The sequence below is a fragment of the Aulonocara sp. 'chitande type north' Nkhata Bay genome, linkage group LG6 (genome assembly GCF_057382095.1).
Source record: "Aulonocara sp. 'chitande type north' Nkhata Bay isolate Kocher_YH1m ecotype deep benthic linkage group LG6, A_spYH_male_GT1.1, whole genome shotgun sequence".
NCBI lineage: Eukaryota > Metazoa > Chordata > Actinopteri > Cichliformes > Cichlidae > Aulonocara > Aulonocara sp. 'chitande type north' Nkhata Bay.
In genome coordinates this window covers 39,152,965-39,297,143 of record NC_141349.1, presented here as the reverse complement: position 1 = coordinate 39,297,143, position 144,179 = coordinate 39,152,965, and the positions used below count along the sequence as shown (strand labels likewise).

Below are 144,179 nucleotides of genomic sequence, written 5' to 3'. Positions count from 1 at the left end.
TTAATCCTTTTTTATTCTTGATTTATTGTTAAGTGTAAGTATAAAAATATAGTGTGTACAAAAATGTTTTTCTAAGCGAACATGGTCTGATGTACATTTTACGTTTTTGATCTCTTGGCTGACTTAAACCTATTTGTTGTACAGTAGCCAACGTAGCTAGGCACTTGAATTGAAATACATCGGTGAAAAATAATATAGCTTGTAAAGAGTAGCCAATCAGCTATTTTAATTTTCATATTTGGACAAATCAGAATAAAATAGAAAATAGCACAAAATATCTCCAAACCTTTGAAAAAATTGTGTGTTCAGTTAATGATTTTTTCCACAAGAGGAATCAGTCAAGGACTTAAAGTTAATTAAAGCAAACAGGATGAATCTAACCAGTTTGCTGTGATACAGTGAATCCTTAACAGTTCACTTTGATCTTAAGGATTTTTAAGAAAAAGAAAATCTGCATTGTTATGTCATATAAAATCAAATATATGAGTTGTTAATATAATAGTATACATAAAAATCACGGATCTTAGCATGTTCTAAAGACACCACCTGCTCGTTGCTTAAGAGAGCTGGTATGCCTCTTAAGTAGTTCTTGTTGTATCGTCATTTGACTTTGAAAACCTCCTGATTGCACTTTGTTATCTGTGGATTTAAACAATGTGGCATCTCCCCTGACTCTATGATGGCTCTCTTTTCAAGATGCCCTGTTAGTGGGGAGACAGTTCAGAAAAAATGATCAGATGATGAAATTTAAGTACATCTCATCCAAATTCAAGTCACCCTACATGAGTTGCATTCGGTTTTGAATGCAAATATCCACTCGAAACCTAAGATTCAGATCTGTTTGCCATTACTGGGTCACAGCACAGCGTCACTCTGTTTGTGGATCCAAACAGCACAACATTAAAGAAGCCCCTGGAACAGAAGACGCTGTACTATTTTACTGTAATTCAGCATGCTAAATTAAAAAAAAATGAAACCATATCACTTAATCTCTTTTTTCTCACTGCTCTGTAGACTGATCGAGGGTGACTAATGCTCTCCAAGAATCAGGAGAAGCAGCAGCGAACACAAACTGACTGCAGGCATGGTGGGGGAACGAGAAAATGACGGACCAGGACAGAAGCCTCCAAGATTTAGCCCACACAGCACAAACTGAACAGCTTGATTTAACTCAGGGCATCACTCACTAACAAACATAACAAGGACATTTGTTTCTCTGGAGTTCAAGTGAGAAAACTGCTGCTCTTCTCAAGAAGCGGTGTTTCTGGCCCTTGAGTTTATACACTTTTTGACACTTTCCTCACTGTGCTCTTCCTCAGGTATGGGCTTGCTTAGTCATTTAAATTAGGGAAGTATTTACATCCTCTGTGGGATGGTTTTAAGAATATACTCATTTGGCAAGGTTCAACATTTTTCAGCATAAACAAAATGTGTGTCCTATAACGGCTTTAGCAGTGGGTGTCTTTAGATTTGACTGAGTCACAAGCTAAATTCTCCTAAAAATGAGCTATCACATATGTCACCACAACACCAGGATAAACAAACAAGAAAAAATAAAAAAAGTGTCTCGGGGGATCACCAGATATGGATGATCAAAGTGTGGCAAATCAATCATAGGCTTATATGACATTATAGCTGACAGGAAACTCTCTCAGCTCTGAGAAATCTTCAGTCAGTCTGGCCCAGAAATCAATAGACACAGATGATCAAAAGCAGCAAATATTCTTCTGGCAAGCACCGAAAGATGATGCATGAATAACTGACAGGAAACTCTCTGAATTCCAGATAGCATAGCACTTATGTCAGTTAAAGTTTACACTGAAATATTATGGTTGCATCTTGGACCAGCGCATCAGGAGAAAGGCTGCAATGACCTCATCTATTAAATGGACTAGTACTAATATAGCACCTTTCTGCTCAATTTTGAGCACTCAGAGCACTTTCTACTACAAATCTCATTCACCTAATTATGCACATACATACAGTGCTTTTATCTATACATAAGCACTTTTCTCCACCATTCACACGCACTTTAGTGAATGCATCTAGGGCAACTTGTGGTTCAGTACCCTGCCCAAGGATGACACTATAGACTGAAGCAGCCAGGGATAAATCCACCAACTGTCTGAACCTTAGCCGCCTCTATTTAAAGGATTTATAGGATATGCTCCTGTTTCCAACTATAAAAGCACTGAATGTGGAAAACTGAAGTAATCATACAGTCTGTGTTACCATTTGGTTTTATCTGATTAGCAACAATGGTGGAATTTTGGACGAAGCAAATTTTCTTTTTCTGCTCAGACCCTTTAACACCATCAGTGGTGGAGCAATAAGATTAATGGTAAATTTGTTTTAATGAATCTAGAAGAATCCATCTAGCAAGTGTAACCCATGTGAAATACGGGGCTGCAAAATCCCTTTTTGTAATCTAAGGCTATAGCCTGTTATTGTCACAAGGGGGCGCTGTGATGCAGTCTTGTGTTCTGATGACCTTGCGTCTAGTGCGCAGGAAGTATTACCTCTCTCTTCCTGTGAGATCTTCCCTCTGATGGCGGTCAAGTACGTGTCGGAGCGCATGGAAAAAGTATCTTGATTGGTTTTTTTTGAACTACTAGAAGAATTCTGGAGAACCACTGACGGCGAGAACAGCCCAAATGAGATCCTGGATGATCGTGAAATGGTGTGGCCAGCCATGCGATCGGATTGTGGGATTTGCCTGAGAAACTGATTCAAGCAACCCTGGATTACAGATAAGCCCTATGCACTACTTTTCCTACCCGGATAATAGGGTTTGCACACTGACAATTCCCCTACAGTACACCTGTTTGGGTTTTCAACGACTTTAAAGGACAATTCAGACTGGACAATTCAAACTTCACAACAGGAACACTTTAATCTGTTTCATTCATTCCAAAGAGCTCTGATACTGTTCAGTATAAATCTTCCATTTAAATGTCTTTGTTTTGTTTTGTTTTACATGTATTCACCTTTAAAATGCACTATTAGTGTGCAATTTGGGTTATTGTGTTGTATATGTATATAAATGGTACTGAGGCAATAAAGGTCCCAGTTATTCACTTCCAAGCCAACTCCTTTTGTGAGTCCCCAAAACAAAACCTCCTCCTGAACCTAGTAAGATGTCTAGGGTCTCTATTTGAAGTGAGAGTGTACTGGTCCTGAGTAGAGGCGCTACACAAAACGTGGCGAGCCAGCCAGGAGGTTTAATTCCTTTTATTTTGGAAGTTGAGCAACTGGTGCTTTCATGCCTTTTGGGTCAAATCATTACAATTGTCTATGACATTCTGGGTTGGAGCAATAAGACAACATGGATGTAATCCAAAGTGAAGGTGTCAAAGTACCTAACTCTGTCCTAGTAGGAGGGTTAACAGGCGATGAGGTTGACAATGAGGTTATTGATTACTTAGGGCAGTTTGGTTCTATTGGAAGAGTAATCAAAGTAACTAGCACAGAGGCACAGTTTAAAAACACAGCCATTGTGGAGTTCCAATCAGGTGAACCAGTCCAGTTCCTTAAGGATAGCTTGCCTTGCAAAAGACAAAGCCGTAACCCAAGTGTTGTCCATCATATCCAGCTTCTGTCTGCGCTGTATGCTGCAGACAGGGGTTCATGTTTAACCCATTCTTACCTAACTGAACTGAAAGGGCTTGCTAAACTGAGTGGTGCAGATTTTGAGAAGGTTTTACTAGATGAGCTGGCCAGAATGAAGAAGTCCACTGAGAGTGATCCCGCAGTTGGGCCAAATGTAACAGTGCCTAATCAGAATCTGCAGCTCACTAGTGACACAGACCAAGATGAACCAGCCATCATAGAGCATCAAAGTCCTCTTAAACTGGGCAGTGATTTAACCCACTTGCCTGAGCATGACTCTCACTCATCCTCTCCAAGTGTAGAAGTGACTCCCTCGCACAGAAAAACCACTATCTACTTACCACCTGAACAGCTCACTACACCTGAAGTACAGAGAGTAGTAGTTGAGCATGTCATTAAGAACAATGAAATGCCTTCTCAAGGTCATGCAAAGCTCAGGCCCTTCTCGGGGAAAACCCCTTGCTCTACTTTCGAAGCTGATTATGATACGTGGCGCAACAATGTTGAATTCCACCTCATAGATTGTACCATATCTGACAAACATATGGTAAGGAAAATAGTTGAGAGCCTTCTTCCACCAGCTGCTAACATTGTAAAGCACCTTGGTCCTAACGCTTCTCCCCATGACTATCTCAGCCTTCTTGACTCAGCGTATGGTACTGTTGATGATGGGGATGAGCTTTTTGCCAAATTCCTGAGCACAAACCAGAACTCAGGTGAAAAGCCTTCTGCCTATTTACAGCGGTTGCAGATAACCCTGAGTAAAGTCATTAAAAGAGGTGGCATCACTACAAATGATTCAGATCGCCAACTGCTTAAACAGTTTTGTAGAGGTTGCTGGAACAACAGCTTGATCACAACCTTGCAGCTTGAGCAGAAGAAGGACAAGCCACCTTCATTTCCAGAGTTGCTCCTCATGCTACGTACTGAGGAGGACCGGCAAGCAGCAAAGTCCAGCCGAATGAAACAGCACTTAGGCATTTCTAAACCTAAGGCACATTTGAACTCCCTTGAAGTAGGAGAGTATGTCACTGATGATACAGACGTATCAGCTGTTAATGATAGGCTAGTGCCTTTTGATGCACATAAGTTAGAAAGGAAACTTGCAAAGCTACAAGCCCAAGTGGCTTCACTGAAAGCATCAGCTATTGACAGTTCAAGCCAGAACTCTGACAAGCCAAATAAGAAAACCAAACCTAAGTTCAAGATTCTTCCTAAAGAGAAATCTGACCCAAGTGAGACTAAGCCCACTAAGAAGCCACGCCCATGGTACTGCTTCAGGTGCGGCGAGGATGGTCATATTGCTCCCTCTTGCAGCAATGAACCAAACCCTGAACTAGTTGAAATGAAACGTAAGGAGTTCAACCAAAAACTACAAGTCTGGGAGGAACAGAATATGTCAGCTTTAAACTAAAATCAGTTTCTGGGGAGGGACTACCAGGAACTGAAAGTAATCATGAACGTCCCAAACCGGAACCTCAGAGCAAAGTATCTTCTCTCTCTCGTGCAGCACGACCCCAGATTAGGTTACCCAAGGGACTTGTAGGACAGAAATGTACAGCAAATGTCACCGTGTCGGGAGTCAATTGCAGTTGTCTCCTTGACACTGGGTCTCAAGTGACCACAGTGTCCGCTTCATTTTACAACACCAATCTTTCAGAACATCCCATTCAGCCTATCAGTGGCCTGGATGTTGAGGCTGCTAGTGGCCAAAATGTTCCTTACTTGGGATACATACCCATCAGCCTTAAGTTTCCAAAAAGCTTTATTGAAACTGAGCCTGAGGTTTCTAGCCTTGCTTTAGTAGTACCTGACTTACGCTCTAACTGTGACTTGCCTGTGCTGATTGGGACAAATGCACTTGATGTTCTGTACGACGAATATTGTCAAGGTAAAGATCCCAATGATTTGTCGTCGGTCTATGGCTACAGGCAGATCCTCCGTACACTCAAGGTCAGGAGAGAGATAAACCTAGCCGGAAACGATGGCTTTGTAACTCTTAAGGGCAAGGTGCAACACGTAGTACCAGCTCAAGGGAGGGTCCTCCTTGAAGGCTGTGTCAGATCCAGCAGTGCTGGTGAATGTGCCATTGTTGAACAGCCAACGACATCCACCTTACCAGGGGGAATTTTTGTGGAGTGCTGTCTTGTCACTTTGCCCAAGAAGCATCCTCATAGGTTACCTATATGGGTGAGAAATGAAACTGAGCATGACGTAACACTGCCTTCTAGATGTATCATTGCAGAGCTCCATAGTCCTGCAAAGATATATGACGAATCACCCATTTCAACCAAAAATGATGACACTGTGAAATGTTGTAATGTTACTGCACAGCCAGTTGATGAACCTGCTCACCCAGATTTGACATTTGACTTTGGCAATTCTCCCCTCCCGCAGGAGTGGAAAGAGAGGGTTACCCAGCGTCTAAGTGCCTATGCTGATGTTTTTGCCCAGCATGATTTGGATCTTGGACATGTATCTAAAGTCAAACATCACATAAACTTAAAGGACGAAGCACCCTTTAAGCAAAAGTCCAGGCCAATCCACCCAAATGATTATGAAGCTGTGAGGAAGCACTTGCAAGCACTCCTTGATGCAGGAGTAATCCGTGAATCAGAGTCCCCTTATGCTTCACCGATTGTGGTGGTTAAAAAGAAGAATGGAGAGGTCCGTCTTTGTATTGATTATCGTAAGCTCAATGCGTTAACAATACGAGATGCGTACGCACTTCCAAACCTTGAAGAGGCTTTCTCAGCCCTTGCTGGATCCAAATGGTTTTCAGTAATGGATCTCAAGTCTGGTTATTACCAGATTGAGATGGAGGAATGTGATAAGCCCAAGACAGCTTTTGTGTGCCCCTTGGGATTTTACGAGTTTAACCGTATGCCCCAGGGGATCACCAACGCTCCCAGCACCTTCCAGCGCTTAATGGAACGGTGTATGGGCAGCCTCAATCTGAAAGAAGTTCTGGTGTTCATAGATGACATCATCGTGTTCTCCAGCACTTTGGAGGAACATGAAACCAGGCTTCTACGTGTCCTTCAGCAACTGAGAGAATATGGGTTGAAACTTTCTCCCAAAAAATGCTCCTTCTTCCAAAGTTCTGTGCGATACCTAGGACACATCGTGTCTACCAAAGGTGTAGAGACCGATCCTGAGAAGGTCAGAGCTCTCAAAACCTGGCCAAGACCCCAGACGCTCAGTGACCTCAAGTCTTTCCTAGGCTTTGCAGGGTACTATCGACGGTTTGTGAAGGACTATTCAAAAATTGTCAAACCCCTGAATGATCTTACCAAAGGCTACCCACCATACAGGAAGGGCAGAAAGGTGACACCCGGTCCTAGCGGATACTTGAACCCTAAAGAGCCTCTTTCCAGCCGTTGGACACCTGCTTGTCAGGAAGCTTTTGAGGTAATCATAGAGAAACTGACATCAGCTCCAGTGCTTGGATATGCTAACCCAAAATTACCATACGTCCTCCATACTGATGCGAGCACCTCTGGGTTAGGGGCAGCCTTGTATCAAGAACAGGATGGTGAAGTGAGGGTTATTGCCTACGCAAGTAGAGGACTTTCACCCAGTGAAAAGCGGTATCCAGCTCATAAACTGGAATTTCTTGCATTAAAGTGGTCCATTGTAGAGAAGTTCCAAGATTATCTCTACGGGAACACATTCACGGTTTTAACGGACAACAACCCATTGACCTATGTTTTGAAGTCAGCCAAGCTCGATGCTGCCAGCTACCGCTGGTTGGCCGCTCTCTCCACCTTCGACTTTAATATTAAGTATCGTGCTGGTAAGAGCAATCAAGATGCAGATGGCCTCTCTAGGCGGCCACATGATACTGTGGATGATGACTATGCTTCTCTTGAAGAAAAAGAGCGAATGAAACAATTTGCTTCCCATCATCTCTCTTCATCTCCCAACAGACAAGATGTGACAGCTGACACATTCAGTGTCTTGTGCCACCGTCATCTCTTAGGTGAATCTGACAATAGCCTACCTTCTATCACTTTGGTAGAGTCCCTTGCTCTACATACCGATGCGGTGCCAGACGTCTACGCAGATGATGGAACATTAGGTTGTTCTGTCATACCTACCTATAGTGAGGTAGAACTCCAACAGCATCAGAGGTCTGACCCAATTATTGGGTATGTGGTCAACATGTTAGAAAATGGAGGTGAAGCAAATTCCAATCCGAACTCTGCATCCTTAGAGCTTAAACTAATGCTCAAAGAGTGGAAACGTTTGGAACTGAAAAATGGTCTCCTCTACAGAACCCGCAAATCAGGTGAAAATGTCACCTTTCAGCTTGTCGTCCCTGAGTCTTTAAGGTCCACCATTCTCACTTGCCTTCATGACGACATGGGGCATATGGGTTTGGAAAGAACCCTCGACTTGGTTAGGTCAAGATTTTATTGGCCTAAAATGGCAACTGATGTAGAGAGAAAGATTAAGTCTTGCGGACGTTGTGTTAGAAGAAAGACCCTTCCTGAAAGAGCAGCACCTCTTGTGAGTATCCAAACAACCCGTCCCATGGAACTCGTATGCATGGACTATTTATCCTTGGAGCCTGACAGTCACAACACCAAAGACATTCTGGTCATAACTGATCATTTCACCAAATACGCTGTTGCTATGCCAACAAAAGACCAAAAGGCTACAACAGTTGCGAAGTGTCTTTGGGAGCAGTTTCTGGTGCATTATGGTTTTCCTGAGCGCCTGCTTAGTGATCAGGGCAGGGATTTTGAGTCACAACTCATTAAAGAGCTCTGTGCCCTAGCTGGTATCACGAAGGTGCGCACCAGTCCTTATCATCCACGGGGAAACCCAGTTGAACGGTTCAACCGAACTCTTCTTGGCATGTTAGGAACTCTACGAGACAAAGAGAAAACTCATTGGCGCGATTATGTGAAACCACTAACTCACGCCTATAATTGCACCAAGAACGAGACCACTGGGTTTAGCCCATACGAGTTAATGTTTGGTCGCCAGCCGAGGCTTCCCGTGGATATTGCATTCTGCCTGCCAGTTAAAGATGGCTCTCCTACATCTCACTCTCAGTATGTGAGAGCTCTGAAGGCTCGCCTTCAAGAGAGCTATCAAATCGCTGCCAAAAACTCTCAGAAGGTTGCTGAACGGAATAAACGCCGTTTTGACAAAACTGTCAGGGAGTCAACTTTGGAGAAAGGTGATCAAGTGCTAGTGCGGAACCTGCGACTTCGGAATAAACACAAACTTGCAGATAAGTGGGAGTCAACCATGTACAGAGTGGTGGAAAAGATGGTAGACCTACCTGTGTATGTTGTACAGCCTATGAATGGAGATGGTCCTATTCGAACTCTTCACAGGGATCTCTTACTCCCTTGTGGTGACTTATCTGAAGCTGAGGAAGTTGACCAGGTCAAGCCAAAGAGTTGCAGGCCAAGAACGAGGCGCAGTCAGCCTCTGTTACTGGAGGAGCAATCAGAATCTGAAGACGACTCACCTGTCTATCCTAGGCAGTCTTCTGTCATTCCTGGAAAGTTGGTTCAGGTGTTTGAAATCCCGAAGAGACGACAGCAAACCGGAAAAACAGTACCGGAGGGTAGTTGTATACCAGCTACGCCAGCAGACTGTGTAAACCCTCAGCCTCAGAATGAGCCTTGCAGAGGCAGCTCCCCTTTGCTGCCTGCAGAGCCTGTAGGGGTACCTCCTGAAGTAGCTGAAGGAGAGGAGCCAGATGTTGTGGCTGAGCAACACCCTACTGAAGACGATGTAACTTTACCAACTATGACTAATCAAAAATCAGCTGTGGCCGAAGACAGCATTGATGTACCGTCCATTGATGTAGAGGCTCCTATAGCTATGGAAACCATTGATCTGAACCCACAAACCCCTGAGGTAGCTCTGGAGCATAAGGAAACTGTTGACAGTGGAGAAAAAAATGACCATGTTCGTAAGTCAGAAAGGACACGTCGACCACCAAGGCGCTTCCATTATCCTGAGTTGGGAAATCCCTTAATTTCCTTTGCGCAGAGCCTCATAGAGAGCTTTAACCAAGCACTTTATACAATAGGTGACTATGAGAGTTCATCTGTAGACCACAGCGTGACGCATGAAGGGGCTCATGCTGGGTCAAAGGGGGAGGGTGTAACCCATGTGAAATACGGGGCTGCAAAATCCCTTTTTGTAATCTAAGGCTATAGCCTGTTATTGTCACAAGGGGGCGCTGTGATGCAGTCTTGTGTTCTGATGACCTTGCGTCTAGTGCGCAGGAAGTATTACCTCTCTCTTCCTGTGAGATCTTCCCTCTGATGGCGGTCAAGTACGTGTCGGAGCGCATGGAAAAAGTATCTTGATTGGTTTTTTTTGAACTACTAGAAGAATTCTGGAGAACCACTGACGGCGAGAACAGCCCAAATGAGATCCTGGATGATCGTGAAATGGTGTGGCCAGCCATGCGATCGGATTGTGGGATTTGCCTGAGAAACTGATTCAAGCAACCCTGGATTACAGATAAGCCCTATGCACTACTTTTCCTACCCGGATAATAGGGTTTGCACACTGACAATTCCCCTACAGTACACCTGTTTGGGTTTTCAACGACTTTAAAGGACAATTCAGACTGGACAATTCAAACTTCACAACAGGAACACTTTAATCTGTTTCATTCATTCCAAAGAGCTCTGATACTGTTCAGTATAAATCTTCCATTTAAATGTCTTTGTTTTGTTTTGTTTTACATGTATTCACCTTTAAAATGCACTATTAGTGTGCAATTTGGGTTATTGTGTTGTATATGTATATAAATGGTACTGAGGCAATAAAGGTCCCAGTTATTCACTTCCAAGCCAACTCCTTTTGTGAGTCCCCAAAACAAAACCTCCTCCTGAACCTAGTAAGATGTCTAGGGTCTCTATTTGAAGTGAGAGTGTACTGGTCCTGAGTAGAGGCGCTACACAAGCAATACATAAATAGGCAACATTGCATTGCCTTAGTCAGGTGTGTACATGGCGTAATGATGGCCCTGATGCTGATGGATCTCAATTCCATCTTTAACTTACTGGCTTTAAATGCACTGTAGCTCCTTTTCAGATTTACTGACCACTGAGAAGACTTTTTAACTATATGACACTGATGTATTCAGACAAACACGCACATACACACTAATGGGACTCTTATGCTATATAAAATATAATTTGCTTTTTATTTGTAAAAGTTGCTTTGTAAATTTATCCATGTTTGTTTGGCCACAGTTTGTTTTGGGCAGCACAGTGGTTAGCACTGTTGCCTCACAGCAAGAAGTCCCTGAGTTCAATTCCACCATCAGGCCGGGGGTCTTTCCGTGAATATTCTCCCCGTGTTTATGTGTTTCCAGGTACTCCGGCTGTCACGGCTTAGCAGCCAGTGTGTTTGAGGAATAGACTCAAAAGTAGACACGGGAGAAACTAACTACGGTGTAACAAAACGTGAGCAGTTTTTTTAGGCTGAAGAGAAACAAAATAAAACAGAAAAGCACAGCGAGTTGAAACAAGGGTGAAGCTAAACTGAAACCTAAACTGGGAAACAACTATGACTAACTATGGAAACAATGACAATAGACTAGAACATAAAACTGAACAGGAACATGCGATAATGAAACTATGAAATAAACCGAACATGAACCTGAAGAGTAGAAGAGAAAACTATGACGTGATGTGACCTGGAAACAAACAACCCAACACAGAACAGTAAGTGACAGAGGACTTTAATACACACAAAAGTAATGATGGAATTGGAAACTCCTGGATACACAACTGACACCGATGAACATAATGGTGCCACAGGGGAAAGTAAAATTAAGCACATTGTACCCTGCATCTCGCCCTAAGACAACTGTAACAGGCGCCATTCCATTGTTGCCCTGGCTTTATGTTTAGGGTCGTTGTCCTGCTGGAAGGTGAACCTCCGCCCCAGTTTCAAGTCTTTTGCAGACTTCAACAGGTTTTCTTCCAAGATTGCCCTGTATTTGGCTCCATCTGTCTTCCCATCAACTCTGACCAGCTTCCTGTCCCTGCTGAAGAGAAGCACCCCCAGAGCATGATGCTGCCACCACCATATTTGACAGTGGGGATGGTGTGTTCAGAGTGATGTGCAGTGTTAGTTTTCCGCCACACATGGCGTTTTGCATTTTGGTCTCATCTGACCAGAGCACCTTCTTCCACATGTTTGCTGTGTCCCTCTCTGTTAACAATGGCTTTCTTCTTGCCACTCTTCCATAAAGGCCAACTTTGTGCAGTGCATGACTAATAGTTGTCCTATGGACAGATTCCCCCACCTGAGCTATAGATCTCTGCAGCTCGTCCAGAGTCACCATGGGCCTCTTGGTTGCATTTCTGATCAGCACTCTCCTTGTTCGGCCTGTGAGTTTAGGTGGATGGCGTTGTCTTGGTAAGTTTACAGTTGTGCCATACTCCTTCCATTTCTGAATGATCGCTTGAACAGTGCTCCGCGGGATGTTCAAGGCTTGGGAAATCTTTTTGTAGCCTAAGCCTGTTTTAAATTTCTCAATAACTTTATCCCTGACCTGTCTGGTGTGTTCTTTGGACTTCATGGTGTTGTCGCTCCCAGTATTCTCTTAGACAACCTCTGAGGCCGTCACAGAGCAGCTGTATTTGTACTGACATTAGATTACACACAGGTGCACTCTATTTAGTCATTAACACTCATCAGGCAATGTCTATGGGCAACTGACTGCACTCAGACCAAAGGGGGCTGAATAATTACGCACACCCCACTTTTCAGTTATTTATTTGTAAAAAATGTTTGGAATCATGTATGATTTTCGTTCCACTTCTCACGTGTACACCACTCTGTGTTGGTCTTTAACGTGGAAATTAATAAAATTGATTCATGTTTGTGGCTGTAATGTGACAAAATGTGGGAAAGTTCAAGGGGGCCGAATACTTTTGCAGAAACTGTATTTACATTTGTGTCGTTGACTATTTTGATGTTAGGGTAAGTGAAGCCAGAAACAGGAACACATCCACCAGACACTTTATTAGTTACACCTACTATACTTCTCCTTTAATATATTATATATCCTATATTATGCAAATACCTAATTAGCCAGTCACATGCCACCAGTTCAGTCCATCATGCCACCAGTTCAGTCCATTTAGACAAGCAGAAATGCTCAAGACAACGATATTCAATTTCCAGCAGAGCTTCAGAATCGAGACGAAAAGTGATTTAAGTGACTCTAAAGGTGATGTGACTGGTCATTTCAGAAACTGTTAACCGACTAAAGTTTAGACTGAAATATTTTGGTTGCATCTTGAAACAACACATCAGGAGAAAGGCTACAATGACCTCATCTATTAAATGGACTAGTAGTAATATAGCACCTTTCTGCTCAATTTTGAGCACTCAGATCACTTTCTACTACAAATCTCATTCACCCAACCACGTGCATACGTACAGTGCTTTTATCTATACCCAAGGACTTTTCTCCAACATTCACGCACAGTTTAGTGAATGCATCTAGGGCAATTTGTGGTTCAGTACCCTGCCCAAGGATATTTTGACACATGACTGATAATTGGAGTAATCATACAGTCAGGGTTACCATTTGCCTTTTTCTTGATTAGCAACAATGAGGAAATTTGGACATTGATGAGTTTATCCCCTCCTTAAATTTTTGTGCAGGCTGCAAGCGATTTTTCTTTCTCTGACAGAACCTTTAACACCATCAGTGGTGGAGTAAAAAGATTAAGGTTAAATGTGCATTAAACACTATAAAGATGCATCTGGAAGAATCCATCCAATCCCACGCTAGCTATTTAGGCTATTTAGACAAACAGACATGGTTGACCTATTCAAATTCAAATGGAACTTCACAATCAGGATGGCAGGTGACTATAAAGGTGTTGTGACTGGTCAGAGTATTTCAGAAAGTGCTAATCTACTGGGATTCTCCTTTACAATCCCATATGGAAAAGATATATATAAATCTTATAAGGTTTGTATCTGTCTTGTGTGAAACATGAAAAGCATACAAGAGTGAAAACAGATATAAGATCCCTTGAAAAATTATATAAATGGAACTTGTATGTTTTGGATACTTCCTAAAACAGTATATGAAAGTAATGAGAAAGTGGCCACTTTCATGAGTAAATCATATAAGCCTTATATGATTCATTATATGAAGCAAGCTAAAGTTGATGCAAGTCTTTTATAAGTTTTTCCTATTTCTTTTCCATATGGGATGATCTCTAGCTTTTACATTGAATGTTCCAAATAAAAGAGAAAATATCCAAAAAGGAGGAGGTTTCTGAGTGAAGATGTTGAAGTCAGAAGAGAATGGTTTTAAGCTAATAAGGTACCAGGAACTTAAGTAACCACTCAGTACAAAAGCACAAAACATTGAATCTTTAAGGCAGATGAGCTACAGCAGCTAAGACCACACTGGGTGCCTGTCAGCAAAGACAATCTCCATCCTGCTTTCTATTAGTTGTTTAGGCTGGTGGTGGGGCTGTAAAGGTTTGAGGGACATTTTCTTGGCACATTTTGAACCTCTTAGTACTAATTTAATGCCATGGCCTTACTACGTGTTGTTACAGACCATGTCAGTCCGACAGTGTTCCAATTCTTTACTGGCTGCTTCTAGCAGGATAACATGACATGTCACAAACCTCAAATCACCTCAGACTGCTTTCTCAAACATGGCAATGAGTTCACTGTACTCAAATGGCTTCCATAGTCACCAGGTCTCAATCCAACAGAGCAGATTTGGGATATGGTGGAACAAGAGATTCACATCATGGATGCACAGCAGACAAATCGGCAGCAATTGCATCAAGCAGCTACATGATTATATACTGAAACATCTGAGGAGTATTTCCAGCACCCTATTAAATATATGCCATAAAGAATTAAGGTGGTTCTAAAGTCAAAAAGTGGTCAGAACTGACAGGACCAAGGTGTACCTAATTGAGGATAGTTTGCAAGTTAGTACTAACCAAAATACATTAAGTTCAACAGCTTGCACACACTGAGTGTTCTTCATGATAGGTGAGGTTCATTTGCGGAGAAGAGGAATGCTGAAATATGTCTGCCTGCTCTAGGATGATTGCTTGTGGCTTTGACTTGTCATACAGTACACAATGATGACGCTTAGGCAACTTGCTTTGGTGGCTCATTTGAATGCACAAGGTAACCTGTCAGGACTGAATCAACATCTGAAATAGTTCTCATTGTAACTGTGGTAACTGCTGCAGATGGGAGAAGTTTGTCTTCCAGCTTATGGTGATAAGGTGGTTTGTTTTGTTTTGAACTGAAAACGTGATCTTTTTAAAAAAAAAAAAATATTCAAGTTGTTTAAGGGCCTAAAACAGGCCAAAATGCCTAGAGGTCTGATTCCTCATCAGAAAAACTGAATGAATATTTTAACAGTTTTTATTTATTTATTTTTAAAGCATATTACCTCTGAATTTGAACACAGGGCAGAGAAAGAGTATAAAAAAGGTGGCATGCAAAAGCTCTGCAGTCAGAAGTTTGAAATCAATGTTTTACAACGTTAAACAGTCTGAAAAACATGCCATGATTGATAAAAGCAACTGAAAATCATCTGAAGAATTTGACTGGAGATTTCATCCCTTCTCTGTTATAGTCCTTTAAAAAGGATTTGATTAATTGTTTTCCAGGACAGGTGGTTCTCTACATGTACTAAGTATCAAGTAAATTTTATCAGTAATATTTCTAAATGTGTAGGACGTAATATTTAGCTGTTAACACGATGGAGAATGTCATCATATTATATAATCCAAAACTACAGCAAGTGGGGGAAAGTAGGGTTTATCTTTAGCTTAGTTTGTAGATTTGTCATCGTATCAGCCTGGATTTTGTAGCTGGCTTTCTGAGGTCCTAAAACTCAAAGTACAACAAAATACTGAGGTTAGGGGTTTTTCATCAGAAAATGTATTTTATTCTACATAAACATTTGGAGGAAAGATCGAAGGGACTGATGCAATGGATCTACAAACAGCAGCTGAGGTAATTATTTAGTATTTTCATGAAATAGGACATGGCAGTTGGTGGTTTCCAACTGCAATTGGATGAGATTCATGTTATAAATGTGCAGCTGATAAATCTGCAGAAGTTGTGTGATACCATCAAATCAGTGTTTCCAGCATTTTGTTGAATCTATGCCATGAAGAATTAGGGCAGTACTGAAGGCAAAAATGTTTCCAACCCAGCACTAGTAAAGTGTACTGATTATGTTGAACTTGCTTCTCAGTACATCTCAAAACCACTGCAAAAACAACCTACTGTGATTTCACGCTTTCAAACAGAGCCAGACCTTCTGCAACTCTTGCAACTCCTTCCACTTCAGTGATCCAGCATCAAATGAAAGGAAACCTCCAGCTTACATAGCAGCCTGATCCATCACAGATTACCAACAGGTGAGTTCATCAGACCAGGTGTGTCAACAGCTGAGGTGGGAACAGGGGGAAGGCCCGGTCCTGCAACAGAAGGTGTGTTTATTGCATACACACACAGAAGAAAAGACTGATAGAAATATGTGAGACGCACAGGAGACTGGGGAACCATGATAGTTTTAAGCTAAGCTTAAGCTAAGTTAACAGCCTATTTACTCCACAACACTATACGTGGAAAAGAGAATGGTTTCAATTCTCTTATTTAACTCTGCAATGAATGAAAATTTTAGCTATCGAACACAGCTAATATACAAGTTATATTTTTTTACTGTAGTAAGCACAATAACAACAGCGTTTTAATGTGTTGCATTTATGCAATAGTGCTGCAGAATAAAGAGGGTTAAATAGAGCTAGACAACGAGGATAGTATTGATTTCAGAAGAAAGTGAGTACTTGAGAGTGGGAGGCAACATGTGCTCATAGTATGTATACCGAAAAACCACAGAGGATAAAAATGTAGCTTAGTAACATAGAATTACAAATACAAAAACACCCCCACACTCACTGTGTTCTTACTGAATTGAAATTTGACATTACTGAGCTTTTTGTTCAGTGTATCTCCTTCCTAGACTTCCTAGACTGTGAAGCAGTCACATTCACCTGTGTATGAAAGATGTGGTGAGGCATTTTTTTCCAAGCAGACAGCATTGCTGCTCATTTGCATCTAAAAGAGACAGAAAGTGTCTGCAGACTTTTCTGCAATGAGCTTATCTGAAGGATAGTTTCTCGCTGTGATCCAAGCACAGTTCTTCCATTTGCTTCCCTCGTGCCCTTGTAGTGGTTTTCCATTCCAGCCTCCCCCCAGGATTGAATCTTTAAGGCAGATGAGCTACAGCAGCTAAGACCACACTGGGTGCCTGTCAGCAAAGACAATCTCCATCCTGCTTTCTATTAGTTGTTTAGGCTGGTGGTGGGGCTGTAAAGGTTTGAGGGACATTTTCTTGGCACATTTTGAACCTCTTAGTACTAATTTAATGCCATGGCCTTACTACGTGTTGTTACAGACCATGTCAGTCCGACAGTGTTCCAATTCTTTACTGGCTGCTTCTAGCAGGATAACATGACATGTCACAAACCTCAAATCACCTCAGACTGCTTTCTCAAACATGGCAATGAGTTCACTGTACTCAAATGGCTTCCATAGTCACCAGGTCTCAATCCAACAGAGCAGATTTGGGATATGGTGGAACAAGAGATTCACATCATGGATGCACAGCAGACAAATCGGCAGCAATTGCATCAAGCAGCTACATGATTATATACTGAAACATCTGAGGAGTATTTCCAGCACCCTATTAAATATATGCCATAAAGAATTAAGGTGGTTCTAAAGTCAAAAAGTGGTCAGAACTGACAGGACCAAGGTGTACCTAATTGAGGATAGTTTGCAAGTTAGTACTAACCAAAATACATTAAGTTCAACAGCTTGCACACACTGAGTGTTCTTCATGATAGGTGAGGTTCATTTGCGGAGAAGAGGAATGCTGAAATATGTCTGCCTGCTCTAGGATGATTGCTTGTGGCTTTGACTTGTCATACAGTACACAATGATGACGCTTAGGCAACTTGCTTTGGTGGCTCATTTGAATGCACAAGGTAACCTGTCAGGACTGAATCAACATCTGAAATAGTTCTCATTGTAACTGTGGTAACTGCTGCAGATGGGAGAAGTTTGTCTTCCAGCTTATGGTGATAAGGTGGTTTGTTTTGTTTTGAACTGAAAACGTGATCTTTTTAAAAAAAAAAAATATTCAAGTTGTTTAAGGGCCTAAAACAGGCCAAAATGCCTAGAGGTCTGATTCCTCATCAGAAAAACTGAATGAATATTTTAACAGACAGCATTGCTGCTCATTTGCATCTAAAAGAGACAGAAAGTGTCTGCAGACTTTTCTGCAATGAGCTTATCTGAAGGATAGTTTCTCGCTGTGATCCAAGCACAGTTCTTCCATTTGCTTCCCTCGTGCCCTTGTAGTGGTTTTCCATTCCAGCCTTCCCCCAGGATTTGCATCAGTATCATTTTGTATGCATCACAACTGAAAAACGTCATCACTGTTAAATATAGCATCTAACTGATCCGACCCTCATGTCACATTTGGCATGTTTGGTCCTTTCGGATGTACGACGATTCTTTTTAATCTCAACAGATCTTTCCAGAATTCTCGGACTAGTGAGTCACTCCGCACCAGCTTCCCTGCTTCCTCTCAGCCTCTTGCCTTCTGCTGCCACTGTCGTATTCTATTTTAATACAGCGGAACATTTCTTAAAGTGATTACACTACATTAGCGACATCCTTCGTAGTGCTCGTGAATAAGCAGGGAATTTTGTGGCTCATGTTTAAGCCTTAAGCCAACATATAAACAGTTGGGGATTGTGTATATTCTTTATTGTGCTCAAATAATTTTAATCCTGTTGCAATCATTTGCATTGTAATTTTGAGCAATTTGCTCTTTGGGTTTGAGATTTTATGCACAGTGAGGAAGTGAAGCAGTTGTTGGAACTGTGCACAAAAGGTAATTCATTTTTTGCCAGATAACTTAGAATTTAAATGACAGTTTGGTTTAAAACCATGTTGGTTTCCATTACCTGACCATTTTACCTGTCATAGTTCCAGTCTTCTATTTACCACAAACACATGCACTGCTCCCCTATTTTACAGTGAGCTCACCTAGTAGCTATCCAGGTTGAGTGGGTGCAGTATTTTTCTTACTGCTGTGGTACACAGTGTTGCAAAGTGATGACCAAGTCATTTAAAGGCACCTGAAGTGAGACTTCAGCAGTCAAACAAACATTTTCATGACATTGTCATGTACAGGTGCTGTGGCAGGCAGGAAGACGGCCCAAACACAAAGGGTTAAACTGAAGGAGGCAGCTTTACTGCACTTTAGCAAGATTACTAAATACAAAAGTTAGAAACAAGAAACCAGGACCACACAAAACACAACAATGTGGGATGATGTGACAATGGCAAAGGAAAACACAGGGCTTAAATACAGAAAGCATAACAAGGGAATTAGACACAGGAGGGAAACACAGCTTCGACTAATCTGACAAAATGAGACCGGGAGGAAGCAAAAGGGAATACACTAAACACAGGACGCGGGACTGTCAAAGGAAAACAGGAAACACACAGATATGGAGACGAGGAGAAGGACATGCAAGCTTAATGCTTCAAACAGACATGGGGACATAACTGACTGGGGAAAGTGTTTTGGGAAGTTTTGTTTGCCAAATTTTAACATTAAAACAAAATGTGTTTGATGAGACAAAAACAAATTCCTCAGCATTTGAAAAAATGCATTCAAAGAACTAAAAACCATAAAAAAACAAAAGCAATGTGAGTTTAAAAAATATGATAAAAAAATAAAGAGAGTGGTCAAGTTAAAAGAAGTCACGAATAAATAAACATTGTGTGCAGTATGAAATGTCTGTGAAGGTTCTCAGTCATTCAGGTCATCGTGGTCTAAGGAGCTCACATGAGAAAACACTGTTGCTGAAAGGTCTTCCTGTTGGCCCTCAGCTTCTTATTTTACACACTCAGATTCTCTGCTGGTGTCATCAAGTGTGATATGGAGAAAAAAACACTAAAAAAGTGTTACAAAAAACAAAGCAATGGACTGAAAGAGCAAAATGAATACATTCCATTAGTATGCAAATTTGAACCAGATGACAATCTAGTAGTGCAGCAAATTTTTTATGAAGGGCTGATGGAGATGGTGCCAGACACTGCCTTCAGAGGATTAAGACATCACCCTGAGAGTCTCTGGCTTTATGCTGCTATGACAGGTAAGATCACCCATCTAATGTCTGAAACAAACAATCTTTTAAGGTAAATTGTTCTCTATTTTTCTGTTTTTGTAATTTGAACATTGTGTAAGATTCTAATTCCAGATATACCAAGAACCTCCGTGCCTGAACAAAGACCAACCACCTGTTCTGTAAAAGCTACTTGTCTGCTACTAAAACCTTTTGTTCTTTTAGTTCTACTAGACTCAGTTTTAATGTCCGAATGTCTGAATGAATTGAAATTTGTGCTTTTTGTGTTGTTCTTTATGAACTTTATAATTTATTTACATTTAAGCATCACGGGATATCTTTCCCCTGGCAGTTATATCTCCTGTCATCACCAAATGTTGGTGGGTGATAGGAGTCCTCCCAGCAAGTGTGATGTGTTTGCGCTACTTCTGCAGCAGACGTGTCATCCATGGTTACCTCAGGCGAGCTATGAACACAGACATGGGGAACATTGAGAAGTTCTACATGAAGCCACAAGGTACATAACATTTACGCGGAAACCAGAAACTGCCAGGTTCTGTTTTGCCATAATACAAAAGACTTTTCGCAGTTTCTGTTTGTAATGCATGGTCCCTTGCTTGAAGTGGTTTGAAACACACATTTAGAAATATTACAGATACAATTTTGGTGTTACTTACATCCACATAGTTGACCTCCTGTCCCGGAAAACACAAAATCAAAGCTGTTGCTCATCATTTCCTTTTATCAGTGGTGCCATGTTTTTTTTTCTTTTTTTCTTTTTCTGACTGTTCTGCATTGCAAAACTTTGATGTCAAACTCATGACTGCAGAGTCATCAGCTTATAAAATTTTCAGATTCAAATAGTGCTGAAGGGTTACTCTGTTCATTCAAATGAGCCACAAAAGGCTATTGCCCAAATGTCTTTACTGAATGCGGTAAGTGAAAACCACAAACCACTGTCTATGGCAACTTTCAACATCACTTTTCTTTCAAAATGAACATTACTTATTAGGAAGAATGCTTAGATTGTGCAAGCAGTTCATTTTACTTGGATCAGTGGTTCCCAACCATTTTTTTACTAGTCCCCCCTTTGTTTTACAAGAAAATCTTCGCCCCCCCCCTCCAAGGCACAGTACAAACACATCCTCCAACCACATACACCCATATTTTAATGTCAAACTCCACTGCAGTTTATTTCCCACAAACTTTTTGTAAACAATTACACAAATAAAGGTAAACTGCAATAATTTACAGGTAGCAATAAAATAAACTATTAACTCTTTTACACTATGTCTACACCTACGCAAGTATTTCTTTTTTTGAAAATGCAGATTATTTTATGCGTTCGTGCCTTTTGTCCACATGGAAATGGCGTTTCAGATCACTGAAAACAGAGATTTTTAAAAACTGTCAGGGTGGAGATTTTCAAAAAGTCAGTTTTTACGTTTATGTGTGGATGAGGAAAAAGTTGATTTAGTCACGGAATGTCAAAGGTGTGCACCTTTTTTGACTTCATGCTGTGCACCACGTTATTGTTTATGTGAGGTGAATTTCTACAATGGCAGATATAGACAAAATACTGTTGCTGTTAATCTTACTAGCTGCAGTTTTTTACACGCTTACATATACCCACGCAGTTATTGTTCCTCCATTTAGAAAGACAGATGTGTCAGAGTTAAGTTCGGACGTGGCTTCTACATTCAACACAGACACTCTCACAAACATATCCTGACGCCAACATCATCATCGGTTTTGAAAAAATGTAATTTTTTAAAATTACATTTATGTGATGTACGTGTGGACGTAGCCTTCAAGAACAGAAAAACAAACCATCTTTATGTTGTAATTATTTTACATGTCGACTCAGGGGAAACAAACTCTGCTGGGGATACCTACTTTGCACCACCATTGTGCAGGTGAAGCCAAAGGCAAGATATGCTTCATCATATTTTCTAGTATTTGGCTCAGAATGAAGTTGGTTTGGAAGCATATTTGGTGATCCTTCATCATCTGTTTTTTGTTTGTATGGGACCGCCGTCAAAACCATGTCCATTATGCTAGCAGTGTTCAAATGTTCTTTTTTTTATTTTATTCATATCTTAGAAACCTTGAAACCTTAGCGATGGCAGTGCAATCAGGTTCTGAAGTATTACAACCAGTTTGTCTGGTACTGCATTCTCTGCTCCATTTTAATGTTCACTTTAAATTTCAGGATGTTGCTTTGCACTGCACTGAGTTGCTCCTGTGTAATTGGCTGATTATGATATTTGTGTTAATATGCAGTTGAACAAGTGCACCTAATGTATACACAACTATTTTTCTCTTAACTTCTGAGAGAGCCCTTTTAACCTTCATGTGGTCAGCATTCAATATTATGCCAAAATTTTGTTTTTTCCAATATTTGAAGCAATAGGCTGAGTTCTGTTTATTGTCTGCTTGCCCCAGGCTCCTGTTTTTCGGTAGCAGTGCTAGAAGGCAAAGTGGTGGGCACTGTAGCAGCAGTTGGCCAGTAAAATGAATCAGGAGGTTCTGTTGTCCTGCAGAGAATGTCTGTTGACCAAAGATATCGGAAATGTGGGGTTGGTGTTGTGCTGGGAAGGAAAGTTCTGGAGTTTGCTGCTCATTATGGATATTCTTCAGTTATCCTTGGGACCACAGCATATGCACTGGCAGCGCACCGCCTTTACCAGCGCCTGGGTTTCTGCTGTGTGGGGGTCACCAACGGGTATGCCACACCAGGAGGACGATAGTCTTTACTTGAACAAATTTTCTACAGAGTACTCCACCATCACTATAGAATTGATGTGCAAAACATCTCTCTCAAATGGACACCAACTACAGTGAATGCGCAGGTGACTAAAAATGAAGGGAATTTTTGAGACTGATAGGTCTGTTAACTTGCATAGTCACCATATTTGCCGGCTTTCCTTTCTGCCTTAAAATAGGCTAAACTTTAATAATATAGTAAATCTTTTCTGGTCTTATTGACGAAGGTAAAGTGCAAACATTCACACAGCAAACTACTGAACACAGTTTTTCCTCCCACACACATACTTGACTAATTTGTCTACAGCAGCTGTGTTGTTTTTAGTCTATATTTAATCTCTACATATTTTTTTCTAATATTATAGTTTTACTTTGGAAATTCAGCTGCTCTGCTGCCAGTGAACTTATTCATAGTTGTGACTGGTCAGGCGCTGGCAATGCCACCCCTTTCATGTGAATATGCTTGTAGCTAGCTTGGAAAAATGCTGGGCTTTATTAATGAGTTGATGACCAGCTTCATCTTACCACTTAGCCTGATTGATAACAGAACAATACCCCGAGTATTGTAAAGTAATTTTGTAGTACAGGGCCCAAAAAGTAAAAGTAAAAAGAGATAAAAAGAAAATTAATTTCCAAAAAAAAAAGAGAAATAATGAAGAAAAATCCATAAAGACAAAATGAGACAGAATGAACACAGACAGGAAAACTAAAGATATAACCGAAATAAAAAAACTTAACACAAAAAACTCAAAGTTATAAAAGAATAACAATGACCACCGGAACCAAAATTCAACATAATAAGAACCCAAAACTCAGAAACATAAACAAACCTGAGACTGTAACAGACACACTTTTATCAGAGAGCCGTTCTCATTTCACTTCATTTTTATGGTTCTCCTTTTGTTGCTTTTCTCTCTACTTTCTACTTCATGTGTTAAACTGTGTTATTTTTTTTAACTGTACTGGATCTTGTGATGGACCAATTTGTGCCTTGTTGTAAAGAACTCAGTAAAAATTGTTATTATTATTGTCATAGTGTTTACTGACTTAGTACTATATGGCTGCTGTTACCTCCCCATGTTTTTGTTGTTGCTTATTTGTCTGTTGTCAGGGTAGCACCAAAAAACAGCTTTCCTGAAACTGAAAGGTCTTATTGTCATGAAGAAAAAAAAGAACCTATTATAATCTGGTGCAGACCGAATGACAGTATGCTTGTTATTTTAATTTTAAAATAATTTCAGTTATATGAGCAACTTGAGAACTGATTTTCCAGCCATCTGCTTGGCTGCCAGGCAGTTGAGAAGGCACTGAGGTTAAAGGACAGAGTTTAGGGGTGTGTAGTAATGTGAGTGTTTGATGGAATCCAAATGAGCTTTTTGTTGATTTGATACTGGCTACTGGATAACAAGTAAACATAGTTTGATGTGTATCTGGCTATAGTTATTTATTGGTTTGAAATTCATTATATTTTATTTGTACATTTATCACAATATGTGTGTAAATGTAACGGTACCGCAGCACTCCAATTCAAACCACACTCTTTGTGCATACTCTGTGGGTTGGCCATGTTCTATTATACTCTGTGGCTATTTTTGACATTGTATTTGATTTATAACATCTGCTTGGATGAGATAATAAAAGGGTGTATCTGTCAAACCCACACTTTCTGCACTCTTTCTGCTTTTCTCACTTTTTTTTTTTTATCACTTCACTTGCTCGGCAGAAACTCGTTGCAGGGTCCACCTAAAAGCAAAGGCTGTAGTATCACTTCTTCATGAACAGTCAAAGATGGAAACAATAGTTAGAGAACCACTGAGCATAAAATGATTAAAATCAGTAATTTTATTTTGAAAGATGTATAATTTTTGGCTTCACATTGTATTGCAAATCGAGCTGACCTAAGAAAAGGATAAACAGTAATCATACACAACACAGCTTTTCAGCAGTAGGTATTATTCATAGCATCACACAGGTATCTAACAGTTAATCTGTTATCGCAGTAAAATGCAGCTCTATGGCATTTTCCTTTCTTCTCTTGACAATTTTATATTACAACTCAGTATTCAGCACACAGCGTGTTTTTAAAGGGATGTCAAATGCTGTCATTTTTCTGTAAAGCAAATTTACCTTGCCTTTAGGTATAAATAAAGTTACCTTACCTTACCTTACCTTACCTTACCTTACAGTATGGTGGTAAAATAGCCCTGCTGCTTTAGAGCAACATGGTTCTGGGTTTGAACCTCATAGTTATGTGGAGCCTATGTGTTCTATCTGCCTTCCTTTCATATGTCAAAATACACACATTTTGGACCTCGTCTCTCAACCTGCAACTTGTGGGATCACCTCCAGTGGCCCCACAACCCCACATAGAAAAGTGGTTAAGAGAATGAATCGACAATGTAGAAGTTGGCACGTATAAGAGATCTTATTATAAAACTTGAACAACATATCTGACTTAGACTTTTGCATAATATCTTCACATTGAAACTTCAATCTCAGCATTTTTAAGTTTTTGTGAAATCTACGGTTCCGCATATCTATTCATAAGAGCAGGCGGTTCATGTTGCGAAATTCCTACTCAGACAGCCAGGATCAAAACTTTTCTATGGTGGAAAATATTTGGAGAGTTTATTGGTGGGTATTAAATCAGAAACACTATAATATTAAGTTTATCATAATTGCCTTGTGTTCTGTGCAATGCACTGTTAAAATTCATCACATATGTTTAGATTATCTTTTGATTTCCCATCATTTCTAGCTGACTCACTCAGGAAAGAGGTATGCTCTTGCTCCACCTCCTAAAATACCCCCAAAGTTTGCCCTATAAGCAAAAAAAAAAAAAGGAAGTAGATTAGATTTTAAACTCTTCAAACTGAAAAAGCTCATCATTCTATTTCCAGCTCGTCCATTGATTTTTGTTTTGTTTGATCTGCAAGGGGAGGTAAGGATTATTTCAATTATATTTTGCATTCATTAAAGTTTAGGCATATATATATTTGATTATCTATCATTAACCTTATATTATTTTAAAAGCAATCAACACCTCAGTGTAAATAGTTTGAAAGGGAGGGGATTTATTATAGTGAAAACTATTTCACATAAAACATTTTTGATTTCACAGATTGGACTCCAGCTTTTAAGGCAGATGCAAGGATGAGTGTCGAGTACCATGCATCCACACATGGCATTGATGACACTAAAATTGCCTACAAGCAGTTTTTTGAAGAAGGCAGCAAATTTCACTCTACAGGTAATGAACCTTGATTTTAAATTTCCTGTCTTTTTTTTTTTTAAAGGAAATCACAAATACATAACATTGCTCTGCTCTCAACTTTTATGCTTGGCTCCGATGGAAAATTTTAATCTACATGGAGCAATTGGGAAATGGTAACCTTCCTGTGGCTGAAGGTGTGCTTTTTTTGGTAACGATAGTGCTAAGCAGTAGTTTTATAGAAAAATCAACCATTTGGCTAGTACCTGCACAACATCACCATGCAGTCTCATCTCTTTATTATTTGCACAAGGAACTGGTGGAACCAAAATGCACCTAGATGAATATTTAACTTAAATATGTCCTTTTATCAAAATAACAGCATTCATGTGAATATATTGTATTTAAAGTCAAACAGAACACTTTTGAGGCTGCAGCGAACATAATATTATTTATTCCATTAACAGTCATTGTATAAAGCACATATGGTTGAAGTTGCTTTATTAAAAATATTTGAATTAGGTACATTTTGAAAGAGGAATTAACCATGTTTATGCAAGATGAATGTTTTTTAAAGTGTAATTTTGCAATACCACCCTCTAAAACCACAACTTCCTTAACATGCTTCACCAACTTATAGTTTCTCCTTCTCCTTTGCCATCCGTCATTCAGTTTATATAGTAAGAACCAGTCCTTTCAAGCTTGCCACAGTGTGCCTGGGGTTGCTGTGTTTACTCCTTTTGGCTGGTGTCATAGGTCAAAGCATCCACTGTGAGTCTACCTTTTTGTTCTGTCTGTTAAGTATTAACATTTCCTTATATCAAGGTGAAATAAATTGATTGTCCTCACCTCTGTCATGACTCCTCTCCAACAGATCAAAATGTGGAACGAGACTATCAGAATAGCTCAAAAGCCATGACTATGCAGAATCAGGACCTGCAGCAAAACATAAAAGCTGTGCAAAAAGAGAAACAGGATACGATGATACGCTATGATCGCTTACAGGAAAATTACAACTCCTTATCTACAAGCAGAGAACGGTTGCAGACCAATTACAATTTACTGATGGAGGAAAAACAGCAGCTTACACAAAGCCAAGCCCAGTTAAAGGACAGTAACGCTGCTTTGAACCAAAATTTTGAAAAGCTAGAAACTCTTAAAAACCAGCTGCAGTTGAACAATGATGCCTTGACTACAGGCAAAGACTTGCTACAAAAACAATATGATTCAGTCCTCAAGCAAAGAAATGACTTGCAGACCAGTTTTAACTCTGTGACCAAAGAGAGGAACAACTTACAGAACAAATTCAACAATGTAACCGGATCAAGAGAGCAGCTGCTGAATCGTTACAACGACTTGATTAAGACAGTGGAAAATCTGCAAGATAACTACAACTTCTCTACAACTGAGAAGGACAAGTTAGCAAAAGGTCACCAAAATCTGACTGTACAACTTGAGCATCTTCAGTCTACCTACAATGTAATCAAAAAAGCAGAAAATGTCCTGCGGGCTAATTATGACTCATTGGTTAAGGAAAAAAACGCTCTTCAAAGCAATTTTCAGAATGTAACATCAGAAAGAGACCTGCTGAAGGTGAATAATGAAAACCTGACTGCTGAGAGAGTAAAGCTGTTGGAGGAAATTAACAGACTGAATGCAACAATGCAAGGTAAGCAAAAAGAAAACAGCTATCAAACATCTCTTTACTTTTGCCCCAGTGTTTGGTTATTGATCAACAAAAAATGTAAATTACAGAGAAGAAATGCCCCACTGGCTGGAAGAAGTTTGAGTACAGCTGCTACTTCACATCAGTTAGCAAAAAAACGTGGGAAAGGAGCAGAACTGACTGCCAGAACAGAGGAGCAGACCTGGCAATAATAAAAAGCAAAGAAGAAATGGTTTGTTTACATTTGTCTTCTCTCCATATATAGTATTTGAGGTCATTTTCTTTTCTTAAAGTTGAACTCATTTTTTTCCTCCCCATTTTCACCAGTACATCAACTGACAACGCATGCTATGAATTTCAGCTCCTGAAAGTTTTTTTATTAAGTCTTTTTTTTTTTTCATAAAACTAACACAATAACATAATCATAATGACATAAATGACATACTCATAAAAATGTTACCTTAAAAAACAGAAAGCTTTGCTAATACAGATATTATAACAATATTCAAAGTCTACTTGCTCACTCTTTCATCACCAATGCTTATTAGTTTTTTCTCTCCTATGTATTACCAACAGGTCACTAACTTTGAAGATGTTATTATCCATTCTTCGTATAAAACTACTGATTGGTGCTGTCTGATCTGCAATCTTCCCATTTATGAAACCAGCCTCCAGTTTTGATTCAGGGGACAGACACTATCTCTACTTTTAAGATTAGCCTTAAAACTTTCCTTTTTGCTAAAGCATATAGTTAGGGCTGGATCAGGTGACCCTGAATCCTCCCTATGCTTCAATAGGTGTAGGCTGCTGGGGGATTCCCATCATGCATTGAGTATTTCTTCTTCAATTCAGTTCAATTCAAAATGCATTTGTATAGCAGATTTAAAAACAACAGAGTTGACCAAAGTGCTTCACAATCGGTTAAGAACAAGAGAAAACAATAGGGAGACAAATATAGATAAATTAGAAACAAATACAGATAATCTTCAGTTACCTTTCTCACTCACTATGTGTTAATATACCTCTCTGCACTGAATCATACTTGTTATTAATGTCTGGCTCTCTTCAACGGCATGTCTTTTATCCCATCTTCCTTCCCTCACCCCAACCGGTCGTGGCAGAAAGCTGCCCCTCCCTGTTAAAAGGGAGCTTTTCCTTCCCAATGTTGCCGGGGTGCTGGGTCATAGGGGGTCATATGATTGTTTGGTTTTTCTCTGTATGTATTATTGTAGGGTATACCTTACAATATAAAGCTCCTTGTTTGTTTTGATTTGGTGCTATATAAATAAAATTGAATTAAATTGATCCTTTTGTATGACAAACATTTGCTGTAACTTGCATGTCTCGTTCTTAATAGACCTTCATCAATGGCTTGTATAGCAGTGACAAAGAAGTCTGGATTGGACTGACTGATGAAGGAGTAGAGGGGCAGTGGAAATGGGTGGATGGAACTCCAGTGACCTTAACGTAGGAAATTTAATATATATCTTTTGTTTTTTGTTTTTTTTGTAAAGTTCTGCTTATCCAAGGACATTTTTATTCTGACTTTGATATTTCCCCATCTCTTGTAGGTTTTGGGGTAAAGGCCAGCCCAACAGCTATGATGGGAGAAACCAAGACTGTGTGGAGTTTTGGCACCGCGCATCAGGCGTCGGTGATTGGAATGATGAGAACTGTAATATTGAACAAAACTGGATCTGTGAGATGTAGTTTTCCAGAACTTTGGAATGCGTTAGGTGATACTGTCTGTTACCAATGAACATCATGTAATGTAAGCATAGAAACACATTAAGGATTATAATAGTATGTTTTTCAACTCACCAATTTATCCAAATGTTATTTGCTGGAGCAAATACAGATTGATGTAGCTTGTTGAATGAGTGACCCAAAAGTAACTCCAAAAATATCTGCGTATACTGTTTATCATCTTATTCCTGACTCTGATGGTGACACAGTATCTGTCACTTGCCAACAGATATTTTTGAAGGTACAATTAATTTGACACATGTAACTTACCCATATGCCAGTTTGCATGAAATTAATTTACTATCATGACCATTTAGTACAATGATTAACGAAAGCCTTTACAAAGCCTTGTACTGTTATAATCAGTTATGTTATTATCACTTAATTATGCTGTACTTGCTTATCAGTGATTTTTTTGTAACTAGGAAAATGGTACCAAATTAAATGCTGTGTAATTATGGATATATTAATTAACCACCATTCAGTTCTTCACTCTCATTATTACAATAAAATAAAAGAAATAAAATTTTTATCTTGCTCTTTCATTTAGATATTAATCCAAGCAAATTAAATAACACAGCCTGCACTACTTTTTACAGAAATTATATTCAAAGACTTGTTATGACCTTGTAGTTTTTGACATGTGTTTTTACATACAACTGCCTGTTTCATGTGTTACACTGTGTTTAAGCAAGAGTATAGTCAAGGGTGACATGTGCTGAAACCTCTGTGCTCACAGTGGTTTCCTGTTTCACCAATGTAGTGGAATTGACAGAATCACAGCTATAAACATTAGGGTAGGATAACAGTCAGTTTCAGGAATGAATGTGTTAAAGTAGGGAAAAAAGGGAAGCAGTGGTGTGACAGCTCAGACTATTTCAGTGTTTAACAATAACAGTCCACTAGAGGGAGGTACAACCAACACATTCCCGTCAGCTTTGTCTGCATTATATTTTTCATTCTGAAAACTTTTAGTAGAATTTTGCAACCATATTAGCCCATGTTGGTTCAAGTACCTTCTCCCTCTTTTTTTCCCATGTCAACAGTCCTTTCTGGCACTAGTGAATGCTAATACATGTGCTCCACAAAGTTTTTGTTCTTTGAGCCCATCAGAGGATACGCTTCTACATCACTAAGAAATAAAATGTTGTTACAAGAGGATGGGTCTGTTACATTTCTGCCTGAATTTCTTCTACCATTTGGCCTTGCAGTCCCACACAAGAGATCCTACTCATTTCTCTCCAGGCTACTCCAGGCAGGAGTTTGCTCTCAGTCTTCTATATAGTGTAGATATAGCTTATCTTTACTCTTTACTTTTTAAAAGTGATTTAATGGTTTATCCACCTATCCGTTCACTTCTGCTTATCTTTATCAGGATCAGTTTACTTGTCACAGAGTATTACACACCTAGTTTTCTGGAACTCTTAAAGGAGCATTTTAAAGTTTGACCAAATAAATTCTCAACCTGCTGCTTTGATTTGGTGTATTTTGAATCTGCTAGTTTTACAGCTGAGTTCAGTTACAGTCTCTGTAAATGTTCAGTTCAATTTAGGCCAAATCACAACGACAGTTGCCTCAAAGGACATTACACTGCAAGGTAAATACCCAACAATATCCTGGAGAAAACCCCAACAATCACACTTAAACTCACACTTACACAGCCTCACCAACATAACTGTTGCTTTTCCCACTATCTTGTTAGTTGGCATTTATTCACAGGTGTTTTTACATCCTACATGTGGCTGTGCTCCTCAACAGTTGAGCTCCATCTGTTCTGTGACTAAATTTCTGACAATTATTCTGGGGTTGACAGGCAGGCTGTCTGTGTAACAGCATATCTATCTATGCATGTCATGCTATAGACATTTGTTAAAATACCAAAAAATTGCAGAGTGTAGTTATAATTTTAACAATGTAAATTTATATAAAATTGTGACATGTGCATGACTTCTTTGGTTGTTATTTTCCTAAAAAGTGTTCTCTTGACATATCCCATGTTGGTCTGGATGCTTGTCCAACATGGGTTTGAAGGACCCCATTAGGATATTCTGTTATGCACAGTGAAAGTGTGAGAGACACACACAGTCTCTCTATGTGTGTCTGTTTCATCCATCTGTCTGTCTATCTCTACTTCTCCACCTACTCGTACAAGTAGGTGGTGAGTTCTTAGTTTGGCCATGCTGCTGTGTGGGAGCAGCTCTGTGTAGACTGACACCAACCCTCCCAGAGCTCCAATACAAAGTCTCCACCTCACATTCATTTACTGCACTTGTTTACAATATCAAACACATAATATCATTGGTATTCTGGGTTATAACCTCTGTAATACACCCGGAAAGCCTCATTGCAATATCTTTTAAGTGTAAGTACCTGTCATGTTTGTATATAAACCTGGAAATAATCAAACAGTTTGAGGATTTAGACACATTTTCAAATGTAGAATAAAGGAGATATGCAGTGTTTCACATCCAGCAAACTATAGGTTTGATTTACTTGACTTCTGTTTCTTTAGTAAAACTCAGGTGATACTCAGGTAGATTTGATCATAATATCTGAAGCTTGTCCAAATAAAAAAAACTTGCAGCCAGCTATTACAAATACATCTGCCCTTCAAGTTTCCAGAACATTGATTACTGTGAAACACTGGGATAGTGGGAAACACTGACACTGAGTTAAAGTGTCAAACTCAAAATGCTATACAAAGACAAGAGGCTCTTTCACAGTGTCAAGTCATGGCTATGCTAAAGGTTGCTAACAAGGCTGCACATGGACCTCTAAACAATCTGTGGAAACTGAATTAGGGTGCACATAAAGCACAGTCAGACTGACCAAAAGTGACCACACATTCAGAAGGGCAACACATCAGGCTTTGCTTACTGAGCTAAAAGCAACATCAGTCACAATATAGCTCTGTGGAGTGTGCATTAATGGACCCATAATGCAGGAGGCAGGAAAATTCAAACAAAATGTAAGGTTTTTAATAGGGAATAAGAGCGATAGGGCGATCGTGGCTCAAGAGTTGGCAGTTCATCTTGTTGAAGGTTGCCGGTTCGAGCCCCGGCTCCGACAGTCTCGGTCGTTGTGTCCCTGGGCAAGACACTTCACCCGTTGGTGGTGGTCAGAGGGCCCGGTGGCGCCAGTGTCCATCAGCCTCGCCTCTGTCAGTGCGCCCCAGGGTGGCTGTGGATACAATGTAGCTTGCCATCACCAGTGTGTGTGTGAATGCGTAGATGACTGAATGTGTAAAGTGCTTTGGGGTCCTTAGGGACCAAGTAAAGCGCTATACAAATACAGGCCGTTTACCATTTAAGAGTTGGAATAATAGCTCGAACCCCAGACCACCTGTTTTGAATGTCAACACCCCTGTGAATATTCTTTATCAGTTATTATCAGTCTTATGCATATGAACATGTGTGGGACTGATTATAAGTTCACCGTTAGTGGATGGTCATGATTTAATTTAGTCCCAGTGTTTCCTACCCTTTTAAAAGGACATGATGGGAGGACAAGCAGAATGTTCACACAACTAAGGAATAAAATAGCTGCCATCTGTCACGGTTCTGGGTCCGTTGGACCCAGTATTTTGAGTTCATTATGTTTTGGTACTTTTGCATCATGGATTTTCCTTTATGTTTCTCTGGTACTTGGTGTTTCAGTTATCTTGGTGTTTTTCTATATTATGATTTATGATCTGATACTGTTGTGATTATGATTATGATTTAGTAGCCTTTGGTCAGTGTCAAGTCTGTCTCTGTCTAGTCTGTGTCTTAGTAAAGTGTGTTTTGTTTCCTGTTTTACTTTGAAGGTTCTTGTTCCTGTCTGATGTTAGTATGTGCAGCTTTGGTCCCCCTGTCTCGTTAGCCCTGATCTCTCCCAGCTGTGTCTCCCTCCTGTTGCCGATTCCCCCATTACTACCCTGTGTATATAAGCCCTGTGTGTTTTCCTGCCTGTTACTCGGTGTCAGTCGGTGTCAGTCTATGTTACTTGGTGTCCTGCTCGTCTCGCTGCCTCTCATCCCTTTTTGTATCATCTCAGGTTTGTCATTTAGCTTTCCCAGTTCAGGTCTTTAGTTTTGTCTTCCCTCTTGCCTGTTTGCCTTCTCACTCCTGTATAAATAAACTCACCGGCATCTTATCCACTGCCTGCATCTTGGGTCCTCCTTCTAAATCCACACGGCTCGCCTCGGCAGCCGTGACACCATCACACAAGCTTCTGGTGATCTCAGTCATGATGGGATAGCATACGTTATCAGGTTCTACAAAAAACAGAGTCCTTACATCTGCAGTGCTGTTATTAAATAGGGGACAAAATGGGACAACAGAGAATGAGACATTCATAAATTCATATACAAGTTTTGAGAAATGAAACTTTTCACTAAAATTGTTAAGAGTGTACTATTAATTGTGATTAAGTGCTTCACACATATTGCATAACACAAGTATATTCATTAGTGGTCTCAGATAATAAAATTGATGTTTAAATATGCGTACATTAAAGAAAAGCGCTATACAAATACAGGCCATTTACCATTTTACCATTTACATTAATTAAATTAAAAAGGCGCAAAGCACTTGGTTAGCACTATTGCCTCACAGCAAGATTGTTCTGAGTTCAATTCCACCATCAGGCCGGGGTCTTTCTGTCTCTGTGGACTTTACCTGTTCCCCCTGTGTTTGTGTGGGTTCTCTCTGGGTGCTGCAGCTTCCTTCCACTGTCCAAAGACATGCAGTTAGTGGGGATAGGTTAACTGGAAACTCTAAATTGGCCATAGGTGTGAATGCAGGTGTGAATGGTTGTCTGTGTCTATGTGTTAGCCCTGTGACACACTGGTGACCTGCCCAGGGTGTACCCTGCCTATTGCTCCAGCCCAGCTCTGGGGCTGTTTTGCTGCCTCAGGACTCGGAAAACTTGCTATGGTAAAGGGAACCAATGTCCGGCCATTTGTTCATGACCACAAGCTAAAGTGCACTTGGGTTTTGCAGCAGGACAATAACAGTTATTGTATACAGTATACAGTATACAGTTATCGCTAACTAGCACATACACCAAATCAGAATCAGAGAGACTTTATTTATCCCCAAGGCGGAATTAAGAAGGTGGCTAGAACTAGGGATGGGAGCTCGAAACAGACGTTACGGCACTGTGTCGAGCTTCCGTTTCGAACAACGAAGTTTCGATGTTTCGAAACGCTGCTCTACAGCGCTGTTCAAAACACCCAGGTCACGTGACCATGATTAAACAAGGTTTTGTTGTGACTCCTGCAGTTTCAGCAGGTGGCGTATCTGCTGCTTCTAGTTATTGCCAGGTGCAATGATTCACATTTATTTATTTATTTTTTATCAGCGAGAGTGATTTGGATGGGTAACTACTGAATGAATGTTTTCGATACTACTATATCTATTCATTACATATGCATGTGCAAAAGAAAAGAATGCCCTCGCTCTCATTATTATTTTCACTGTGGATTATGAAGAATAATATCCAATTATTATATATAATAATATATAATAAAATATTATATTATTACTATCCAATTATTTAAACGCTGAAATCAAAAGTGTAATTAAATTAATATCATATATAGATATATAAATAATATGTAAATATAGTGTTCGAATGATTGAATGACTGTCACATAGATGAAAGAAACAGAGATTGGTGGGTGAGCTTCATTCACTCATATCAGGAGAGAGAGAGAGCAGCATGCTGTGCTGTAGATTAAAATATCTCAATAAAAAGCTCCTCTCTGCATTCAATGAGAAAATATAACGGGAGGAGTTTTTAGCTCTGACTCCTTCTGGTCTCTAGTTTTTTCTGCTTTCAACAAAAAACTGTTATATGACGTCATTCTCACTATAACCTGTTACTCACATTAGGTTTTGCCATAAAAAATAAATTTATACTGTAAAAAGAAATGTGTTCAATGTGTTTAACCTTGAAAGTCTTGCTTACCTTGTTCATAATTGTGAATCCATGATAAGAAGTAGCTTAACAAATGATGTCATTATTCTTTCAGATTGGAGAGTCCACACTGGGACTATTTTGAACAAGAGAGAATCAACTTTTGAGGACAACAAAACGTACGCCAGACTTTATCCCCAGCAGTTTAAATATGATTTGCTGATACTGCTTACAGACTTTTTATTGGTGTCTGGGATACCCCCAAACTAGGGAACACATGTGAATAGGGCGCCTTCCCTGTCGTCTCCAGCTTAGCTACATGCACAGTATATAAACTGTAGAAAGTAGATCCAGTGTAAGCATTGCATTGTCACGTAGACCTATAGTCAGAGACTTTAGATAGTAAAACAACATACTTCCATTGAATTCTTCCTGCTCATATTACAAAATTTTGAGATGGTTGGAATAACCCCCCCCCCCCCCCCCCCTTTGCCTTTCAGTCGTCACCAGGATGATCTAGAGAGAGCAGAATCCACAAAGTCATCTACATCGGGTTACTCATCATCTAAAACAAGTGGATCAGGGGATTTCGACTCTGACGTTGAGACTGTTATATATGATAATATGTAAGATAACTGCTGAATTTCAGTTCATTGATGTAGAAGGCAATGCCAATACTAATCAACCTTTTACTTTTCTGTTTGAAAACAGACAGGTGATCTGTGACATTTGTCGCAAAATTGCTGCTGTGAAGACCTGCCTAACCTGCAACGTTTCCTTCTGTGAGAAGGATGGCCGGCAACACTACAAAGTGGATGCCCTGAATAGACATAAGCTCATAGATGTGTGCAGTGAAGTCGAGAGAAAACGGTGTCTTCATTATGAAAAGTCTCTGGATTTCTTCTGCAGGACTGATCAGATGTCTATTTGCAGCATTTGTGCAGAGGGGAAACACAGGGGACATGACATCACTGAGCACAGGGCATGGAGGACACAACAGGCCGTGAGTCAAGTGAAAGGGTGATATCGAAATCATCGGTGATGTGCTGCATTTTGTTTACAATCGCTATTTAATTACAGTTGTCTGATGATGAAGAACCCGAGGACTATGAAATGCCACACAAAGGTGACTGACACAGCGCTTTGGGTGCCTTGAAAAGCGCTATATAAATCCAATCCATTATTATTATTATTACTATATAATGATTCACTATGGCATCTAAGTAACAATGATCTGTGGCTACAATAAGAAATCAATGGAGAGATTCACCATTTAATGAAGTTTTGACACTTTCCTCTTTTCATATAATTTATATGAAATTAATACAGGGAAAAAGACGATCAAATTTTGTTCGGAAAGTTCAGTTTCAAAGCAGAAAACAGAAAGTAATGACCTTCGTTGATGAATATATATGGATGGACTGCTGACAGCTTATAGCTGAAATGCATTTATATTGCCATCTGTAAATACTCAGAAGTATAATCACCAGTGTGTGTCATTACCTTAGATTTGAAGTTGAGCGCCACAGCAGACCAATAAAGAAATAGAAACATCTAAAATGGTTTTATGAAAGTGTGCGGACTAGGGATGGGTACCGGTGTCCGGTGCCATGATGGCACCGGTTCTGACATAAACGGTAGTAACCAGACCGAAAAGCAGCGCACATTTCGGTGCTTTATTTCGGTGCTTTTTTTTCCTGAGCTGTGATACACTTCTAGCCAATAATTTTACGTTTCCGAGGATAGTAGGCGGGGCCAGGTACGTGCGTTCTTTTAGAGCAGAGCTACAGATTAAAAATGCCCAAGGCGAAGCGGTCAAAAGTCTGGCTGTACTTCACAGCAAAATATGCAAACTCAGCAGCCTGTAACAAGTGCTTTAAGCTGATACTGTGATACTGTTGTGGTATCGCAAGAAATAAGTGGTTATATAAATATGAGTATACATAATAGTTATTATTCATAGATACCTACATCCTAAGTTCCTGTTAATCTTCTGAAAGAAACAGAATGAATGTGTTGTTACAATGGTAATGCCAGGAGAGGCAGTATTAGTTCTGTGTTACATTAATGTGTAAGGAAGTGGAAGAAGAGTGTGTCCTGTAGGAGGCAGTAGAAAATGGATGCTCATGTTCTGTACATGCCCTGAAAGTAAGGTTCAGTAAACCAGTGCAACGATACCCCGGTGTAAGGCTCAGTTATTGTATTTTTATTTTTTGAAGATGCAACATCTTTTTGGCGACGAGGACGTTTAGGGGGAAGGAGTTTGGGCGATCGGACTGAAAGAAAAGAGAAGAAAATAAAGTGATGGAGTCGGCTACAGGTTTGGCTAGCTTTTCAAAGAATGCAAAAGTTTTCGGCTGGAAATAGAAGGCAGTGACCTCGAAGCGGAAATGGCTACAATTGGTACGCTAGTAGCGTTCGATCCAAAGAATCAGACTTGGGATGAGTACACGGAAATACTCGAGCAGTTTTTCGCAGCTAACGGGATCGACGATGCAGAGAAACAAAGAGCGATATTAATAAGTGTCGTCGGAGCAGCGACGTACAGTTTGATGCGAAACCTTCTCAGCCCGGCCAAGCCCAAAGACAAAACCTTCCAAGAGCTGGTGCTTCTGATGAAAAATCACTTCGATCCGAAGCCCAGTGAAATTGTGCAAAGGTATAAGTTCGACTCTCGCTCCCGCAAGCCGAATGAAACCGTCATGGAATATGTAGCGGAGCTGCGTCGCCTGGCACAGGATTGTAACTATGGCAACACGTTACAACAGATGTTGAGAGATAGGATCGTCTGCGGAATTAAGGATGACCGAATTCAGAGACGTCTCTTGTCAGAAATAGATCTCACTTTTGACAAGGCTCTGTCAATTGCAGTAGCCATGGAGACTGCAAATAAAAATGCACAGGATCTGCAGACCTCAGGGGCGTCAGCAAAATGTTTCAGTCTCGCTAGAGGACAACAGGAGAGTCGTACCTTTAAAGCAGAAAATAAAGAGTGTTATCGTTGCAAAGGAACCAAGCACACAGCAGCAGACTGTAAGTACAAACAAGAAAAATGTCATGCTTGTGGTAAAATGGGACACATAGCTAGAGCTTGTAAAAGCAAGACTAAACTGAACCAGAAAAAGTATGGATCGACATATGTAAAGAAAGAAAAAAAGCAGAGTTCACACTACAGTACTCACAATGTGGGCGAGAAAGCAGATAACAACAAAACTGATAGCTCTGAAGATGACTCTTTTATGTTGAACTGTGTCAAGTGCAGTCAAGGGCACAAAAGAAAACTGTTCAAGTTAGGGTGTGGCAGTGCGGTACACTTAAGAAGAGTAGATCCCTACACTGTGGATATGCAAATTGATGGAAAAAAGGTGAACTTTGAAATAGACACTGGATGTTGCCTAACAGTCATGAACGAAGCAACATTCAGAGAAACAGGGAAAGACAGCAAGCCCCCCAGCCTGCAGCCCATCAAAATCAAGCTCGAAACTTATACAGGGGATCCTGTTAAGGTGATTGGTGCAACACGAGTCAGCGTCAAATACAAGCAGCAGAAAAAACATCTGCCCCTGGTGGTGGTCGAAGGCGACGGCCCCAGCTTGCTAGGTCGAGCTTGGCTCGAGGAAATTAAATTGGACTGGGGTGAAGTGAAAAACAGTCCTAACAACAGAAAGCTGCACCAAGTCAAAACAACAGAGAAAACACTTCAGCAAGTGTTAAGTAAACATGAAAATGTGTTCAAAGAGGAGTTGGGCACCCTGAAAGGAATGAAAGCTGCTATTCATGTGAAAAGTGATGCCACCCCACGCTTCTTCCGTCCGCGTTCTGTCCCCTTTGCTATGCGAGCAAAAGTCGACGAGGAAATAGACCGACTGTTGAAAGAAGGCATCATCTCGCCAGTGAAATATGCTGAATGGGCGGCACCAGTAGTGCCACTCCTGAAGCCCACAGGGACAATAAGACTGTGTGGGGATTACAAGCTTACTGTAAATACCGTGGCTTCACTGGAGCAGTACCCCATACCCAGAATGGAGGACTTGTTTGCCACACTGTCCGGGGGTAAGCAGTTCTCAAAATTAGACATGAGCCACGCTTACCAGCAAATCCTCTTGGATGACGAATCGAAAAAGTACGTGACAGTAAACACATCTCGGGGGCTGTTCACGTATAACAGATTGCCTTTTGGAGTGGCCTCTGCTCCAGCAATATTCCAGAGGACCATGGAAAGTCTTTTGAAGGGGATACCTCATGTAGCAGTGTATTTAGATGACATCTTAGTGACTGGAGTGGATGAAGTAAGCCATCTACAGAACCTGGATGAGGTGTTGACCCGGTTGGAGGAAGCTGGGTTGAGGTTAAAGAGGTGCAAGTGTGCCTTCATGCAAGAGAAAGTGGAGTACTTGGGGCACATAGTGGACGCCCAGGGGCTCCACCCAGTGGAAAAGAAAATTAAAGCAATCATGGACGCACCTACCCCCACAAATGTCACTGAACTGAAAGCATACTTAGGTTTGCTAAATTACTACAACAAATTCCTTCCAAACCTGGCAACCCGGTTGGCACCCTTACATGAACTTTTGAGACACGAGGTACGGTGGACATGGCAAAAGAGACAAGAGGAAGCATTCCAGAAATCTAAGAACCTGTTGAACTCAGCAGAGGTGTTAGTTCATTATTCTGCTGACCGTGAGTTGGTTCTCTCATGTGATGCATCCCCATATGGCGTAGGCGCCGTATTGTCACATAAGATGGAGGATGGAAGCGAGAGACCTTTGGGGTTCATGTCACGCACACTCTCTCCTGCTGAGAAAAAGTATTCTCAGCTTGACAAAGAAGGTCTAGCTGTGATATTTGGCATCAAGAAATTTCACAAATACTTGTATGGCCGAGTTTTCACGATTTACACAGATCATAAACCCCTAATCTCACTGTTCAATGAAAAGAAGCCTATACCTCAGATGGGCTCACCAAGAGTACAAAGATGGGCCGTGACATTGAGTGCTTACGAGTACAACATCAGGTACAAGCCAGGAAAACATCATGAAAACGCGGATGCGCTCAGCCGGTTGCCGGTACCAGACTCAGCACCTGAGCGAGAGATGGCTGAGCAGGTTTTGATGATGGATGTACTGGATGACACATTAGTGGACACTGCACAGATCAAACGATGGACAGCTAAGGATGTCTTGTTGTCGCAAGTTCACGAGTACACCTTAAAAGCCTGGCCAACTGAGACCGACACCTGTTTAAAGCCGTATCGACAGAGAAAGCTGGAACTGAGTGTGAGGGATGGTTGCGTGCTCTGGGGAGCCCGAGTAATTATTCCCACCAAAGGCCGAGACAAAATATTGAAACTCCTGCACCAGACTCATACAGGCATGTCGAAGATGAAAGGCTTGGCAAGGTCGTATGTATGGTGGCCAGGGATGGATGAGAACATTGAAAGAGAAGTGCAGGCATGTGAGGAGTGTCAGAAACACTCCAAGTCACCACCTACTGCACCATTACACCCTTGGGAGTGGCCGGAGTCACCATGGTCCAGAATCCATGTGGACTATGCAGGGCCTTTCCTCGGGGAGATGTTTCTAATCATTGTGGATGCTCATTCCAAGTGGATGGACATTTACCCTGTGAAATCCTCTACATCACAGGTAACTATAGAGAAACTGCGCCAGAGTTTCAGTGTGTTTGGACTACCTAAAATGTTAGTTTCAGACAACGGAACATGCTTCACAAGTGCTGAATTTGAGTCATTCATGAAGCAGAATGGAATTGACCATGTAAGATCAGCACCTTTCCACCCTTCTTCAAATGGGCTGGCTGAGAGGGCGGTCCAGACCTTTAAGGAGGGGATGAAGAAAGTCAAAGGTGATACCTTGCAAACCAGACTGTCCCGATTTCTGTTCAGTTATCGCATCACACCGCATGCCACTACTGGTTTATCACCTGCAGAGTTGATGATGTCACGGAGACTCAGATCAGTTTTGGACTTGCTCATGCCTGATGTGAAAACAAAAGTGCAGCACAAACAATCGAAACAGAAAGAAAATCATGACACCAAGAAAAGACTGAGAAGTTTCACACCAGGAGACAAGGTCTTCATCAGAAACTACTCCTATGGCCCGAAGTGGATTCCCGCAGTCATTGTGAGAGCATCGGGTCCAGTGTCTTACATTGTTACCATTGGATCAGGTCAAACTGTGAAGCGGCATGTGGATCAGGTGAGAGCAGGAGTGGCTGACACTGTTCCCAGTACACCAGACAGGGAGGTGGAGCCATTGCTTGACAAAGAATCAGTGCCTGAGTGCTGCTGGCCATCAGAGTTGGACACATCGCCACAACCTCCGGCAATGGAGTTGCCTTATGCTCCGGAGACTCCAGCTCCCGGAGACTCCTCAGGGACACCCGTGTTGCGACGTTCCCAGAGAGAGAGACGTCCACCAGAGACTTTAAAGGACTTTGTTAGGTAGTGTGAGATCTTCCAGAAATAGAGCAACAATGCGCTCTGATCTCACAGGAAGGACGTACCTTCCTAGTTAGAAAAAAAAAAAAAGAGAAACATGGAAACCTATGTACAGTTGTATGGTTACCTTAATTACATGTTGATTGTTTGTTAAGCATTCTTTAGATAAACAGTTATTTTGTAAGTCAAGGGAGTTGTTGACTTAAGGGGGGAGGAGATGTGGTATCGCAAGAAATAAGTGGTTATATAAATATGAGTATACATAATAGTTATTATTCATAGATACCTACATCCTAAGTTCCTGTTAATCTTCTGAAAGAAACAGAATGAATGTGTTGTTACAATGGTAATGCCAGGAGAGGCAGTATTAGTTCTGTGTTACATTAATGTGTAAGGAAGTGGAAGAAGAGTGTGTCCTGTAGGAGGCAGTAGAAAATGGATGCTCATGTTCTGTACATGCCCTGAAAGTAAGGTTCAGTAAACCAGTGCAACGATACCCCGGTGTAAGGCTCAGTTATTGTATTTTTATTTTTTGAAGATGCAACAACTGTCAAAGGAGGTAACACCTCAAATCCGATGAAACACCTGGCGACGCATAGCGTTTTTTTTAAAAGCCCAGAAATGCGCCGTATTTGATAGCTTGCTGCGAGACCTCACACCGAGCGCATCTACTGTGCGTGGGTTGCCTGTTATCGGACCGGAGTTAGCAATATCCCCCAAAAACACGAAGAGGAGAGTCCTGGCCCCTAGCCCTGCCAGTGTAGCATAAATGATGACGGATGATGATGGCAGCAGCCGTTCTTCTCTGCGTGAGTAGCTAAATGTTGTTCGTGTGTAATTTACGTTGAGTAGGCTAACCACGTTATTACATTAATGCATGTAAGGTGAACTAGCAAACATCATCATAGCTACATGCGGCTGTCTTCTTGTTTGATGGCAGATACTCCCTTCACCCTGGCCAAAAAGGCTAAAATGACCAAAGAAAAAGTGGAAAACAGTTAAACATGAGAGGTTTTTGGACAAAGTTTGTGTTTTTTTCCCATTGATTAAGCACTGCTTCCAGCCAAGAGTGATACCATATATGCCCCATAGCTGCAGAAAAGGCTAACATTGTTATCTTTTTACAAAAAACCTGCTGAACATGGGAGGTTTTTTGGACCAATTTTGTGTTCTCCAGTCTTTAAGCACCGGTTTGAGCACCGGTTTGAGCACCGGCACCGTTTCAAAAGTACCGATTTGGCACCGGTATCGGATAAAACCTAAACGATACCCATCCCTAGTGCGGACTTTACTCTAAAGTCAAAGGTCAAAGCTAAAAGTGTGCTGTTGGCACTATCTTCAGAGATTTATGCCTCTCCAAAGCCAATTAATTAGACAGACTTTGAAGTGTAAAACATGTTTTTCAGGTATTAACACATGCATTATCAAATATAACTTATAATGACTAAATTGTTGAGTCATTCTGTGGTTTTAAGACAAGAAATTATTTTTTTAACCATATTTAAAAATTGTGTTTTGCTACATCAGTTGAATTTTAAAAGTCATGATAATGTTGGAATCAAATGAATTCAAATATTTATATTTTTTTATTGTTAGGTAAATGAGTACAGCGGAAAGAAAATGTTTTCTTATTTTACATTACATTTTCCAGTGGTGCCCCCTCCTGGTAGGATTCAGTTCCCGTCAGTGAAGCCAAACTCGGTGGTCCTCAGCTGGGGAAACCCAAAGGGATTAGAAGGACCCAAAAGCTTCAGGGTCATGTGGAGCTCTTCGCAGAAGGTGGAAGGTCGCTTAGTCATCAAAAATTTTCATAAAATAGAAATAAGCAACCTTGAACTTGGACAACAGTATTTCTTCAGCGTGGCCACAGAAGATGAAGATGGCAATTTAAGAGAATGGGTCACTGCAACTGTTTTCACAGGTAAAATCTGAAAATCCACATCATTTTTAGATTTGCTTCACTGTTCATATTTTAATTGGATTAAACAAAATCACTGCTCTCTTGCAGTTGTGCCACCCCCTCGACATTTAACAAAAGAGCACTCCGATGCTACATCTCTGACCTTGAAATGGATGGATGGAGAAAAAATGGAGGGAATTCCTCAACAATTTCTCATAGCTGTTGAAAGTCCAGGAAAAGAGCCTCTGGTGATACACACCCATGATTACTGCAAAAAAGTCTCTGATTTAGAACCAGACACAAAGTACACCATCTCTGTCTCAACAGTGGTGAATGATAGGTGCAGCGAGCCAATTTCTATCTGCACACGCACAGGTGAGATGATGAAGCACTTGCTTTTTAATTATTATTTTTTTTAATGTCAACTATATAGACATATTTGAAGAATTACAACTGCTAGCATTTATTTTCTCACATTACATGTACAGATATACTTTACTGGTACCAATTTTCAAGAACAATTTTACTACAGAAGAATAAAGGTGATGAATGATACCATGAATCTATGGGAAAGAAATGCTAAAGCTAGATTAAGAAGAGAGGTGACGATCAGCGAGCGGCAGTGTGGCTTCATGCGGAGAAGGAGCACTACAGATGCTATGTTTGTGTTGATGGAGAAGTATAGAGAAGGCTGGAAGGAGCTTCACTGTGTCTTTGTGGATCTAGAGAAAGTATATGACAGGGTGTCAAGAGAGGAACTATGTGTATGTGAGGGTGGTGCAGGAGATGAGGACAGCAGAGACAGTGGTGAGGTGTGCGGTAAGAGTGAGAGATGAGTTAAAAGCAGTGTTGGGAAGGTTACTTTTAAAATCTATTCCACTACAGATTACAGAATACATGCCCCCAAATATATTTTGTAACAAGCTTTTTACAACTACATGAATGTACTATTGCTGTGTGATTTGTCACTATTACTGCAGGTTACTCGTCATACCAATATCAACTAGATTTTTAAATCTTAATATAAAATGAGTAACAGTAGGGTGGACATTAGGTAAGGCTGCACTTTTTGCAGCAATCTCGTATAGAAAACTTTTCCGCACGTATAGAAAACAGGTTCGCGGCTCCAGACCGCAGTAAAGGGACTTCTGGCTAATACGTTGGGTTCTGTGTCGGACTCGTAGCCGAAAACTAGCTTTACTTTGTTGTTTGGGTCAACTTTGCTAGCGAGAGACAGAGAGAGGTGTTGAAAGGCTGCTTCAATGGAACTTATTGTTTCGGAGGAAAACATGAACACCGTGTACAGTCGAGTCTTAATAGCTTACTTACAACTGGGCTACACTGCCCATAAGGCTACATTCTTTAGGGCTATGCCTGTAACACTTTGCTTGTTGCCTTCATATTAAATAATTTTTTGAAGAATAATTAAAAGGAAAAAAAATCTTAACGTCATTATGCGGGCCGCAAGTAGAGGCGACATGGGCCGCGAGATTGAGACACAGGCATTAGAGCCTCTTAATGCGTGTTTTGTTTGGGTTTCCCCAAGAAACAGAGAGGGGACCGCGTAACATATGAAACAGGAAAAGACCATCATGTAATCCCTTTATTTCAGCAAAGTAACTGTGTTAGGGGAAGTCTATTAAGAGAGCCTCCGTGCAAAAAGAATAGGAATTCTAGTAGGGACCAGCAACAAACCACCACGCACACACTGCAATGGGTTACACAAAATTTATTTGTTCTTCCTCTAGGCAAACTACCGGCTGAAGACAACCCCGGCCAGGGATCCAAAGCCCAAAGACCACCGCGGTCCGAGTTCTTCGCCTAGTTACAAACAGGGGAGAGAGGGTCACTGCACGAACACGCAACCAACCGTATCAATCCTGCAGCTCCCTAAAACAGGTTTGCCACCCACCTTTTCAGGCTTTAACTTTGTTCGAGGCTGGGTCTCCACATTACCTCCCGGCAGTTAAACTTCCCCGAGCTGGTCCAGTTCTTCTTATCGGGGCGCAGGAGGTCTCCAGTCTAGTGCTCGTTTTCCTCTTTTCCAGCACGTCCTCTCTTTTCCAGCACGTCCTCTCTTTTCCAGCACGTCCTCTCACAGCTCCATAGGAATACGTCCTCCTTTCCACGTCCTCCGTTTCGTTAAAAGCAAAGACCAGGCCAGGCTAAAAAAAGAATCCTTTCTCTTAAAAATGCGCACACTTTGTCCTGGATCTCCGGGGCTCTCCTGCTTCACCGAGGTCCTACTAAAAACAACAACAACACTTCCTGCTTCCTCTCCCCTTTATAAAGAGGAACTCCAATCAGCCGCTCCCTGTATTCAACTCCGCCTCACTGGCAGCTGGGCTAGAGTAAAATCTCCCCTCCCACACAGGTGCAACAACCGTAAATAAACACAAAAACATGCAATTAATCCAAAACAAACTCAAAAACAAAACCAACAAAACTTAGGGGGGGGGGTTTCTCTCCGTCCTTTCCCACCATGCTATACTCCGTAACACCCACCCCAACTTTTTCCTAGCCCGTCCTCGGGCACTCTACTAAGTATATCGAGGTGGGGGCTTCCCGAGATTTTCACGGGCAGATCTCCTTAAACCCTCCTGAGTTGCAGGGGCGGACTTGTTGGAGGACGGATAGTGACCTGGCCCTGGCATCTGCTGTGCCATACTCCATAGAAGTAACCACTGGTCTGAGGCTGTCGCTATATCATGCGCAGCTGCCGTTCCTGGTTCTAAGGCGCCACCTCCTGTTTTATCATTGACGGAAGGCAAGAAAGTACATATGCGCAGGCGATTACGATGGACCACTCTAACAGGCCCATCTTTACCTTCTGGCCGAACTCTGTAGACTGGGTTCATAGGGTTTGGCTGGCCAACTACAATTTGGATCTCTTCCTCCCAGTGTGCTGCCAGTTTGCCCTGTCCGTCCCTTCTTGTCGTATGGACTAGAACCCTTTCCCCCGGGAGCAATGGTGCTGCCCTAGCCCCAACATCATACCTGTCCTTCATCCGGCCTGCAGCCTTCTGGCTGCTCTTTTCCACCATCTGGTATGCCAGCCTCAAGCGCTCATGATGTCTCCTCACCCACTCCTGCGTCGTGGTTGACTCCATGGGTCTCTTCGTCCCCATAAACAGCTCGCCTGGCAGACGAGCATTCCATCCAAACATCAGGTAATGGGGGGTGTAACCTGTAGACGCATGGACAGAGTTATTATAAGCCTGGAGCAGTTCGGGCAAACATTGTACCCACCGAGTCCGCCTCTCTTCCTCTAGGGTGGACAGCATATTTATTAATGTCTGATTGAAACGTTCACAGGCCCCATTTCCCTGAGGATGATAGGCAGTAGTTCGACTTTTCCGACAATTATAATACTGACAGAGCTCCTTTATGAGGGCGGACTCGAAATTAGCACCTTGATCCGAGTGCAGTTGTTCTGGGCATCCAATTGGCTGAATAATATGTCTCAACAACATCTTCGCTGTAGTTGCAGCGGTCTGGTCCCTGGTAGGTATTGCCCAAGCATACTTTGTAAACAAATCAGTGGCGACCAAAATGTACTGGTATGAGTCTGCCGGTCTACCTAATGTCAGGAAATCAACTGCCACGGTTTGGAGAGGTGCGTGTGTAAGAACAGGACTAAGTGGGGCCCGACCGTCACCACGACCTTTATGACGTACACACCGTTCACAGGATGTTGTCCAGTCCCGCACTCTCTTCTCCATTTGAAGCCAATAAAAACTACGGCGCAGCATCGAAAGTATCTTTGCCACCCCCAAATGACCATTCCTTTCATGGAAAGCCTTCCATGTTGGTTGCTGTTCCTCCAAAGGAACAAGGATTTGGTAGTACGCCTCACAGGTGTTGGAATCCACCCCCCTGCGGACCAGAACACCCTCCAACAACTCCAGCCGTGACCATTGTTTCATGTAGTTTAAGACTGCAGTAGGCTCCTGGCGTCTTTCCTCCCCAGATGGCATCTTTCCTCGGGCCATGTAGTATCTCACTCTATGCAGCGTGGGGTCCTGCTCTTGTAAGCCTTGCCAGCATCCTGGATCCCAATCGATGTTCACAGCCTGAACCCATGCTTTTTCGTCCACACTCTGTGGAGGCACCAAATCCTGGGGTTGCACCTGCAATGGCATTCTAGACAGAACATCAGCATTCACATTTTCCTGGCCAGGCCGATACTTAATATCAAATTGATAATTTGCGAGCTGGGCTACCCACCGTTGTTCCACTGCGCCCACTTTTGCAGTCGATAAATGGACCAATGGATTATTATCAGTATAAACTGTGAACAGAGACCCCCATAGATAATCTTTAAATTTCTCAGTCACCGCCCACTTCAAAGCGAGCAGCTCCAGTTTAAAGGAGCTATAGTTTGCATCATCCCTTTCGGCGGGTGCTAAGCTTCTACTAGCATAGGCTATCACACATTCCTTCCCATCTTGTACTTGAGACAGTACTGCACCAAGGCCAACTTTACTGGCATCCGTATAAAGCCGGAAGGGTAATCTGAAATCAGCAAAAGCTAAAATAGGAGCCTCGAGCAATTTCTGCTTCAGAAGATCAAAGGACTGCTGACAATCCTCATCCCAATTTATGGGGATATTCTGTTTTTTATTCTTCGGTACTCCCACTAGCAGCGAGTTAAGAGGCCTAGCAACACCCGCAAACCCTGCAATGAACCGCCGATAATAACCGGCAAAGCCCAAGAAGGAACGCACCTGATGAATAGTCTGCGGGGCCGGCCACTTCTGTACAGCGGCAATCTTATCAGGGTCCGGAGCCACACCCTCACTGTTCACCAGGTGACCCAGGAACTTCACCTGTTGCTGGAAAAGAACACATTTATCAGGTCGCAACTTCAGCCCATAGCTCTTCAATCTTGCAAACACTGCCTGCAGATGTTCTAGGTGGCTGTCAAAATCCGGTGAATATACTATCACATCGTCCAGATAGACAAAAGCGGACTCTGTGATTTGACTTCCCAAACAACTCTGCATCAACCTTTGAAATGTTGCTGGAGCATTACACAATCCAAAAGGCATTCTTTCAAACTCATACAAGCCAAAAGGAGTACAAAATGCAGTTTTTTCCCTGTCAGCTTCAGAAACTTTCACTTGCCAATACCCACTTGCTAGATCAAGGGTGGAGTAGTATTTTGATTTAGTCAGCATCGTCAAGGTCTCTTCAATTCTAGGTAATGGATGGGCGTCTTTATGTGTCACTGCATTCAACTTGCGGTAATCCACACAAAATCTCAATTCCCCATTCTTTTTCCTTACCAGGACAATGGGTGCTGCCCAGGGACTTGTACTCTCTCGCACCACCCCTGATCGAATCATATTATTCAGCAATTCTCGCACTTCCTGATACATTTTAGGGGGGATTGGCCTATACCGCTCTCTAATAGGAGGTGCCATACCTGTCGGAATAGAGTGCGTAATTACATCTGTGTGGCCATAATCCTCTTCGTCGGCAGCAAACACATCGCCCCACTTCCTCAAGAGACCATTTAACTTTTCCTGCTCCTCCATAGATAGATTCGACCGCCCTTGTGTCATAACTTCAATGTGAGGAGCTTTACCAGATGGTTCCGAGCTCACCTGGGATACGCCCACTTCAACGATGCCTGGCCTGGTTTGCTCAAACGTGACTTCAAAAGGTTCCTGAATGTCGACATTTTCCGTGGAGAATGTAGCCAGGGCCTCATAACGTCGTAACGTAATAGGAAAAGGATTGAGATTCCTTACTTTGATGGGGACCCGGCCTCTATAGACAGTTCCTAGCGATCGAGCAACGGCAACTGTACTAGGCCCTTCCAATGGCTCCACCAAGATACATTGTCCTTTCCTCAGTGTCTGTGGGGCCCTAGCCCAAATCACCTGCTCACTGTGCTCAGGGATCTTCACCGGGTGGCGGTAAGCGGGTCGCAGGGTCCCTACTTGTGGTACGGGGACAGCTGCCTGAATTCTTTGACAGTCCTGAAAAGCAGATGCCCACGCTTGTTGAGCGTCTACAGTCGAGCCAACAGGCCAGGTCTGGGTCTGCGTCTGAGGTTTCAAAAAAAACACATCCCAACATGGAACGATGATGTTCATACCTAATATAGGTAATGCATTAGAATTATTGGGGTCGTCCTTTGAAATCACAATTCCCATATCTTTCAGGGTAATGTCTCCCACCTGTACTTCAGCTAACACATAGCCCACGTAAGGAATAGCCAATCCATTCGCGGCCTTCAGCTTTAGCCAATTAAGATCACTCTCTTTCCCCGGCTCCTGTTCACCAAACAATCTCCTAAAACAGGCTTGTGGCATTAATGTTACATTAGACCCAGTATCCAGCAAAAATGTCACTTCTTTACCATCAATGAATACTTCTACTTGACGGCATGCCCCTAAAAATTGAGGGTGGTTTAACTGAGTTGGACCACTATCATCCTTTCCAATCACCTGGCCCATAGCGACTGGATTTACTCGTTTAAAGCCATCTGAGATGAAGTGCCCCGACACTCTCTTGCCATGTGTCCACTAACTCCACACCTACTACAAATAGGCTGCCCATGCTCATCCCACTTGTGCCGTGGTCGCTCCACTAACCGTGGGGTTTGCTTTGTCACCGGGGGTGGCTCGGACACTTCAACACCTCCCCTATATTGAGGGGAACTAAGGTTCCACCTTTCTCGCTCACCTCTAGGAGCTGAAAACGTCCGTGGCATTGGTGCTGGTCGGACAAATTCCCTCAGCTCCTCCTGAAGAGTATTTTTGAGATCCATAATTTGCTCCTTCATTTCTGCAAGGATCTCCACTTTAAACTTATCTCTCCAATTCAGAGTATCCTGCCACTTTAAATCCCCTCTTACTACAGCACAAGCGGAGTCTTCATGTACGCCATACAGCGCATCCGCTTCCAATTGCAGAGCCTCTTTACGCACCTGTTCAAATGAGAGGTCAGGATCGTGCCTTAATAAACGCCGCAGATCACGCTGTATCTCACCCTCCCTAAGACCCAAGACAAACTGATCACGCAGGTGCAGGTCAGCCCGCCGAAACCCTTGTGGCTCTTTTGTCTGCAGGCGATGGCCCAACTCCCTTAAGCGTAACGTGAACTTTCTAATAGGCTCTTCTGTCCTTTGTCTACATTCATAAAACATGGCACGCAGGGTACCCACGGCTGTTTTGTCCCCATACAGTTCTTTAAGCTGAAGAAAGATTTTATCTGGCGTATCCCGCTCCGCTTGTTCCAGAATAAGAATTTCACGTCGTGATTCTCCTCCTAATGCACTCATTACAAAATCACATTGCTGTTCTATCGACCACTTTTGAGCACGGAGCATTGCGCTAATTTGACTCTCCCAATCTTCATAATTTGTATTAAGCCCACAAAATTTTGGTACCCAGGGCGCACCGATAAAAAATGGTGACGCCATATTCCTGGTTTCAGATAACTCATCCGCCATATTAATCAGTCTAAGGCAGGTAGGTTTGTATACTGGTCACAAATCCTGTCGACAAACGCCAAATGTTAGGGGAAGTCTATTAAGAGAGCCTCCGTGCAAAAAGAATAGGAATTCTAGTAGGGACCAGCAACAAACCACCACGCACACACTGCAATGGGTTACACAAAATTTATTTGTTCTTCCTCTAGGCAAACTACCGGCTGAAGACAACCCCGGCCAGGGATCCAAAGCCCAAAGACCACCGCGGTCCGAGTTCTTCGCCTAGTTACAAACAGGGGAGAGAGGGTCACTGCACGAACACGCAACCAACCGTATCAATCCTGCAGCTCCCTAAAACAGGTTTGCCACCCACCTTTTCAGGCTTTAACTTTGTTCGAGGCTGGGTCTCCACATTACCTCCCGGCAGTTAAACTTCCCCGAGCTGGTCCAGTTCTTCTTATCGGGGCGCAGGAGGTCTCCAGTCTAGTGCTCGTTTTCCTCTTTTCCAGCACGTCCTCTCTTTTCCAGCACGTCCTCTCTTTTCCAGCACGTCCTCTCACAGCTCCATAGGAATACGTCCTCCTTTCCACGTCCTCCGTTTCGTTAAAAGCAAAGACCAGGCCAGGCTAAAAAAAGAATCCTTTCTCTTAAAAATGCGCACACTTTGTCCTGGATCTCCGGGGCTCTCCTGCTTCACCGAGGTCCTACTAAAAACAACAACAACACTTCCTGCTTCCTCTCCCCTTTATAAAGAGGAACTCCAATCAGCCGCTCCCTGTATTCAACTCCGCCTCACTGGCAGCTGGGCTAGAGTAAAATCTCCCCTCCCACACAGGTGCAACAACCGTAAATAAACACAAAAACATGCAATTAATCCAAAACAAACTCAAAAACAAAACCAACAAAACTTAGGGGGGGGGGTTTCTCTCCGTCCTTTCCCACCATGCTATACTCCGTAACAACTGTATTCTGAATACCACCTCTTTAAACGGTAACTGTAACGGAATACAGTTACTCATATTTTGTATTTTAAATACGTAACGCCGGTACATGTATTCCATTACTCCCCAACATTGGTTAAAAGTGGTGCTGCGATTGGGGTTTTCAGTGGTGATGGACAGACTGACAGATGAGGTCAGGCAGGGGTCTCTGTGGACTACGATGTTTGCAGACAACAGTGTGGTCTGTAGTGAGACAAGGGAGCAGGTGAAGAGAACCTGGAGAGGTGAAGGTATGCACTTCAGAAAGGAAAATTAACGTTAGCAGAAGGAAGAAAGAATATGTGAGGAGGCAGATGGCCTTAGACTGTCATGTTTTGTTATTAAGGCATTCTGCTTCACTTGTTTTAAATTTAAAATAAATGCCATTAAATTGCCAGGTTTTAGCTTGACTTGAGGTTGATGTAAGGCAGTTGTGAATTATATATGTTTTGTGTTGGTTACCAGCCCTTCACACTAAAGCTTTACTATGATCCACTCACTATCTTAGTATGTTATCATGCGTCCTCTGTGGGTATCTTGATGCTCAGTTGTGAAAAATAAATTAGTGCTGTCAGCGTTAATCTCGTTAAAATGGCGTAAATACCATAACCACATTGACGCTGTGTTAATAAGCTAACTGTGCTAACACATTTATGCCGTGAAGCCCCACGCATGGAGTGATCCGCAATAACTCGCTAACTGAGATTTGCCGTGTTAATGCGGTTATGGCGTTAACGTCGTTTTGACAAGATTAACGCTGACAGCACTAGAATAAATGCATCATAATCAGTAAAAAATGACCTAGTACGCTTACTGGTTTCTTTTGTTAATTCACAGAGCCAAGTCTAAGGCAGGTGTTGTCAAAGATTGGACTGGAAGACCAGTATGACACCAAGCTCACACTTAGCACTGTCCTGGAGATTAATCAGTATGATTGATCACAGAGGAAACCAAAATCTGCAAGGGCAGTTCCTGAGGCCTTTTTAAAGCAACTCATGTTGCTGAATACAAATGCTAGAAGTGCCACATGTGTGTCTCAAGATGGGGACAAGTGCAATGCTATCAATCTTTTGGACTTGGTAACTGCACTGTTCCTTTGTTCAGACAGTGCTCTTCAGCAGGACTTGGTCCTGAAAATGTCACTCTGTCAGTTTGCTTTCCCGCTCTTGCTTCCAAACTCTGAAACAAGAGAAATCACAATGATGCTGTGGTCTATGCGCGACATTGTCCGAATTTTCAGACCCTCTCAGCAGGCGTTCCTAAAGTCATACTTTGATGAAAGACTTGTGCTGTCTGATATTCCTTTGGTATCGTTTGTCAGGCTGGGAAAAACATCTTTGTCCAAATCTCAGATGTTGAACAAGTTGCTGTGCAACAATCAGCAGATTCATCACACATTTTGTCACCGTATCATGGCATGTTGTGATGTTCCCAGAAGAATTTCAGATGGACTGGTGGAAATCAGCTGGTACCTCCCGTGTGGGAACAGGAAGATAGATAAATTCACAGAACCATTGGCTTTTACCAATATGAGAGGAGATATCAAGACTTCTGAAAGACAATTTGCATTCCTCTGTCAGGCATCTGCAGCTGTTTACATCTACTGTGATGAATCAGAAACGAATTACTTCAAGCATCTGGAAGGAAAACATGTGGAAGCAAATATCTTTTTGATAAGCAGCACACAGGGAAAAAGCTATAGACTCAAACAACTGACTGTGAACCCAAGATTAAAGATGACTGATATTAGTCAGATTAAAAAGACTGATACAGAACTACTAAAGGCACTCCAGGAATCAGTCTCTAAAATGCTAGTAAGCCCCCAAACCAAAAAAGTGTCATTGGCAGATTTGGCTTACACAGCTCACTGTTGTCAGATTCTCGTTGATGAGGATAGGGATGAATGCCAGACTGCTTGGGAGAATGCGAGTAAAATCACTGCAAAGGTAACTAACATCTCTGAATTCAAAGACAAGCAACTGCCTTATCAGGGAAACATCTGGAAAGCAATTTCATGGGTGGAAACTGAGTGCTGGAGGCTACGTAAAGTTGGAAACAATAACCCTGGCAATTACTGCGAGTCCATAAAAGAAAAAGAGAAAGAGCTGAGGAACAAGCAGCAAAGTTTTGAGATGACAACTGCAGTGGAATGCTTCCACCATGGGATGACAACCTCAGAGGTTCAACGCTACCATTTTCTCAAATGGCTGGAAATGGAACTGGATAACCTGTCCAGGCATCAACTGTCAGCTCTCCAGGATCGATACAAAGAGCTTAGGCAGAAATCTCTCGAGGAAACAAAAGAAATTGTGGAAACTGACAACCAAATTTCAGCTTGCTCTTTAAGAGTAGTCCACTTTGTCAGAGAGTGTGGGCAGCTGTATAATAATGTGAGTTGCCTGCCAGAATACAGTCGTCAGAGAAAAAACATCGAACAACTTCCTGGACAGTGTGCTCAGATGATGCTTGATGGTTTCCCTCTTGAGCTTGTTGATGGAGATGCAGCAAACATCCCAATAAAATGGATCAGCCAGGTACTTACTGAATTGCATAACATCATGAATTCCAGTAGCAAGCTTAAGGTCATCACAGTCATTGGAGCTGAAAATTCAGGTAAATCAACTTTGCTCAACACCATGTTTGGGGTCAGGTTTGCCGTCAACGTGGGTACATGCACCAGAGGGGCATTCATACAGCTGATCAGTGTCAGTAAAGACCAGTGTTGGGACTAACGCGTTATTAAGTAACGCGTTACAGTAACTACGTTATTATTGTGGTAACGAGCACGGTAACTAGTTATTATGCCAAAATCAGGAACGCGTTAGTCGTTACTGGGATTTAGATAGGCTCGTTACTTGTTACTTCGTGTGGTGGCTATCGCGGAGGTTCCACAGATTCAGTAACATTAGCAAGTGGTGGAGGCCAGCAGGTGGATGAAGGAAAGGGGACGCAGAAGGAAAAGAGACCCGAGGCAGCCGCCGGTCCAAGTGTGAACTGAACTTCAGGTAAGAAGTTATGACCTGCAGTCTCTCTGGGTCAGATATGAACCAAGTTTAGGTGGAGTTTATTTTCGTTATTCTGACTTTTTCCGTACTGCGTGCTAGCTAGCATGACGGAGTTTCTATACAGCTGGGTGGGTGCTATGATGTTAATGATGTTTAACTTTATTTTGTTCATAAGTTATTAGAGTTGCCAACCGTCCCGTCTGGTATTCAGAGAAAATATTACGCGTTTCTTATTGAGGTGAAAAGGAACAGTTTGTCCCGTAATTCAGCTACAATGAAAAAGGCACAAAGCTGGAGTTACTCTGTGTCTTTGCTGCACAGCTGCCTCTTCTTCTTTCATTCTCCCCCCTCCCTCTCCCGTTTCTACTTCAATCATGAAAACTGATCAATGATCAGCTGATTGGCTTTTCTCTCTTGTTTGTTTATCGCTCACTTTACGCCGAAAGAGGAAACCAGCGGATGTCGCGCTAAACAACAGCATAAACTACCATAAGCTTGATCAGCTGTTGTTAGAATTTATTTAATATTAATTTCTAGTATCAGCTGATGTTTGTTGGAGCCACAGCTGCAAAAAAGCTGCTGGTCATGATATGGTTTGGTTATCTGGTGAGAGGGAAACATGAAGATGAAACCAGGAGATGTCCTTACTGGATCATCAGAGCTGAACAGGTGATGGAGAAACAGGTTTACCTTTTAGGTGACATGAATGAGTTGAAGGGAAGTTATGAACTGTTTCTGAGAGACAAATAACCCCAGGATCCTTTTTTAGGTAGCTGACAGCTGGTAACTGTGCAGGTGCGGATCTAGCAAAGTGTGGCCAGGGGGGCATGTAGGGCATTAACAGGGAAAGGGGGGCACAATGAAATACTTTTCTTTCTTATTCTCATTTAAAATGTCTAGCTTTTAAAAAATAATTATCTGAATCTTACAACAAACGATTGATAGATTGATGCATATATACCATCAAAACAGTGTACATCACTGTCACAACAGCGTTTGTTTTCATTCAAAGGCTTTATGATTTTTCCTATAATGGTGGGCCGGTCTCTAGTCAAAATGCCCGGGCCAATTTTCTGTCCCAGTCCAGCCCTGTAAGCAGCTCATCTGCAGTCTGGTGTTGCCTACATCTTCCTATTCAGAAGGCAGAATTTCTGAGTTCTGAGTACAATTGAAAGCACCACGACTGCAGTTTTTGTGTTGGATGTAAAAGGCGCACATGACTCTGTGACGTAGGCTAGAATCATGGCAGCAGTCAATGACGGTCCAGGCGTGGGATTTCTCTCGGGGAAATGTGCACATTATCTTTTCCTTTCTATTGGTAGGTGGCACAGTGCACTTGTGGCAAGTAAGCAAGCTAGAAGACTGGAAAAGTTATGGAAGCAACACATTAACAAGAGAATTCTGAGTAAAACCAAAGTTACTTTCCCTAGTAACTAGTTACTTTGAAAGTAACGAGTAACTTGAAGTAACTGAGTTACTTTTGAGAGAAGTAACTAGTAATGTAACTAAGTTACTATTTTAAAGTAACTTACCCAACACTGGTAAAGACATAAGGAAAGAGCTGGGCTGTGACTGCATCATGCTCATTGATACAGAGGGCCTGAAGCCACATCGGATGGTTCGTGATGATCACAGCCATGAACGTGACAAAGAAGTTGCGAGCCTTGCAGTGGCACTCAGTGATGTTGTAGTTGTCAGTATTTCCAACGACAGCTCCAGAGAGAAAGACCTCTGGGAAATGGTGTGTCATGCTTTTGCAAGGCTGAAGGGTGTTAGCAAGAAGAAGCCAGTTTGTCATTTTGTACATACAAACATGTATGACATGCCTGCTTTGGAGCAGCTGAAGAGAAGTAAAGAGCTGATGGAACAGCTCAATGAAATGATCGGAAAAGATGTTAAAATGAAGAAGGCCAACATCAATAAGCTCTCAGATGTGATCAAGTTTGATCTAAACAATTGGAGCTGGTACATTCCTCCAGTGTGGGATGGGACTCCACCAATGGCTCCTGTCAATGTTGGCTTCAGTGCAACTGTCTATACTTTGAAAAAGGTTCTAATAAATGACCTCCAAAAGTGCCCGGAACGAGGGGATCTAATTCAATTCATCGGGAAGGTAGAGCAATTCTGGAAGACTGTGTAAAGAAAATACATGAAACTGATATGGACTTAGTATATGGCCATAAGCTATCTGACCACAAAAAAGTATTTATTTTCAATATTGTTCACTCATTTTTGTTATTTACAATGTGTTTTCTGAGTCATTAAACGCTGTACAAATGAAACATCAAAGAGGTATATATGCATACTGTGTATGCTTACATAAAATAACCATGTACTATGAGGCAGGTTGTCAGTTAAATTTCACCAAGAGGAAAAATGGTGCAAGGATATGAAACTGATATTCACTGTGTGGTAGACACAAATCACTAGTAATTGTTCTGAAACAGGTATCAAAAAGATATTAAAAATATTGTTTCAGATGCTACTCTGTATAATAAATATTGTAACTCATAACAAAGCATTCATGTTTTCTATGTGTATTAGATATTTCACAGTTAACACATTCAAGTTTAAGATGAAGTGGCATTAAAATATTGAAATTCAGAAAATACATTTTTACATTCATATTAATGTTTCAACAAACTTGTAGATACTAAACTGCATAGTTAGTGACCAATTCACCCAAATTAAAAATACAATAAAGAAACAGAAAATACATCTTATAATTGAAGTTTCACAGTATCTAGTCAGTGCAAACAGGATCTTATTTTTTCAGGCTTTTAAATGCAATTCTTCTGCAAATTCATATGAATATAAACTTTTAAAGACACCATAGGTTTGGTCTATTCCCGCTGAAAATATCACTCTCATCTCTTGTTACACACATGATACATATTAGATTTATACAACAGTAACACATTTAAGGGATTTTTATAAGAGGTTTTGCACGTAACTGAAAAAACACCAAGATGTCTTTGTACATGTGAGAAAAACATTAACAGTCTGTAGTCTGGCCAGTGTTGTGTTTAGTGCAGTAGTGTGAGGTTTACTGAAGAATCAACGAGACATCATTCTCACAAACTCTGTGGAAAGAGAGAATATATTTGCATTGTTTGTTGGGAAAAGGGCACTCCCACAGTCATCCACAGTCATCTTAAAAATCTTTAAAAAGATTATATCATCCCCAATTGTATTAACCCCCCCCCCACACACACACACACACACACAAACACATCACCACAACCGATCTTAAGTAAGAGATAAATTGTATCACCTTCAAAGTCCACCTGTCCATCCCCGTTGAGGTCAACATCTCGCAGGATCTCATCAATCTCGCGGTGGTTGAGCTGCTCACCCATTAGCTTCTTCATGGCTTCCCTCAGCTCTCCAAGGCTGATCTGACCATCGCCATCAGAGTCAAACTAGAAAGCAGAATGGAAGGACTTTAAAAGGAAAATAAGCATTTACAAAAAGCAAAACAAAAACATTTTGGAGTGTCAGTTTGAGAAAAGGCCTACTCAGGTTAAGCTGGGCATACACTGTGTGATTTTTGGCCCATTTTGAGCAGATTTTTCAGTCGTTTTGGGGATCGGCCCGAGTTTCTCCTGTGTCGTGCATCGTGTAGTATACATGGTAACGAGAAGGGATTAACACCTCACGACCAGCTCCCAATCATCAATCGTATACTGTAGTCGCAAGAAAATCAAACCTGTTTGAAATCCTGTCGGCCCTCATGAGGGTGTCAACGCAGCCTCTCACACTGTGCATGCGCAAACAGAAACGGAGTAGCATGGCAGTGCAGCTCATGGCAAGCTCATCTGAGCCTTTTCGATGTGGCAGCCTCACAAAATTATCATGACCGGACCAACCGTGAAAAGAGTTGGATGGACATTTCTGCTCATTGCTAGTCAATGTTTTTCATTAGCAATTTAACAAAGTTGATGGTGGTGGTGGTGTGTGTGTTTGTGTCAGTTAAAGAAAGAGGGAGAGAGAGGGAGAGCGAGAGACAGATTTTGTGTTATAAGCTGTTATGGACGCACAGTGTGCATCGTCACCTACAAACTTCTCACCCCTGCGATTCAATCGTACAGTTTGAGCAGGAGCTGAATAACGCAACTGAAACAATCGCACAGTGTATGCCCAACTTTAGCATGACTGAGGTATGGACCTCAGTCATTTGTTGCACCTTAAATAGCATACATTAGGAGAAAAAATTCTGGACCGCATTCATTTCTAAACCCTAGTTTAAGCCTGGATATGGTTTTCTATTTTGCTAAAATAAAATTGCAGACCTCTTTGAAGGCGTCCCGTAACTCTTTAACCCCAATCATGTCTGCAGTCTCTGCAAGCATTTTGGGGCCCATCAGTTCCACAAAATCCTCAAAATCCACTCTGCCACCACCTAGAAGAAAGATAAATATGCATGCATAGTATATACAAGTAAATAACAAATTGGATTATTTACTGAAGATCCAGTGGTACGGAGTTAATTGTGCATACATATAAGACAGAGCTTAGCAGACCCACGTCAATATGTTATAAACAGAAGTCATAATAAGAGCATATTTGTAGTGATTTGAAAATATCCAATGAAAACTGTCCACTGCAGCCATTAGCTGTGTTTAAGACATGTCTATAATTTAACTAGTTTATTTGTATCATCTGGCTTTATGGTTAATTAAAACTGCGTGTCATCTGCATAGGAATGAAACTAGAGTGTTTTATAATAATACTGTAAGGGAAGCATCTATAATGTAAAAAGTTATGGTCCTAGCACAGAACCCTGTGGAACTGTGATTAACATTTGCATGTGAGGAAGACTCGCCATTTACATGCACAAACTATACTGCAGTGATTCAAACCACTGCAGGACAGTTCTTAAGAAGATGATTCATCATTCATATAATTCACTACACTATTTCTGTGCTATGATGCACTCTAAATCCTGACTGTAACTCTTCAAAGAAACCTTTTCAAAAGCTCATTTAACTACTTGACAGCTTTCAGGAATTTTGGAAATAAATAAGGTTATAAATGTGAAATGATGTAAGATTTATGTTTTAATTCATGGTAAAATGTCTTTGAGCAGTTTTGTAGGGTCTAGAAGACACATTGACGCATTGCTGATATGAAGTTTACTCATATCAGCATTTAACAGAGATGCTGTACTTAATGACAGTACCAGTGAATATTTTTTTCTCCAATAGTTAAAAAGTTATTTGTAAAGAAATTAATTAAATCATTGCTAGTTAATGTAAGGAGAAAATTTTGGCAGTTCATCAGACTTAACAGATTTACAGGTGAAGAAAGGATAAACAGACATTTTGGACATCAACTGCTTTGCAGTTCTGCTTTATCCTGGTGCTCCTTCACTGGTCTTCCGAGTGAAAGATTTTAGGGAATTACAGAATTATCTGTCTGTGTTCAGGACTCACAGATTTGCTGGCTGAGTTCGATAAGTTCCATCTCTGTTGGCATGTATCCCATAGTCCTCATGCACTCGCCCAGGTCCTTACAGCTGATGAAGCCGTCCTTATCTTTGTCAAATTCTCTGAAGGCCTCACGCAACTCTGCAAGTAGAACACATCAATACAGATTATGTGAAATATTTGCCGTTGGGCAAAAGTATGACAGAGTACATTTGCTTTCTTGAGAAAACAAGACACAGTTTCAGTCTCAGCTGCCCTGGATCAGTGAGTGTACATTGAGATGGGGATGGGGTATCTGTCTGAGAGTGCTTTTTTTAATACTTCCAAATTGCTTTAGTTTTATTTGAACTATTTTTGACTTGTTGTTAGTATGACATAGTAAAAAAATAATTTTTCAATAATGTTTCACGGACTTCTCTGTTTTCTGTGACATGCTGGATACAATCTTTGGACCAAATAACTGATTTCTGTCTTATCAGTGCTTGAAGATGATCACAGTTTTTTGGCAACACCGTGCACCGTAAATATTCAATATTTTTTTGCATAAATATGATATTTTTGCCCCCAATAAAATTCTTTAAAACTTATGAAATACTTATGGTCGTTCATCATTATATCAATAAAAATGTAAAAACTGAAACTGAAGCTGCAAGGATTGTGAAAAATTACATTTTTAAATTGCTCCTGGGACTTTCTATTTCATTTGCAAACTTTTTATTTTTGCATCACTTTCTTATGAGGCATTAATGTTTTGAATGAGCTTTTAAACTTTCATCTCATTATTTATATGGAGCCTTTCTTTTTTCTTTCTTCTTCAATCTTCTTACAACATTATAACACTGAGTACTTTGCACTCTGCTGCCTATTGTTTGTGAATAGTGTGACATGGATGATTGCAGTCCATATCCAAACTTGTCCAAATAAAATTAACCTGAACCTGAACAGATGGTGACACAGATCCCCCTGTCACCATTAAATCATTGCAGAAGAAATATATCAAGTTTCTACTACACTAAACCAAAGTCATAGAATCTATATTTAAAATAGAAATGACATTTTCATGTGCATGTACGCTGTTAAATTGTGAGCCACTACTGAGGAATAGAAGCGATGTATGAGTGGAAGTTAAATTGTGAAGGATTATTCCTCCCTGTGAAAGATAATCCTTCACTTTGTTCTTACACATTTCAATGCAAGACAGGGAAATTAAAAAAAAAATGTTCACAGTTAAACAGAAGGTTTGAAAGGAAGGTAGATGAAAAAGAACAGAGTGGAATGAATAGACTGAGAGACAAGGTGAGGATTAAGAATCTGGATTAAGAATCTGTACCTTCCATCTCTTCTGGTCGTAGATCTCTGTCCTGCGGTGGTGTGGAAGAAGAAAGGGCATACATAAAGAGAAATGAATAGTCAGACAAGTTATACTTTGAATCTGCTCTATTTCAGTCACACAAAATGCTGGAAACATTTTTGCTTCTTGTGCTTTTACTCCTCCACTCCTCTCAATCCTGTGAAACATTTTGTTTGTTCTATGTTCATCTGCTCAGCCAGAGATTCTATTAGAGGATTATTGGGTTTTTGATCTGACTGACCCTAATAGCCTTTTTAGTTGAAAACTGCTGCTACCCAGCAGCATTCATGTCCAGTCTCATTCTGCCCGTGTTGGAGAAAGTCTGCTGTGCATATGCTCCACAACAAGCTTTTGAAATACAATGTACTAACAGCAGATTCATAATGACATACCACCTAAAAGATCTACCTTCCAAACAAGCAGCATGTAACAAAGTTATAAGAAAGAAAGAAAAATTAATTACATCATATGCTGAGTAAACTGGTGAAATATTGAATTGCCACTTTAAGAAATAAAGTGAAAATGAAATCATAGAAATAAGAGTGAATTATGACTTAAACTAAACATAATGCAGTAACAAATACATGCATAATTTCTTTAGTGATTAATAAAATATTCTAATTCTGATTCTGATTCAACATAAAACACCATTTACGGTTGTTGTTGAATTGGCTAAAGGAATGCAAGGTGACACCAGGATAAATTTGTACGTGATGTGTTCTTCGAGATTGTGACATCATCAGCAGGAATAATACAGCCCTGGATTAGAGGATGCAGGAGAGCGAACAGTGGCAGGGAGATTACAGCGGTAAATTGTATTACAAATCATGAAGGCTTATCGGTTTTTCATTTCTCTATCTGCCAGCAATTTTTTTTTTCTTATCTGCATCTGCAGTCCAGCTGGCTTTTGATTAAACGAACATTAACACACCTGCACAGGCTGAACAGAAAAACGTGTACCACTTTTTTTTTTTTTTTTGTCGTACCTTTTGCTAAAATTTGTGAAAGATTTATCCACAGACAAAGGCAACGGTTTTCTCCTACCTATGTTTTTTTGTGGTCCATTACCAATCTACAACAGTTACTACTGCTAAATCGTGACTTTAGAAGACTGCAGAAACTGAGCAACAATAAAAGTTTATGAAGGAAGGCATGTAGCACGACACAACAGGATGAAAATGCCACGAGATTTAGGTTTAAATCTTATGTGAGACAAGTTTTGCTTTCAGTCCTCGTTTGCTTAGGTTTAGCCAAAAAAACAAACAAACAAAAAAAAAAAACCTTGATTGGGGTTCAAGTTATGGTTTGGGTTGAAATAAACCCGTTTACAAGATTAAGCACATGTTATAGAACTCAGTTTTATCAGTGTCAACAGTCCCTATCTAAAGTTAATAACGAGATTTCATACTTATCTATTCATTCATTCATTCATTCATTCATTCATTCATTCATATGCAAGAGAATTGACCTGGCCACTTTGAAATATAACTATGATGGTAGTTAAACTTACAGATAGCATTGCTAATACTGCTAAAAAAAATGTATATAAAAATTAAGACAAAATATGAAGTCATGTTTTGTGAAGTTGTATTTTGGATTTTTGAACCCAGAGATGATGAACGACATTGATCTGATTATGGAAACACAGACACTGTACACTCTTATGTTAGTGATTTGTCAACCCCAAGGTAGGCCTGCCCTAAAACACACCCTGCTTATTTGTGTATTATACCTTAATTAGGACTAAAATGTATAAAATGAACATTACGTTGCAATTGTAGCTGTGCAATTGAGAAAATGAACTACAGAAAGCGTTTAAGAGGTCAGAGATCAAGTGTGTAACACAGTGACTGTAATGGACTTCAGTATTAACAAACTTACTCTGTGCTGCTCACCATTAGAAAGAATGCAGGTTTAAGACACTAACACATTGACTTCCCTTTTTAGACTAGTCTATCTTTTATGTAGTCTTTACTCAAAATGACAATATTCTGATTTGATTAATTTAAGATTTGCTGAAGTTGGCTGGAAAATAAGTTTGCCTGTATTAACACAAGATTATTTCCTTGACTTATTCGAATAATGGCGTAATTAATCACCATCTCCTCAACATTACTAATCTCACATGTGTATATCAAAATTTATCAAAATTATTTGCCTGTTTACACATTCGGCAGATTCAAAGCAACATTTTTTTTTAATCACACAGTATGGAGTAATGTTTCTGAAAGACTAATGTTCACTCTTCTTTTAGCTTGTTTTTTGGTGTCTGACTGAAATATCAAGCTGTTTGTCTGCTGAATGCTCCACTACATGCACTTGATGGTTGCCTGCTGTGGCTGAAAATGTGGCATATGAAATGAGTGAGGCTGGATCAAGACATAGTCCAAACTCCTGAGGAAAATTACCTAGCTTTTTAGCTGCTAAACGCCTCACTATATTCATTAAGCACTTCCTTGCTGGTGCTGTGAAAGTGGTGTACAGAAGGTTTATCAGTGTATTTCCTCTGGAAACAGCTGTCCACTGCAGCTGGTGCAACTTGCGTGTCATAAAAGCAAAGCAATCAGCTAAAACGTCTTATAAATCTTAAGCGAACTGCAGAGACTGAGTGTGGAACTGCAAGGGACCACTTTCACATTAGACATAGCCATTTGTTCAATTGTCATCATATACTGCTTGCTGTGAAAGACATGCTAATGTAAACTGCAAATTTAAACTGCGGTTGTCAATCAGTTGATAAACGAGACAGTGACTCTGCAAGGCTGTAGTTAAATATATCAATAGACTATTTCAAAACACACACCCAAAAAGATTTTTTAGGGTGAGAGGAGGGGTACACCGCGGTCTGTTATACGGCTAACACAGAGAGACAGATTTTAGCATTCTCACAGAAACTCGCATTCACCTTACGACCAATACAGCAAAGAAAATAGTATTTACATAACCACATTCTGAATACTCTTTTTTCATACTTTTACACTTCTTGCCCATTTTCACTTCAAATGGCATCCAGTATCACCTCTGATCATACACCACTGTTCTAGGAGCGCTTTTAAACTAGTTCCTTGTCTGTGTCATTTCCACTTTCCCCATGTATGACATTAATTTGTAATAAGAGGTGCGCATAGAAGACTCCAAGACTATAAAGGTACCTGAATCTGGACAAATTTTTGTGTCACGTATCAGGTCTCGTTATCATTATCCTTCTTTTATAGCTGTGAAAAAACGTAGTTTTATACATTTCAACAGTTTTTATTTCTTATTTCATTTTAATTATTTGCTAATTTTTTGTTTTTTGTTAGTTTTAGTTCGAGGCGTAGTGATTATCATCTTTTAATTATAAGATGAAGTGGTTTTTTTCATGGGTAGTCACAGCCTTTGATGTTTAGATGTCTATCTCGCTAAGCTCAACTGACATGAGAATGACCAAAACATGTCCTTTCTCACATGTTTTTATTCAATTTACTTTGGCTATTTGTGTAAAAAGTAATTTCAGTGTACAATAACTTTACTCAAAATAGTAGAATACATATAAGTTTGTAAGTAAGAGGCCCTCAGAACATTTTAAAACATTTCTATAGATATGAATATTGATTTCGTGATTGGTAGAGATGAAGGGCAGAGGAGCCGTGACGATGACCTCAGCTTCACCTTAACCTTCCTTTGGATGGCACTTTGGAAATGGATGGATGAAAGGATTTATGGGAGATTTTGGCAATGACAATTCTGGCAGTTCTGTATGTTTGTGTGGTGTGTGTTTGTAGTGTGGGTAAATACATACAAGCTGACTTTGGGCGAAGCCCTGTCTGAGGAAGATACATGCAGGCCCCACTATGTTATGCAGCATGTTGCAGTTCTTAACCAGAGCGCACAGGGGTTCATCAAACTCACGCTCGTTCCCTCCTTCCTCCTCATCCTCTGTGTCCATCTCCCCTGCATCACCCAGTCCCCCCAGCATGGCAGCAGCCAATGGGGTACCACTTTGTTCTATGGGTGACATTACCTTAGAGGAGAGGAACCAATCGGATTAGGAAACACATAAAGCTATTACCTAAATTTTGGCAAATTTGCCATTTTTTGTACTGTTACAGACATTTTCAATAGATTTATTTATTTTGTATATTGCAAATAAAAGCAAATTTGAAACGTCTCTTGTGTCAAGTAGAGATGAAATAGGAAATTGCTATGAAATCCTAGTTTTAGTTATCCAAGAACAACAAAATGTTTCCTTACCTTCTTCTTTTTACTGTTCTTTTTAGAAGTCTGGTTGGTGTTTCCCATCACCCTGCCCTCTTCTCCCTGTCTTCCCCCCTCCCTTCCCTCCTTGCTGGTCCTCACACTTCTCCAAAGTTTATCCTCCTCTTTTCCTCTTTCTCACCCTTCTCTGTTCAAACGTCACATGAAACTCCAAAATCCATACTAGATCCAATGCATCCTAGGTGGCAACGCCTTTTATCGCCCAGGAAGGAGGAGGGCAAATGTTTCCACTTGCACCTCTACTACAAAAAGCGACTCCTCTCAGTGCATGTGCTTCGGTCCCAGATCCTATTGGTCCAGTGGTGTGTATATGATGCCACATTCAGTCCTAAACTCCTATGGGTTGTTGGCGGCTGCCATGATGAGATTTGAAATGTTTACGGTGATATTATGGAATCGGGGCAGGGTGATGGAGATTGACGGGTTGGGGTGGGAGAGTTGGGTCATATCTGAGCTGAAACAACCCGCTGCGCCAGACTCTGGCTCTGATTGCATGACTCGACCATTTTCTCTCTCCCTTTCTATCCCTCTCTGTCTCTCTCTATCACACACAGACACGGGCATGCGCTCTGTTTTTCCCTTTATCTGTAACCCCCTTTTGCTACAAGTGATCCCTTGAATTTGGACCAACTTAATCTAATCCATCCCACCCACCTACCCCTCTCTCTCAAACAAACATCATGCTTATGGTTTCCAAATGACTAGTCTGGCAAAGCTTTGTGTGTGTGTGTGTATGTCTCTAAGTCAGAAAGAGAGAGAGATAGAGAGAGAGGGAGGGAGGGGGTGGTAGAATTATGGATGAAGAGTTGGCTGTCTGTTTAATCCCCAGCAGTTCAGATTAGAAGAAAAGAACTATGCTGACAGGCTACGAGAGCATGGGGCTGCAAGTAGAAGAAATAGAAGTTGAATATTTATTTTACACAACTAGTCACTGTGAGACAAAAAAAAAGGCGATTAAAAAAATTAAAACACATGGAGACACGCTGGGAAAGAGAAAAGTGAAAAGAGAGGCACATAACAGTGCATGCGAAAACATTTTAGAAAGTAAAATTGCAGGGGTGTATAATAAAACCAGTGATTGCAACTGTATGATGTAAACTTCTGACTTAGTATAGACACTACCACAACAACTACTAGTGCTACTAAAAATAATTATAGCTTTATGAAATTGCTGATTATACTGATAATCATAACTGTGTTGCTCGTGAAGCGGTGGGAGCATTGATGTGGTGCAGATGCTCACCTGCAGCATCTGTCTCTGAATGTAAGTCTTCACCATCACCTGCCTTCTGCTCATTGGTGTCTGTGATTTTGCTGCTTGTCTGTTTATATTCTTGACTTTGATCTCAACCCTGATTAAGTAGAAGTTATATAAATAAAGTTCTCTAAAGCCACCAGATGGCACCAAAGATGGGGCCAGTGTTATTAATCTTGATGGAGTCTCGCTTCAGTCTTGTGGCACAATTGAAAAGCTTTTTTTTTTTTTGGTATGAGGAATATGTTTAAGAAACTATCTTGTTATATCTGTGCTTTTAAAGATGATTCTCTTCACCACAGCTTTTTAATTGTTTCCCTTACAATTACGTTCTAAAACCATCAACGCTTATTCCTTTCCCTCTAGAAATAAAAATACTGGTACTTGTTTTCTTAGGATCATTGTTTGATTATTTTGTCCAGTCCAATTCATCTACTGTTCTTTGTTGAAACCAAATCCCAGATGTGAAGCACTGTTGTTATATATACTGCATTTTTTATATACATGTGTATTGGGTGTAATATGTGTGCCAGAGATTTACGCAGTTTGATGAAGGCTCATCGCTTGCAGCCTTAATCCTCTGTGGTCAGTTCAGGAGAACCAACACATTTTTTGTGTCTATCTACTTTCCCATGTATCTGGTCATTAGACCACCCATTTTCTTCCATCTGTTTCCTGAGTTTAACCTAGTTATCTTTTTCTCAAAATCCCATGTTTTTGATGCTGGTAATCTCTTCTGGGTTCACAAATTACTCCACAGTTACTTGTTATAAAGCAGTTTGTAAAGCTTTTTTTTTTTTTACAAGACATAGTTTCAGCAATTTTTAATATGCCTATTATGTAAAATGTATTCCTAGACAACACTCTGCATTGCCTCAGTATTGCCAGTAGAGTGCAGCAAAGCTTGGTTGTTGAAAATAGTGGGATTAACACACGCTTAACGGTAATACATATGCACTACCACTAGATGCCAGTATCATCCCTAACTATGGAGGACCCAAATCCATCATATTAGTAAAAGAAAAAAAAAACTACATTGTATCAAAAGAAGCAGTGGGATAGTGAGCATAGAGAGTGCTATAAAGAGCTAAAAAATAATCCAGTGAATGAAATCAAAAGTTAAATTAAAAGTCTCTTCATGCATGCTAGCGTAGCTCTCACGAGCTACACAAGAGATTGAATTCCTCTTAGTGCAATACACCCAAAGTGCAACAGTACAATTCCTAATCAAGAACTATTGTCTCTGGTATAAAATCTATTACTGAACCTCTACTGAAGTTTTTTCTAAAAGATATTGTACCATCAACACCTCATTTCTTTAAAGAGACAAAGATGGACTAAATTGCTTGAAAAATCATACAAAATCAACACTGACACTGAGAGTCTTTATGCTTGCAGTCCAAATGAAACTGTTTTAATTTCAATTTTCAAATATTTCCCAAAGTGATTCCTGTAGTCTACCTCCCAATATTCTAAAGCATGGCAATCAGATGAAATCAAGATTTAATGAAATAGCGTATCATCGATCAATAATCAGCACTGCCTACAATAATGTTTTAAAATCTGAACTGCTTACACCTAAAATATCAACTGGAAAGAATAATTTTCTCCACTTAATTTAACTGCTGTCACAAGAAACTCAGAGACATTACTAATACTGACACATCTTAAAATCTGAGTGATGACTAAGTGGAATCACTGTGATTTTGAAGTGCTTGAACAATCAGAGATAATTGTAAACACACTTTTCAGCCTATCAAACCAAAACATACACGAAAGGAAACTTCAGATGTGGAAAATGCAGTGAGTGTAACAACACTTTAGATGTTAAGTAGAATATTCAAACAAGAGTTACAGAACTGGGCACATAGAGTCTGTCTTAGCCAAACACAACTATGAAGCCAATCATGGCTCTCCTGCTGCTCCTCCTGCTGTTCACTGGACTTGAACATGTAATTCTTTCTGCTATTTCTGCCAGGGAATTTTATCAAATAAATAGATGTTGGATCTCATCACTAAACACAATGACACCTGCTGGGCTGACTAATGATTTTAGCTCAGATCTTCTCTGAATAAGTATATAAATGAAATGTAATAGTTGTGACGGCCAGTGGGCTGGCCTTGTGTTTTGCTTTTTCTTTTACCCGTTTCTTGCAGGTAGGTGGAGCTGACCCAATTAGTGATGCAACACCAGTCCCAGTGTATATAAAGACACCTTGACTGAACCAGCAGGCTGGCTTTGGCTCTGTCTCTCGCCGTCTGGCACCCATCTTGTTCATTTGGAAGTTTCAGTTATAGCTGTTATGTCCTTTAAATTGTCTTTAAGTTGCTTTACCTTATTTTCATTAAATATGTCTTACAGCCTTTAAAAGCCTGTGTGTGGTCTCCCTCTTAATTGTCACTTTCTATGAGCCGGGTTGTGACATAGTATAGAAAACTTTAACCCCGGCTGTATTCACTCTGCTCTGTTTTAAAATGTATGAAGGTCGTCACATGAGATCAGAAACAATGTCAGATTACTGTAAATGTTACAACCTTCAGTTTTGTTTCATGCTCTGATGAAGGCCACAAGGCAGAAATGCTAGCTTGTTTGTTGGCATGCCAAAAAATTGGTGAAATTGAGATTTTCCTGCTATTTCTTTGAAGCTTTGTGCTTGTGCTGCCTCTTAGGTAGTCATGCACAGATTACTTTAGATGAACTAGACCAATGAGTTCAAGTGGTATTGAAAAGCACCCAGAATACAGAACAGAGGTTCTTTTGCTCTCCAAACAACAACAAAAAAGAAGCGTTTCCACCATGCCTTCATCAGCAGCTTGGTGTGAGCACAAAGCCTTTCAGCCACAAAACCCCAAACAAAGCAGCTGGGTGAGAATTCATGTGCCATCCCTCGACAACTGCAAGCATACCAGATGCCTGAAAGACAAGGATGGAAGACAGGCCAACTGAAAATCCAGTGCTGGGCTGTAAACAGCATGATGGACAGATTCCAAAACCCAGGATTTTGCATGCTATGCAAACAGCTTTAGGGTGGGTCAGGTCAAACATTTTGCCATTTGAGATGGGGGATGTCTATGTGTATTTGCATGCCCACTTTTTGCACAATGACACACACACAAAAAAAAGATCTCATAGTAAGGTCAGATGAGCAAAAAAGGGTGCTTTCCAATTTAAAATGTGCAGACACACAAGTTTATCACAAAACAAACAAACAAATAAACAAAAAGCTAAAGAAAAATTGCTAAAACCGTTTTGAAGTCTTTCTTATATAAATAAGCTGCAGCCTGAACAACATCGGTGTCATCAACCCATTCTAGCATTCTGCACTTCTTACAAGTTTTTCACTGAATTAAAGACTGGGAATATGTATAGTACACTAAGCATGTTTGATGTCCCATCTTTAATGGAAACATTAAGAGTCCTTTCTTCATTTGTTTTTTTCTATTCTTTTCTGTTTCTGTTTCTTTTCATACCTTTGACCTTCAATGTGCGATAATCTCTTGAGTTGTGGCTGAAGTTAAGCTAAATTGAGCTTAACCCTGTTGAACAAAGATAAGACTGAGCTGTAACACAAACATAGCTCACAGCAAACATATTAATGCGTGAAAATATATATCTGCGACAACACAACAATGGAGACAATTATTAAACTAGAAGAACTCACGCTCTGTTTTGAGTATTAGCACTTCCCATTCTATTACATTTCAAAGCGTAATTGTAGAGACAAATACCATTATGCAATAAGGAATCCAAACCGTGTTCTCTAGGTACAAAATAATACTTATGAAGTCAACTTAACTAACTGCATCAATGTACTTTAATGTAAGTGTGGCTGCAACAAATTGTGAGCCTTTTTGTCTCCATCTTATTTTATTGGTTTTACAAGCCACATTTTTACTTATAATTCACTCTAGACTTCCTGCTTACCACTAAAAGTCAGTCACAAACCCAGTAACTGACTATAAAACATACACTGCGCCTAGCAGACACTAGCTTGGGAACATAGTGGAGAAAAAAAAAGTAGAACGAGACACATGTGGCTCCATGGGCCTGACCTCTGACAGTGATTTATCATTTTAGCCAGATCAATCTGTAGACGAATATGAATATGTCAGTTCTTCAGACCAGAATTTGGATCAGTTATCACAGCAGCTTGAGCATAAAGTTACATCGTCTCTGAGTCTTGTCTGTTTAAACAAGATTAAATGACAGAAAAAAATGTTTGTGGGAGGAAGTGGTTGCGACTTGTGCACTGATAAAACAAAGAACAATTCAAGTGGAGAAACTAGTGCATGATCATCATGTTTCTTTAGAGTATACTCTCGTATTACTGATTCAGTCAGGATAGAATAATACTATCTAATATGTCTTATATTAGCAAAACACATGGGGAGGTAAAAGTGTGATAAGAATACAACTGAAACCACAGTGTGACCTGTGATATGACAAAATATCATAATTAACTCATTTTACCTGAGATATGCTGCCTGTGTCTTAGAGGGCAAATTCCACCTTTATCACCCTTAAAGTGGTGCAATAATAGTAGCGTTTTATTCTTATTTACTTTGAAAGGAGAGAGAATTTTAATGACATTTATGACCTAATAATTTCTTTGGTTGTTGTCAGAGTACCTGGGTTGTTGACCCGGTGTTTTCAGTTATGGAGCCTTTGTCAGTTTCCATGCCTTTTACCTGTTTTTTTGTGTTAATCATCTGTCTGTGTGCAGCATTTTTTTATTCTACTTCCTCTGTTTCATTAGTTAGATTTATCCCAGCTGTGTTCTCACCTGTTTCTGGCCATTATCATTATCCAGTCTAACCCCTCAGTTTCTCTTGTAAGAAAGTGCTTGATTATAGGGGTCATCTGAGTACTGGGTTATTTTATGCATTTGGTACATTATTGTATTATTTACAATACAATACTTTACAGTATGAAGTCATTCTTAGGCAAGTGTTGTTGGGATCTGGCACTATATAAATAAAATGGAATTGAATTGAACTGGGAGCAAAAAAACAGTAACAGTAAAACAGAGAGATTGCTGCAGGTTGCTACAACTGAAAAGAACATACGTTGGCTGTTTTTTATTGCTACCCACTTTTGTTTTTTTGTCGTTCACTTTGATTTTCATGACATACTTTAAACTGAGATGTCATGTAAGAGTTTTAACAGAACTTCGTCCCCCCCCCCCCCCCCCCCCTTCTTTTTGCTATAATTAACAGCTTCAGTACATGTCTCCACTAGCCTGTGATCAGATTATTTATAACTGGCTCTGGCTTGCCTTTTGTGGCTTTGAAGAATTAAATATGCTGGATCAATGTTACCAGGAATAACTAAATGATGATCACCACGTGAGCTTGGCTCTTTTATGGAATGTACGGTGAATTGGCTTAGTGATGCTTAAGCACACATTCATCAAAATCTCATGCTTTCTGTTTAAAAGGTTGATAGACACGCTAATCAAACCTGAACTAAGTCCAAAATTGCAGCAGCACTGTGCTGACAGGAGGAATATAACATGCTGGTATAGTCAGTAAAGGATTCCCATTTAACCTGACATCATTTTACAGGCTGCGACCACATATGGCTGTCTGGATTGTCCCACATTCTCTGCTCTCATTCTCGCCCACTTCCCCACTCCCAAAAGGAGGATAATGCCTTTTGCACCTGTCCAGATATTATTTCTGCATTTTCATGTGACCTAGAAGATAAATGTGGCTGTCCTGTTAAATTAAATCAAAGACTTCTCTTACAAACAAAAATAAGGGTCAGAAAGTCGCAGTAATGTCGGAATATGTGTTTGTTGGATTGTTTTTGTTTTTTGAACAGTGAACAACTGTCGCTGCTTTGCCCCAGTGGAAATAGAACAACAGTTAACCCACTTATAAAGCATTTTTCTAAAGCTGTGCTGGTTATTATACCAATGTCCTCGTTGCTTTGTTAAAAATGTTGACCAGTTCAGAAAACTGTGTGTGATTTTTAACATATATCAGAAATAAAGGTGTAGTTTTTACTGTTTCGTGATATTATGACGTAAAGCTGCAGCTGTAGCATTTCGTCTTTCATCTTTCAAATATAGCCAATGTGTTTGATCATTCAGAAGTGAGATAATACAATATTTTTCAAAGCCACTGAATACTAAGTTACTAATACTAATTACCAGAAATGTGTGGAGTGGTGTAAATTAGACCCTATAAAACGGCTATTCACACATACTGGGTAAACAATGGGATGTACTGTTATACAGTGTTTCCTTGCTGTTCAGTTATGCCTTCATGCAAGTGAGGTGTGGAATCTTGTTTGCTAGAATATATTAGTTTAAAAAGAAGGCCAGCTAATCACTGGCATCTGCTAACATTTCAGTTAGAGGATAAATTTTAGGATTTATTGAAATAATTTTTTTTCTTTCTATGGTTTCATGTGGTGGATGTATGTGACATGTGCATGATATTTGGATTTTGCCTACATATGAAATGAGTTGTTGATTAACTTCTTTCAATTCCTCACTCAAATAAAGCTCTCAATATAATTATAATTATTTGCTGTTTTTCTGTAATTAAGTACACCTTATACAGTTAAAAAAACATTCCAACTTTTAAACGCATTTATAAACAGAAGTAAATAAATAATCCCTGAATATGTGCACAATGTATCTCCTCAGTCAGTGTCTTTGTGATTCCTGGTTCTTAGGCTTGTTCCCTGGCCTTCCGTGTAAGTGTGTCGTGTCTCTAGTATAGGTTTTGTTCTGTCTATACGTTTAGTCATCTGTCTTCCTGGTCAGCTGTCTCCTTGGTCTGTGTTTCCATGCCTATTCTGGGTTTTCCTGTCTTATTTTGATAGTCCTTGTCCTATGTCAGTGTTTTCTGCTTTGCTTTCTCCGTCTGATTACCCTCCTGTTTCCCATTCCCTCATTACCTTCTGTGTGTATATATATCGTGTTTCCTTCGGTCCCTGGTCGATCTGTCCGCCTCTTTATTTCAATAATAACGTATACTTTATTGATCCGTGTGGGGAAATTCCTCTCTGCATTTAACCCAGTGAAGCAGTGGGCAGCCATTGGGCGCCCAGGGAGCAGTGTGTAGGGACGATACCTTGCTCAGGGGTACCTCAGGGTAGCTGTTCAGGGGAATCAAACCCCCGACCTTACGATCATGGGGCCACCACTCTACCTACTGAGGTATCCTTGCCCTTTTTCCTTGCCTCGTTCCTTGCCTTAACTCGCCATCTTCAGGTCATTTGTTATTCTTAGCTTTTCCCAGTTTCGTTTTTTTGTTAGTTTCTCTGTACCTCCAGTCGTGTTAGTGTTTCTTTGTATTTTTTTCACCGCCAAAATAAAGGCTCTCCTTTTGTTATTATTTGCCCTCGCCACCGTGCCTGCATTTGGGTCCACATTGTTTTTGCCAATCACTGTTGAGTTCTGCATTTTCTTGTCCACTTGAACAAGCCCAACACCCCCTGCATCCCCACATAGCTGGAACACATACATGTAGCTCTCCTCATGCCATGACGTCTGCTTCGCCAGACGTGACATTTTTAGCACTGATGTTGGACTAAACTACATCTGTCTGCTCAAAGTTTAGTTCCTTCCTTCTAGCTCTAATCTCGCTTTATGTTGCAATAGGTCTCTTCTTTCTTCCTTTATTACATTCAACTATCATTCACTCTCAAGCCTTTATCCCAGACCCAGACATCCAGTAATTCATTATTCAGTCAGTCTGTTGCTCAGTGTATGTGTCACACAGTGGAAAATTGTGTTTTTATATCTTGTTTTGGATCAGACTGTGTTGGTACAGGGTGTCGATTTTATTTGCATGATTTTATTGTAATAGTGATATTGCATGTTTGTTTATTGATATTCCTATTGCATGATTTTATCTCCATATTTAAAGTGTTGATTGAACAATATGTTTTTTATTATTCCACTGTGGATTAAGCGGACAATTGTAGGCACCTGTGAGGTGGGGGCGTTCCCCGAGGTGGCCTATCAGCCACCAAACTGACTTAAGGGAGATAGTGAGCGCAAAGACAAAAAAGAGAGAGACACACGAAAAGTGGAGAGCTGGAAAACAAAACGTGTGCAAGCCAGCATATGAGAAGAAGGACCTCTGGCCTGACTGTGGGGCGCCACGAGACATTCGGCGATCGGCCAGCACAATCCGGCGATCCAGTCCCGACGGACAGAATAGCGACCGTGGGAGGCGACGCGTGAAATCCACAGTAGGGCAGGGGTACGCCTCTGCCTGCATCTGTGAGTATCGCTTTCCCACTGTTGGGCGCTAGGAGTAGCTTTGCCGGGGAAGGGTAACAGCGGCTGCGCTGACAACGTTGCTGGCCCGTGTCTGTTGTTTCAGGGCGGAGCTACGAGGGAGGCCGTGCGCGGAGGTGGAGAGTAGCTGGACTGCACGATTGCGCACAGTCAGGTGGAGATAGGAGCCTCCTCCCTGGTCTTCTGCTGGCGAGAGTCCACATCCTGGAAGAGGAGTTCCTCTCCTGTCTCTCTCAGCTCAGGAGAATTTGCCCGTGTGTTGCTGGACTGGGAGAATTAGGACCCTGGGGGGGAGTTTTTAGTATAGGGAAAAACATTCATTTAGCTTTGTGTTTTTAGCGTTTAATCATTCCTGCCGGCAGGGATTTTAGCGGGTTGTAAACACTATTTTTATTGTATACGGGGATTTTAGCTTGTATTTGGGGTTCTGACTGTGTTTTATCCTGAAAATAAATGGTGTGTTTGAAGCCAGCTAAATTTCTGTGCTCTGAGCGCTGACCCACTCACTCCCCTTTCTGCTTGTATAGGCGTGGTGGTGAAGATTTAGTTCCACCAGTTTAGCGGCTACATAATTTTGGCGTTTGTCGACAGGATACAAGTTTGGGGAGCAGTGTTCCGCACCTGGAGTGCAGATATAGAGATGATGATGCCAGTGTATCCGGGTGCCCCTTGGGTACCAAAATATAAGGGTCCTGAAGCAGATGTTTCATATGGAGATTGGAAAGAACAAATACAAGGTTTATTGAACGCTCAAGAAATAGCTGAGGCCCGGAAAGTAGAAATTTTAATTGGGGCTTTAAGCGGTGAGGCAAAGCGTCAAGTAAGCGTGTTAGAAGAAAAAGATAGAGACCAGATTAGGAAAATATTCGCATATCTAGATTCTCTATATGGTGACAATACCTCCCTAGCGGTTTTGAGGTCGCAGTTTTTTAGCTGTATACAAAAACAAAATGAGTCGGTAAAATCTTTTACCTTAAGGTTGAGGGAGTTGCACTGCAGGCTACAACAACGCAATCCAAATCAAGCACCTACTGAAAAGTGTTTACAGGAACAGATGCTGTTGGGCCTGCGGGAGGGCCCGTTGTCACAAACCCTGCGAGCCTACGTGCGTCACCATCCAGAAGAGGATTTTGCAACAGTCCATCGGGAGGCGTTGCTCCTAGAGGAGGAACAGTTGGGACACCAGGGATTGCAAACTACGTGCTTGACAGTGGGTGAGTCCAGGTGTGTTAAGCCACCTTATGAACCAGACTGGAAAGAGACATTTAAAAAAGAAATTATGGAGGATGTCAAGGGTCAAATGCGAGATCTCGTCAAAGATGTTGGTAATGAAATTAAACCGCTCTTGCCACAGCAAAGCCCAGCCGGCTCAGCTTTTAATAAATCAAGGTTTAAGCCAAAGCGTTCTGGATATGCTAATAACTGGACCCGAGAGGGAGAACCCATTTGCCATCGTTGTAATCAAGTTGGGCATATTGCCAGATTCTGTCAGAGCACACTAGACCAACAACCACCTTTAAACTAATAAACCCCGCTGCCGAGGCCCAAGCGGTGGGGACAAGGGACTATTCAAACAATCAGGGGGCCAGTACAGCTTTTGTGGGAGAATGTCCACTCATTGAGGTGTGTATGGGAGGGGTTAAGATGACGGGATTATTAGACACAGGCTCTCAGGTTACACTAGTGCAACAGCAGGTAATGGATCTCCATTTCCCTGAAGTGAATAAAACTGACACACCCCTGTTGTTTGCCTTAAAGGCAGCCAATGGACTTGAGATACCATACTCAGGCTATGCGGTCATGGATTTTGAGGTAGAAGGGGTGGAGATACCAGGAAAAGGGGTTGTGGTTGTGAGAAATGACTGTTCCACGCACCCTTTAATTATTGGTATGAATGTTATTAGTGCATGCTGGGATGATGTTTTTGCCGAAGGCAAGTCTGCTTTTCATCCTCAAAAGCTGAAGTCCAGCAGAGCATGGAAAGAGGCGTTTGCCGTCTGTCAACAGACTGCTACCACCAAGACTGATGGCTTTCTAGGCTATGTTCGACCTGCTAGCCGCAGAGGAGTCAAGGTGCCCCCGAACTGTGAAGTGATGGTCTGGGGCCGGACGTGTAAAGGTAAGGGTGGGACAGAACGCTTGGCACTAGTGGAGGCCTTACCTGATGCTGGACCCTGGGGGGTAGCCCGAACCCTGTCAGTAGTCAAAGGAGGGAGGCTCCCTATCCGGGTCTGTAACCCTAATCCATACGAAGTGACTATAGGACGCTACCAGAAGATGGGCCAGTTGTACCAGGTGGAGGAGTCGGACGTGGAGATGGACAGTGATCTTAGCCTGACAATGGGATCCGATGGTGTGATCGAGGTGGGCGTAGTTGAAGCAGCTGGGCCCGAAGAGCCTGCGATCCCTGAAGAGGAGGTGAGTCAACTGCTTAACGGCATAGACTTGACCCCCCAGCAGAAGGTCGAGCTCCAGACCCTGCTGCAGAGGTGGCGAAAGGTGTTTGCTGTGAACGAGGAGGATTACGGAAGAACTGATTTGGTCCAACACCAGATCCACACAGGTGATACACCACCCATTAAACAAAAATATCGCCCTTTACCACCACTGATGTACAAAGAGATTAAGATACTTCTAGCAGATATGCTGAAAAAAGGTGTCATTCGGGAGAGTAGCAGTCCCTGGGCAGCCCCCATTGTGTTGGTGAGGAAAAAGGACGGCAGTTGGCGATTTTGTGTAGACTACAGAAAATTAAACGCAGTAACTCATAAAGATGCATTCCCGCTCCCCCGAATTGAAGAGACTTTAACATGTCTGACCAGAGCTGAGTGGTTTTCCACACTGGATCTTGCCAGTGGATACTGGCAAGTGGAAATGGATCCTAAGGATTGGGAGAAAACTGCATTTACCACTCCTCTGGGTTTGTTTGAGTTTGATCGCATGCCTTTTGGACTCTGTAATGCCCCTGCCACCTTCCAGCGCCTGATGCAGCAGTGCCTAAGTAGTCACCTTTCTGAATCTGTTTTGGTATATCTGGATGATATAATAATCTACTCACCTGACTTCTCTACTCATCTACAGCAATTGGAGAATGTCCTGCAGAAGCTGTGGCAACATGGTCTGAAGCTGAGGCTGGACAAATGTAAGCTGTTCCACCGTCAGGTGAAGTTCCTGGGGCATCTTGTCGACCAACAAGGGGTAAGACCGGACCCTGAGAAAATCCAAGCTGTCCAGAACTGGCCTGTTCCCTCGACCACCCGTCAGGTCAGAGCTTTCCTTGGCCTGGCAGGTTATTACAGGCGATTTGTCCCAGGGTTTGCTAGGTTGGCTAGACCTTTAAATGCTCTGCTCGTGGGAATTTCTAGCAGGTCAAGCATGCAGGTCCAGTGGTCTGCTGAATGTCAGGAAGCCTTTGACAGCTTGAAATGTGCTCTGACCGAGCCCCCTATTTTGGCTTATGCAGATTTCCTGGAGCCCTTTGCACTTTATACTGATGCCAGCAATCAAGGCTTAGGTGCTGTGTTAGCTCAGGTGCAAGATGGCAAGGAACGGGTGATTGCATATGCCAGCAGGAGCCTACACCCCACCGAACGAAATGACAAAAACTATAGTTCCTTCAAACTGGAACTTTTAGCTCTAAAATGGGCCATTACTGAGAAGTTCAAGGATTACTTGACAGGTGCCAAGTTTGTCGTGTATACCGACAACAATCCTGTGGCCCACTTACAGAATGCTAGACTTGGGGCAACAGAGCAACGCTGGGTGGCACAGCTGGCATCCTTTGACTTCGAGGTTAAGTACAGGGCTGGAAAAGAGAATGCTAATGCTGATGCTCTCTCTAGATTTCCCACAGACTGTCAAACAGCTTACATAAACACCACGAGTGCTCCACGTCGGGATGCACAGGGGCTGGTGCCGCAGATGAATGACTGGAAGGAGGCTCAAGAAAAGGACATGGATCTGCGCATCCTGAGGGAGTATGTGGAACAGGGAATCCCCCCTGATGCACCAACGAGGAGATCCCTACCTAGCCCTGTACAGAAGTTATTACAGCAATGGAGAAGGCTGCAGGTTTGCGAGGATACGCTGTGCAGAGAGGTAAGGGACCCTAACACTAACGAAATGTACCTTCAGATCCTATGTCCTGCAGAGAGACACAGGGAGGTGTGGGAGAAGTATCACGAGGCAGCGGCACATGCGGGAGTGGAAAAGACACTGTCCAGGATACGTCGCTTCTTTTATTGGCCCAGCATGGAAGAGGAGGTGCGCGAATTCCAGCTAGGGTGTGCTGCGTGTGGCCTACGAGATAGAAATAGGCCTAGAGCCCCTTTGCATCCCGTTATTGTGTCCTATCCCCTTGAGGTTGTGGCCCTGGACTTTCTTACATTGGGGAGGCCCACAGACAGGTACCAGAATATTCTGGTTATGACTGATCTTTTCACACGGCCCGACCAGGCTACACTCAGATAGAGGTGGTAGTTTTGAGTCTGCCCTGATGTACCAGCTGTGTAAGTGCTATGGCATTACAAAAAGCAAGACCACCCCATACCATCCGGCTGGAAATGGTGGGGTTGAGAGGATGAACCAGATATTGCTGCACATGCTTCGGTCCCTAGAGTCAGAGAGACAACAGAGGTGGCCAGAATATCTCCCAGAGCTCTTACAAGCATATAATAATACTATCCATAGTGCCACAGGGTATGCACCGTCGTACCTGATGTTTGGGCGGCATTTGAGGCAGCCAGTGGATTTGAACCTAGGTGTTGAGCGGGATTCTCCATGCCACAACCTGGGAGGGTGGGTTAAGGACCATCACCAGAAACTATCCTTTGCCTATGAGATGGCTAAGAAGAAGATGAGGGCAGCAGCCACCCAAAACAAGAGGGCTTATGACCGAAGTGCACGGGCCCTGCCGTTGGTGCCAGGCGAGAGAGTTTGGATAAGGGACAGGAATAGGCAGGGACGAGGCAAGTTGCACCCAGGTTGGAGCTCAGAGCCGTATGTGGTAGTGGAAGAAGTTGGCAATACCGGTGTAGTATATAGGGTGCATCCGGAGAAAGGGGGGGGGGGCGGGGGGGGAGAAGGTCCTCCATCGGAATGCACTAAAGTTGTGCGTTACCCCTGCAGCAGACTACCACTCAGAGGGGCAGGAAGTCAGCGTTGAGGGAGAGGTGCTAGTTGAGCCTCCATTTTATGGTTTTGTGCCCAGCGCCCCAGCCCAGCAGCCGGGAGAGTTGTCAGAGGTGCGGCGCTCGACAAGGCCTAATTTTGGTCAGCCACCCGCCCGTTACAGGTCGCTTGACTAGGGTGACAGGGACTGTCACAGGTAAAATGTGGGGGGATGTCACACAGTGGAAAATTGTGTTTTTATATCTTGTTTTGGATCAGACTGTGTTGGTACAGGGTGTCGATTTTATTTGCATGATTTTATTGTAATAGTGATATTGCATGTTTGTTTATTGATATTCCTATTGCATGATTTTATCTCCATATTTATAGTGTTGATTGAACAATATGTTTTTTATTATTCCACTGTGGATTAAGCGGACAATTGTAGGCACCTGTGAGGTGGGGGCGTTCCCCGAGGTGGCCTATCAGCCACCAAACTGACTTAAGGGAGATAGTGAGCGCAAAGACAAAAAAGAGAGAGACACACGAAAAGTGGAGAGCTGGAAAACAAAATGTGTGCAAGCCAGCATATGAGAAGAAGGACCTCTGGCCTGACTGTGGGGCGCCACGAGACATTCGGCGATCGGCCAGCACAACCCGGCGATCCAGTCCCGACGGACAGAATAGCGACCGTGGGAGGCGACGCGTGAAATCCACAGTAGGGCAGGGGTACGCCTCTGCCTGCATCTGTGAGTATCGCTTTCCCACTGTTGGGCGCTAGGAGTAGCTTTGCCGGGGAAGGGTAACAGCGGCTGCGCTGACAACGTTGCTGGCCCGTGTCTGTTGTTTCAGGGCGGAGCTACGAGGGAGGCCGTGCGCGGAGGTGGAGAGTAGCTGGACTGCACGATTGCGCACAGTCAGGTGGAGATAGGAGCCTCCTCCCTGGTCTTCTGCTGGCGAGAGTCCACATCCTGGAAGAGGAGTTCCTCTCCTGTCTCTCTCAGCTCAGGAGAATTTGCCCGTGTGTTGCTGGACTGGGAGAATTAGGACCCTGGGGGGGAGTTTTTAGTATCGGGAAAAACATTCATTTAGCTTTGTGTTTTTAGCGTTTAATCATTCCTGCCGGCAGGGTTTTTAGCGGGTTGTAAACACTATTTTTATTGTATACGGGGATTTTAGCTTGTATTTGGGGTTCTGACTGTGTTTTATCCTGAAAATAAATGGTGTGTTTGAAGCCAGCTAAATTTCTGTGCTCTGAGCGCTGACCCACTCACTCCCCTTTCTGCTTGTATAGGCGTGGTGGTGAAGATTTAGTTCCACCAGTTTAGCGGCTACATATGGATGACTCATCTGAATAATGAGAACTGGAGATGAAACTAAGAAAAAAAGGGGAAATATAAAAACATGTCAAAACACAGCCTAGTGAAAGGAAGGCACAAAGCAGGATTATCATTTGTGCCTCAGAACTGTTATTTTGTTTAAATTTAAACACATTTGATTGCTTGAACTACCGTAAGGCAGTGTTTGCCTTTCATGTTAAAAGGGTACAGGGTACACAAGGGTACAGTTAGTCATCATCAGGGATTTATTTTTTAAGGTAAAAGAAATTCCTGTGATGCTTTTACATTTCTCCCATATACAACAAAAAAGCAAACCTGTTGTCAGGACACCTCTAAACAAGGGCAACTCTAATCTTTCCATTATAATCCGTGGAGGTTTTTTGAAACCTTCCCAGGAAGTGTATTATTATTATTATTATTACTACTACTACTATTATTATTATTGATGGGAAAACTGGCTCCATATGCACTGGTTCCAGCTGTTTCTGCCAAATAGTTTTGGTGTCTAAAAGAAGCTACACAGGCAAAAGAAATATTTTATATATATGAGAATATAAATAACAAGCTTTTGTCTTTTCTTCAGTAACACCACAAACATAAACAGGAAGTGGATGAAACTGGAAGCCATAACTGCCAAAAACAATGTGGAAGATTTGCTATTGCAACACATTAAAATACACCAAAAATATCTGGATCAAACCAGTGAGAACAGAAAAAAGTACATGGCAAGAAATTATACATGAAACTGAAGTCTTGGCTTATACACACAGAAATTTTTACTATGGGACAGATTACTAACTACGCTGACTACTTATTAAAGACTGCAAAACAAGTTCACAAGGCTGCCACTAACAAATACACACTTTTTAGGTACATTTTTATCTTTTTCATCTGTTTCACACTATGTCTGAATTAAAGCTTGCCCTGGCAGGTTTATTACCCTTCCAATCCTCAAGGAATGTGTGTTTCCTCCAAGTGTTCTGCTGATCTAAATTTAAATAATCCTTCTTTAATCATACAGGCTGGTTCTTACTAATGTGTAACCAGTCAAAATATACTCTGTTGCAAAAATGTTATGCGCACAATTTTCACTACTGCAAACAAACACCTCACGCTACTGCACAACAGATCTAAACGTAATCTAAATAGTTAAAGAGATATGGATATATAATGTTTTAACACTATATTTGTGAGCCATTTTTCAAAAAGGGTGCTGCTATATATGATTTATACATATAGCAATATGATATTGTAACATCCCATGCCTTATAAGGAAAGACACACCCTTAAAAAAGAAAGAACCCTTAAAAATGACAGTCTAATTATATATCTTGGCTTTACATAGTTCCCAGTTCAGTCACCTACCTGTCCAAAGACAGAGTCAACAATAGGGCGTAGCTTCCTCTTGTCACCTTCTTCCAGCCAGATGTCATCTGGGTCTCCCACTGGGGAGGACAGACTCAAAGTCTTGGCCTTGGGCTTTGGTGGTCTCTTGATGCTAGCTGAACTCCATCTCCTGAATGATTCAATTTTCTTCTTGATTGAACCCTGGAGAAGAGAGCACAAACAAATCATAAGCGTTCAATACACAGTTTATGATGTACCAACTCAGAAAAGTTGGCTCTCACAAAATTAATAAAAATGTAGCTGTTGATCATTGATGGTTTAGTTTCTGACAAATATAAGCGTCTTCTGTGATAATGTTGTGTTTAAGTGCATAAAACTCCATTTGGTTTGTAACATTATGAGCGTTAAGCATTGTGGCATTAACTTAAAAAATAAATTAGTACCAGCCAGACCTCAGAAGTTAAACCACGTGGGATGTTTAAGAGCATCATTGACAGGAGTTTGCATATTTTTGCATCTACATGCACTGACCTTCTTCATTAACTTCCCCTCTGGCAACTCCACAGATGATGAATTTTTCACATCAGTCATTTTTACAGTCCTGCTTCAAAGAGACGTCCTCTTTCTCTCTGTGTCACGCTCCTCCTCTTTATCTGTCCCCAGAGCATCTGACACCGGTTGATAATCTGAGGCATATCTCCTGCTGCTATCGCTCCTCCTTCTCTCATCCCTCAGTTTTACTCTCTCTATCTTTCACTCCTCCTGTACAGTATCTACATCCCTCACTCACTTTTCAATCGGTGTGTTTCTACTATCCTTTGCTCGTAGTTGTTCCCCTGTAAATACTTCTGTGTCACACATGTGCTAAATTCTCCAGAAAAGCCCATCAAGGCACAGATTATTATAAGCAGAAGTCTTCCCAAAATGTAAATAAATATATTTTTAAATGTCTCTTTCCAGTTTATGTAGAAACTGACCAATTAACAAGCAGGTATCAAAATATTGAGATGTTTATAAGTGTGTCAATGACAGTGGTTAACATAGATCTTTTTTGAGCCTGACACCATTTCCTGTCTGTGTTTGTGACATCTCCAGTAATCCCGTATTTATTTGCTCACTCTCACTCTGATCTCGTCTCTTCCGATGTTGATGTAGGCTTGTCCTCAATCCTCTGGACCTAATACTGCTTCCCATTGTTTACTATATTCCCAATATAGAAATGTATCTTGCAAAACAGTGTACAGAATGATAGTAAGAAGTCTCTTAAAATTTTGGCTCTGAGACCAAAATGTGAAGATGCAGACATAGATCTAGAGGGAAGGACTCCCTTAGAACTGAACCATTCCTAAAATAGGTGGGGCAGGAATAGTTTCAGGGAAAGAAAACGACATGATTCCACAAGAGAATCCAAAAGGATTTCAAAGAAAAACAGAGGAGGGATCAACAGAAAAAGACCCAACATGTAGACACGAAAAATGCTGATTAAAAAAGAAGAAGAAGGTTGTTTTCTTTCATATCCTGCAACCCATCTATATCTCTGTACAGTATAAATTTACAGTAGGGGGATCTATCTATCTATCTGTCTGTCTGTCTGTCTGTCTGTCTTATTTTAAAAAGGTTAAGACGTTTATCAGATTAATGCTGCAATACATCTCTGTAAATAATGTTTCCATGTTTCACTTACTGGGTGTATAAAAAAGCAAATTACTAGCTTTGTTGGGGCAGGAATGGTAATAGTAAATGATTTAGAAACTGCAATTACAGTTTTCCCATAAGAGAAGCCAAAAAGATGACAAAGCGGGGTGGGAAAGGAGAAAAATCCAACTGGTGCGGTTAGAAGAAATTAAGATGAAGCACAGTTACTGTAAGGATCTATGAAGAACACTCTACTTCCGTCTCCGTCCAAGCCAAACTACTATCAACATGTTTCATTCTGCATAATTACAGTAATTTATCATTTAAACCATTATGTGGTTTAAAATATAAAGTTGTTTTCGAGAAGACATTTTTAGAAACAGTTGGAAAATGTTCATTGAGGCTGAATTCCATTCATCTGTTTCAATATTTGGTGTTGTTTTTTAAATGGAGCAAGGACGAAACATTTGCAAAACACATATTAACAATGATGGACACAATGGGAGAGAACTTACACTGAAATTGGTAAAATAAAGTTATGTTAGTTGTGTGGCATATGCTCCATTTGGCTGAACGTTTTTGGTACTATCAAAATAACTGCACATGGATTAAACAGACTAAATGTAATATTTTATAAAAATATCTGTGACCATAATGCTGTTAGACATATACCAAAGCATGTGGCCCTTTTGCTCACATTAATCAAATTGGAATTGGGCTTCACATATGTAGAAAAAGTGAAACAAAAATTAGTTTCATGTTGCTACTTGTGGGGCATTTTTAGTTAAGTTTGTGATTTACCGTGTAGCCTAACTCCTCTTGTCTCTGTGCCTGGGAGAATTGCAAACTGATAACTTAACTGTTGAGTCAGTCTGCCCCAGGGCAGCTGTGGCTACAACTGTAGCTTGCCTTCACCAGTGTATGAATGTGAGAGTGAATGAATAGTGGTATTGTAAAGCAGTCCCAAAAACGCACTATATAAATGCAACCCATTATTATTATTATGAGTCATGTGCACGCTTAAATTCTATGGCGTTATTTTTGTGCCACTATTCTGAGTGCACGTAAAAAAAAATCTGCAGGTGCAAGTGTTGTATTTTGAGGAGAAATTTATTTTGAGCGAAGAAAAGCTAAATTTGAGTGAACAAAATTCATTGCTGCGTGCAAAAGATGTATTTCAGTGTTTGCTATTATCCATACACACACACAATAGCAGCCCCTCTCGCTCAGTTTTTACATTTGCGCTTGCTTGCAACGTGTTGCTTGCGCTCTCAACATTTCTGCCCGTGCGCATTCAACTCTTTCTGTACACCGTTATAATTGTGAAACAAAACCAACCAATCCCAGACTTGGATGCAAAAAAATCTGATTGGCTGTTTTGGTCTTCAATCAGCTCGAAATGATGAAATGCAATATCCCAGAATCCATTTCCAGCCTTCTAAACAAATTAGATTTTAACTTTTCCCCGGTTTGCGCTTGTGCCACGCCACCATCTGTAATGATAACTGTATTTTCTTTGCTCCTTTATTATTGTAACCCTGCAAATGTAGCTCATCTGTGAAGCACTTTGATGTACCTGGGTCTTTTAAATTTTAAGCAGTGGTATTGTTAAAATATCTATAAAATAGAAAGTCCTGAGCACTGGGGAACAAAGAAATAAGATATTTGTGACTTTGATGTGTGCTTTCTGAATAAGATAAGATAAGATAAAATAAGATAACCTTTATTAGTCCCACACGTGGGAAATTTGTTTTGTCACAGCAGGAAGTGGACAGTGCAAAAGTTATGAGGCAAAAATTAGAATACAATAAGAATAAATACAGTACACAACTGTACAGAATAGAATAAAATAAAATACTATATACAGTAGAATAAAATAAAATAAATATACAATAAGATAAAAATAGAATACAAATACAAATACTATATACAACTGAGTAAAAATACAACGATGACAGAAAGGATTATTGCACTTAGTATTATTGCATATGTATGGATGTGTGTGCTTGATCAGTTAAAGTCTTTATTATGGAGTCTGACAGCAGTGGGGAGGAAAGACCTGCAAAATCTCTCCGTCCCACACCGTGGGTGCCGCAGTCTCCCACTGAAGGAGCTGCTCAGTGCTGTCACAGTCTGCTGCATGGGGTGGGAGATGTTGTCCAACAGGGATGACAGCTTAGCCGCCGTTCTCCTGTCACTCACCACCTCCACTGGGTCCAGAGGGCATCCTAGAACAGAGCTGGCCCTTCGGATCACCCTGTTCAGTCTCTTCCTGTCCCCAGCAGAGATGCTGCCGCCCCAGCAGACCACGCCATAAAAGATAAAAGATAGCAGAAGCCACAACAGAGTATATTTCTGAATGCACCGCAAATTATGTCTTCATGTAATTCCTTCCTTGTGTTTTTGTTTAGTGGCATTTACTGTTTCACTGCTGAATTCTCATGCTAAACATGAGAGTTTGCAATAATGAAGTTGTCATAAATATGTATTATCCCTGTAAGCCATAAGCTCAGGCTCCACGCCACTCTAAATAACTACTTTTGCTGACTTCCTTTGGTTTGACTCATGAACAACTAAACCATTGTGCAACATTTTGAATTCCTTTTCTGGTCACCCATGGATTCCTGTGTAATCAGCCAAAATTGACATGAAGGACGGGGAGTTTTCAAAATATTTGAAATCAGGTTTTCGATTAGTTACATAATTCACTTGGGATAGTGGAAAAAATTTTTATTTCTTCCTATGGGAGGATCTCCTTCCTATCGACATCTTTTCTTAAGAATCCATTTATTTCAGGAAACTGTTTTAAGCAAGCCACAGCGACTGTACTGCCAAAGGCACAACTGAATTGATGCATGATACAAATCTGTTTTCTTAGTTAATATATTTGTGAGACTTTCATCTTCATTGCTAGAGATTCCCAATTACATTTTTTTTCCAATCTACTTTAAGTCATTTTCTTAGTTTTGGCCAAATTGACCTGCACTGTTAATCTGCTGCACTAATCCACTGTTGTAATGGGAAAGGGACAGTTAAAAAGACGCTTGAACTGCTGAACTCTTTTAAAGGTCCTTCATTTCTGCCTTCACTGCTCAACCACGCGTTACAGAGGCTTAAAGGGGGTGCTGCTAAAACAGCTCGATTAAGAGAAAGAATGAATCGAGAAGCTGTATAAACTGTGAATCATGCACATTGATTCCAGCAGAATACAAGAAAAAACAGAATGGAGCCAGAATCGATCAGTTCAGCAGTAATGAACCAGTTATCAACTTTTAACACTTTCACCTATGTTTGACCTTAATTCTGCCTAAAGACAAAGAAGAAATGAAGAAAGAAGATTACAAAATGTACTTCCTTTAAAATAAAATTCAAAGAAGTAAATGAAATTCAGTTACAACTATATGTAGGCTAATGTAATACAGGAAATTTTGTCTTTCAAGCATTGACAAACACACACACGCCTGATCTTGCACTGAGACATATTGTGCAGTGGCAAGTAAAAAAGAGGAGGAGTGCAAACTTTTAGAAGTGTCCTCGACCACAAACAAACAGCCTTTGTGTCAGGAGTTTCTTCGTAACCATACAAAAACCCTAGATGACTCATTCTTCTATGCAGGGGTAAGTAAAATACTTCCACTTCTCCAGTTTATGTGATCTTTTATTATAGTTTTAGTTTATAGTTTATTTATTTATATAGCACATTTAATTACAACAGGAGCGTTGACCAAAGTGCTGTACAAGAATACAACATACCTAATAAAATAACTTAGAGTATTTTTGGAATGTGTAAGCAGTAGCGGTTTTAGATATGGGCGACACGGGCGGTTGCCCGGGGCGGCATCGTGGTGGGGGGCGACATCACGGGCATCGGCGTCAGTCAGCGCATACTGGGAATGACATATGCACCGATCGGTTTTCTATCGCCCATTTGCTGGGGGTAAGGGCGCCCTTCGTTTGCGAGGTGAGCCTGCTGCTGGCGGCGCAGGGAGGAGGGGGGGAGGGGGGCGGAGGTGGGGAATTCTCTGACCGGCTTGAGCAGCATCTAATAACCAACTCGCAAAATAAAACAAAAAAACAAACAAACCAACAAACACGAAAACAGCGGACATTATGATACAGACTTATAATTTGCACTGATGTTTTTTCGAAATTCTATACTCGAAAAGTGAGCGGAAGAGCCCTCCGTGCGCCTGCTCGCTGCTGAAGTCAAAGTAAACGTTATTGTCATCTCCGCTACATACAGTCCAGTATATAGAGAGAAGAGACGACAAGGCTCCAGTTACAGCAGTGCAAGTAAACAAACAATAAATATAAGAAGAGTAAGAAAATAAATATACACTTTAGGACTCGGGGTAAAGGGATCAATAACAATTTGAAATTTAAAATTTACAGTTTGATGATTTAAAGGCTCACACACAACATTCATAATGTTGTAAATCCAAGCCCATTATGTATTCATGATTTAAATCCTGGGTTGTGTGAAATCTCAGAAATGCACCCTAGACAAAGTGAATCTGTGAACTAAGGTGTAGGTCTATTAGGTTATGTTGTGGTGATCCTGGGGTTGAGGGATGGGTGTTCATACTGGAGTGCAAAATTAAATCCAATGGAAGATGGACAAGAAAAGTTCAGAGCCATCAGGTCCTCAGTTTAGAAAAAAGAGAAAAGAAGAGGAGGAGAAACGAGCAAAAGATACAGGTAAGTAGATGTGTCATTGGATAATGGCAGGTCATCCTGAAACAATCAGAATCAGAATACTTTATTAATCCCTAAGGAAATTATGTGGGTTATGTGGGTTGGTCCAAGAAGAAATGGTAAAAATAGTAACAGTGACAGACTAAACTCCAAACAATACATTATGTTACAGATTTTAATATTTAGTCATTGTCAATTGTTGATTTGTCCTGTTCTCATTGTATGAGGAATTATGATGGCTGTTTGGTAGCCGTTTGCATACATACTCTCTCTCTCTCTTCATATGTGTGTGTTTGTGTGAACACTCCAGAGGGAGTGTTCGCCCGGGGCGCGAAACAGGCTAGGACCGCCACTGTCAGTAAGCATGTATAAATCATAATGTCACCTGTTCTTTTGTATTGTGTTATCTTGTTTGTAAATATTAATGTTCTTGGGATTTGAGAGTATTTAGTTGGTTTGTATCTTATACCAAATTTACACTTTTTCTGTCAACAACTGTGTAACATTTAAAGGAAAAATGCTCTTAACAGTTTGATTTGAGGTTTTTGGTAGCAGCTAGACACTCCTCACATTGTAACGACCAAAAAAGCCATATAAATTGGAAATTTCTACACTAATGCTTAGAAATACTTTGAAGAACACTTTGTTATACATCCAATCATCTGTTTTGAATTATTGAGGGGCAATGCTTTATCTCACCAATCTGTCTGGGCTGCAGAGGACCACTAGCTCCACTCTGAGCTCTTCCCCTTATCCCCAAGGCTGAGGCACTGTAGTATAGACATATGAATATGACAGTTTGTACCTTTATCACCCAATGTGCACATAGGCATACACTTAAGTACATGATGGTCATGGGAAATTCACTGTGATAAACCTCAGCTTTGCTTAATTCTCTAGGCAGCATCTGTCAGCTCTAGCAGTGCATTACATACTTTAAAGCAATACTTAACCTCACCATACTCTTTTTCATCCTTTTCTCTTTTTTTAGATTTTATATAATCTCTCCGATGATATAATTTGCTGCATATTATGCTGCAAGTGTTCTCACTGTTGGCCTGCTGTTTCATTGTCTCTTGTTGACTGTCAGTACCCTTTAATCTTTATTACTTCTATATCTTTCATCTTTAGATTCACATCTCTCGGTTTTGACAATTACTGAGAATTATTGAGAATTTAAAGAGATATTCAGACTATAAAGATTAGCCCCTCTCTCCACTCAACACTCGATCACTTAGATAGAATATGAAATTTAATTTGTTAGCACAGTAGTGGATTAAATACTAGGATATACAGTTTTTGTAAAATATCAATAACTCAGGGTTATTCATGCTTTCCTCAGATTTTTACAATTACCAAGAAAAAAACCCCAAACAAACCCAAAACACACTATTTGGCTAACAATAAAAAATATGTAAAGTAATCAAATATACAAAGTATTATCAAATAAGCAGAATGTAAATATTGGGCAACAAAAAAATGATAATAAAAAATTACTTAATAGACAGAATACAGAAGAAACTCTACTTCCCCTCATGCTAGTAATTACTTTGACTGTTCTGCAACCCTGTGTATTGTAAAACTAATAAACGAAATGCCAGGCTTAGGCAACACTTTCCATCCCTGTCTGAGTCTTCCTTTTTTTGCATTTCTTTTCTTTTTTCTGTGTCTTTGATTTACTGTGATCTTTTTCTTTTACTCTATCGTTTACAAAGCAAAATAAATCATTGCTGGAAATCAACGCAAACATGCAGTCAGAAACAGATGATTACTGAAGGGGAAAAAAGAAGTGAGTCATAAGCAGAGGTGGAGAAAGAATGATAATCTGTTCAAAGTGAAAATCTGAGGGGAAAGAGGAATTTTTTATGCTTGCCTGACCTGTTTAATCCTGCTCTGTCTTTATATTCTGGCTCTCCACTGTCTAATATTCTTTTCAAATTACAACTACCTCTATGGTAATCCCACCCTTCTGTGGCCTACATTATACGTTAGTCTGTGTTCTGCTCAGTGTGATGAAAGCAAACAATTGCTATTGCAGTGATGAGATAGTCAATCAAAATGGATATCAGATATGATCAAATCCAATCACTCAGATAGGTGGTTGGGCAATCAGCAGTTTAGATTTAAAGTGTTACTGGAGGACAGGACCTGAAAAGCATAATCCTGCATTGTGGTTTCATGGCTCCTGTTCAAAATCAGTGCTACCCTGCCCTCTGGTGTCTAAAAACTGTACAGCAGCGGTCCCCAACCCCCGGGCCTCGGACCGGTACCGGTCCGTGAGTCGTTTGGTACCGGGCCGCGAGAGTTGAGGCTCAGGTGTGAAATTAGTACAATAGTTTTCAGGGTTTTTATCGGTTTTCAGCGTTATTTTGTTATTGTTTTTATCGTTTACTCGGTTTTCCTTGGTCTTTTCATGTGTGTTATGAATAAATTTTCTTTTTTTCGGTACCGGTACTAGTTTTATTTTGTTGTATTTATCCGCGACACCTTAAAGGCCGGTTCATGAAAATATTGTCGGGCATAAACCGGTCCGTGGCGCAAAAAAGGTTGGGGACTGCGGCTGTACAGTATGAATTGGCAGTACGGGGCCATCTATCTATGGCATCTTTTCTTCTTACAAAAAGGTTAATAAAGTGACTGAAAAGACAAACAAGCTAAATTCCACTCTAAATTCATCCAGTCATTTAAAAATGTTTATGAGTTTAATACCAAAGTTCCACCAAAGTGATACAAACAATTACAGCTTTTTATTTAAAACATTTAAAACAGCTATACATCACTATAAAAAGATAAGTATAAAAATACTTGAAATTCGAACACTGACACATTTACAATGTTAAACGCTGTGCATAAATGCTAAGATTTTGTAACTTTTACATGAGACAGGATATGGAACAATATATTTTGTACGGTACAAACTGAATTTCGACCTCATGATAGAGCTCGGGAAAGCTAACTACAAATCGCCATGGTCTTGCACTAAATCAGAAGGATATACATTTTCCAGTTTTCAGTCACATGCACAAGCTGATGTATTGATCTTTATAGGGTCGCCATTCAGGGGTAGTAGTGACAATGTAGTACAATTTTAAAAGGCCATATAAAAACATTTGAAATGTAACTTCACTGATTACTAACAAAACTATATAGTTGTTGATGATGTATCATTTCCCACATTTGAACTACTCTTCTTAAAGCCCTAAATCAAAACACTGATTGGTGGGACAATCAATGATGTTAACATGGAAATGTTTAGTTTCAGGTGTTGAAACTTCAGCAACAGTGTGAGCAGTGATTTCAGTCAGGAACAAAGCACCGTACCATATGGATAACTATAGTTTGCTGCACAAACACAACACAAACCATACATTTACACATTGTTATTTAATTGTATGAAAAGGACGTTTTTCCTTCTCACAGTCGCCAAAGCACTTACTCATGGAGGTCATATGATTGTTGGGCTTTTCTTTGTATTATGGGGAGGGCCTTGACACAACTGTTATTGGGATTTGGTGCTATATAGATTAAATTGAATTGAACTATATGGCCAAAAGTATTGATTGTCTGCCTTCACAAACACATAAACTTAAGTTGATGATGTTGGACCACCCTTTGCAACTATAACAGCTTCAACTCTTCCACATATTTTAGGAGTGTGTCAATAATTTGGATAGTAGAATTTTGGTAATATAGTGTATGTCTTACAGTACCTGTAGGGCACGTGTGCTTGATTAAATGTAATTCATGCACTTCCCGAGGCACAAAGCCAAAAATCAATTGATGTCTCAGCTATGCTCCACTATATTGTCCTGCAAAGCTGGTGAGACGATGGGCTGGCTACTGTATGACTGACAGGGTGATGCTGGGATTCCTAGGCCAACATCTCGACTGCTCTTCCTCCTAATGTGACTTATTAAACTCTTTCCTGGGGTCATCAGTAACACCCCTCTTTCTTCTACCAGTCCGTCAAACACTGCTCCCAGACTCTGCCGTATTCTTACACAGAAACGTGGGCAACTGAAGACATAGAGAATAGGATTCAGTAGTGGATTTAAGAATGCCAGTGTTGTAGCTAGAGGTAGACCTACTTCCACTAGTTTGAGATATTCCATATTATATTGGGCTGCCACTTCAATCATACAGAAGATGTGATAAGGAGCCCAGCACAGTGCAAACGCTGTAATCACAGATGTCACCATTTTAGTGAAACTCTGGGATAGCTGGCTCTGACTCGTCAGATTAGGGGTGGTAGGAGTCAAGGGGCCTTCTTTAGTGGTTAATGATGGACCAGGGATTAGAAATTTGAGAGATAATTTATTTGTGGCTGCAGTTCTTCCATGTGTAGTTCTTGATTGTTGATTTCTGTTTAACGTAATCAGATCATCAGTTAGTCTAGGGGCACTCTGCTTCCTCCTCCTGTTCCTGCTCCTCAGACTGAGACCAATTTTGATGTAGCTTCCTGCAATCACTGCCAGTGGCAATATGAATGCCAGCAGCAGCTTGGAGATAGCTGTGGTCCACTGCCTCATGTTACAGTCTCTCTCAGGTGTGGCATATGAGGAATACATGGCAAAATTGTGATAGCACAACTTTCTTTTATGCTTCGTTTCAGTTACTGAGCGGAAAACATAATATGGCAATGCATTAGCTGCTGCCCATAGCCAACCCAATATGCACACTTTCCACGCGCCTGCTACTGATCGATGATTTTGGCTCCACACTGGCTTGGTGACCAGAAGTAAGCGGTCCAGCGAAATGGCTGCCAAAAGGAAGGCTGATACGAACATGTTGAAGAAAAAGATGAATGTCTGCACTTTGCAAAGTGGGTTGCCGAGCTCCCAGCTGTGACCAGAGTTTAGGTATAAAGTGAACAGGGGAAGCGTCAGGGTAGCCAGGAAGTCAGACAGGGCCAGGTTGAGCACCCAGATGGAGGCCACGGTGCGTTGTCTTAGGCGGAAGCCCACCACCCAGATGATCAAGGCATTCTCCAAAATCCCCAGGCCAGAGACCAGTCCATGGATGCAAACCACAGTCAGATTGACCTGTGTGTTGTTATTAAGTTCATGCCTCCTCATCATCTCAAGCTGGGGACAGAAAACCTGGTCCTCTGAGACATTTGTCTTGTTGGACATGTTTGAGATTACTTTTTCTGAAAAGTGAAACAAGACACAGACACGAAGCTTATGAATAACCAGTTAAAGTCAGATTTAACGCAGGTTCCATTTGTTTTACAAAAGGTCAGGAGGTATTTTACTTTCCTGATCTCATATCCATCTTTGTGAGAATGTAATAAGTAATCTATGTGTTTAAATGCCCCTGTGAGCAAGCTTACGCTGAACAAGCAAAGAGATACTCTAACAACACATTTCAAAGCACAAAACAGCAATTTGCACTGGGAACATGGAGTTTTTCATAGCTAAACACCCAGCTGCCGCATACTCCACGTATGTTATAGCCAGACATACATGGAGTATCTATCCAAGTTGCTGTCTCTGAGAGAGAAGTATTGGATCTCAGCACTTGCTATAGTGACACCTGCTGAACTGAATTGTGGTTTCACTTTTAAATGTTTGTTTTGAACGAGTTGAGGTAAATTAAAAACAACATATATTCACAAGAGCTTGAATAAATATATATATATACAAGCTCTGTTGAAGGCAAAAAAATTAGCATATTTGCTGGAAAGGCAAAAAATAAGCTGAGATTTGTCAACTGTCCCTGTGGTTTGGCATTAGTGATTCCTTTTCCCCTTTTGATACTCATGATTTTGATTTGGCACAACAGATAAATGTGCTGGGGAGGTGCATCCTCTTGACATAATGTTATGAAACTTTTATGTGATTGTGGTTACCACGGACACTCCTTCCACACCCTAAGGTGCATTGATTCAACTTTTCTTGCCTATTTGTCTTTTTGTTTTTATTGAGCAATTACATACTTTGCTTTCAGCATTATGACTAATATGATTATTGATGAATAGTAAATCACTGGGTAGTAATATTTTTGCAAATTAAAGCATCGTTTTCTGACTAGAGTTACCTTTCACCATAACTGTCATGGAAGTTCACTGTGAGAAAAAAACAAGAAAAACAGCGACACAGTCTCTTTGAAACATGTCAAAGCTTGTTTTTGTGGACTAGCCACATACCATCTATTGGGCAACTACACATGCTTAGTTAAAGACAATCCATAGGAGACAACAGAGATACCAACAATCTGTGAGGATGCCTGTCGTTATCAGCCCATAATATCTCCAGTGAAATATACACTCTAAAGACATAAGGGTAGCCAAAACTTAAATGTACGGGCACTTTTCAGTTTTAAAACATTACCATACTGTGTACACAATTCAAAACACCTATTTTTAAGGTTTCAAGTGATTGTTGTTAATGTTATGATAAATCATTATAAAAGTCATTTTAAAATTGTAAAAGACAAGGGAAGACATCAAATAATCACTTTTTCTTTTTTCCTGATATTACTACTATCAACATACTTAAGGGTCATTTCTTAAAATGGACATGATTATGAAGTTGCTAGATCATGACTGCATAAGTCACAGTGCGTGAATGAGATATGATGTTCAAATTAGAGAAATAGACACTCGTTATCACTTCACTCCTCACAAAGATTGGTTGTGGCTTATATGCTTGTCTCATCAGAGATTTGACTTTAAGGTTGTAAGCCTCTCCTGTAAGTGTGAACGGTTAGGAACTATTTAAAGTCATAACTGAAGACATGATCTGCACCTCAGGCACAAAACCCACTGACAGTTACCTGGCACGTTAACACCAGGATCACTGTACTTACGCAAGTAGGAAGTAGATGAAGTAGTAAATGGAATCAAGATAACTGCGTCTTAAACGAAGAGTCATTTTCCCCCCTGATTACCACATGCCACATTGTTTCAAGAACTATGGATTTCCAATTCCAATACACCTGGCTTCAAAGGAAAAAAAAATCCTAGGGCCGATACATTTGAATAATTTGTGGCTCAGCTTTAACACAAGTATTTATTGTTAGATTAGATTAAGGGGAGTAACACAAAGCAGTGACACCCTTACAACAGAGACAGTGTAGCTAATAAAAAATTATCTGATTACTACAGTAGCTTCTTAGTAGTTCTAGTATTGAACATTAAGGGAGGTAAAATAAAGAAATACACTATTAATATGAACTTTAAGTTTCTGCCTGTTCTAATTGTTCTCTACTGTTGCTATTTCTCCCTTATTTTCTAAAAGATTCCAGACATTTTACAGGCACTGAATTATGGGTTGAGATTTTTATAATAAAAACATTTGACTATTCACGTATAAAATTCAAAGCAACATTGTTCTCCCTTAGCTATGGTTACATTCTTAGTCACATCCCTGCACTCATGATGTAGATGAGGTAAACACAACACCAAGTCTGCACATGAATACAGACGGATGAGTTGATAAAAACGAGACACAATGCTGACGTGAATGCATGTTTCTTTCTTGGACTACTAATTTTCTTTTTTTTATCTTTCTGGAGAACTTGGGTGAACTCAGTCTTTGAATACCTACATTATGAGAGGCCCATCTAATACAAGACAGAACAATTTCACCAGGCAACTCTGCCTGCTTTCGCACCAGCTGTAGTGATTATGAAAATAGAGATTTGTGCTTTTATGAACATTGAGTCTATTATGTCAAAGCATATTATCAGTGTGAAATTATTTCTATTTTTACTACTTGACAGCTGCTACACATTACACTTTTATGTGAATTCTATTGATTCTTATGCTTTATGTGTGCTCTATATAGTCAGGTCATATTTTATTAAGTAACAGCAATTCAATTCAACAGCAACATAATATACAGCCTCTACATTGGCCATAAAACCGAGTTACACCTTTGTCTCAGTGAATTAAATTACATTGAAGTGTAGCCTTTTAAAAAACAAACAAACAAACAAAAACCCCCAAAAACCTGCTAACTAAATGTGCAATAATCAATATATCAGATTTACTGTCCATTGCTAAAATTAAATGTATAAAGGGACAGGTGACAAGCTCAAAACCAAACATAACTATTGCTCAACAACAGCAAGAAGTAGAGCAAAACCATGATGACTGCATACATAGCTTGTACTCATAACTAAACTTTAGTATTGTAGAAAACACTCACCTGTATAGTCGGTCAGATTCACAGAAGAAATAGAAAGTTGAAACTTTTCAAAAATTTCTGTTGTGCACTTCTTGTGAGCCTACTTTTCTTACTCAGCACTTCAGTTCTCTCAGTTTATAGTACTTTCCAGTCCTAGAGACACCTACTGAATCCCAGACACACAGAGATGAATGCTGACATACCTCCCTTTGCTCCACCCCATACCCTGAAAAAATGTCTAATGACACAGTGGGTGTAACACACTGTTAGATTTTTTGTCTCCACTTTGCAGTAATATACTGGTGTCACTGTTGCCAGAGTCATTCCGCCGTGTTACGGTAAGTAACACGGCCTCTGGTAGAGGACCCGAGCTTGAAGGATAAACCGCCCGCAGGGGCGTGCTGGGTTTTATATATATATATATATATATATATATATATATATATATATATATGTGTGTGTATGTGTATATATATGTGTGTATGTGTATATATATATGTATGTGTATATGTATATATGTATATGTGTGTATATATATATATATATATGTATATGTATATATGTATGTATATGTGTGTATATATATATGTATGTATGTATAATTACACCATTTAATTACACCATTTATTTATTTCAGTTCTGATTTTTCTCTGCAGAAATATGCATTTCGCAAATCAAAAGCTGAAATAAACTGAAAACATATTTTCATTGAGGAAGCACTTGTTTTTACTAAACCATTTAACCCATGTATTTTCTGATATGGTTGTACAAACAATAATGATATTATGTCATACAAACCGGATTCCAAAAAAGGACATTAAACAGATTGTGAATAAAAACTGAATGCAATGATGTGGAGATGGCAAATGTCAATATTTTATTCAGAATAGAACATAAATCACGGAACAAAAGTGTAAACTGAGAAAAGTTATCATTTTACGGGAAAAATATGGTGATTCAAAATGTCATGGTGTCAACAAATCCCAAAAAAGTTGGGACAAAGCCATTTTCACCACTGTGTGGCATCTCCCCTTCTTCTTACAATACTCAACAGATGTCTGGGGACCGAGGAGACCAGTTTCTCAAGTTTAGAAATAGGAATGCTCTCCCATTCTTGTCTAATACAGGCCTCTAACTGTTCAGTCGTCTTGGGCCTTCTTTATCGCACCTTCCTCTTTATGATGCGCCAAATGTTCTCTATAGGTGAAAGATCTGGACTGCAGACTGGCCATTTCAGTACCCAGATCCTTCTCCTACGCAGCCATGATGTTGTGATTGCTGCAGAATGTGGTCTGGCATTATCTTGTTGAAAAATGCAGGGTCTTCCCTGGAAGAGATGACGTCTGGATGGGAGCATATGTTGTTCTAGAACCTGAATGTATTTTTCTGTATTGATGGTGCCTTTCCAGACATGCAAGCAACCTCATACCATCAGAGATGCAGGCTTCTGAACTGAGCATTGATAACAACTTGGGTTGTCCTTGTCCTCTTTGGTCCAGATGACGTGGCGTCCCACATTTCCAAAAAGAACTTCAAATCGTGACTCGTCTGACCACAGAACAGTCTTCCATTTTGCCACACTCCATTTTAAATGATCCCTGGCCCAGTGAAAACGCCTGAGCTTGTGGATTTTGCTTAGAAATGGCTTCTTCTTTGCACTGTAGAGTTTCAGCTGGCAACGGCGGATGGCACGGTGGATTGTGTTCACTGACAATGGTTTCTGGAAGTATTCCTGAGCCCATTCTGTGATTTCCTTTACAGTAGCATTCCTGTTTGTGGTGCAGTGTCGTTTAAGGCCCCGGAGATCACGGGCATCCAGTATGGGTTTACGCCCTTGACCCTTACGCACAGAGATTGTTCCAGATTCTCTGAATCTTCGGATGATGTTATGCACAGTTGATGATGATAACTGGAAAGTCTTTGCAATTTTTCGCTGGGTAACACCTTTCTGATATTGCTCCACTATCTTTCTGCACAACATTGTGGGAATTGGTGATCCTCTACCCATCTTGGCTTCTGAGAGACACTGCCACTCTGAGAAGCTCTTTTTATACCCAATCATGTTGCCAATTAACCTAATTCGTGTTAATTGGTCTTCCAGCTCTTCGTTATGCTCAAATTTACTTTTTCCACCCTCTTATTGCTACTTGTCCCAACTTTTTTGGGATTTGTTGACACTGTGAAATTTTGAATCAACATATTTTTCCTTTCAAATGATACATTTTCTCGGATTGAACTTTTGATCTGTCATCTACGTTCTATTCTGAACAAAATATTGACATTTGCCATCTCCACATCATTGCATTCAGTTTTTATTCACAATTTGTTTGGTGTCCCAACTTTTTTGGAATCTGGTTTGTATATATCATGACAGACAACATGTGCACAAGTGCTGGGTTTTCTTAGTTATATTTTTTAGGGTCTTAAAACTACACTCTGAAGTGCCTTAGCATTTATTTTGTTGGCACCATTCAAATAAACTGAATTGTTATGAATAGAATATCAAGCCCCACACTTCTGCCTTTATATACACTTTGTCCAAAAATACTGGCTCACACCACCAAATCAACGCACAAAGCAGGGTCCACAAGGACATGGATGAGCATGTGTGGTGTGAAGGAACTTTACTGTCCTGCACTGAACCCTGACCTTGCTTTGTGGGCTGAGTTCATTGATTTGTAGGGTGAGCCAATACATGTGACAAAGTGTAAGTAGCTGAAATCATTTTTAACAAACGGGTAAAAGAAGGAAAAAAAACTGTTGCAATTAAAAAACCTATTGGACAGAGACAGCTTCTTGTAAGATGGTGAGAGAGCTTGTCTTCATTGTTGGAGGTACATTTTGTTCTATCTTCAGGGTTTATCCTTAAAAACCTTAAAGCATGCCATAATAAATAGTAACACACAGTAGCATTGAGTTGTGATGTGAAATAATGAGTTACTCAGAGATTATTTATTCATCATCTATCACTATTAGCTAACTGTTCAAACATACCTCTGAATTAGTTCCAATATTGCACACGCTGACTACTGGTATTCCAGGTTCAATACATAGAGGGAACCAAAGAAGACTGACATCGCATCAGCAAAGGTGTTCTCTTTGTCCAGCTCAACAATTACAAGCCCCTCTGCACTCACCATCCAGCAGGTGGCAGTCATTGAACTTTGTCCTTAAATTTATAGGGGCAACATTGTCATTATGCAACATAAAATAACTCCAATACTTCACTTCTTCACACTGTATAGATAATCGTAAAGCAAATAGCTATGTACAGTTAATTATTAATGGCCTTATGTACATAAGTTAACATATTATGATTGTACATAATTGGGAATTATTCTGCATATTAAACACACCTAACAAAGAGTCAGCCCAATTAAATTACCGGAGTTGCATCAGCTGTATGGTTATTTTGGAATTTATAGTTGGTGCTGCTGTTAAACTTTACAGTATTGAATTCAGTATTTCTGCTGTTGGTGTAGCTAGACTACCATGTTGATCAGTAATATGTAATGTGAAATTTGATGGTTACTTTGCTGGATTCACTGAGACACATGTCCAACAACCTTTGTTTATAAAGGAAATTAGAGAGATGAGAGCTAACAAAACAGAGTCTGGATACCTGTCTCCACGAAAAGCTCCTGTGCCAAACAGAAATTGTAATATTGTCTAATCAGCTATATTTCATAAATGACTTTTTTTTTTTTTTTTTTTTTTTTTCTAAATGACATCAGAAACAGCAGTATGCGACATTACGTGATGGCAGAGCTTCAGTTCATCCTTTGTCATTTTTTTTTTTTTTTTTTTAATAAATAGGACAGGGGGAATGAATGAGAGAGAGAGGGGGAGAGAAAGAAAGAAAACCAAAGGGGAGAAGAGACGGTGAGAAGGGGGGGGGAAGAGAGAGAAAAAAAAAAAAAAAACTCCTGGGTCACCTGTATGGAGAAAAAAAAAAAAAACAAACAAACAAAAACAAACAGAGGAGACAGCAAACAACAAAGAGCAACATAATAATAGAGAAAACAAAGCACCATCACAATAAACTAGCTAGTCATAGATATCAGTATTTACTAAGTAATAAACGATATTGTGCAGCACGCAAGATAGACAGCGCACAGTGTGCTTTGAGGCAGCAGCCAAGAAAGCTTTAGTCCGCGTCTGTGAATACCCATGTGTGCATACCTGTGTGGATCAGCATGCTTGCATTCCAAAGGTTTCTCCATGTAATGATCTGCTAGGGAGTGTGGGGGGGCCACAGCCCCGTCCTCCAGGGTGTGAAGCGGGTATGGAGGAGATCAAAACTCCAGACATCCAGAGGCCCCCAGAACACAAGAGACCATGGAAGACCAACAGAGGGGCAGCCGCGCCACTGTCCCAGTAAGAGCTGAGGAGAGTCCCAGATGAGGGCTCGCCCAGCAGCCGCGGAGCAGAAGTCAGGGGGAGTTGCAGTGACGCGCCCGTGAGCTCCGCCGGCCCCCAGCTGTGCCTGAGTGACCGAGCCCTAGGCCGAGAGGCTGGGGGCACCCCACCTCCAAAGGGGCCCGAGCGAGCCCCAGGCCCCAGGCCCCGACAAGCGGCCGCCAAGGAGTGAGCCGGTGTGTACCCGGACGCCCACCCCCAGACACAAAGAACCACCAACACACCGACACCTGAGGGAGTCCGCCACCGGCAGGGGAAGTGGTGGTGGGTGGAGATAGGCCTCCAAACCTTGGAGGGCCTGAGGTGTCCCCAGAGAGGTGGCGTCTGATACCCAACCTGACATATAGACACAGACATACAGGCACACACAGACACAAACATCCATTCCCACCCTCATGCTCTCATATGCACTCACTCCACACTCAACCAACGTGGAGACAGACATAAAGAGACGCTGTACACACAATCACACTCCCCAAGCGTACTCTACAAACCGGGTCTAGGTACCCTTGCCCCTGGAGGGGGGAATTGCACCCAGACCCAGGTGGTGTTACCCTTTTCCCTGCGGTGGGGAGAGGCAGACCACCCCGACTCCGCAGCAGCAGGGAGGCCCCACACCCCAGACCGCAGTCGGACGGCCAACTCCTCCTACTAGCCCTCCCGCTCCAGCAGGCCGCAGAGAATGGGGGTGGGAGAAGACTCCAAACCTCCCTCCACCCGCTCATTGTAGTGTTGATGCATATGTGTTCTAAGGTGCAATTAAAACCCAGGAGGGCATGGAGCTACCTGCCAAGGAGCAGCAGGTAAGCGCATAGTCCCTCCTGCTAACCCTCAATGACTAAGTGTATTTAAAATTGAGAGGTGGGCAACGACGTCAGGTGTGAGGTGTACACCCTGATGGTGATTTGGACTCCGTGATTGTGCCCACCCCCAAGATCCTATATGTATGTGTAATGAGAGTGTGAATAATGTGAATGTCTAAGTTGTGGGATAAAATTGAGGCAGAGGCAGCCAGAAGGGGACAGAGGGGGGGGGGGGGGGGGTAGCCTCCTCTGCACCCTGGTGACATACCCCCACTCCAAGGCCCTGCATGTGTGGGTGGTTGTGGAGGAGCGGGAAGAGGGAGGCAGCTGGAGATGGGGAGGGAAGGAAGGGGGGGGCAGGTAACCCCTCCCTGGGGCCAGCTCCCCCGCTGACCCCAGTAGGCACTCCCACCCTCCGCGACCCGCCAGGGAAGGGGGGCCCAGGCCCATCAGACCGGGGCCCAGTGCAGTAGCGCCCCCCGGCTCCACAGAGCCCTGGACAGTCCACCCAACCCCACCACAGAGAAAACTGCACCCACCCCACCAACCACACATCTTCCAGACTACATAAGACGGTAAACGCCCAGGCTGAGATCTTCCTCCACCTCTCCTGTATCTCCCCCTCCTGCAGAGAGTTCCTGAGAGAAGAAAGCTCCTGCAAGATGTGACCATCCCCCCCACCAGTTGAAGAGCCCCCCAGGCGGCTCGATGCACCGGCGGCACCCTGCTCCAGGGCCGGGCCCCCATGCACCCACCCGCCCACAACCCCGGCAACACACCAACCAGGACCCGAGCCCCCGAGGCCCGGCCCGGGCCCCAGCCCAGAGACGGAGCGCCCCCAGAACCTCACGCCCATCCCGGACCCACCCAGGGGCAGCCAGGTTGCCAGGTCAGTAACCCACGTCCGTCAGCACAGACCCTCCCCTAGCCCCGCTGCACGCAGCCGCGAGGAAACAGTCACCTGAGAGCCAACAGAGCCCTCAACCGGACGTGACCGCTACCCCGGGTTGAGCCCCCCAAGGAAGATGCCTCCGGGGAACCCCCCGACGCCCTAAGCCTGTCCCTACCCCCTCACCAATCACAACAGTGAAGGCGGGACCAAACTATGACCCCCCACCCCCACTAGGTGATGGAGCTGATAAAAGGGGCCCAGAGCAATTGATCTAATGTGGTGGCAGAGGCTGTGTCAAGACTAATGTAATCTAATAGATAATTTCTATATTGGTTAGAATTAAGATTATTTTTATTTTTCCAGTTCATGAGGACTGTTTTCTTGGCTATGCATAGGGCAGTGAAGATCATATGGGCTATATTCTTTTCTGAAGTGACATTATCTAAGCTGCCCAACAAACACACTAAGGGGGAGGTTGGAATGTTACATTTCAGACATTTTGATAAGTCTTCACATATCTCGCGCCAAAACTTTTGCACTGGTGGACAGAACCAAAGAGCGTGGATGTAATTGTCTGGTGTATTGCCTTGACAGTGTGAGCAGTTGTTGGAAGATGTAAAGCCCATCTTGAACATCCGATGACCTGTATAGTGCACTCTATGAAGTATTTTGTATTGTATTAATTGCAGACTGGGATTTTTAATTAATTTAAAAGTTTTTAAGCAAATCTGAGACCAGAAGTTTTGGTCTAGGTTGACTGATAAATCTGCTTCCCACTTTGCAGTAGGAAGGGATATTGATTCATCTAATTTAGAAAATGTTCTGTATATTTTAGTAAAAACTGGAGATTTAATATATCACTACTTAAAGATGAAGACTTTATTAAATACTTTAAAAAGGAATGGACTTCATATTTAGACTTTAATGACACTCCCGGAATATCTGCTTCTGTTCTATGGGAAGCAGGGAAAGCTGTGATGAGAGGTAAAATAATTTCTTTCTCATCACACAAAAAGAAAGAAGAAAACAAAAATATTCAGGAATTAGAAAAGAACATCAAATCACTAGAAGAAGCCTACGCGTCCCACCAAGATCAGGAAACATTGAACAAAATATGCAAAACAAAACTAGAATTAAATGAAACTATTAATAAAAAAACACAATTCCTTATACAAAGACTTCGCTTGCAGAATTTTGAACACAGTAACAAATCAGGTCGATTTCTAGCTAACCAGCTAAAAATAAATAAAGAAAAAACAACTATATGTGCTGCTAAAGATTTATCGGGGAACACAACATATGATCCTGGAAGAATAAACAACATTTTTAGGGATTTCTATGAAACTTTATACTCACCACAAATAAACCCATCTAAAAATGAAATTGATCTGTTTCTTGACAACGTAACTCTTCCAAAATTACTAGACAATCAAGCAATGGAACTGGATTCGCCACTGACGCCAAGTGAACTCCAGGAAGCCCTGATAAGTATGCCCAATAATAAGGCTCCAGGTCCAGACGGCTTCCCTGCAGAATTCTACAAAGAATTCTACAAAGACTAATGGAGATATACTGTGCAGCCGCAATGGGTGAGATAACAAATACTTTTCCCTTATTAGATGATTAAGATTGCAGAGAGACTGTGGAGAAATGCACCTTAAAGGAGCTAGCAGGGGCCCTTGCCCTCCAGTCAGGGGAGGTTTCCCCCTGTCTATGGGATATACGTGCCAGGGTCTGTTAGGACTGACCCCAACCTTGGAATCACATATTATTTTTGTTTTTTTGTCTTGTTTTGTTTTTTCTTTGTCCGATTCTGGACGATTGTGGTTGTTTATTATTTGGGTTGTTAAAGGGAGTTTACCAGTTGATAAATTAATTAAGTCTGGATATTTTATTTCGGATAAATGACTACTAGAGGAATTAAGGTTATATCTTTTAATGTGAATGGGCTCACGAATCCCATTAAACGAAGTCGAATCTTGAATAAAATGAAGAAAGATCGAGCGCAGATAGTATATTTACAAGAGACACACTTGAATAATAATGAACATGAAAAACTCAGGAGGATGGGTTTTACAAATATGTTCTCCTCAGCGTATGAATCAGGCCGCAGACGGGGCGTGGTAATCTTGATTTCCAGGGCACTGAACTTTGAAAAGTCATTTGAACTTAAAGATAAGGATGGGAGATTTATACTGGTACGGGGAACAGTTGATGGTAATCAGGTTACTCTAATGAATGTGTACGCCCCACCAGGAAGTGACCTAAGTTTTTTTAAGTACATTGTTAACATAATGGTGACAGAAACTCAAGGCCCTTTAATTTGCGGCGGTGATCTGAATATACGCCTACAACCGGACCTAGATAGCTCTAAAAGAAAGAAGCCGGGATCGAGTACATTATATAAAAGAATCTCAGCACTGTTCGATGAGGTGGGTTTAATTGATGTATGGAGAAATCGCTTTCCTACAAGGAGGGATTACTCTCATTTTTCAGCCCCACACTCACTTTACACGAGGATAGATTATTTTTTAATGTTTGGAAGAGATAGGGATAAAATCTTAACATGCGAGATGGGCTTGATAGATATAAGTGATCACGCACCGCTGTACCTAACGATTGATATGAATGTACACCCAAAAGTTTCAATTTGGAGATTGAATTCATCCCTGCTTAAAGATGTAGAATTTAGGAAAGTAATAAAGGCAGAGCTCAAAGATTACCTTGAAATTAATGATAATGGGGAGGTTTTACCCCCGATACTATGGGACGCATTAAAAGTTGTTATGAGGGGGAAGATTATAGCATTTGCCTCCTTCCAAAAAAAAGCAAGAGAGAAAAAAATGGAAGATTTACAAGCGATTCAAAAACAATTAGAAAGTGAGCACAAACATAAGCCTTCAGCGGGCACCTTGCAGAAACTAACAATGATTAGAAATGAAATAAATACGCAGAGTATACAGACGATAAAGAGAAAATTGTTATATTTGAAACAGAAACATTATGATGGAGGATCGCAATCAATGAAAATTTTAGCATGGAAACTTAAGAAGAAGATAGCGGAGAATACTGTAACTAAAATCAAACACCCAGAGACGGGGAATATAATGACTCATCCTTGCAAGATACAGAACGCCTTTGAATCATTTTATAAAACATTATATGCGGGAGTCCCAGGGGGGGCTGAACACGAAATGGACAACTTCCTGAACTCTTTATGCCTACCAAGCTTTAACTAGGAACAAAATAAAACGATGATAGCGGAGGTGACGGAAGCTGAACTTGTGAATGCCATCAATAGGCTGAAATCAAATAAGTCACCAGGCTCCGATGGTTACACCGCGGAGTGGTATCGGGAATTCAAACAGGACTTGATCCCTACACTACTTACTACTTTTAACTGGGTGTTAAAAACAGCGCAAATTCCACCGAGTTGGAAGGAGGCAATTATTTCGGCTATTCCGAAAGAAGGGAAAGACAAAATGGAGTGTGGCTCATATAGACCTATTTCTGTCCTTAACATAGATTATAGATTGTTTACTTCGATAATGGCCAGGAGAATGGAAGAATTTTTACCTGACTTAATTAGCAATGATCAAACGGGGTTTATAAGACGACGACAGACCCAGGATAATATACGTAGAACTCTTCATGTAATACATCAGATACAGACATCTAAGAGTACAGCCATGCTTATGAGTATTGATGCAGAAAAAGCCTTTGATTCTGTAAATTGGGACTTTCTATATAAAGTCCTGGATAAATTCGGCTTACATAAGGGAATTGTTGATACGGTGAGGGCACTATACACTAACCCCACCGCAAGAATTAAAGTTAATGGTTCTCTCTCAAATAGCTTCGTTCTGCAGAGAGGAAATAAACAAGGCTGTGCTTGGTCCCCGCTCCTGTTTGCATTGTACTTAGAACCCTTGGCACAATCAATTAGACAAAATAAAGACATTAAGGGGATCACTATTGCAGGACAGGAACACAAGCTCGCTTGTTATGCGGATGACATATTGATCTATTTAGATCAGCCCACTAACTCCTTGCCTTCGCTGATGAATCTGTGTCAAAAATTTGGGAAACTCTCTGGATATAAAATTAATATGTCTAAAACTCAAATTCTCAGCTATAACTACAACCCCCCAGCTCACATGGTTGTTCAATATCCAATGAATTGGCAAGCACAATCATTGAAATATCTAGGAGTTGTTATTCCCAAGGATTTAACTAAACTATTTGAGGAGAATTTTGGTTCTCTACAAAGGAGAATAGTGGGTGATATTAGGCGATGGAACATGATCCCCTTTCTTTCTTTACACTCACGAGTTGAATCTATTAAAATGAACATCTTGCCAAGAATATTATATTTATTCCAAACACTACCAATATCCATTGATCCAAGTCTTTCAATGAATGGGATAAAATAATATCGCGGTTTATATGGGGGGGGAAGCGGCCGAGGGTTTGTTTTAAAACTTTACAATTACATAAGAAGGTGGGAGGATGGGGGTTGCCATCACTAAAAAATTATTATCGGGCTGCTCAGTTGAAAACGGTGGTTAATTGGTGTGATACAAGCTACCAAGCACACTGGAAGACTATAGAGGAGAATATGTTTTCCTCCCCAATACAAGCTGTCCTGATGGACTCGAATATTCGAAAATATATTGACAAGATTCATAACCCCTGGGTGTCGTGCACACTTAATATATGGAGAAAAGTCGTGAAAGAATTCAAACTTGAACAGGATTTGGCTTTATTCAAATGGTATGCATATGATTCTGACTTTGCCCCGAATAAATTGGACTCACGTTTTAAAAGCTGGCCTGCTAAAGGGTTATCTACATATGATAGTTTGATAAAGGATGGGAACCTTATTAGTTTTGACATGCTGAAACAGAGACACAATCTAGAAAAACAGGATTTTTTTCGATACTTGCAAATAAGACACTATATAAAGACAACAATCGGTCAGATGTCAAATACTAACGTGGAATTGGTAACTTTATTTAGACAGGCGTACAGTGGGGATGTTGACACAAGACTCATTTTTTTTTGGTACAATTTTTTTATGAATAAGCTTCCACACTCAACTGATTATGTGAAGATGTTATGGGAAAAGGAGGGAGGGATGTGTATTTCTAGGGAAGAATGGACTCAGATGTGGGAATGGCAATGGAGGAGTACTTCCTCCAAAAGCTGGAGGGAGTTCGGATGGAAAACTCTGATAAGGTTCTTTATCACTCCATGTCAAAAGGCTCACTATGATGGGAATCCTCCCGTGTGCTGGCGAAACTGTGGATACCAAGGAGCCCATCACACCCATATTATGTGGGACTGTCCTGTGCTACGGACTTACTGGAAAGACATTCATGGTATATTACAAGGCATTTTTAACTGTACATTCCCTCAGGATATGAAGACAATTTTTTTTGGCTGTATACCGCAGAACTGGTCCAAAAATGACATATGTCTGTTAAGAGCTTTATTGGTTGCAAGTAAGAAATGTATAACAAAGAAATGGTCCTCGCAAGACATACCGACTTTGTCATTATGGTGGGAAATTACGTTAGAGATATATAGGATGGAGGAAGTAACAGCTCATGTTAATGACAGGATGGCCTGGTTCCATCTGTGCTGGGATAAGTGGGTCCAATACGTTAATACCTATAAACCGAATTTTCTCTTTAAAGCTTGAAACCACCAATTTAGTTAATTGTTTACTCCCGACAGAGCTTTCTCCTTTTATTTTATATATATATATAATTTTTTTTCCCTTTTTTTTTCTTTCTCTTTCTTTCTATCTGTCTTTCTTCTCGTTTTGTTTCGTTTTTCTCTTGTAAACTGTGTTAATTAATGCCTGTAATCATCTTTATGAGGTAATATTGTAGAAATAAAGAATATAAAAAAAAAAAAAGAATTCTGGACAATTTTGGCACCAGTATTCCACAGCATGTTGCAGGAAATCGAGGAAAAGGGCAGACTACCACCAAATATGAATTCTGCCAACATTAGTCTCCTGCTAAAACCAGGCAAAGACCCTTTATTTCCCTCAAGCTATCGTCCAATTTCTCTTTTAAATGTAGACCTTAAAATAATCTGCAAAGCTCTCTCAAAGAGATTAGAGAAAATGACCCCCCTCTTAATTCATCCTGACCAAACTGGTTTCATAAAAGGTCGGCACTCCTCAACAAACACTCGTAGATTACTTAATTTAATAGACTACTCATACGATAAAAACATCGAAACCATAATATTATCTCTAGATGCAGAAAAAGCATTTGACAGAGTTAATTGGAAATTTTTATTCGCAACTTTACACAAATTTGGTTTTGGAAACTCTTTCATAAACTGGATAAGAATATTATACAATTCCCCAACGGCTCGTATCAGAACAAATGACCAGACATCCTCCAGCTTCTGTCTCCTGAGGGGCACCAGACAGGGATGCCCACTCTCCCCTTCACTTTTTGCAATTTTTATCGAACCTCTAGCAGCAGCATTTAGACAGGCTACAACAATCAAGGGCATAAAATGTAAGAACATAGAACATAAAATCAGTCTCTATGCGGATGATGTGTTGCTTTTTCTGCAAAACACACAAACCAACCTCTCTGAGGTAATTACTTTAATAAACTGGTTTTCAAGAGTTTCAGATTATTCAATTAACTGGCCAAAATCTACAGTTCTCCCCATTAACTGCTCCTTCCATAATTCTTCCTCTGCCCCACTGCAATCCGGAAATATTAAATATTTAGGTATTAATATCTCTCCTAAGCTTTCAGACTTAACTAAACTAAACCACATCCCACTTCTAAAGAAAGTAGAAGGCGATCTGACTAGATGGAAATCTTTACCCATATCACTCATGGGAAGGGTCGCCACTATAAAAATGATGATCTTGCCAAAAATAAATTACTTATTTTTGATGATCCCTAACAAACCATCACAAGATTGGTTCAGATCTCTGGATTCATATATTTCCAAATTCCTTTGGAAAGATAAACCCTCGCGTATTAGCTTAAAAACGCTACAAAGAACCAAGGATAGAGGAGGATTAGATCTGCCTAATTTTCACCAATACTTCTTAGCCAACAGGCTTCAGTTCATCTCAGAATGGTTAAAACATACCTTCTTAGTTGAGCCCTGGCTAGATGTTGAACAGGCACTATGCAAGGATCTAGAGATTTCAGACCTACCATTTATTAGCTCAAACATCAAAAGACATGAATGCTTTAAAAGTATCAACATCAGCTTTTCTCTAACAGCATGGTGGGAGTTTCTAAAAATAACGGAGTCTTCATTAATCCCATGCAAACGTACACCTATCTGGAATAACCCTGACATATTACAAAACAATAATATGATTAATTTCCCAGAATGGAGTTGTAAAGGAATTAAATACTTAGAACATATATTAGAGGGAACAGAATTTATTCCATTTGACAGACTAGTTGAACAATATGGGATCAACAAGACAAGGTTTTTAGAATATCAACAAATTAAATCCATAGTAAAAAAGAAATTTAACCTCAGTCAAGTTGAATTACAAACACCACTAAGTGCGGCACATTTTCTTACTCTTAAATCCCCCAAATTATTATCTAAAATATACAGAACATTTTCATAAATGACTTTTTACCAAGCATAACAAGCCTTGGCGTCATTGGCAGGTTGCCCTCTGCCCCAAGAGACAACCTGGTAGATGTTTCCTGCCAGATGTTTCCTATCAGAAAAAGGACCAAGACATTTTATGTAACAACCCCCATGACATGACATTACAGCTCTTTATGTCATGTTCAGGTCCCCTCCCTTAGTTCAGTATATATTCAGTGACAGGGCAGCACACTTTAAAGCCCACTGGAGTCGTCATAGGTTGGAAACATCAAGGTATGATTGTATTTTATAGTTTATTTATGTAACTGAAATGACATTTTCTCCCCGTATTGCATGTACGGTAGCTTTTAAATTATTTTTTCTTTAACTTAATTTGAAAATGTTCATTATTTTTCATTGGCTTTTTATTCATTACTACATAATAACTTTTACTCTGAAATCTGTGTAAATATAAATCACAGGATGAAAAAGCACAAGTAAAATAGAGTTTTATTGTCAACCCAACAATATACACTCAAGTATACAGTGGGATGAAATATCGTCCTCTGGATCAAAGGTGCAAACTGTAAAAATTAAAATTAAAATATACATATATACAACTATAAAGAAATAAGATAAAATAAGAACAGTATTGTACTTGAATGTAACGCACTGGAAACATCTGCATATTGTTTGTAAAGTAGAGTTTTTGTTAAAGATTCCAATGATTATTTATATTATTAACATATTTTATTAAAATAAAAACCTTTTAAAATCCTTATAAATGATTGAACCTGTTCTGAAAAAAACTACTTAATTACTTACTTTGTAATTATCTCAAACCACACAGTTTTAGTATGTTTGCAGTACTCTAATCAAAATTAACTGAATCAGCTAAATTAACAAATGCTGTTCCTTTTTTTCTTTTTTTTTAAATAGATCTGTCATGAATTCATTGCTGGTCATAGCGCTGCTGCCTTTGGCTCTTTTAGGGCCAGGTATGGCCTTTGTCTCTACTGGGGGTGGAGCATCCACTCATGTCAGCATTACAGGAACGGCTATATTGCAGAAAGTGCGAGAGACGTGTCAGGCGGTGGCTGAGAAAAATGGTTATGAGTTCAACCCCACGGTAGGTATACAATATGTACAAAATAGCATAAACTTAGTCGCCTGCCACAGATAAAAACATTAACACTTAAACACAAAGTCAGATCCATTTTAATGTGGATGTTTGTCTGGATAAGCTTTAAAAGCAAAAAAGAAACCCACAGAATAAATGTACCCATTTATTGTCCTTTTTATGATTGTATTAAACTTAATACCAAGGCTTGTGTGTGTGTGTGTGTTTAATAGAACTTATAGGCTTTTTAACAATTTGAGCTTTCTTTTTCTGACAAATGCAGTTCCCCTCATAAAGTAAAATGTATTTTGTACTCACCTTTTCATTTTTAACAGGAATATTTTTTTGAACTTCATAACTTTACCCTTTAGGGTTCCTCTCCTGAAGAGCTGGTGCAAGCCTGTCTAGGTCCCACAGCAACAGGAGAGGTGTCTGGTGCCAAATTTCATTCTGCTCTTCAAGAGATCTACGCCCAGAATGCGTTGGTAGATCGCGACTTTGTCAACAGGTAAAGCAAAATCGTGGAATAACAACCTATGGAATAATTAAATTACATTTTTACAAATGGTAAGGCAAGGATCTCACTTATATGTTAAAAAAATCTTTTAGTGCTCCACATCACTTCAACTCTGAGGCTTTCTTGGAGGGGCGGAGCCTAATCACACAGGGCATGGTGGCCATTAAAGCTAACGTTCACAATGAGAATTTTCAGGCTGCAAGGACAACACTGGGTAGAGCCCTTCACACACTACAGGTGAGAGGGGTGCAACAAAACACCAGGGCATAAATGAATTAACTTAAAAAGGTATTGGAACAGCCATACAATCAGAAATTTAAGCATGGAGGTTATATGAGGTTTGTGTAACATGTGTTTCTCTGCACTCTCAGGACTTTTACAGCCACAGTAACTGGGTTGAGCTGGGGTACACAAAGCCATACAGCAACCTCATAAACCCAGGCCTCCCTCTGGATAACCTGGCAGGTAAGTGTGGATTATCACCACTATTATGAACCCAACCCATTCCCTTGGGATGGGTAAAGTGCCATAAAAAGATAACATCCATGCTTTTTTCTTTTCTCGAGAGAATATGTATAGACCAAATATCAGAGACTGAAGTCTTGCTAAGGACATGACAGTGGCTGATTATCATTGGCTGGTCATTACGTTTCATTTTCAGACCACTGCATTCATAAAACAACTCCAAACAGTGTACATAAATAATGAATTAAAGAGATGAGTTGCTTAGAGTCTCACTAGTTGTTAAAAGATATCTGGACATTTCGTCTCCTACAGTAATCCTGTTTTGTGTGTGTGTGTGTGTGTGTGTGTGTGTGTGTGTGTGTGTGTGTGTGTGTGTGTGTAGATGTGAACACCCCCACCTGCAGTAACTGTGACAGTGCCAGTGGAACATGCCCCAATCAGCTGCTCCCCAACATCCTAAAAGACAAGAAACTCACATCTGGCTATATGGGAGTCTTTTCTTCTGTCAAACCTAAAGGTATCATTTCACACACATAGATAAATTACATTCAAGTTGAGAAGGCAGTGCGTACTCGAAGCAGTTAACACTACAATCTGAGCATTTTGCAGATGCCCAAACAATGTCTACAATGCCTGTGTAGGTTCTCAGTCATCAAGGCCATGATGATTGAGAACATCTAAGAAGCTTGGAAAGAACATGAATGGACTTCTTTAAATTTCCTGAACAAGTTTCACCTCTCACCCAAGGGCTTCAGTTTTCAAGTTTTCAGATTTCACTTACTGTAGCTTAAAATGTTAAATGAACTTCTTATATAGTTCTTATTCTACCTAAGCACTCACGCTTTATACAACATGTCTCATTCACCAATTCATATCCATTCATACAAACACTATTTTTGCAATGCTTAAGTGCTTTTTATCTAATATTCACACACACGCACACTCCCATGAACATTTAAATCGAGTTATGCTAATATTATTTATATTTTCCGTTTAACCTGTGCTTTTACATAATGCTCTACTTCTCAATGAAAATAATAAACAGAATACAGTGTTCCCTCGTTTATCGTGGAAGTTACGTTCTAAAAATAACTCACGAAAATTGAAATTCACGAAGTAGCCAGCTTTATTTTTTTATTCTCCATGTTTTAAGGCTGTAAAACCCCTCACTACATACTTTATACACTTTACTCTGACAGGCATGAACATTGTCACACTTTTCTCCTGTTTAAAGACTCTCAAAGTTCGAAACTTTGTGGAAAAATAAGTCCAGTATTACAGAATGAAGCCAAAGATCAAACCCTGTTTTCAGGTCCAGAACATGGGAATAGAGCAGCTGCCAGAGAATTCAACATTAATGAATCAATGGTACGGAAATAGAGGAAGCAAGAACAATGAGTTGAGTAAAGTTTGACTCATCTGACTGTTTTGTTTTGCTTAATGCGCCTGATAACCAGGTGCACCTTATGGTCCAAAAAATACGGTAACTTCTACCTTCCTTTAGGATGTCCAGAAGTCCAACTTTTTGTGCGATGGTTAGCATCTTCCTCTGCCTTTTAGGTGTTACCACAGGAGCCTTTGACGGTGCAAAGTGCAGTGAACCGTGTTATAGCGAGGGACCACTGTATGTCAGTGAGCTTTAGATGTACTAACAGGATAGACTCTTTTTTTTTTTTTTTTTACCTCAGTAGTGCCATGTTTATGCTGAGCTAACCTAACTTGTTTCTGTCTGTGACTTTGTATTCATCAGACATGTATGACAGTTTTCTATACCACTGATAAAACCTGAACTGAACCAAACTAACACACACATCAGTTTGATTCCACAATTTTTTTTCATATAATTTTTTACTATTATTACATGCTTTTAGGGTTTTTTAGGAGTACTTAAACACACATGCAAGATCAGTATATCTAATCAAGATATGGGTACAACGATCTCTTCCTTATGTAAGGTAAATGCAGCCATGGAGGTGCAGCTGATCATACTAGCAAAATCAATCCTCAAGGAGGCATCAGCAAAGATGAGCGTCATCAAGACAACTTGGCTTTTCACAACGCTGCTGTGCAAGCAGCAACAGACGCCAGTCTCGAGTTATTGCAGGATCTTCGCTTAGCTGTAGGAGACAGTAACTTTTTGAGGTACTATAATGACACATGAACAAAGTATTTCAGAGTATACTATGAAGTATGAAGTATTTTACTTCAGTATTTCAGTACTCTGGGATTGAAATGAAAACTGAATTTTCTTTTCTCACAGAATGATGGGGATTGCTCGCTCATCTGTCTTGTGCTTCGTAATTGACACAACTGGGAGTATGTCAGATGACATTGAAGAAGCAAGATCAGTTGTTTATCAAATCATTGACGCATACAAAGGAACACAAGACGAGCCCTCCGAGTACATCCTGGTGCCTTTCAATGACCCTGGTATGAACTCCTCTATCCCGTTAATGATATTAGCATTTACTGGTATTTAAACGACCTGTACTAGTTGTATTTAATTTCTGTTTTATGAAACATAAAGTGCATTTGTGATGCAAATCTGCATATTGTCCCAATGTGCTTGTAGACAACCGGCTATATTTAGTCCTCAGGTCAGTCTACATGGTTAGCTCTTTTTTGTTCTTGTATGTAGAGTTTGGACCTATGATCAGGACAACACACGTGGATAAGATGAAAGAAGAAATCTCGAAGCTTACAGCAAGTGGTGGAGGTGATGAACCTGAGATGTGCCTGTCAGGGCTTCAGGTACTACAATCAGTTGTGACATTTTCACTTGTAACTGGGATTTTGGTTAATCAGACAAAAACATTTCAGAAAGATGAAAATGTGGATGCATCGAAGATTTTATGTATACTTTATTTCTCCAGCTTGCTCTGACAGGTGCTCCTTCCTCTTCTGACATCTATGTTTTCACTGATGCTTTAGCAAAAGACATTGAGCTCAAAGACACTATCAATGCTCTCATTAGTAGCACTAAGTCAAAGGTAAATGCAGAATGACACTTCATGATAATCAGTATTCATTAAGCCTACTTAGGTATGGCAGCTGTGGGTATAACTGTGACATTAACTGATCTCCACAGGTGTCGTTCTTCATTACTACACCATTTAGCAGACGCCGTCGTTCCCTCAGAGCTGCTTCCTTTGACGACTACAAAGACATAGCTCTGACCTCTGGAGGCCAGGCCATTCATGTTTCCAAATCAGAGCTTTCTCAAGCCACAGATATTATCCTTGACACCTCAACTTCAGCTCTGGTATGATTCTACAGTTCAGTGAATATAATGAGACTTATATGACTGGACTATTGTTTGAAGAATAGAGATCGCAGAGTAAGTCGCTCATTTTTCCCCCCTTTCCCTCAATTCTGTCAGGTGACAGTTCTTCAGCGAGCAAGAAATCCTGGAACGCAAGAGACCTTCCCCTTCACACTGGATGAGTCATTGAAAAACATCACTATCTACATCACAGGAAGATCCATTACTTTCACGCTGACAAACCCTGCTGGTACCTCTCATTTCCAAACATTTCCGTGCTTCACACAACCAATTTCAACAAATGTAATTGCAAAATACCCATTAGTGATAATGGATGTTAAACATTTTCAGGTGTAACCCAGAGTCAAAGTGAGGCCAGTGGTAAACTGGGCACCATTCAGACTGTGGGCAACTTGCACAGGATTCGCTTCAACTCTGAGAAGCAGGCAGGAAACTGGCAGATCAACATCAACTCCAACCAACCCTACACACTCAAAATCACAGGTAGAATCGGGTATATGTTTATTTACTACAAGTCTTTATTATACAAGTGTCAGAAGTGATTCAGGTTCAATGAGATTTTGCCGTGTATGTGCATTTCCTGTAAGTCTGTATTTACTGTAAACGCTTGCTTTTCCAGGCCAGAGTACAATTACCTTTATCTATGACTTTGTGGAAAGCTTTGCTGGACCTCACCCAGGTTACGCAGTGCTCAGTGGGCGTCCACAAGAAGGTACAGCACCACAATAAAGCAGTTTTATTCTTTTACGGTTGAAGGTAACTTCATTAACCTGACCTTATATTGCTTTAAGATATTTATTTTCAGTAAAAAAAATGTGCTCCACACCCCACCAATAGAGTAACTTTTGACATTTTAACAGCATTGCACATAACGTATTTATATTACAACACAAGTAACAAGTGTAGTTAATTGATGTGAAGTTTCTGTATTACAAGAGCATCATCTAGTGGTGAAATGTATGACTACGTCACCACTGGCACCTTGTTTAGCTCAAAAGAGGATTTTTAAAGATCTTGTAATAATATTTTATTTTTATCTTTAATATAATTTTGTTTTCCGTTTGCTTTTCCTCACACTTTGATTCTTTTCTTCTTAATTCTGAAAATCCAGGCCAGTCAGCCACACTAATACTGTCAGTTATGGGTAGAAGAGGTCCGTCTTCGATGACTGCTGAACAAGTTAGCCTGGCAAAAGTCTCAGGTCCTGAGAGTTTTAGCAATGGTGTACTAACTCAGATGGACAATGGAGAAATTCTGGTGACTGTTGAGGCTGTCCCTAAAGGCGAGTTTGTGGTCGTTGTAAAAGGAACTGACAAAGTGTCCAACAGTCAATTTCAGAGGCAGTCAAACACCCAAATGTCTCTCTCCAAAGTGAAGATCCAGGTTTGTCTTTTCAATTTCCCCTTTAATGTAAATGTGTTTTGTTTGACTATAATATCAGATACAATGAGTCTAATTCGAATCAAATTCATTCCATAAATAGATACAGAATAATTAAGCATTCACAAGGTACAAGAACGATACCAGTCCTTTTAAGTTGTTGCTTTTCCTTGTCCACTCTAGGCTGTGGTGGACAGCAGTGTGGAGCCAGGACAGACCTTTAAGCTTCCATTCAGTGTGATGACTCAGAGCTCTGGTGGAAAGTATTCCATCAGTGCCAGAAATGACAGAAAATTCCCCATGATTTTCCCAAATGAGTAAGAGGTTCACTGCTAAAATAATACTTTAAATGTTAAATGTTGTAAAGACTGGCACTGATAGTCTGCTAATATTTACAGCATTTTTATATCTTTGAAGCTTAGTTAGCGTAACTTAGACCAAAACACATAAATTGGGTTCACAGCTACCTTATGTCCTGTTTGAGTCTAATTTGTTGGGCCTTTAAAATTATAAAAGGGTTGAGTGACCTGTGTCACCCCAATAATCAGTTGGTATAGAAGGTAAGGGTAAGCAATAGTTGTTATTGCTCCGCCCAAATGTGCTATACAACATTAGGTTTCTGTCACATCTTTAATGCATATAACAAATGTAGCCCCTGTGGTATTATTATATTTTACTCTTGTCTTGACAGACTCACCCTGGTAACTGGGCAATATGCCAATGCTACATTGACCATAACACCACCTGCCAGCACGCAGTCAGGCACTGATGTCACACTGACTATTGACGCACAGTCATCCAATGGCGTTGACTCAAATTATGCTGTTTTGAGATTGTCTGTTGTTACCAAGGTAAGTCAGTGAAATAAGCAAAAGCGCTTCTGAACATATCCACACAAATTGCTGGTAAAGACATGTCCTACTGATCAAAAGCTGAATGTTGACAGTCCTTTCACACATGTCAAACACATCTTTCTTCTTTTCCAGATTACAGATTTTATTCAGCCATTATGTAAAGTGGTTAGCGTGCAGGATAACAAATGCCCTCATGATCTGTCCCAGTGTGGACATTTCCAGTGGGGGCTCTCAGCTAACATTACAGATGGAAACGGAACTGGGATAGAGAGCATTTCCCTCCATCAGGGTAATGGAACCCTCACATACACCTCATTGAGCGCTCCTATCATCGTGGCAAACTACAATGCCTCCTGCTGCTCACAGACTGTTGAAATAATAGCTGTAGATAAAGTTGGCAATGTGGGAAAATGCTACCAATCAATTGCTCGGTCAGGTGTCCCTCCTGCTCTTACTCTGTCGCTGCCACTGTGGATATGCCTGTTGGTATCTGCCTTCTTAGTAAGGCCTTGAAAGACTCAGGTTACATTATGCTAATCTTGTGTCTTTAATCTGCGCCTATCCCAGCTATCATAGGGCGAGAGGCGGGGGACACCCTGGACAGGTCGCCAGTTTGTCGCAGGGGGGGGGGGGGGGGGATAGGTGGGTATAGGTTAATTATAGGTATAATTTTTAGTCAGATTTAAAAACATCAGTGAAATATGCTTCATAATGCCTTACAGAAGTCATGTATCGGGGTATAATTCCTTGGGCTAAAAGCTGAAGACTGTACATTGTCCAAATAAATACAATAAACATGGGCTTCCAAAATTTACTGATTGGTGGTGTTTCTTTTTCATCTAAATAATGCTACTTTCTTGGTTTCTGAAATATTAGTGGTGGCCTACTGGCTATACGCAAGAGGGGGCAATGCCCCCCTTAAACAAACGTCATGTCCCATTAAGTCAAACTTTTAGAAGTTTAGAAAGAAAATAATAAATTACCCACAAACTAAATATGGACAAGATTTACTACAGTAGCTGAATAATCCGCTAGAAAAGGCACAAATTAAATGATAGGTTTCACGTCTCATCCGCTCTTTGCCTCCGTGCACTCTTTGTGCGCAGGCTCACAGCACTCGGCAGAGAACTCCCCCTCCCCCAGCTAAACATCCATGCCGCGCATCTTGCCATTGCCTTCAAATTGTGGTTATTATTATGGTTAAGTTAAATCCAATTTATTAACCTACCTCTGAGACGAAGTGCATCTGCAAAGAACGTACTTTCTCCCGTTTGGCAGAGCAGGCAATGAGGTGCGTTTAATGTCTCTGTGTTAATTTGAGTTTCCATGAAATGTATTTGAATAAGGCCCTCCAATTAAGACAGATTTTATGTTGTTGATTTTAAAGATCTGAATGGATATTTTATTTTTTATTTCTATTTTTAAGTTTTATTTTTCAAGACTTTGTGAATTCTCTTTTTTATAACTGGGCACACCCTTTTTAGTTTTGTTAATATTGGCAATAGTGTGAAGTGTTATTGTTGGTTTCAAATATATTCGACATAGGCTATCCAATTAAGTTAAATGTCATGTTTTTAGAATATTTTATTTTATTTTTTGCTTTTCTGTTTTCCCCCTGAGGGATTGCCACCTTAACGTGGTCAGGGGTTTCGCACGCGTTAGTGACCATAAAAGCTTGACCAGCAGCAGCTCAGCCTTCAGTTGGGACACCCAAGTTGGTCAGGTCTTTGGGTAGAGGCCTGACAAAGTGCAATCCAATTACCTGACAAAAACAGTTACCCCTCATATATGCCTGTCTAGAAACGGCCCTGAGTGCAGTGTGGACTTATAAGGTGAAGAACAAACAGTGCAAGATCTTTTGCGTATTACCCCCACTGGAGAATATTGGTTTGCATTAGTTGATTTGAAACCATACAGCATAAAGTCAAAGTCATCATTAAACTCCAGGACTGCAAAGCTATTACTTGTGCTACACATTTTTAAATGATCACAAAATAATTTTATAAACAAAATGTTTATTTACATTTCTTTCATTTTAACAGCCAGTACAAACAAACTATGCAACTTGACTTGACAAAAATCAAATCAATGTAAATTCACAGTATGTACAATGAGGTTTAGGGCTGTAAAAGAATGTGTTAATATTGTGTTTGATATTTTTTGGGAAAGTTAGCTTTTCAAACATATCTGAGAAAAATTAGACATTTACACCAAAGTAAAGACATCTTTTTTTTTTTTTTTTTTTTAAATACAGCACAATGTTGAACAGAATGAAAATATGTTTAAAAATAAAAAAAGATTCACTTTTAGTCCTCCCTGAATGAGGTGGTTAATTACTGTGCAAGTAATACAATTAGACTTCATTGCCATTTAGACATCAGTAATGACGTGGCATACTGACAGAAATTGAAAGATGGGTAATGGAAATTAGATCGTATTTTCAGTCTCAATTTAATTAAGACATGTTTTAACCTTAGTGCATATTTCAAAATCCAACATCCAAATTCCAACACTGGTCACAAGATGTGCTTTCCAGAGTTATTGTGGAAAGATTATCAAATACTTCTTTTTTAATGATAGGCAAGTGCTTCAATTTTTGTAACTGTATATATGAAAACAACATCAATAAATTACCAATTAAAAAAAACTAACAAAACATCTGTTTTTAATGTGTTCAGTTGACAATATTTAAAAACGAATGCAAGTGTATTATGGCGAACTCATTACAAAATGAGAAAAGAAAAAGATGACAGCTTTAAAATGCCACTAGGACACTAAAGTCCATGTCCAAAACAAAAGCATTATGTATGCCACAAAGGCTTACTTGAGTTGAAGCCAAATTTACCTTAACAATTTTCCCTAAACTAACTCAGGTACAACATTCGGGAAGAAATACCATGCCAAACTGGGGTTATGCTCTCACACATCTTGTGACATCACCTACTGAATCAAAAAGTATGAGAAAAGGATACCTGCATATTCTGACAAACCAACTTAAATTTAAAGATGTATATTTCTGAAAAACCTCAATCTCCATCTATATTACACTTTACTTTGCAGAGAGCACACAGTGCCATACAGAACATTTTAAAAAGAAAAAAAAATAAAGTTCAACACTCTGGAAAGTTTCCTCATCTGCTTGCAAGTGAGGAGGAACAAAAGTGTAGCTAGTATAAAGAACAACTGTCACTAATCATTATGTTGCATCACTTTAAAGTACAATTTGTGATTTTGGGGAGATTTACTTGTCTAGCCTGTCTATATTGCATCGTTTTTATTTTCAACAGTACCAAGTGGCACGCATGTTCGTCTGTTGGCTTTAGTTAAGTTGCTTCCGTTCTTTAAGACGGATGGATTTCCAACAAAGCAGCAAATGAGTACAAATTCCCAAACTCTCGAACCATTCTACAAAGATACAAAATAATTATCTCAAAAAGGCAAAATAAGTAAATTCTCCATTTGCATATAAATTCCATTATAAAAACCAAACAAACAAAAACCCGCTCCACAGCATGCATTTTCTGAATTACAAGAATGTATATTTCCTATTTCAAAGCATACCATTGTTCCAAGGTGAACATGGTTTCTTACATGTCCATCTCTCACGGACCACCATGTACATTTTTAACATGTTTTTTTAGGTGACCCGTCTGCGTGAATTTCTTTGAACAGTGTGGACAGGCATGTGGTTTCTCCCCTGTATGGGTGTATTTGTGCCTTTTAAGGTTATTGTAGTCTAAAAATCCTTTTCCACAGAATGGACACCAGTGTCTTTTCTCTCCATTATGCCATCGCAAATGCACATTCAGTTCTACTCTTCTTATGAATTTCCTTTCACAGAGGGTACACTGAAATGGTTTCTCTCCAGTGTGGATCCTAATATGTACTTCTACGTCTCGTTTTGTGAAGAATCCTTTTTTGCAGATCTGGCAAATGAAAGGTCTTATCCTGCCATGCACCATTTGTATGTGTTTTGTAAGGCCAAAGCGGTAGACAAATCCCTTCCCGCAATGCTGGCAGATATGTATCCGACCATTACGGTGCACCCGGCCGTGGCGTTTAAAGCTCTTGGAGTCTGGGAAATTCTTCCCACAGAATGTGCATGAGAAGGGCCTGTGTCCCGTATGAAGACTAACGTGGCTTTCCAGTGCAGCACTGCTGCTAAGAATTCGACCACATTCCCCACACTGGTTCCTTAGCAGATGCCTACCTATGACTGACAAAGGCTGTAGAGGTGATACAATTGGTGACGTAACAAATTTGGGTTGGGGTGAATCAGGGGAGCCTCTGGGGTTTTGATTATCAGATCCCGTCTCCGTCTTTACGTTTAACAAAGACGACTCCTTTTCCCCAGGTGGAGCCATTTCACTTTCTGTCATGACAGGAGGTATCCACACTTTAGCTCGACATTTTTTCCCAACCCCACAGTTGGTCCGACTCTCTGATAACAGACTTTTTGCCAATTTAGATTTGTTAGACTTTTTCATTGAAGCAATTTTTTTAGCTTTTGCTGCTTTAGCTAACTTCATAGCATTAACAACTTTAAAACCCCTTTTAGGACCAGTAACATCTTGGATTAGTCTGGGCTTCTTAGCAGGTGTAGATTCCTCAGTCCTTGTAGGACTGATGCAATTTTTAGCTATTGTAGGGGACTTGACACTTGGGGAACAAGTTTCACCTTTATTTCTTCTAGTAATAGCGCCACCTGTGGTTATACCAAAAGATCTTAATTCCCTTTTAATCCTTTTTGTCCTTGAGTCATCCTTGCTGAAAAGTGAACTCCTACGGATGCCAGACTGCCTCAAACTAGGTGTTCTTGGACTAACAGAAGGCAAGTCAGTCTTTTTAGGACTAGTGCTTCCTCTGGTTGACATTACAAGGCTTACAGAACTTGATTTTTCATTTATAGGGGTTGTATCATTGTTAGTCATTTTGGGGCTACCACTTTCTTTAGTTGAGCTAGGACTTCTAGAACTCAAAGAACCTTTTCTACCTGAAGGCGACCTCCTCGGACTTAAAGAACTGGATTTTTTATATCTAGGACTATCCCTACCCAAAGACCTCCTAGGAGTCACTGAAGTCATTTCAGGACTAGCAATTTCTTCATTTAAATTACCCTCTCTAGGACTCACAGATGTGGATTTTTTATTATCTGTGCCTAAACCATCTCTATGTGTACTGTCCGCCTTAGGAGTCATGGTGGTGGAATCACTGTTAGCCCTGCTCTTTTTAGAAGTTGGCTCATTATCAATCATCTTGGGTAAATCACCACCATTACACAGTACAGATCTTACAGGACTGATGGAAGATGGGGCATTATTAATTAGAGCTGTATTATCTTTAACCACATCTCTCCTTCCAAGGCAAACAGGACTGGTTTCCTTAGTTGACTTTTCATCGTTAAGACTGCCATTCTCTATTCCAAGTTTCTTAGAGATGAGAGTGGTAGTCTCACTTTCTGAATTCTGTTCCAGACTTTTTTCAGTTCTTTTAACTTGCAAGTGAGTTTTCAGATGACTTCGCAGCCGAACGACCAAGGAGTTTTTCTGTAAGCTTTTCTTCTGTAAGCTTCTCTCCGTCAAAGAAGCTTTACCATTTGCAAAGTCAGAGTTGGCCTGTATCAAAATGGAAAGAAGAAACAAAAAATAAATAAATAGGTACCACATTCTGTAGGGGTTCTAATTAAAAAAAAACAATAACAAAATCCCACAACAACAACAACATAACATGATGACTATCAATTTCAATGTGTAACCACAGAAATTATGAGCCCCATGTACTGAATAGCATTTACCTGTTTTTCTGGATCTTGAACGATCGGTGAAACTGCCAGTTGTGCCAAGAACTGTGCTTTAGTCATCTGGAAGTGAGGGTCAGATGCCTCTCTGGACATGGAGGTAAGCTGTATGATGGCAGATTCATTCTCCTGTACGTCACTGCTGTCCATATTAGGAATGGGTTCAACAGATGTGGCTGATGTAGATGGCTGCAAATCTTCACCGACAGTTGCCTCTCTCATGACAGTGAATGTTTCAGATGACAGTTGAGCCCGCTCATGATTATTTGACTCTTCTGACTTCTGAGGTGTATTTAGAGTCACAGGACTAAGCATTTCGGTTACATCTAAACTACTGCTTGAAGATGAATCTAGCTTCTCTGAGATTGCTGGTTTTGAAGACATCTCTTGCATAGTACCTTCAGAAAATCCCTTTAAAAGCAGTTTCGATACCAAAACAGATTCGTTGGGGGATACTGAAAATGGAAGTTTGGTTAATCTGACCACAGGAGTGAGCTTCCTATCAACAGTCGGCTGTGATGCTGGTATTATCTTAACTGACTGTTCTAAACTGGTTTCTGTAGGAGTGCTTATCACTTCAGAAACAGAGGCAGTTTGTTCAGGAGATTCAGGGCTGTCGGTTGTGTTTTCACTTTGAGAGAATGCTGTGTCATCGGAAGCTGAAACACTTAACTCCTGTGAAGCTGCAGTCGACTGTGTAGATGTCAATGTGACAGGAACATCACGAGGCATTGCTGCCTCTTGCGTTGCTTTCACAACTATTGTCTGTGGCGGATGTTTACTTGGTGCCACTGCTGCCAACCGTATTGGAACTATGATTGTTATTTTTTTGTGTGGTGGACCACCTGTTTGCTGATTTTCTGATGGTTTAGTCAACTGTGAAACTGGGACTAATGTCATGGAGGTAGTATTTGTTTGTTGAGGAAGACAGAAAAGTGAAGGCGTTTCCAGAGGCAACCCTGCAACTCCAGAAGTTGCAAGTAAATTATTGTGTGTAGTCCTCGACTCTATAGAAGAAAGCTTTGTTGTAGACGATGCTATATTGTGAGATGGTCCTACTCTTGGCACAACAGTTATTATTTTAGGCCTAATTTTAGTCAGTTTTCTGGGTGCTACGGGGTGGGAAGATGGCAGGACAAAAGTTTGAGTAGCAGCATTTGATAAAACTTGCTGTTGTTGTGGTGTAACAAATGCTTTGAGGGTTTCATTGGCCTCTACACTTAACTGAGATTTTACAGTAAGATTCTGTGTCTGTGGTTTAGCTAGGATTTTGTCCACTGTTTGTAGGGTATCCACACAGGGAGCACAATGAGTCATAGGTGATGAAATTTTTTCGGAAGACGGAATAATATTTCCTATTGTTGACTGATTCATTGCTTCAACTAGCAGCATTGCATCCTGAAGTGTTGCAGAAGTGCGACGTTCCTTGTGCTGACCGGGTGTCAGTTGTGGTGAGTCCAATGGAGGAGAGTTCAATGTTTTCTTTGCAGATAAAGCTTCAATGGATGGAGCCTCAACTGCCTCTTTCTCTACACCCGTGGGAAGCTGCTGAGTTTCAGGGTCTACTGGCTTTTCAGAAGAACTGCTACTCAAAGACAAAACTGAAGCAGGCAGAGAACCAGCCTTTCTATTGTCCATGTTTTTCAAATCAGTGCTTGCCATCTCCTGTACAGATGGATTGGCAGTAGAGGAAGTCTCTTTCGACTGAATCCCAGATGATCTTGGAGAGGCAAAAGCAGAAATCTTCACTGCATCTACTGCAGTGGATTTGTCAACTATTTCTGAAGGTGTGTTCAACTGTTCCTGGCCTTTTAAGGCATCAAAAGATGATGACACAAGTGCTTCTTTTGGTTTAATTTTCTTTGGTGGCCGTCCTCTTCTACGCCGTACTGACACATTAGTTTTGGAAGTAGCTTCATCTTCTGCCAAGCTGTTTTTTAATTCTTCACAAATAACTTCTTTGTTGACCAATATGGACCCCCCTAACTGTTCATCTGCACAGTGCACATGTGCAGATGGCTTAACAGTAATAGCAGTTTGTTCATTTTCTACTGTTTCACCATCTCTTTGACATTGCTGAAGAACCTGTGTCTCTACTTCTGATGTCTCCTGATCAACTTCAGACTCTTCTTTGATATTGTCCGTCATTGCAGCAAGTGAAATAACTATTGAATGTTCTGAATCAGTGGTCTGGCTCTGCGTTCCCTCTGAACGGCTACTCTCTCCCATACAGGATACCTCCCGGACCATTTTGGTCTCTTCATCTTTTCGAGCTGATGTAGTTTCTTCTGTTGAATCTTCCTGGTTAATAAGCATCCCTTCATTTTCAGTTCCATTTAAAGAGACATGTAAAGAACCTAGGCACCACAGTGATAAAGATGTCAGAAGAAACATAAGAGGAAAAAGTTACTAAGGCAGAGAAAACTCTGGAACAATGAAACTTTAGTTAGACATTTTTTCCTTTTCCCCTTAACATTACATGGTCCATACAATTATTTTAAAGGGAACTGTTTATTTTATTTTTTTAAAGATGTGCTAAGTCCTGTTTTGATTTGGCACTCATATACTACCACTGGGAAATGCTGCACACACAACCTGTTTACTGGTGAATAATCTTCCACTATTATTTTGGATGTTTAAACTCTGCCAACCATTTAGCCTCAACCCTTTCTACCTTGCACTTTCCCTACTGACTGCTATAGTGTTGTCGTCAAGCTGCTTCCCAAATGAGGTTTCATCTCCAGGCTAGACATACACAAAAATTAAACTGTAGCTAAGGATGGCAGTTGCTGTTGTGCTCTAACACAATCTGCAGCAGGTGGGGAAGACCTGCACTACGGTTTCAAACAGCTCTCTCACACAACAGAGGCAGAATCTCAGTGAAGTAGCAGTTGATTATGACATTCAGTTAACTAAACACATTTGACCATCACAAGATAATTGGGAAATAATACATTTGCTGATGAGCAAATTCAAAATGCCATTATTTAATTCTTACAATTCTTTTTTTATTCCAAAACCATCAGTTTAATTTCCTCACCTGAAACATTACTAAGGGCTTGTTCAGAGGCCACTGCTGACTCAACTTCCTCTTCTTTTAACTCAGACTGTAGAGAAGTATCACTGTATGATTCCTGTAGGAGGAGGACAAAAATTTAGGTTTTGAGAAGGTGCAAAAAAATCAGAACATTTTATTTTTTTTTAATGCTGCTATGGTACACACAAACCTCCTGTTTGACAAGTATAAATGTCATCTGAGAATTTCCTCCCTGCTCCTGCAAACCATATCCAAACCTCTCACCAGCGTGTAACATTTGTTGGTTTTTTAATGATGACTGCCCCAGTGGCTGACATTGCTCGACCAACACTGTGCGGAAGGAGACAATATCTGTAAAGAGAAACATGCAAACACACAAAGAAAAAACAGAATAACTAATTGTTCAAGAATAGAGTTCAGAAGAGAGTTGAGTACAGCGACAATTTCCAGGGGAGTAATGAACTAGTTTTATTGCACCAGCAGAAAAAAGTGAAGACCGCAATGTCACCGCTTTGAACTGGAGCTGGCAGTGGCAGACCTTGCAATTCTCTAGAGATCAGCTGCAAGGCCACTCTAACCAGAAGTGGAAACAGGTATAGAGGTAGTGCTGCTATACTATGCTCACAAAGGTTGGAGAACAGAGAATACAGTAGCCACCTGGAGTCCAGGTGGCTACTGTATTCTTCAACTCCACTGGAGTTGAAGTCTTGAGCTCACTATGGAGAAAATTGTGTGCACATTAGGGCTGCCATGATTAGTCGACTAGTCACAATTACGTCAACTATCAAAATCGTTGACGACTAATTTAATAGTTGACTCGTCGTTTGAAGCTTTGTAAGATCCCAAAAGACGCAGAAATAAGTAGTAGGATTTAAGAGTGTAATAACAGACTGAAACAGAAGATGGCAGCACTGCATGTACAAGGATGCCAGCTGCCGTTAAACCCCAAAGAAGAAGAAGCTGTGTCCAGTATCATAGTTGTGTCCAAATTCATGAACTTTTGCTACTCTGGTTAAACATGATATATAAGTCACTTAGATACCTTAAATATTTTATTGCTTGGCTTTTTTCAGTATTTTATTTGTTCCTGAGCAAATCTGTTTGGCTGAGATTAAAGCTATAGTTTTTACACAGCTGAATAAACGTCAAGCAGACAACTGATTATCAGTTATTATCAAGTGTCAGATGCTCGAGAATATACTATCATCTTGTCTTTATTTTTAGTTAGCACATACCTTAAACACTTAAAGCTGTAAGCTAATGATAGTTATATAAAAGCAGATGCATGCTGGTGCAATACGCTGTACGTGTTACGTCCAATGGACGCATGATCTGATTAGTCGACTAATTGCAAAAATAATCGGTGACTAGTTGGCTATTAAAATAATCGTTTGTGGCAGCCCTATTGCACATATATGCACACTAGGGCTGCCACAAACGATTATTTTGATAGTCGACTAGTCACTGATTATTTTTGCGATTAGTCGACTAATCAGATCATCATCCATTGGACGTAAAACTACAGCTTATTGCACCAGCATCTGCTCTTATATAACTATCATTAGCTTACAGCTTTAAGTGTTTAAGGTCTGTGCTAACTAAAAATAAAGACAAGATGATAGTTTATTAAATTTTAATGAAATTTGGAGATTGTTTCGGTGAAGTTTAATAAACTCCTTGCTATCTAAAATATAACAGGACACTGGAGTATATTCTGGAGCATCTCACACTTCTGATAATCAGTTGTCTGCTTGACGTTTATTCAGCTGTGTAAAAACTATAACTTTAATCTCAGACAAACTGATTTACTCAGGAACAAATAAAATACTAAAAAAAAAAAAGCCAAACAATAACATTTTAAGTTATCTAAGTGACTCATATATATCTAACCTGAGTAGCGAAAGACGGCGGTGGGTTTGAAAACGATTTGCGGGGAGTCCGGTGTTCTCACGGCGCTAGTGAGCCTAGCCCCCGGCTCGCTAACGAGCTAGTGGGTAACAGATGTCTCCGAAAACGTCGGAGCACTTTTGAAAATATGTGGTGTCCTGATAAACTGAGCAGATATTTGAGGTTTACACAGCTACATTGTATATTGTATAGCTTTCTTGTTATATGTAAAATTGTATTGTATTTATTTAAATTTTTACTTTTTAATTATTTTACCTGCATTTTTTAAATCACTCTTATATTTAAATGTTCATTTGCTATTTTATCTAGGGATTGAGAGTAACGTAGTTTCTATTCTCTGTATGTCCTGTACATGTGGCAGAATTGACAATAAAGGTGACTTTGACTTGACTTTGACTACATTCTCGCCTGAAAATATGTTAAACGTTTATTTTGTGACCCAGAAAGAATAATAAGAGTAACATTAAAACTAACTAGCTGCCACCATTGTTGGAAACTGCGCTGGGCCGCGCTATGAATTCTGGGACACAGCTGCTTCTTCTTCTTCTTCGGGGTTAAACGGTAGCTGACATCCTTGTACATGGAATGCTGCCATCTTCTGTTTCAGTCCGTTATTACACTCTTAAATCCTGCCACTTATTCCTGCGTCTTTTGTGATCTTACAAAGCTTCAAACGACGCGTCGACTATTAAATCAGTCGTCGACGATTTTGATAGTCGACGTAATCGTGACTAGTCGACAAATCGTGGCAGCCCTAATGCACACCTCGGACCACTGTCAAGAGGCCAGGTCCACTGAAAAGACCGCTTTACTCTGTGTTTTGAAGTTCTGGCTACTGGTGGGTGTCTGCATAACTCACCTATGTCTTACCCTATCAAGCTTTGTTTTTACTCCTAAGTAAGGATAAAATTTTAATTTTGGCTTAAGTATTATTTTTTACTAAGAAAAGCATATTAAAGTTATAAATTGACTTGCATATCATTGAGTACAATTAGGATTGTACTCAAGCTATATGTGGAAGGAAACCGTGACCTAGGACAAGCTGATGGCATAAGATGTAAGTACAACTCCTCTGGTTTCATATGCAAAAAGTAATTATTGCGCTAGCTTACGTGGTTCCGGTTCTAGTGATTTAAAAATAGTTACCGGCTTTAAAGGTTTAACATAAAACCATTATAAAAATCAGAGATGATTTATTTCTTAGTAAGTCTTTAGGAAAATACTACAACTATACTGTATGGAACAATTCCACAAATACAGAGATTTAAAAAAAAACAACAAAAAAAACAACAAAAAAAACAAAACAACTTCTTTTATATATATATATATATATATATATCCCCAGTACAAGTTGAAGAAATGTTCAAATGTAAACAAAGGAGAACATTAATAAACAGACATATTAACTCAATGGCAAGGCAAGAAAATATTAATTTGGGGGGAGGTTAAATTGCACAATAAGTGCAGTACTATCTCAATTAAGGCTCATATATGGATCTGCTATGCGGCTTTACCGCAAACCCAATGTGGTAGCCAAGTATGACACAGCTGCTCAACAGTCGCTCTACGTTCTGTGCATAGCTGGGAAAGTGCCGTCTGAGAAAAATGATTACTGCCAGTGAGTTGGTAACAAGAGTCAATAACTTTAATCTGCTGTTTAAATCAGTATTTTTTATTTTATTTTAAATTGCGTCATGTTTTTTTTGTTACAATAAAGAAGTAACATTACAGTCTTTCTCTTCTGTAGGTAGACAAAGGTACAGTATGGGAAAAAGTTAAGATATAGTCACGATTGGACTATAAGACAAATAGTATGAACAACCACCAATACATATGAAGTCTTACATTGTGCTTGTTCTAAAGGATGGCAGTGACACCTCTTTCAGTGTTTTGGAAGCATATAAACAGATCTGACCAATCAAACCACTGCATTAATGTTGTACTCGATGGTAAAAACAGGCACTGGTACTGCATATACAATAATATGATAATAGTAGAACAATACCATTTAAAATTCAGACACACAACTAGATGCTGGGATGCCAATTGGGTCAATGTTAATCTGTAAAATTATTTCCCTACCTCGTCAATGTGGTCCTAAGTTTGCCAACAAGCTCAAACTGCCCCACTGACCTCCTGAGCCAGTATGAAAGCTATCGTGATACGGCTTCAGCGCCGGAATGAAACCATGAAATTATCCCTGATGTGGCCTTTACTTGAGATTTGGATGAAACCAGAATCTCCATTTCTTTCTTCTCTTGTTTAGAAGCATCAGGACCAGCTCATCATAACTTGATGTCGACTTCATTTTCTTTCCTTTTTTTTTTTTTTTTTTTTTTTTTTTTTTTACCAGTGCATTATTTGAGCATGATTCTTTTGCAAAAATGCAACGCGTTATATTTATTTAAATCTGCCTGTCTAATATACAAAGTTATACATCGTCTGGCGCTTCCACCAGTGAGTGAGTGTATTAAACAAAAGTCTAGCAGTATTGCTGGGTCTCGACTGACTCGAGCCACTGTTAGAGGTGATTGTGAATTGGCATTTAGACAGACCACCTTTTCACATATCAGGGAGTGCGCTTCTGGAATAGCCTTCCACTGTCAGTGAGGGAAAGTAAAAGTATCCCCATCTTTAAGAGTCACTTAAAAGGGTGGATGAGGGACACACAAACATGTGATCATGTTTAATAATCATGCTTTATATTGGACGCGAAAAAGAGTGTATTTAAAAAAAAAAAGGGAACCAACTATTAGTGTAATGGGTCAGCGCAATATCAGGACAGTCAGGCCATGTGCAATACTGGAGTTTGTGCAATATAACTGATATATATCGGATGACAGTATAAAAACGTCTATCGTTTTATTTTACGCTATCGTTTGTTTTGTGGTGTCGCAAAATAAGCTGTTTACGGCAATATTTTTCATTGTTTTGATGGTCACTGTAGTGGCTATATTAATTTCTTAAAGTTCTATCTTTCTCTTATATTTTATATAACCACACTACGGGCGGACAAGCGCCTGTTTTTATGCGTTGTGGTTAGCGACAACGACGGTAACACCATCGCGTGTCCGCTTGTTTATGCTCCACATAAACCTTTCACAATAAAGCTCAAGATCCTGTTGAGACTTTTCAAAATAAACTGAATCACGTGAACGAGCAGATTATTTACGGATGAAAAGTAAAAAAAGAGCCGCCAGGTGCTAAAAAATAAACCTTAGACTCAAACGTTAGAACAGGCTTTTCCCCGCAGCACGCCGTGTAATAAATGCTCACAAAGAAAACAGCGGCCGTTACAACTTATGTCTAAAAATTAGAGCTGGGCGATATGAGATTTTTTCATATCACGATATGTTTTTTTCATTTCAGGCGATAACGATATCTATCACGATATAAGCCAAATAACTATATTTGTAAGATTTAAATGTGCCGTTGCTCACAAGTAAAATGTGAAATAATCAGCAGCTTGTTTTTATTTAAATATTTATTTCCCATAATAAGTTCAACAGGGTAGATGTACTTAAGGAACATGAGACTTTTTCAGATAAATAAAGGCAAATATTGCAAACTACACAAAAGGCAGCCGCTAAAGCGTTTAAGATTCAAAATAGAACAAACGAAACAGACTAAATTGTCAATTCCACTTAGAAACAAAATATGAATTCTAAAAATAAATCTTAGTTTGTTTTACAGAAGAACAGACAAAACTGACTAACTTTTGTCAATATCAAATAAACAGAGAACTAAAAGGAAATTCTCAATCTCTCCTTGTTGTATAGCTTAGCTTTTCAAACAGTTTTAACAGTTACTTTAGTCTGACAAAAGCCCAATGACGAATTAGCGCTTCCAGTCAGAGACTGAGGCTACGTCCACACGTACACGGGTATTTTTGAAAACAGAGATTTTCCGTTTTCGTTTTAAAAAATAATCCCGTCCACACTTAAAGGCAGAAATGAAGGAAAACGCTGCTATGAACATGCCAAAGCAGCAGGTGGCGCTAGATTCCTAACCGTGCAGAAATGTTGGCCAATCAGAAGTCTAGAAGCCTCGGTGGGAAAAAGTAAACAAAGCTGGGGCATAGAAGCAGAACAGAGTCGTATGTGTGGACGGACAGTAACTGTGTGTATATGTAAGCATTTAAACACCGCAGAAAGTAGAATTAACAGTATTGTAGAAATTCATTTCACCGAAACAATAACGTGGCGCACAGTGTGATGCATGCACCAGTTTATTGTATTTCCAGACTTGCTTTCGGCACAATTTACAGTGCACGCTACTCTGTTTTTTTGTCAGACTTGAAATAGCCGAAATACCTTCACACTACGGAACTTCTATGGCTCTTCCGTTCGACAATCTCTCCGGCGTTGGAACCATCATCTGTTTTCTCTTCGGGTCACACTCGGTTGATTTTTCTAGTCGGCACACTCATTTCCTCCATTACCCGCTGGCTGCTTCCCAAACAAACACACGTGCGGCTTGGCACTTGTGCTGTACGTAACAAGTCACGCGACGTGACGCTGCGGCTGTGATTGGTTCGGCTCTGCGCTACTTAATTTGGATTGGCTGACCTTTTTTTTTTTTTTAAGAGGACAAGAGCGGCGAGGTCTATAGCGATAGCTTAATTTCTCTATCGAGTAAAAGTTATATCGCGATACATATCGTTATCGTTCTATCGCCCAGCTCTACTAAAAATGTATCGTTTCATGCATCGGTTAAAACACACTCGACTCCAGCTACATGACGCGCAACTGGAAACACTTCCCGCAAGTCGAGCTGCCCGAGATCCATAGAATTGACAGAAAACGTTACATTTTTGTGATTTATATCGTTATCGGGACGATAGAATTCTTATATCGGAATATGAGATTTTGGTCATATCGCACAGCCCTAATAACTGATGTGTTTCCGTTATTGTCATCTATACTGTCCTCTGTGTCCCCTCTTCTTGTCATTGTTTGTTCTAATATAATGTGATCACTGTTTTTGTCCTTGCCACATGATCTGTAAATAGTGTCTCTGTATGTTTTTACTAACTTTTGTTTAACTCCAACCTGCCAGAGGGTCTGCAGATGAAAATCAGCCCAATGGTATAATCTGGCATATTTACATTTATTAAAATGTTCATTAATCTGTATTGCCCTTCTACACAAGTGTCTAAACAAGTTTGCATTCATAGTTTCATTTATTTTTTTCGCAACACAGTCATTATGTATAGACCTTAATACTGTTGTTGCAGATTCAAATCTGGGACTTCCAGACGCACTGCTATAATGACCCCACGCACACTAGGTGGAACTCAATTATAACAGAAAATGTCAGTAACCGAGTAGAGTCGAGTCACATTGAGTAGCTACTAGTGAGAAAGGGTTCTAATTTCTGCAAAACATTCTAACAACAACAGAGAGGCAGCAATTCTCTTAAACAATTGTTTGGTTAATACTTCGTCTTAATCATCTCCTCTAAAGGAAAAAAACATTCTGATGTTTTGAATGCTCTTTAAACACTACATTAGAGTACACAAAAACATCTGTGATACAAGTTTATGGACCTTTGTATTCTAGTTTCTGTTTCAGAATTATTACACAACTTATCAATATCTAAATACAAGTGTGGAATAAAGCTATACATTGATAAGATTTCAGTTCAGTTAAATTTTTTTTTTAAATACACGTCTTAGTGGTTTTGCCTGGCACTATGCCAGTGCCATTAGAAGACTGCAGTTCGTTATCAGCCCCCTCATTCGCACCTCACCAGCTTCCTGTGTGGGAAAACCTTAGTACCATTGAGTGTGAACGTAGTTACAAACAGAATAAGAAACAGGTTTGCATGTGACATGGGTGTCCACGACCAGGATGCTGACGTAAAAAATTTGTAATGTGTAACGGTCTGTAAACTACAGCAGAACGAACAAAAAGAAATATACTCGGGGGGGCATAAAGAACTGATTGGCCAATTTAGAAGAGGTTCTGGCTTCCTTTAGCTAATCCTAATTGTATTTTATAGATAAAAACCAATATAAAGATAGAAGTGGTGAGTCTGAGCTGTAAAGGAGCAGTCAATTTAGCTCAAATCAGTTATACCAATGCTCGATTTCATTTGAATAATTATGGAGCATCTGTTCAGTTCCTTATAAATATATATATATGTAAAACGTTTTTGAGCTTTATGTAGCCATAAAGAGACGATTTTTTGAAGTTTGGACCAACGTTCACTGTCCTCTAAAAATGGAGAAACTAGTATGGTTTCCCTCCCATTTTGGATCCCACGCTCAAGATGACTATGCTGAGAAGCAAGCATTAACAACTATGATGTTCAGTGTGTTCCAGATAACATGAATACACGTAAAATGTTAGCTAAACACAACACATACCATCATAAGCCAGTTATAACTTAATATTAGTTAGCTCGGGGTGGCTAACATGCTGTGCAACTCACCACACTGCACGGCTGTGTCGCATTTCTCGAAGTCGTTGCTTTGCCCAGGAAGAGGCTGTTTTTCTCTTTGATAACTGCCCGATTGGCTTTTCGCGTTCTCAAACTGGCTGCATTTTGTTCTGAGGTCCTCATTCTCCTTCTTGATTTTGCATATTTCTGCCTTCAGCTCGTCAACCATAGTTTCGTAAAGTTTCGTGGTTTCTGCAACAGCGCTCTTCAGCATGCTCTCCATGAAAGAGGCATACTTCGTCTGAAAATCGTCCGAAGACATCTTGTTTGTCGTACTGTACTTCCTGGATACAGATACGAGCCCACCTGAAAGAGTGTCTTTACTCTGGCGTTTTTTTTAAAGGCACGCCGTCAGAAGCTCCGCCAACATGGCTTCTTCACATGGACGGACGGACGGACGCGATCTCTGCTTTGTGTGACGCACATTGGATGACTGACTTACGCAAGCATCCGGTGTTTCACTTCAAGCCAAACTTTGCTTTTTGAAGAAGTTCAGTCAGTGAACAAAAAATAAACTAGGAAATCTGTCGGCGCCGAATTATTATTACTACCGTCGTATAATCCCACACAACACCAAGAGACCTCAATCTTTTCGTTGCAGCTGAGATTATGCTTTCTTGTTCGTCGATTTTGCTTTAACCGCAGTTGGTAAACAGCTTTTAAGAGCATTACCGCCACCGTCTGGATTGGAGGATTAATCGGAACTTTAAGATATCCGGGGTGTCGAACTTGTTTTAGTTCATGCATAACTTTAATTTATTCCATGTGCTTTTTTATTTACTTTTATTTATTGATTTACCGACTTTTACTTACTCCTCTTCCTCCAAAAGTGAATGAACTGATCTTTAAAATCGTAAAGAATATTTTCCAAATAAGTCATTACTTAGACTCCATCTCATCGTATCTGTAGCATCCTCTTCTGTCACACACAGCCTCTGCATGTCCTCTTTGACTAGTTTAAGGAACCATCTCTGTAGTTACTATCGCTCGTTTTGACATTAATAAAATTATTTATTAATGACTGCACTGCAATTTTCAAATTTTGCCTTTCATCAAGCCAAACTGAACCCTTTCATGGGCTGGTTGTGCCCCACATAACACGTGCTCATATGCTAAAACAGTTATCTTTTTAATCTACTTGTTGTCTAAAAAATGACACAAAAAGCACACACGTTACACGGAGAAAACACGTTTCACTTCCTGTCTCATAAGTGAAAGAGGTGAACTTTAAGATGCAAAATGGGATTTAACTGAAGCAACAAAAAGGTTTAATTTGGATGTGAAACTGTTTATTTATGGAACAGTATCCTAATATGACAATACTTCTCCACCCTTGTCATTTAGTGCTCTTTAAGCACGTTTCCCACTGGAACCAGTTCTCTTTTCTTTCTTCCGTAGCATGAAAATTGTTCCAATCGACGACCCGTATTTAGATACCGGAAGTGTCGTTGTTTACGGAATCGGGAGAAATGTCATAACGCAAGAGTAAAGCTAAGCTACGGAATTACTTTTTCTACTAAGCCTGAGTTCTAAATACACGATATGTAAAGAATGCGATCATTTATGTCAAAAATCTCAAGCGAGCTTATGTTTTTTTCAAATTAAATAGTGTCCAGAATCCGTTAAACATAAATCAGAACTAATGGAGCGAGCTAGTTGCAGCTAACGTTAGCATGACACTTTGTTTAAACAGCAGGGTTCATGAAAGCAACCAAGCTGTAAACTCGGACAACCGATACAATCCATAAATCATTAACTACACAAAAAGCACGTGTAAGAAACGGACACATCTACCTTAGAGACACCGACTTTAGCTGTAGCCAGTCAACAACAACAGGCTTTGAATTGCCAGTCATTTTTTCTCCTCCTTTTCCGTTTATTAAAAAGACTTTAAGCCACAGCGCAGTTATAATGGCGGAGACTATACTAACGTTTCAGTCACAGCTTTCTGGCGTCATGGAGACGGTGTTCAAGGCTGCTATGTATGAGATCACCCGGTTGGTGGAGGACAGTTTTTTGGAAGAGGTAACGCGGTGCCGGGAGCAGGTTGAGTCCTTAAAGAGACGACTGAAGTGGTCGGAGACTCGTCGCAAAGAACGAGAGGGAGACTGGAGAGGGAGATGCATTGACTGTGGAAAAGTCGGGATATCCAGTGAGAACCAACCCAGAACCTCAGGTGGGTCTTTCTAGGGTTAGTCGTCCATGTTTTACCTGTATTTATTTTCTTAAGGCTAATGAAGAGTTAACCTTTCATTAGAATTAACATTACATTAACAATTCCATTACAAACAAAACTAGGTGTATAAATATTGCAAATATTTTAAGAAATGTGATTATTTAAGTATTTGGGGTTGGACTACACTACCTCAGGCCACAGCTGTATAAATGCAGCATACACAGAATACATTTTAAACACTTTGTGGTTGTTTTAAAATTTTGCCTGGAAATAAAGGTACTTCCAGTGCATAAACTTGCATTACATATTCTTTAATCTGCATTACTCACACTGTGGTGCCTGACTTCTGCATATCTTACTTGTGTAACTAGTACTTATGAAGCCAGGTTGGAGAATTTGATCACAAATGAATAAACACTTTCTGGCTGCTTCATTAGTTACTCCAGTTCAGCTGTTCATTAACACAAATAATATAGAGCCAATCACATAGCAGCAACTCCATGCATTTAGGCATGCAGACATGGTCAAGACAACGTGCTTAAGTTCAAATCAAGCACCAGAATGCGGAAAAAAGTTAATTTAAAATACTTTGAACTTTGTCTGTACAACTTTGTAATATACTGCTACATCTCTTCCCCCAAAGAAGAAATCTATAATTCTATTTCTTGTGGGTTTTAAGAGAAACATAATCATGTTTCTTTTGACTATGTTCATAGCCACATATTCACATATTTCTCCTTTTGGCTTTTGGATTTGTAACCCTAAGTTAAACATACTGGGGAAAATAAAGAGATTCTGATCACCCACTGTTAATTATGATTTTTACTAATCACCAAAAATTGTTTCCTTTTTTGCTGCTTAAAGAAGATTGCTAGAGCTCAGAGGCAATCTTCTTGACATTATATAAGTCAACTGACCTTTGCCTTATTTTGTTTTCTAAATCTTTGAAATTCTATTATTTTCAGAGAAAAGCCTGAAACAGGAGATTGTGCTTCATGAAGAAATAAATAGTTCCCAGGGAGCTGATGGATGTACACTGAGCCATGAGAAGGAAGGAGAGGAAAAAATAGAGCGCCAAAGTGCCACAAAAGCAACGCAGGTATGATAGTTTTATTACATTATACAGCTTTATAAATTTACAAAACAAAAGTGTATAAAATGTGTGTTTAAGCCACTTAGTCTCATATTATGGGGTATAGAGCCACTGCAGGGAGTGTGATAAACCAAGGAAACATTTGTGGTATGGGTAAACTGACGAAATGTGATTTTTATTTATTTATTTATTTATTTTTTTTTTTGGGGGGGGTGAGGGGGAGACATGTTCACTAATGTTCTCTTGGTGAGCCATGCACCATGAAAATTGAATCATTTATATTGTTAAAAATTGTGGGGGTATGGGAACTGACTGTGCACATTACACAGCATCCATGTAATATTTTTAAGTATTTTAATTATTTTTTGTTTGAAAAACCCTTAAGCATTACGTTAGATCTGCTTGCCAAAGTTAGGGTTCTACTTAAGGCAACTAAGGTAAAACCTGATGGATTAATGTTGCCTTTCCACTTTTTTTCCCCAGTCATCAGGTATTCAAGGCACTGGACTGTTCAAGGAAGAAGCTCTTCAGATCCAACCAGAAAATGATGAGTCGCAAGGGTGGCACATCAGCTTAGATGGTAAGTCTCTGTGCAAGTACATGCAGAAAATTTAACAAATTAATTTCTCGTTAATTTTTCAAGTGCTGTACAAATAGAGACAACACAATGTATGGTGTATATTGAATGCAGTGAGGCTATTTTAACTTTTTCTCACTACTCGTGTTTCAGAAGCAGATGTGTCAGCTCTTCCAGGACCCAGTAAATGTTTTAATGACCAAAAGATCCCAAAGTGCCAAGTAAATTGGGAAACTGGATTTGAGCAGAGAACAGAATCAAACAATGATGGACACTCGGGTGAACCGACTGAACCTCTGTTCCCAAACAGGTACGGCATGGAAGACTTAGATGGCATTGACAAGTCTGGATATGGAGACACTGGAATGATAGACATGGGTAATTTTGATGGGATACATTCACCATCGCACCTGGGCAAAGATCTGAGTTATGTGGGCCATTATGATGAGGATGTGGTAACACCAGAAGGAGCTGATCATCAAACTTACCAAACAGGCACTCAGCGGAATAGAAAGGATCAGGAAGGTTCACCCTCAGGTTCCCCCTCTAGGACTAACATTGATGTAAGTGGAGAGTTCAGCTGTTTACTAATTAATGAGGAGGGGTATCTGCAGGACACAAATGTCTTGTACCCTGAACAAGTGTCCAGTGATTCAGGTAGTAGATTCAGCTTCCGCGGCCAGGGTATTCGTATTGGCCCTTCTCTAGACAGCACTGAGGATATGTATGAGCCTTCAGATACGTACAGCGATACCTTAAACGTGGGACAACAGATGCAACCTCAGGCAACAGTGAGAGGAGCAAGGAGATACACTTGTAACCAGTGCTCCATGTCCTTTCCGGATTCTGCTTCCCTCAAGGCTCACAAACACACACACAAAGGCACTGGACAAGTGCCCCCATACTCCTGCAACCAGTGTGGAAAGACCTTTACTCAAGCTTGTAACCTTAAAGTCCACCAAAGGACTCATTTAGGGCAAGGGGTTCACCTCTGCAGCCATTGTGGTAAAGGTTTTCCTTCATTTTCTGACCTAAAGGCACACAAATGTGGTCAAGTAGGGGACAAGCCATATTGCTGCACAGTATGTGGGAATAAGTTCAGCCGTCTATGGAATCTTAAGTTGCACCAGAGAATTCACACACAGGAAAAACCTCATCGGTGCACCATGTGTGACAAGAGCTTCACAAGAGCAGACATATTGAAGGTTCACCAGCGTACCCACACAGGGGAAAGACCATACTGCTGCACTGTTTGCGGCCTCAGCTTCAAACGCCTGGATCATCTGAAATCCCATCAACGCAAGCACATGACAGATCTATAATTCCTTGGGAGAAGAAGTATCAAATTATTTAATATTATTTGTGCTATCTGAAGGTTTAAGTGAATATTTATATTAATGAGCCTGTGATGGATAGATAAGGTCTATCACATTCAGTTAAACAAGTCTCATTTGTAATCAGTTACTGCTGCATATTTTATACTCATTAAAAATATACTGCCTTGGAGTATAACTGAAGAACTTGACCAACAATATCTTTGTGATTACTCAGCTGATTGAAAATAAAACTGGCTTTAGATGCCATCGTCTGTTTATATTCTTGTTTCCTGAAGTTAGTTCTTGGCACATACTTCCTAATGACGTCACCCAGGTAGTAATGGAGTAATGTTTTGATTTTCACTGTTGCCTCCCACCAAGAAGGTACTTAGTTCAATTCCACCATCAGCAGGGGTCTTTCTGTGTGGAGTTTGCATGTGTTTGCGTGGGTTCTACTCTAGCTTCCTTCCATAGTCCAAAGGCATGCAGATAGTGGAGATAGGTTAATTGGAAACTTTAAATTGCCCATGGCGTGAATGTGAGTCAGAATGGCTGTCTATGTCAGTGGTTCTCAAACATTTTACATCATTCCCCACATGACACGCCCCCTCTAAACACAAGAAAGAAAGAAAAGCCTAGCTGCACAATGAATCCTTCAGTTATTTTTGCTTTAAACAAACAACTTTCATTTCAAACAACTATTTGTAACTTTTGTCACTACACTACTTCATTACTCTGCAACACTTCTTCAAAAAAGCAACCAGTTAAACAGAATTTGAACATTGCCAAACATGGAAAAATACAGTTCAGTCTTAGTCTTAAAACACTTTTTATTAAAAAAAACAAACAAATCCAGAAACTTGTGAACAGAAATGAAGGGTATATATAATTTAGTGTGAGTTTAGTACTATTCACTTAGTGGCTGCAGTGAGCCTGTTTTTGACTGCAGAGCTGTGGTGGGGCATGGTCTGTGGGGGAGGCGGACGCACCTGAGCGGCATCCCCAATCACGTCTTGCCGGCTTGAACTAGGTCCTGTTGTTGTTGATGTGTGTAGGCTGTAGCTGAAAAGCTGCAGCTGCATGTGTAAGTTGACAGCCACAATAAAGAAGTGTACTGAAAAGTGCAAACGCGGTCAGGTCTTTTTTTTGCCCCAATTCTGGGTTTGACCTGACCACATATTCGCAGTTTTCAGTACACTTCTTTATTGCGACTATCAACTTACACAAACGGCTGCAGCTTTTCAGCGGATGCGCATATTATTTATGTAACTGCTGCGAATTTCTTTGTACCGCCATGAAAGTGATCCCGATGTTAATCATTAGTTCCACATAACTTTTCTGCCAGGTAACTTGTGCCCCACCTGCCACACACTTTGAGAACCACTGGTCTATGTGCTAGCCCTGCAACCTGTCCAGGGTGTACCCTGCCTCTTGCCTTTAGACAGCTGGGATAGGGCCCCCCCGCTCGACCCAGGAAAGGCTAAGTCGAAGAGATGGATGGATATCTGTGTACTTTGTTGTGTTTCTTGGTCAATTCACCATCTGTGTGGAGCAAGAAATTATATAAACATCTGTAGTTTGTAGACTGAGCCTAGCATAAGTCTGACCTCAGCTTCTTCAAATGCTTTATTTGATGTTGTAAGATCTGGTATTGATTGGAAAAGTCAATAAGAGCTTCTAGATTTACAAGAGTAAAGAGAAAAGGTTGACTCAGGAAAAACACAAGATGCAACAACTGTGTGTGTGTGTGTTTTTTAACTTTTGTCTAAATTAGAATTAGAATTAGAATTCAACTTTATTGTCATTGCACATGCACAGGTACAGGGCAACGAAATGCAGTTTGCATCCATCCAGAAGTGCTTTAGTGATATAGATATATTACAATATATATTAGCAATAATATAGATATGTGAGTATATTACAGAAATGGGTCTATTATGGTATGTTATAATGTACACGGTATGAAGTATGTTGTGAATATTCTATAATTATAAGCAGAGATGGGCAGTAACGCGTTACTTGTAACGCGTTACTGTAATCTGATTACTTTTTTCAAGTAACGAGTAAAGTAAGGGATTACTATTGCAAAATCGGTAATTAGATTACCGTTACTTTCCCGTAGGAACGCTGCGTTACTGCGTTACTAAAACCGTGATTTTTTTTGCGAGAATGTCTCATGACAGTGACGTAAGCAAGTGCGACGTTGGTGACAGCAGCTGTGTGCAGATCAACAATAGATAATATATCGAGTGCGGGAGAGAGTATGAGCGTGCAGCGTTTAAAGTGTGGAAGTACTGACCTTACTTTGAGTTTGATTCCATAAAAAGTGACAAAAACATTAGCGTCCATCGTGCGTGGGAAGAAAACTTCTTTTTACAGCGAAAAAAACCCCTAAACTTCCGAGCAAGCACCGAGTAGCTACGACGTGATGGGAAACTCACAGAGACACTCGCGCGGATTCTTCAACTGACCGCAGCACACCTGCACCAGGGTAACCCTCCGCCTACCCTGCTCCTGCTTTACAGGTGAAAATAGAGCAAAAGGACCGCTGAGTCTTTGACTTTATTTATTTTCTGCTGTGTTTTACTTGCATCTGTTTGAAAGAGTGAGTGAAAACACAAAAAATATTTTATTTTATGTGCTGGAATGTGTAGAAAATAGGTTTAAATGTTAAACTAATTTATTCAAGTCAGAGAATGTTGCATATAATTAAATGTTTTGCTTGATGCATAAAGTTAAAAGATTAAAACTGATAAAACAAGTTAAAAAAAAGAGACTTTTCCATT

General features: G+C 40.4%; 8 protein-coding genes and 2 pseudogenes across 18 annotated transcripts; 6 read left to right on the top strand and 4 right to left on the bottom strand.

Annotated features, from left to right (window-relative positions):
• Positions 1-19,636: 19,636 nt before the first annotated feature.
• On the top strand, positions 19,637-22,702 carry LOC147328475 (N-acetylaspartate synthetase-like; annotated as a pseudogene).
• A 2,732-nt stretch (positions 22,703-25,434) lies between these two features.
• Positions 25,435-29,194, top strand: LOC147328474 (uncharacterized). Its single transcript, XM_086296860.1, has 7 exons — positions 25,435-25,530; positions 25,711-25,839; positions 26,473-26,571; positions 26,675-27,469; positions 27,556-27,698; positions 28,824-28,933; positions 29,038-29,194. Exons 2-7 carry the CDS (start codon positions 25,743-25,745, stop codon positions 29,174-29,176), a joined length of 1,383 nt encoding a protein of 460 aa, XP_086152986.1. The 5' UTR covers positions 25,435-25,530; positions 25,711-25,742; the 3' UTR covers positions 29,177-29,194.
• Positions 29,195-35,603: 6,409 nt separating this feature from the next.
• On the bottom strand, positions 35,604-84,037 carry cabp2a (calcium binding protein 2a). 7 transcript variants are annotated; one of them, XR_015129946.1, is made up of 8 exons: positions 65,913-67,038; positions 65,461-65,682; positions 61,659-61,689; positions 60,335-60,469; positions 59,192-59,301; positions 58,174-58,321; positions 45,383-46,657; positions 35,604-45,291 (listed from the first exon to the last, which is right to left on the bottom strand). XR_015129946.1 is itself a non-coding variant. In XM_086296856.1 (7 exons), the coding sequence occupies exons 1-7, from the start codon at positions 83,837-83,839 to the stop codon at positions 46,011-46,013; spliced, it is 1,314 nt and encodes a 437-aa protein (XP_086152982.1). In that variant the 5' UTR covers positions 83,840-84,037; the 3' UTR covers positions 35,604-46,010. The 7 variants fall into 7 exon arrangements, 5 of the variants coding, with proteins under 5 accessions (XP_086152982.1, XP_086152981.1, XP_086152983.1 ...); XR_015129947.1 differs by lacking the exon at positions 35,604-45,291 and adding an exon at positions 48,198-48,305 and having other exon boundaries at positions 46,526-46,657; positions 65,913-67,024; XM_086296856.1 differs by lacking the exons at positions 65,461-65,682; positions 65,913-67,038 and adding exons at positions 83,267-83,449; positions 83,780-84,037 and having other exon boundaries at positions 35,604-46,657.
• Positions 43,591-57,186, top strand: LOC147328472 (up-regulator of cell proliferation-like). The gene is made up of 3 exons (XM_086297345.1): positions 43,591-43,845; positions 52,732-54,615; positions 56,447-57,186. Exons 2-3 carry the CDS (start codon positions 52,890-52,892, stop codon positions 57,037-57,039), a joined length of 2,319 nt encoding a protein of 772 aa, XP_086153471.1. The 5' UTR covers positions 43,591-43,845; positions 52,732-52,889; the 3' UTR covers positions 57,040-57,186.
• Positions 48,312-51,897, bottom strand: LOC147328473 (uncharacterized; the record flags this gene model as incomplete). The annotated part of the gene is made up of 2 exons (XM_086296854.1): positions 51,288-51,897; positions 48,312-51,196 (listed from the first exon to the last, which is right to left on the bottom strand). A coding segment is annotated over exon 2 (1,626 nt), but the record flags the coding sequence as incomplete, so codon positions are not given.
• Positions 77,021-78,223, top strand: LOC147328471 (uncharacterized; annotated as a pseudogene).
• A 4,352-nt stretch (positions 84,038-88,389) lies between the features above and the next one.
• vwa11 (von Willebrand factor A domain containing 11) lies at positions 88,390-119,680 on the top strand. 4 transcript variants are annotated; one of them, XM_086296850.1, is made up of 19 exons: positions 88,423-88,501; positions 105,250-105,413; positions 112,366-112,555; positions 112,918-113,054; positions 113,156-113,300; positions 113,435-113,528; positions 113,911-114,045; positions 115,484-115,670; positions 115,789-115,958; positions 116,167-116,279; positions 116,402-116,518; positions 116,617-116,790; positions 116,908-117,040; positions 117,142-117,294; positions 117,431-117,523; positions 117,923-118,194; positions 118,375-118,508; positions 118,883-119,042; positions 119,178-119,680. In XM_086296850.1, the coding sequence occupies exons 3-19, from the start codon at positions 112,373-112,375 to the stop codon at positions 119,556-119,558; spliced, it is 2,781 nt and encodes a 926-aa protein (XP_086152976.1). In that variant the 5' UTR covers positions 88,423-88,501; positions 105,250-105,413; positions 112,366-112,372; the 3' UTR covers positions 119,559-119,680. The 4 variants fall into 4 exon arrangements, with proteins under 4 accessions (XP_086152975.1, XP_086152976.1, XP_086152977.1 ...); XM_086296849.1 differs by lacking the exon at positions 105,250-105,413 and having other exon boundaries at positions 88,390-88,501; XM_086296851.1 differs by lacking the exons at positions 88,423-88,501; positions 105,250-105,413 and adding an exon at positions 108,291-109,205.
• LOC147328469 (prostaglandin D2 receptor 2-like) lies at positions 92,281-97,867 on the bottom strand. The gene is made up of 2 exons (XM_086296845.1): positions 97,732-97,867; positions 92,281-94,727 (listed from the first exon to the last, which is right to left on the bottom strand). The coding sequence occupies exon 2, from the start codon at positions 94,708-94,710 to the stop codon at positions 93,364-93,366; it is 1,347 nt and encodes a 448-aa protein (XP_086152971.1). The 5' UTR covers positions 94,711-94,727; positions 97,732-97,867; the 3' UTR covers positions 92,281-93,363.
• A 542-nt stretch (positions 119,681-120,222) lies between the features above and the next one.
• LOC147328467 (uncharacterized) lies at positions 120,223-138,297 on the bottom strand. 2 transcript variants are annotated; one of them, XM_086296846.1, is made up of 5 exons: positions 136,223-136,897; positions 128,070-128,230; positions 127,883-127,976; positions 124,840-127,199; positions 120,223-124,660 (listed from the first exon to the last, which is right to left on the bottom strand). In XM_086296846.1, exons 1-5 carry the CDS (start codon positions 136,491-136,493, stop codon positions 122,648-122,650), a joined length of 4,899 nt encoding a protein of 1,632 aa, XP_086152972.1. In that variant the 5' UTR covers positions 136,494-136,897; the 3' UTR covers positions 120,223-122,647. The 2 variants fall into 2 exon arrangements, with proteins under 2 accessions (XP_086152972.1, XP_086152973.1); XM_086296847.1 differs by lacking the exon at positions 136,223-136,897 and adding an exon at positions 138,026-138,297 and having other exon boundaries at positions 120,224-124,660.
• LOC147328466 (uncharacterized) lies at positions 137,643-141,644 on the top strand. The gene is made up of 4 exons (XM_086296853.1): positions 137,643-138,407; positions 139,373-139,506; positions 139,984-140,080; positions 140,231-141,644. Exons 1-4 carry the CDS (start codon positions 138,143-138,145, stop codon positions 141,397-141,399), a joined length of 1,665 nt encoding a protein of 554 aa, XP_086152979.1. The 5' UTR covers positions 137,643-138,142; the 3' UTR covers positions 141,400-141,644.
• Positions 141,645-144,179: the final 2,535 nt, after the last annotated feature.

Excerpts from the sequence above, each read along its gene's own strand:
- LOC147328466 (XM_086296853.1), top strand. The coding sequence starts at position 138,143 with ATGGCGGAGACTATACTAACGTTTCAGTCACAGCTTTCTGGCGTCATG. Across the intron at positions 138,408-139,372 it reads GAACCAACCCAGAACCTCAG|AGAAAAGCCTGAAACAGGAG; the intron begins GTGGGTCTTTCT and ends TATTATTTTCAG. Across the intron at positions 139,507-139,983 it reads GTGCCACAAAAGCAACGCAG|TCATCAGGTATTCAAGGCAC; the intron begins GTATGATAGTTT and ends TTTTTTCCCCAG.
- vwa11 (XM_086296848.1), top strand. The coding sequence starts at position 111,626 with ATGTTCAGGTCCCCTCCCTTAGTTCAGTATATATTCAGTGACAGGGCA. Across the intron at positions 116,519-116,616 it reads TTAGTAGCACTAAGTCAAAG|GTGTCGTTCTTCATTACTAC; the intron begins GTAAATGCAGAA and ends TGATCTCCACAG. Across the intron at positions 117,524-117,922 it reads CAGTGGGCGTCCACAAGAAG|GCCAGTCAGCCACACTAATA; the intron begins GTACAGCACCAC and ends CTGAAAATCCAG.
- LOC147328474 (XM_086296860.1), top strand. The coding sequence starts at position 25,743 with ATGAGTGTCGAGTACCATGCATCCACACATGGCATTGATGACACTAAA. Across the intron at positions 26,572-26,674 it reads CATAGGTCAAAGCATCCACT|ATCAAAATGTGGAACGAGAC; the intron begins GTGAGTCTACCT and ends CCTCTCCAACAG. Across the intron at positions 27,470-27,555 it reads ACTGAATGCAACAATGCAAG|AGAAGAAATGCCCCACTGGC; the intron begins GTAAGCAAAAAG and ends TGTAAATTACAG.
- LOC147328472 (XM_086297345.1), top strand. The coding sequence starts at position 52,890 with ATGTTGCTGAATACAAATGCTAGAAGTGCCACATGTGTGTCTCAAGAT. Across the intron at positions 54,616-56,446 it reads CAGTGTCAGTAAAGACCAGT|ACATAAGGAAAGAGCTGGGC; the intron begins GTTGGGACTAAC and ends ACACTGGTAAAG.
- LOC147328469 (XM_086296845.1), bottom strand. The coding sequence starts at position 94,710 with ATGTCCAACAAGACAAATGTCTCAGAGGACCAGGTTTTCTGTCCCCAG.
- LOC147328467 (XM_086296846.1), bottom strand. The coding sequence starts at position 136,493 with ATGTCTTCGGACGATTTTCAGACGAAGTATGCCTCTTTCATGGAGAGC. Across the intron at positions 128,231-136,222 it reads CGACACAGCCGTGCAGTGTG|ATATTGTCTCCTTCCGCACA; the intron begins GTGAGTTGCACA and ends TTCTCTTTACAG. Across the intron at positions 127,200-127,882 it reads AGCCCTTAGTAATGTTTCAG|GTTCTTTACATGTCTCTTTA; the intron begins GTGAGGAAATTA and ends TGTGGTGCCTAG.
- cabp2a (XM_086296855.1), bottom strand. The coding sequence starts at position 65,960 with ATGGGAAACACCAACCAGACTTCTAAAAAGAACAGTAAAAAGAAGAAG. Across the intron at positions 65,683-65,912 it reads AGAACAGTAAAAAGAAGAAG|GTAATGTCACCCATAGAACA; the intron begins GTAAGGAAACAT and ends CTCTCCTCTAAG. Across the intron at positions 58,322-59,191 it reads TACGGGACGCCTTCAAAGAG|TTTGACTCTGATGGCGATGG; the intron begins GTCTGCAATTTT and ends TCTGCTTTCTAG.